The sequence below is a fragment of the Natrix helvetica genome, assembly GCF_964273705.1.
Source record: "Natrix helvetica genome assembly, chromosome: 7".
NCBI classification, from domain to species: Eukaryota; Metazoa; Chordata; class Lepidosauria; order Squamata; family Natricidae; genus Natrix; species Natrix helvetica.
In genome coordinates, this window is record NC_138558.1 from 39,472,241 (window position 1) to 39,616,419 (window position 144,179).

At 36.9% G+C, this 144,179-nt stretch overlaps 1 protein-coding gene across 5 annotated transcripts; it reads left to right on the top strand.

Moving 5' to 3' along the window:
* The first annotated feature begins 12,507 nt into the window (after positions 1-12,507).
* Positions 12,508-92,344, top strand: PRDM5 (PR/SET domain 5). 5 transcript variants are annotated; one of them, XM_081959960.1, is made up of 18 exons: positions 12,511-12,765; positions 15,511-15,594; positions 29,177-29,299; positions 33,174-33,369; positions 35,537-35,711; positions 37,680-37,772; positions 38,040-38,161; positions 43,942-44,021; positions 46,920-47,004; positions 48,340-48,497; positions 53,456-53,545; positions 57,628-57,721; positions 59,136-59,296; positions 62,707-62,800; positions 74,375-74,460; positions 79,815-79,919; positions 88,266-88,346; positions 88,889-92,344. In XM_081959960.1, the coding sequence occupies exons 1-18, from the start codon at positions 12,673-12,675 to the stop codon at positions 89,051-89,053; spliced, it is 2,085 nt and encodes a 694-aa protein (XP_081816086.1). In that variant the 5' UTR covers positions 12,511-12,672; the 3' UTR covers positions 89,054-92,344. The 5 variants fall into 5 exon arrangements, with proteins under 5 accessions (XP_081816088.1, XP_081816086.1, XP_081816089.1 ...); XM_081959962.1 differs by lacking the exon at positions 15,511-15,594 and having other exon boundaries at positions 12,508-12,765; XM_081959963.1 differs by lacking the exon at positions 53,456-53,545 and having other exon boundaries at positions 12,512-12,765.
* The last annotated feature ends 51,835 nt before the right edge of the window (positions 92,345-144,179 follow it).

A 144,179-nucleotide genomic window follows, 5' to 3' on the forward strand; every position in this document is an offset into this window, starting at 1 on the left:
ATAAATATGTATGATTATCTTTAAAGAAGTTCAAAAATTACTTTCTTCTAGCACCTTATTACTGCAATATGCTACCGTTAAGTTATAAAAAGTTCATTTCCTCTCACGACTTGTTTTAACTTTTTTTAAACTGTTCTGTAAGAAAAAGGAGGTAAGATCACCAAAAGGCTGTTCTCATATAGCCTTTTAGTCAGTACAATTTCTTCCAAGGCAAATATAAAAACGAATAGCTTACTTATTCTTGGCCTCTGTGTGAACTTTGAAGGATCTGCCTTTGTTTCCTGTTTCCCTGAGAACTGAATTTTTAGGGATAGGACTCGGAGTGCTTCCTTTGGAAGACACATAGAAGACACACCACTGCTTGAAAGCATTATGCAAAAGATTGCTTATTGAAAAAATACAGAACTTTATGGAGATAACTGCCTCACAATAAAAGTTATCAAGTTCTATCAAGAATTTCAGTTCACAGTATTTTCTTTTTTCTGAACCTTTGAATTTTCTGTACAAAAGCAAACTAGGATTTAGTAGCAACATTTTTGTAAGTAGTTATAGCTTCTTGAACAGCTTCTTGAACAATCTCAATATGTCATTTAGTGCAATTATTTCTTGGTATCCCATTACTCTTAAGAAATATTCTCATTCTTTTATCAGTTACTCCTAATTACTACACTTTCTATAAATGTTCTATACCTTTTAGAAACTAAATCCTTAATAATCCCGGCATTTGAAACAAACCAATTTTTTTTCAGATACCCAACAACATTCAATCCTGTAAAGTTTTATTTGTATTTTGTGTATGTAAATGTTCTTAACTGCTGTCAACTAGATGGTTTCAACAGCTGGCAACATTGTTTGACTTGTTGAGCTCAGAAGAGTTGGACCTGGGCTACTCAGCCAGGCTGTGGTCAAACAACTAAAAAGGCAAAAAGGAATGGACGTAACAAACAGATATTTTTTTTAAAAAAAACAAAGTTTTATTGGTTTTTTGGTATTTTGCAAAAGGAAAAGGTATGGGGAAAGTTACAAATTGTGGCAGCCGCAAACTGAGGTAGGTATACGCCCCCTCCAGACTCATGGTGTACATTTGCATAGCTTTCAAATATTACATAATAACATATAGTCAATGTGGTAAATTCAAAAATAATTTCAATCAATTTGTATCATGTGGATTTTCTTACTTATTTGTGTGATCTGAGCTTTCTTGATGTTGCCCCATCTCCCCCCGTTGGCAGTGCTCCGGCCCCTCCCGTGTCTTGTGTATCTACTGGGATGTCTTCTGGTTTTTCTAGGAGTAGTTAATTTTTTTCCATAAAGGCCTGCGCCTCTATGGGTGTGTTAATTCTGACTCTTGTCTCCTCCCAGAATATTAACATACCTTCAGGCAGCAACCAACGAAACCACACCCCCTTCTGGTATAATTTATTTGCCAATTGCGAATAATATTTTCTTTTCTCCCTCACTTTCTTGGGGATCACAAACAGATATTTTATCATACCACGCTAGCTGCCATCTTGATTTTTTTAAACTGTACCCTGAAGACATTCTGGCAGGCTTTACTTTTACTTTATTTGATGAAATAAGATATTTTTCTTATCTGTACTTCAGAAGACTGCTATTTTTCAAACATCTACAGTATTGTAATTTTTGTTTGTTACAATCTTTCCTCCTACTACTATATTACTGAGAAACAAGCAGAAACAAAATTTATAGTATTATCGCTTATGAAATATAGAAAGCAAAGAACAAATGCTTTATTTGGCATTGGTGAAGTAAAATGGTAAATCTTCATTAAAATGTGGGTAGCAGTTTCCATAAAGATATCAGCAAATGTGATATAGTGCTGTGTAAGTTGCCAAAGCAGACATTTATTTTGGAATAGATTTTGCACACCATGCCTTAAGTATTTTACTAAAGCTATAAGCCATATGTCTGCATGAACTATTTGCAATAAAGGTGAAGAAAAGAGATTCCAGAGTTAATGTTTATTCATGACATTCATCTGGATGTAACATTCATGCTAATAGGCAAAATGAAATATTAATAATTTTAGCAATCAGTTGTGTTTGATGCAACTACAGGTTTTCTTGCACCTTTCCAGGATAAAAATCCACATTCTGCACCTAGATCAAGATTTACTTAAGTATTATCAGGGATATCTTGTAATTCCATTCAATGCTATTTGTATAATTATACTGTAAATCTAGCAGTCTCCATTGTAAGGGACTACAATCAACATGTTCCTCAATGAACAGACATTCTGCCTTCCACAAAGGAGGTAACTGCTTCAGCTTGCCCAATATGGCAAGAACTCAGATTTACCAACATTGTCTACATCACTTTCTCCATGATGCTTGAAATGTGAATGGTGAGGGACTGAATTTGAAATGTCACTCCAGCAAGTATCCTCCCTCCTTCCCTCCCTCCCTTGTTGTATTTAAAATAACCAAGTGCAATATATTGGCATGCAAGACATTTATTTCCAAGATCAATACTTTAAGATGTATGCCTGGCAAGCAAAGAGGGAGTTTGGTGTAATGCTACACTAGGATCTGGAAAAACCTGACTTATCATCTTTTCTCAGGTAGAAAACTAGCTGGATAAGTTTAGGCAACCCTAGAAAGTAGATAGAAATTGTGTTAGAAATGATTTCTGAAATTATTGCAAAGAAAACCGCATGAACTATCTCCCAGAGAGTAATAGTATCTCTCTGTCTCTCTTTCTCTTCCTCCACTTGTGTATATTCTGTCTCATATTTCAGCAAAGTTTATACATTTTGGCAATAACAAGTTCATCATCTATACATACATACATACATACATACATACATACATACATACATACATACATACACACATACAATTATATCCTTCCTTCCTTCTTTCTTTCCGGTCCAAGGCGTTTGTCCCTTGGAAGTGAAAGAAATGCCACCTAAGGAAAGAATGAACATTCCACACACTGCAATTAGATAAACAACTGTTGCAAAAGGGAAGTCAAAAGTGGATTGGACACTCAAAAATCTTTAAAGAACTTTTAGGAAGAGCTTAATAATACACAAAGGATATCCCTGTTAAGCTTATATATAAATAGTCCCATGTGCTAAATAGTCCCAAAAATGGGACATTACATACTAACTGCAATAGTTCTTCATTGTATGCCTTTGTAAATTGCAATAAATATTACTTTGATTAACATTTTATCTCTCTGTGGGTCTAGGTTGGTTCTTACCCTTTCCCACTCCTCAAGAATCCTAGGCTAAGCAAGAATTTATGAATCAATATAAGAAACTGCATTTGCAAGTTTTGCTCCTTGGGTTAAGGGAATTTTCCTAAAGGATGCTGAAATACAACATAAGGAATGCATTCTGCATATCTATAAACAAAATGAAAGAATATCACAGATCTTCAAAAAAGCTTTTTTCAATTTTCTAGAGACCATCAAGAATGGTAATATCCCACATTAAAATATCTTTATTTGTTACAAAAATGGATTAACAGTTTCCATCTACCAGGTACAAATTATAATTCAATTAACAAAGGATCTTATTTGAGCCAGGTTTTTTTTTTCATCGTCTGAAAATTTCTATCTTCCTATTTACTGAGAATAAATGACACTATTCTGCTTCGAGATACAATTACTTGAACACAAGTAATTTAAGCATTGATGGGATATATTTCCAAATAAAAGGTTTGGCATACAGTATGTTATTTTAGTTAGTGTAGTATTATAGTATAATCCAGTGCTTGAATATTTTACATATCAAATGTATATTAATTTCAATCCTTAGCAATATTACCCAAGACATAATAAGGAGTTATTTTTTTTAACGCTAGGTTAAAATTGGTATCAATTTAAGGTACTAAGTTATTGTTTTGGACACTTATAATGAAATTAAATTAAAACTCTGTAAATGTAATTTAAGATGTCCATCCAAAAATAATGCAGCTTTCTGTAATTATTTGAGTCCATTATGTACAGAAACGGAGATATGTTAGAAGAATACTTTTTTGGGAACTATTTGAATTTTTTAAGGATGTGCTCCAGATTCAATCATAGAATATGAGTAAGAATAGACCTATTCTGCATGGACTGTTTTCCCTAAAGCCTTCTACTCACTAGAGAAAAATGATCCTCAGTCCTTCCTGGGATAAAATAAGTTCAGTGATAGTTCCACAAAGCATTTTGGAGAAACTTCATCACTGTTTTCTCTGTGGTGGTGCCTTACCACTAAAATGCTCTTCTTAGCTGATGACAAAACTCTCATATTTCTTTGTTTCTTTAGATTTAGACTGGAATATCAATTTGCTTACTCTGTATCAACTCTGTTCATTGAAATTTGTTCTGTGTTTTTAAAGCTTTTAACATTCACATTCTGATACTGCATTATGATTTTACCGGATTAGTGTATGTCCTAGTTTATGTTTTGTGATTCCTACATCCTGCCTTTACAGCTGACTATAAATAATGGATTGAAAATATTCTAAGAGGCTAAAATAAGTACTATACTATTTAACTCAAACTCGATGACCGTGGCCGTATTTCTAATGCTTGAGCATTTCTGACTTTTCTGCAAGGACCAAAATCTTTATGCTACTGTACTATATGCTGAATCTTCGGGAAAGTTGTTACTATAAAAAAGCCAAAAGAGAAGAAAAGACAGGCCTGAAAACCACTCTTACAGAGAATAATAAAGGGTTGGGTTTTTTTTCCCCATCCAAACATAATTTACATTTTAATGAATGGAAGGCATGCTAACTATAGCTTATGAATAAGTGGGAATGCCATTATGTTATTTTACTCCTCTCTACAATCAGACAGGAAAAAGATAGCAAGCTTTTTTAAAAATCCAGGGTTTTTTTAGATTTGTTTTCTGGTTAGCATTAATAGTTCCAGGGAGATGGTGGTTGGTGAACCAAGCAAGCTATATTAATTTTTCTGTCAGGTAAGTAAATGTGTTACATCAGAGCAAGAAAGAACATTTAATTAATCACAAAACATATATAGCTCCCTACAGGACCATTTTCTTCTTAATTTCTACTGTTATTACGGAGTAAAATGAGGATCCAGATTGTTGAGGGGAATATGCTGACATCTTAAATGGCCCAGAGAGTGTTGTAAAGCACTGTGAGGTGGTATATAAGTCTGTTGCTAAGTGCCATTGCTACTTTCATAAAAATATCCATAAATTATGTTAATCAATACATAGAGTAATATGAAAGAAACAGCTGATAGACTGCATATTTTCTTGGTAACCCAAAGATACACTTAGCCAGTTGGCAAATACTTTTTATTTTTTTCCCCCAGTAAGAAATGAACGTATATTAATGTATGTTTATTTTGCAAACTTTACTTTGTTATATCTGGTCACTACGGTAAGATTTATCCACTCAGTGGCATCTTCATATCACCTTCTTGTGATCATACGATTCTTGCATTGTTTTATACCATTTCACATATTTTCAAGCTGTATTCTGACCTAAATAATCACATACTTACCTTATTAATAATGCAACTGTATTTCTTATTGATTGATAAAGGAAATGTTTTAGACTAATGACTAAATGTGATGGAAATGTCAGTTAACAGCAAAAGGTTTTTCAAAGAGCCACTTAAATTTAACAAACAAGTTTTTTTATCAAGACAAATATAAGAACTGTGCTTTTAGTGATATTGAAGAATGAACAGTAAATATTTCTAAATAATTATAATTCTAGACAAAGAAAATGACATGATATATCTGGAATAAAGAGGAAGAGAAAAGAATAGTTTAATATGTCACATCATCTGCTTACAGTAATTGTTCAGGCATGTTGAACGTGCCTTTGATTTCTTGTAAAAAAACTTAAATTTAGAATGAGTAGTGCAACATCTGTTTCATATTTAATTGATCTGAATGCAATTTGTTCTGGATCCCTGCTTCCAACTTTCCTGAGCCCTAAGGTAACACTGGCCTCAGAAGAAAGAGAAAACACGGTGAATAGAAGGTGCAAGTTTCCCAGTGTGGTATAATGTATAAAATCTTGCAGCTTTGTGCTTCTGGGAAATCCAATGAGATTTTGAAACATTTAATTCTTATATATTCTACGTGGTTACCTTATTTGCTTTGATGCAATCTTCAACAACATGGTACCTATAGTACCAGATTGTCCACATCATTTCTATATATAGCAGGACATTTTGCCCTTATTGAATTTTTTTTTTGCAGGGTATGAAGCAATCACAAAATTTCATTTCAGTTTAACCAAATTTAGCAAGTTTAGAAAAATGTGGGATAGTCAGCATCACCAACAGATGGATTTGTAACTAGCTGATAATCCGTAATCAATGAGTCATCCTTAATGGTACTACATCTACATGGAGGTGTGTAAGCAGTGGAGTGCCAAAGGATTCTATATTAAACTCAGTACTCTTCAATATCTTCATAAACAACTTGGATGAGGGAATAGAAGGAAAACTCATTAAATTTGCAGATGACACTAACCTGGCAAGAATAGACAACACCCCAGAAGACAAGCTCAGGATTCAAAAAGATCTTGACCAACTTGACCAACGGGCCCTATCCAACAACATAAAATTTAATGTGTAGAAAAGCAACGTTTTACACTTAGGCAGGAAAGACCAAAGGTACAAGTACAGATTAGGCGAAACCTGGATCAAAAACAGTAACTGTGAGAGGGACAGAAGCGTAGAATCAAAATCATGTAACGTGATACTGCATCTGGTTTTGGTTACCACATTACAAAAAAAGTGATGAGACTTTGGGAAAAGTGCAAAGAGCTATTTAGGTGATTAAAGGTTTGGAGTCTAAAACACACGAAGAACAGTTGCAGGATTTGTGTTTGGCTCATCTAGAAAAAAGAAGGATTTGGGGTGATACGATAGCAGTATTCCAGTATTTGAGAGGTTGCTGCAAAGAGGAGGGGGGCAACTTATTTTCCAAAGCACCAGAAAGCAGGACAAGAAACAATGGGTGGAAACTAATCAAGGAGAGAAGCGACTGGGAACTAAGGAAAAACTTCCTGACAGTGAGAACAATTAATTAGTGGAACAGCTTGCTGTCAGAAGTTGTAGCGGATTGATCACTGGAGGTTTTTAAGACAAGACTGGACAGTTAGTTGTCTGAAATAGGATCTCCTGTTTGAACGGGGGATGGACTAGAAGACCTGCAATGTCTCTTCTAGCTCTATTCTGATTGATTGGTTGATACATATCTCTCAGCAAGATAAATTTAGATATTTGGAAAAAGTTTTCTATAAAACATACGTGAGATGGATCAAAAATAGCAGATTAAATGATTATGACAGATACTTGCAATAACCTTCAGTATGTATTTGTAAATGTAACGTACAAATATTTAGGTCAGCAGTCAGAAAAATAAATGGAGAGAAAACCAAATATATTCATGCTTTATCAGCATATTTTTCACTACCACCCCCTTCTCTTTTCTTTTTCTGTGTAAAGGGAAGCACAGAACAAGAACAACTTTATTTTCAGTTACATGATATTGTATTATTTTAATTAAAATCCTCAAAGGGAATAGTTATCCTGAGATATTGATGAAGCATAGATGGATGGCTATGTGGTAAGTGCAATTTCCTTCCCTCCTTCCAAAAAGAAAGTAGTATATTCCCAATTAAGATTTCATATGACTTTTGTCTAAACAGTGTTAGATACAAACAGCCTGGATTTATTCTTTCAATCTCTTTATTCTTCCCATTTCTTATATCCCACCATTGCATTATAAATCTGATTCTATGTAATTTAAGACACCGGTGCTATGAAATGGTGGAGAAGTTCATCTATAAGGAAGATGTGCCTTGGAAAAAACCTTTTCTGTCATCTTATTTTTATGAACTTTATAAAACACTATTCATGTCTTATCCCTAAACTTACCATAGTCTTCTGAGAGGTAAATATGGAAGATAAAACCTAACATACACCAGGATGAGAAAGTGCAGACATTAATCCACAGCTGGTATAGTGATTCATGGCAGGAGAAAAGTCCTAAGTGTACCAAGTTTTTCTAGTATTCTAGCTATCTCATCTCTCCATGGTGATACAAGAACTTTCAAATCTGGCTTTTAAGATAAGTTTGCAGATTTAAGCACATAAATTTGGGAGCAAACCCTATGAATTCAATACAACTTTCATTTATCTGTCTAGGAATGGGCTATGAAATAGCTTCCCAGCAAATGATAAAGTTTAAACTCCGGATCATTAAAAGAATGAATAAGAATAAATAAAAAATGAAACAAATCAAGACTTTAACAGCTGTGATCTTAGTCTGGCTGGCTGTAAAAGAGTTTAGATCTGTAGCAACAAGAAGTTAGCAATGTGTTCTAATGACAAATTCATACTAAATTAATCCTTGTCTTCTAGGTCCCAGAAGTAATGACTTGGGGATTTCCAAATGTTATTTTGCACTATTAAATTAAACTATTACAGTGACCCTGTCAATTACAGGAGACAGACCAATTGTTTTTATGTGTTCCACATTAAATAGCATTACAGCTTTTAAATGAATCACTCAGTTAGCTGAAAAATATTTCAACAAAGGAAAATTTGAAAAGCCTAGCAACAATGCACAAGTCAGATAATAGGTGCTTTCTTTTTATGTAATACTTCAGTCACCAACAAAGTGAAAGTATTTCAGCATTAATATGTCACAATTCATTTTAATATAATGGCAACAATCTTTCCCCTGTTACTTGGATTACTACTTCATATACGTGGATGGTTTATATAGTTGGTTAAATCTCAAGAAGCTTGTCTTTTGAATTATATACTCCTGTTTCTGCCTTCGACTTGAGACCTCACAAGGATCCTGGTTACTAATGACTGTAACTTAAACAGTGCTTTTCAAAATGACAATGCAAAGAATAACATAATTATACTCTTTGGCTTTCCAGAAAGGGACCAATATTAATAAAGGCATTTTTAAACACACAAATTCACTGCAGCTAGTAATTAAAATTATAAGCAGTTAAGTATACAGATTTAAATATAGAGTTTTAAATGCTGGTTGGTTTGTCAAATTCTCATTTGCTTTTTATTCTCACTTCTCTTCCCCCAGCTTTTTAACATTTTCAAATGTATGGTTTTTTTTCCCTTTCAGCATTATAATCAGATTTAAACAAATGCCTGTCTCCATGGAGGTAAAAAAAAAAGCATTTTGGCTAGCTCCAATCTGCACTCTGATAGACTGAATGTAGTCTAAATCCATCGTATCATGAATTGAATTCCCATTTAAATGGATCTGTTTAATAGAAGAGAGTTCACTTTCAGATCCTCTGGTCTTTCAAAAACACACTAATGTATAATACATAATATTAGCAAAATAATCAGAAGTGATTTAAAGCTTGGTGTTCAGAGTGGTACTAAATATAATATTATTTAAAATGAAATGTTCCAACTGGGTTCACTTTGTCTGTTACTATATAGAACGAAGCACTGAGCAAAAAGGTTTTCCAGATTATTAGAAGTTACTGAATTCTAAAATAATGTGAAAACCGAAATGCTAAAAAATATCTTAAACAATGAATAATTAGTCATGTGTGTGTAAATACACACAGACACCCAACTGTATACAATTGTATAGAACATGCATACAATTGTATAGCAATAGAACTTAGACTTACAATATATACCGCTTCACAGTGCTTTACAGCCCTCTCTAAGGAGTTTACAGAGTCAACATATTGCCCCCAACAATGGGTGCTCATTTTACCGATCACATGACCTCAGAAGGATGGAAGGATGAATCAACCTTGAGCCAGTGAGACTCGAACTGCCAAACTACAAGTTTCCTTTGTTATGGACAGATCACTGCCTGGTTAAGTGTGTTAAAATAAGGCGCCCTATTCGATACCATATTTCTCTCCCAAAGCTTGAAGGTAACGTTTCTTTTGTTTGCCTGCCAGATACAGTACATTTTCTGTAAAGATCCTGACCAAGTAGAATGGGTCTAAAATGCACCTAAGTCTTTGTGTGCAGAGTTTAAAAGTTTCACAAAAGCAGGGGATTTTTCTTTCTTTCTATGTACAACGCACTAGAGAAGTTCTCCATGATTCAAAAAAGGACACTTGTAGAATTCCAAATTCCTGGAATTCAATAGCATTTTTGGATTTAGCTTAGTGTAGGACGCTCACTGTTTCTAAATTGAAACTATGGCTGAGTTTACCCACGTGTTGTGAAATTAAGTTTTTCATTATGCCTTTTGACTGCTAGTTGGTATTCATAGATGGGCTCTTCTGCCAGTCTGTCCTACATATTAGCTGTTACTGTTATTATGTATATGTTATAGATGACTTCTGTTTTTTTCTTCTTGGGATCCTGGGTCTTTTGGGTTATTTAAGGTGTTTTGGAGAATTTGTGTGCTACAGTGGTGCCATGTAGTTGTTAATAGCCTGTTGGTTGTTTCTGAGTTGCTTTTGGTATAGTGTTATTCTTTTCATAATTTGTGTTGGTTGTGTTGTAATAGGTTGATGGTCAGCCACTTTCTGGTAAAGTTGGGTTGGGCAATGGGTTGAAAACTCAATCCTTTTCTTGAAAAAATATATGGGCAGTCTGCAGAACACTTGTACTCGTCTGAATAAAGTTCTTACACAGCTTCTCTTGTAGGAGATTGGGTAGCTGCTTTGGTAAAAGAGCACTTAGTGTGAGTTGTTTAGGACAAGGACCCAAGAAAGGTAGTGTATTGTTTTCTTCTTTCTTCGTGAAATGCATTGCTTTGAAGATTTATTCATTGTTTCATGTGTCTTCTCTAGATGCTCCTTTAGTATGACAAAGGTGTTGTCTACATATCAGATTGTACTTGTGGGAGTGCTATAGTTTTCAGATGCTATGAATCCTGAGTTCAGTGATCCAATCGGTGTTCTGATTTCCTGGTGTTTTTTGTTGTCAATCAAAATAGTGAGGCAGACCCTGGTGAATAAATTTACATTTGGGTATTTTAATTTTACTGCATTTGTCTAGGTTGGGTGTGTTACATAGTACTACTGCTATGGATTATTTTGCTAGTTCCAGATTTATGGACATAAAAGTGCTGTGACATTGACTGAGGCCATAACAGTACTGCCTTCTATTTTTAGTTTTTTGATTTTCTGGACACACTATAGTGGTGAATTGATACAATATTCAATCTCTTCTGTGAGGTATCCGAGTTTTTGGGGCAAGCCTGTGTCTATATTGCATTTTGGGATCCCTGGTAATAAGATGAAGTTTATGTTGAGGTCATATTGTTTTGTTTTAAAGCTTTTGGGAGACTGCCTTTCCAAATTGCCTTACCTCCAATATACAATTGAAAAAGTTGCAACATATACAACTGAAACACGTATTAACTAAATATTATGGCCTAGAAGCTTTAGCAGCCTGTGTGATATCTGCAATTGTTGCTTCTTTAAGAAATGCTGGGCTTGAATGGAAGCTATCTGTGCATAATTAAAAGATGAAATGAAGGTTAGCATCAAATATATATTTGATCTGTGGAAGGAAGAATAGAAATATCCAATTCTGGAAAATCATCAGGACCGGGTGTTAGAAAACATGCAATGTCTTTCCTAGCCTTTTAAAATAAAAGTCATCAGAAAATATTATTTTGGATCTATTAGACTACTAAAAGGATATTTAAAAATTGAGCTATCCTCACCTTCTTATGCTGTTAATGTAAGACCAAACTCGAGTGCTTTGGTTTTGTTATGTTATAGCTTTGTTTTCGTTTCATATGGATACATTTGTCAATATAATTTGTGGATTTAGATGTAAGGATCACAGTGGGATGCTGAATTATATTCCTAAACTATGGAAATCTTCATGTGCTATAAATGAAATGGTAGCATAGAAAGGTCTAGACTTAGTATTAGAGGTCGATTATTAAGCTAATGATTCATTTAGGCCAGGGGTGTCCAAACTTGGGAACTTTAAGACTTGTGGACTTCAACTCCCAGAATTCCCCAGCCAGCTGGCTGGGGAATTCTGGGAGTTGAAGTCCACAAGTCTTAAAGTTCCCAAGTTTGGACACCCCTGATTTAGGCATTTGTACCAAATATCTATCTGTTAATCGGATTGCTTGGAATATTTAGCATATTTAGTTCTTTTAATCACTATATTTAGGAACTTTCTATTATATAAGCCTTACTTAAAGGTTCTTTTGTAAGTCACAATTTTAGTAAATTCACTTCTGTCTCTGGGATCAAAAAAGTTGAACTAACAGCAGTGTAGGTGCGAAAGGCAATCAGTAGCCGAATTAAATCTAATCCTTTCCTTTATACTTGGGTCTTGCAATATTTAGACAGCACCGTACAGTCTGTAGTCCTTAGGTAGAAACAAAGAACCGTTCCTAACTCGCCTACTCGGTTTCTCACTAGTGATCCGAAATCCTCTACCTTGCTGCTCAGTGGAATCTTAGTGTCTCTCCCCCCCCCCCCCCCCGCTAACTTAGATCTCAACCAACTTTCGGCCAATCACAGCGGAGATTTACCCGAACTGTGGCATAAGAACGGCGCCGCCCTTACTTTCCAGGAGGCGGGGGCAGCTGGGGGGGGGGTATTCTAGCAGCAAGCGCTCCTTCAATGGTTTCCCCCTCTATCTCCTTTTGCCTTTGCCATTGCAATGCCTCTCGATTAGCCCACAGCGGGAGGAGGTTACAATCCCTTTTTCCTTTCAAGGTAGGGCAGAATGCTGGGCATGTACGTGCCGGATAGGTTCGCCCTGAAGTCATCTAAAATTCAAGACGGGATGGGGCTCTTTACGGCCCGGAGAGTGAAAAAGGTGGGTGATCTTTGTTATTGCCCCATTCAGGTGAGGGGCACGCAGAGGAGGTAAGGGGCAAGCGAAGCTGGCGGGGTGGGCGGCTGGCAACCTTTAGTTTTAAAAACTTTTTCAAGCGCCCCACTCCCGCCCAGTTAGTTCTCTGTTTAATGGGAACGCCTGCCACGTATTACAGCCTGCCTCCCTGCTTCTCTGCCTGCAGCTTTAAGTTCTTGAAGTCCCAACCCCTTCGCTTTTTTTCATTCCTCATCCCACTTCCGTCTGCTTCTCAGCAGAAGATGCTGATGTTTCGCATTCTGAAACGGAAAAGTTTCCTGCCTCCTCCTCCTCCTCCTCCTCCTCCTTCTTCTTCTTATTCTTATTCTTCTTCTAAAAAAAAAGATGGATCAAAACTAAATAAAGCCAAGGAGAATCTGCAAGATAGCAGAATATATCAGCAGAATATTTCTATAGCTTTGAATCAATTTCCAGGGAGTTTAGAGTTAGTCTGGAAGAGAAATGTTATGAAGAAATTTCAAAGATGGATTGGGACAGTTGTTCACTTTCATTGCAAAAAATGATCCTTGTTCTACATACTTGGAACCAATAGAAATTTGGAGCCAAATGATATTTTTTCATGGAAAATATTCAGAATGTTGCTTCTTGATTCCTGTTTTCCTTACTGCACTATCTTGCATTCCTTGATCAAACTAATGTTTAATTCACCATTTGCATTTCTTAAAATCAAGATTTCCATACACTTGCATATATGAAAGACAAGTAGATGCCAGTTTAAGAGAAAACTACTGTTACTGCATCTGCAATTCCTTTTGTTTGTAAAAACATTTGCATTAGATTAACATTAGTTTAATTAGATTAGGTTAATCTAATTGTACAGTGACAGTTTATTGGGAATAATGCAAGAGTCTATATACTGGTGGTACCAGTACCTATACTGGTCCTTCTGGCAGTCCAGAAATATTGATACTTTCGTTTATAGAATTCCTAGTTGGCATAGCTTTCAGGTGGGAATTTCGGAAATTACCTGTGCATATTTGGGGCTTTGAAGCTGTGGAAGACTGTCATATGCCAAAGCCAGAGTCAGTTGGGGGCAGTCCATCATGGTTCAATATGAGTCTTGGCTATTCACTTAATCATTATAATCATGCAGTAATTGTTAAAAAGTCATTGCCAACCGAGATGGACAATGTTGGCATTACTAAGGCAGAGAGGCCTTAGTAATTCTGCTTCTCTAGGCTTCTGCTACACTTCAGATGTGCCATTTAGCCTGATTGGGAAAAGAAAACTTTAACAAGTCCATCAAACCTGAAACACAGCATCAGATACTATGCAGCGTATCTCTTAATATGATTTCAAATGGAAGTTTTGTGGAGAATGATTTCATTTGCTATGGATATTTATAGGATGGGTTATTCCCTCTTTCTTGGCATTGTGTTTCTGAAATCATTTATTGTTATGGTTTCTTGCACCCTCAGAAAGATGGCATTTTTGTCTGCCTATCAAGTCCTACCCAAGGGCCTGGGATAGATGTGGATGTTTGACGTTGTTATAGATATTGTCACATGATGTAAGCTGATCCAATGCTTTCATTGCAGTTGACTGATGGTGAATTTGTCATTGTAGATGGTGTTGAAGTGGTGCTTCAGTTGTTTTGGGATTGTACTCAAGGCACCTATTGCTACTTGTACTATCGTGGCTTTCTTTTTATCATAATCATTCTGTTTCTATTTGTAGGTCTTTGTATTTGGTTATCTTCTCCAGTTCGTTCTCTTCTATCCTGCTGTTTCCAAGCCCTGCCATGACCACTATCCAGATTTTTTAAATCTTTCTTATCAATAGTTTTAAGTTTAGGGTATTGGGTGGCAGGTGCTTATCAGTTTGCATTTTAAAATTGCAGAGCACTTTAGCTTCTTCATTTTTTGTTACTTTCCCTATTTTATTGTCCCACCAATTCTTGCTTGCAGGCAAATAATTTTCTTGTAGACTTCCAGTGCACCATTGCCACTACTTACCAATGTTACCGTTGTTTGTAATCAGTCTGTGCAATGTTTCTTCAGCTGGTTTGTTGCACAGTCAACTAGATTTATTTATTCATTTACCATATGGCAAATACTGTATATGAACATTTAATGGTTCAAATGTTAATGTCAAGTCCATCCAGCCATTCAAGGACAGGTTGGTCTATGTTGAAAAAAATCAGACATTGGGCCGGTGTAAGCTCTTGATGTCTACTTTTTTTCAACATGCAACATAGTCAACTAGATGTTTAGACTTAATCCAGAATTTCTGTCCAATACCTAACAAGTCCTTCCCAAGGTCTTGGCATTGTTGGATTTTTTTAAATCCAGTCTTTATTACAAGTAACTCAAGTGGTAGACATTCATAATGCTCCTTCCTCCTTCTATGTTTGCCTCTATAACAACCCTGCAATGTGAGTTGGGCTGAGAGAGAGTGACTGGCCCAAAGTCACCTAGCCAGCTTTCATACCCAAGGTGTGAATAGATCTCCCAATTTTCTGGTTTCTAGCCTAGTACCTTAATCATTATATTAAACTGACTTTATTAATTATATGAATTATGAACCAGGCTACTTTCATAGCTTATAATTGAGCTGCAGAGTCTTCTCAGACATACAAGTATTTTTGCTCTTTTTGCTTAAATTGTAAATTTTAACATACAGTTTGATTTCAGCAATTAATAGTAGTTTTTCATAAACAAAAGATGCCAATTTTGTTACTGTTGCTAGGGTGAAAAGTTTGGACCATTTGCAGGAGAAAAGCGAATGCCACAGGAACTGGATGAAAATACAGACTGCAGGCTAATGTGGGAGGTAAAAATTCCAGCACTTTGTCTAAGAAATTTTCTAAAACATTATTTATAAAAGACTAGAGCAACAATTGTTTGGGGGCAATTAGGAGGTACGGAATTTCTGATGCTTCATTTCCCCCCCTAATATAGTGTTGATAGCGTACATTTTGTCAACACCAGTAAAGGCAGATGAATATGCAATATGCATAAACTTGATTTATTTTAATGTAATGTATAGTTTAACAAACCATGTTTGTGCTATAATTAAACCATAGCATGAGTGATTTATCCATGTAATGTTTATGGTACTAAAACATTTTATGATGTAGAAGATGAAAACTTAAGAGTTGTGGCAGATGTTTAGTTCTCAAATGTCTATGCTGAAAAGGTAGCTAAGCAACTATAAAGATACTGGTTGTGTTCACCAAGACTAACTACTTGTAAATACAATACAATTTATGTGTTTATCTGTTTAGTATTCATTCATTCATAGAAAGAGATGAACTTTCATAAAAAAAATATAGAACCATGATAATTAAGCATAAGGAGGTGCTTGTGTAAGTAGTTGTTTTAAGATTAAGGCTGTGATTTGCTAAAGTGCTTCAGAAATTCTCAGAAAGTTATAGCATATAAATTATAAATTCCATCCACATGTCCCAGTGTTGATCTTAGTGTTAAAGCATCATCAATACTTTTCAACATAATTTTACCTGAAAAAAATGAAAAGAAATAAAATTAAATTTCATTTCAATGTATAATTGACATATCTTCCCAATTTCCTACATAAATGTAATCACCAGTTCCATAAAGGATGAAGGCAATCACTGGAAAGAAGAAATGCCATAGCTTTGTATTCTTGAACTAGTAGAAATAGATTCGTAGAAAACTTAGTCCTGTTGAGGACAAAGAAAGGACAACAAACCTGTAGAAAATTTTCATTAGTTGTAAAGAAGAGATAAGATTATGAAAAGATAGACAATTTACCAAACAACCTTGAAATATATATGAATCAATATATTATGAATCAGTATGAACATTTCGTGAATGTTGAAAACAGGTTACCAAAATTTATAATAGCTATGTAGCTGATGTAGTAACAATTTCTTTGTCATTGGCTATAATTTATTCATTAAAAACAATTGAAAAGATTTATGTATTGTCCAGCGGGTCAATGGCACAGCAGTTAAAGCTGCTGGATTCAAAATGTTAAGCTCCCGATACTTACCCTAGCTTCTGCCCCCCTAGCAGATAAATAGTTACCACTTTAGTGGGAAGGGAGCAGTGTTCTGTGCCCCTTGGCATGTAATCATGCTGGCTACATGTCTTTGGACAATGCTGGTTCCCTCAGCTAAGAAACAGAAATGAGAACCACCTCCTAGAGTCGGACAAGGAAAACCTTTACCTTTATATTCTGTCCATCCATATAATTAATGAAATGGGGCTGTCGTAATTCTGAAATTCTAAATTATTTGTTTTAATTTGCATAGATTGCTTTAGAGGATACCAGAAGTTCATCTTGAAAACTTCACCTCTTATTTTTGAACAACTTGAAATACCCCAGTATTTTATTAGTAACATCTCAAAAGCTGGAAAAGGATAATGGAGTCTTTCAGTACTCAGAGGATGGTGTGTTCCAGCATCATTAGATTCTTGTTGTAACATGTTCTTGAAATAGACAAAATCAAACACATAAGCTGATAGGAATTGTGTTAATTAATCATTTTGATTATTTACTCTCATAAGTATATTGCTTCTCATATTTCACTGGTCTTTGTTAATTAAATACTTTTATTTTGCTAAAAACCATGGTTGAACTTGGTTATTGACTGATAAGGATGTGTAGTGCATTTATTGAACAAGCCATAACCTCGGGTTTTATGACTTTTGGCACAATATTTTAACTTTTCTTTTCCCTGACTTAGCTTTTGGATCATGCAGAGATTTTGGATTGCTGCATGCCAGCTTTGATGGTTTTATGAATGCTTGAACCTAAGCAGCTTATGTTTAAATGTGATGATCTGAATAGAAGAGTCGTAAGATATACGGTCATGTTGTGAGCTCCAAGTTTATTGCTAGGAGTATGTAAAATAGAAAGCAGCTGTCCAGTTTATTTAGATCAGGGCTGTCAAACTCCCAGCTACGGGCCAGATGTGTTATGCACTGGCCACGCCCATGCCCGGTTTAACTAAGGGGAGTCCCAATATGTCACGTGATGCCACTGTGATGACGTAAATTTGACATCCCTGATATAGATAGTCTCTCCAGAAAGTATGAAGACAACTTCTGTTTGCCAAGTTGGCATTTGTTTCTACAATATTTATTATTAATTTAGCCACATTGAAAACATGTTTCCATATTTGATTAGATATGTGCAAATAGAGGAATAAAAGTATAGGTAAGCATTTAGATAAGCAAACTTAAACTTATTTTTTTCAAAATTGATTTGAATAGTATATCTGATATTAGGAAAATGTTGATCTATAAATAGCACAGATGCTCTAAAGACTGATCATCACACTAGTTCTGTCATTGTGCAATGAAGAAATAATATTATCATTATATAGATGTAACAGTTTTTAATATTTTACCATATTTTTTATTTATTTTATTTTCTTCAAATTTCTAGACCGCCCCCTCTCCCGAAAAGGACTCGGGGCGGTGTACAGTCCACACAGCAAACAACAAGTATCAAATACAAATATAAATACAGATATAAATACACATAAGGAGGAGGTTAAAAATTTAAAAAGAACTGTACGGAAGAATATAAATATGGTTCTAAAAACCCTAAAATCAGTTAAATTTAAAAACGTACCCTATAAATAACCAGGTAAGAATATGTTTCCAGGAGGTAACAGTTGTCACAATTATAATTATGCCAGGCCAGCTAATCGAAACAATATTCACTTGAAAAGAAATATTACTTCCTTATGACCAGTATGGGCAACTTATTTATTTATGAAATTTAAGAAATTTATATTGTTGCCCATCTCACTCATGGTGAGCGCCTTACAAAGTAAGATTCCAAATACAAAATTCACTATGTTCCTACTTCCTTGGTGACAACATTCAGACAAACCACTTGATGGGTTCCGTATCAGGCTGGGATCTGCTGGTGAAACCATATTTTCAGTCCTTGCCTTCTTCCATTTTTTAGATATGAAGCTGTTGAAAATGAATGACTGTCAAAAAGGCACAAATAAATTAAAGCAAGAAGCTGAAGCAGGAAAATCTGCTACATTGCTTCACGAGGGGACAAGTTTAAGAATATTGGACCTGTTTTCTCTTAATACCATCTAGATCAGGGGTGTCCAAACTTGGAAACTTTAAGACTTGTGGACTTCAACTCCCAGAATTCCCCAGCCGAATTCTGGGAGTTGAAGTCCACAAGTCTTAAAGTTCCCAAGTTTGGACACCCCTGATCTAGATGTAAAAGATGCTTCCCTGCCAGGGAGATTTCCCATCAGAACATTACCATTTTTTCTTTTTATCCCACCTTTATTATTTTTACCAATAACTGAAGACAGTGAACACATCCAATACACTTTCCTTTTCCTATTTTCCTCACAATAACCAGTCTATGAGGTGAATTGCGTTAAGAGAGAGTGACTGGTTCAAAGTAACCCAGCTAAGGTGGGATTTAAACTCAGGCTCTCCTCCTTTATGGCCTGGTGCCTTAACCAGTAAACCAAACTGGCTTATTACATCATGATGATTTGCCAATATTTGCCATATTTTTTAAAGTTGCTACTTGATTGTAACTACTAAAGGTTTGATTTATGTCAGCAAGATCCATTTGGAATTAGACTGTCAATTAACTATTATTACCATGTTTAATACATTTTCTGAAAACCAGCTTTAATATAAGAACACTTCGTCACTCTCTGATGCATGAATTGGGCCTTAATAACACTCAGGGAATGAGTTGTCCATGGTATTTTCCACATAACTGTGAGCTTCATATTTTTTAAAAGCTGACCCTTTTGTGAAAGTATTGTGAGGTGTTCACATTTGCATGGCCTTTTATATTTGTAAAATAACTAAATAAATATAGACAAAGTACAATTCTTTTTCAAGTGCCAGCCTAACAATTATTGCCTCTTTTAGAACGGTTATGTATATTTGATAAAGGAGAAATTGAAGATATCTCACATGTTTTGTGGTCAGCATATATTCTCCCCTTACTAGAGAGAGTACCAAGAAGGGCAGACAATTTTTAGGTAGGCTTTCTCCTCTAGGACTTGAACCAGTCTACCATGCATGCAGTGGCAAAATTCGGTGTTGCTCCAATGTCCACACAAAAAAAAAAAAAGATTATAGAATTATAGCTGTCATATTTAGAGATATCTCTAACAATTTCTTGATCATTATATTTACTCATATACTTATCGGCTTTTCACCCACGTAAACCAGGGAGTGACCCAAACAGTTTGAGAGCATGTATTTTCTTAACAGGGATGTTATTATCCACTTTTAATGTCAGTACTTCTTTTAATATATTGTAAAAAGTAATGTCTATTGCTGGTCTGTGACCCTGATAAAGATATATTCTATTCTTCTATTTCAGTGGTTCTCAACCTTTCTAATGCCGCGACCCTTTAATACAGTTCCTCATGTTGTGGTGACCCCCAACCATAAAATTATTTTCGTTGCTACTATGTAACACCGGGAGCCAGAAAACCTAGATAGGTGTGGCCAACTCAACATCACTCCCACTCAGTCACATGACATCCCCCCCCAGACATGCCTACCAAGGTTTCATGGCTCAGTGTTTTCTATGAGAATAGGGTCTCTCTCTCTTCTCTCCCCCTCCCTCTCATTTCTGTTTTTCTCTATTTTTCTTCCCCCTTTCTCTTCTTCCTTCCTTTCTTTCTTTCCTTCCCTTTCCCTCTTTCTTTTTCTTTCTTTCTCATGGAATACGATAGCAAATCCAAAATAAAGTTATTAATCATAGGAAATTGCTTTTCTGTAATCTTTTCATAGTGAACTCTAAGTTGATAGAAGCTGGCAAGATTGTACTAATAGCAATAGGATATATATTTTGATTTCTTTTGAGTTTGACAATATAATACGTTATCCAAAATTATAAATAATCTTATTTTCAGATGCATTTTTTTTTGCCATCTCTGTTATTTTCTTTAAAAAAAACAGACTTGCTTCCAATTTGTGCCTTCTGGCAAACTGCAGTTTTCTTGGCAGGAGATCTAGCTTGCCATTGCTTTCGTCATAGAGAAAATTTCTTTCTTTCTTTCTTTCTTTCTTTCTTTCTTTCTTTCTTTCTTTCTTTCTTTCTTTCTTTCCCCCTGATTTGTTTCCCTCTCTTTTCTCTCTCTCATTCTCTCCCTTCAGTTCTTTTTCATTTCTTTCTTCCTCTCCCCCTTCTCCCTCTAATTTGTTTCCCTCTATTTTCCCTCCCTCCCATTCTCTCCTTCCAGCTCTCTTTCATCTCTCTCTCTCTCTTTCTCCCCTTTTCTCTTTCATCTCTTTTTTGTGCATGCAAGCAAAATACCCTCCTGGGCCAGGATCACGGCAGAGGGAACAGTGACTCCTTCCACTGCTGCCACTGAGAAGTGAGTAACTGGCTGCGCTGCGCAGGAGACTCCTCAGCGCCAGACTCAGGTTGGTCCCCTTCATGTTGACTCAGGAAAGAGCCAGAACAGCTGTCTCTGGATGCAGAGAGGGAAGAGTTCCAGAGCCCTGTGCAAGGAGATTCCTGTGCAGTGCAGGAGAACTGGAGCTCTTCCCTCTCTATACCCAACCAGCTGCTGCTGCTGCTCCCCATTCTCCTCCTTCCTGAGCCAACACGAAGTGGACCGCGGCTCACGCTGACCTGAGTCTGGCGCTGAGGAGTCTCCTGAGCTGCATACCCAGTTACTCATCGCATTGCGCAGTGGCGACAATGGGAGGAGAGTCGTTGTCCCCTCTGCCTTGATCCTGGCCCAGGAGGGTATTTTGCTTGTGCATGCACGTGGAAGAAATAAGCGTGAGAAAAGGGCTGGACCTCTTCCCAACACTGAGTTGCCTGCAAAGAATGTGGAATCGCAAAAGCAGGCAAGAGGCTCGTGCCTTCTCGGGGCGGAGAGCAAATTGTGCGATTGGGTCAGCAGGGAGCCATAGGAGAGGGGCCAAAGCCTATTAACATTAATAGGGAACCTCAGTGTACCCGCATCCCGCATTCCTTTATTTTTTTTATTTTCCCCGCCTTGTTTTACGCCTCAGAAATGGTACCTCTTGGCTTCCGTAGCTCTGCCCATCAACCTCCATCACTCAGAGCGAACTGCTTTCCCAGCATCCTCTATGCTGCACGTTTTCCCCCTCCTCGCCTCCATTCCAGCGCCTACTTCCCCCCCCCACCTCTCCTGCCGTGCGGGGAACCCGAGCCGCTCCTTCCCTTTGGCCCGGCTTCTTACCAGCCTCTCCGCGGGAGGCTCTTCGGCGACCCCTGTGAAAAAGTTGTTCGACCCCAAAAGGGGTTGCGACCCACAGGTTGAGAACCGCTGTTCTATTCTTGCCTCTTTTAAAAAATAGAGTTGCATTTGGCTTTTCTTTTCTTGTTACTTTTCCTGTGACATTATGGTTATAATCTCTGAAAAGCCATGGAAAATGTTCTTGTAATATCAGTAAAGGTATTCATTCACAGCATAGTAATGGATATTTCTTCAAGTCTGTGGATTAGTTCCCTGGCAATAGATTTTACTTTAATAGCTATCTTTAATATTTTTATGTTTGTTATTTCCCATCAAGAACTTTTATATGTGGATTGTGTCTGTGGTTAAAACAAAAATCTTTCTCAAATTCAACATCCTAAATTTTCAGATTCTTTTAAAAATGTTGGTATTCAAATACATGAATTCTTGTACTCATATTGTTTTGTAATAGACATATTTAATCATGTTTACCATTTGTGTACTTTGGTTTCTTTGCCATTTCAATTATTGTTTTTAACAGATTCATATGACCTAATTTGCATTTTTTGATTAAATGCCAGGCGGACTCAAAGCATCTAGTAATAGCAGAGGTATAGCAGTGAGATTCATCCCATGGAAAGAAACATTAATTTGGGAGTTTGACCATACAAATGGAAACTGTTTACTGGAAAATTTCTTTTGAAATATTTATTTGACATCAATATGTAACCTTTAAGACAAGTTTTTTTTAAAATTCTAGCAGAAGATTCAGGTTAGCTTCCTTTTACTTTATACAACTAGGACAGACTTTTTTATGCTGAATTTAAACATGTCTGTTTAGGATTCTTTGCGTGACAACTAGTTTGAGGTTCAGCTTTTCTTAGATAGGTGCTATGTTCATACTCCCTACTGCCAACTATCTTTAAGTGATCCAATCTGAAGTTCTACGCTGTATAATACATAAGAATTATGTTCTTATGCAAAAAATTTACTCCCAGATAGGTTAATCCAAGATAAGACTTAGTATTTAATGTTGATTGTATGTCACAGTAAGTTAAGCTAAGTAAGTTAAGTTAATTACATCCCTTTTATAGTGTTATAGTGTTAAGTTTGGTCATGGTTCATGGAATAGTTCCTTCATAAATTTATGTAACCTGCAGTGAATTTTAGCCTTTACTAGGATGTAAGAAAAATAAAAACCTTTTAATAGTTTATTTTCACGTGCGTTTCTTATCCTTAAATCACTTCTGCCTAAAGTTTGTTGAAGTAAATACAATTTTCTATCCCATCGGTTTCAAGATCTATGCAAGACTAATGTGGAGCAGTACAAGGCTTCGTATGTTATGCTTCAAAATTAAATTACAGTCTAGTCATGGAATATTTTTCCCCTGCTTTTTATACGGTTTCTTGCAGTTTTTATATAATAACAATCTAACAAATGCTTTTCAGAATTGCAAGCAGTGTGTTTATTAAGTGCAAAGAAAGCCATCTGTTTATCCTCATTGTTGTGCTGACATTTTTCTTGACTGGCTGCAAAGTATTTGACTTCAATTCGTATCCCTGTGTCAAGTACTACAACAAAATAAATTCCACTGTGTAATATCTTTAGTCAAATTAAAATGTGATTTCATTTTACAGCCACAAGAAGGAGGAGAATTATCAAGCAAGTTACCTGAATCATGTGCAGAAACATGCTCTTAAAGATCTTCACACCTTTTCTACCACTACAATTCTCAAAACTTGATACTCAAAACTTGAGATGAGGGGGTGTTCCATTTTGAAACAACTAACTTCAAAGATACAATACAATACAATACAATACAATACAATAGTAGAGTTGGAAGGGACCTTGGAGGTCTTCTAGTCCAACCCCCTGCCTAGGCAGGAAACCCTATACCGTTTCAGACAAATAGCTATCCAACATCTTCTTAAAGACTTCCAGTGTTGGGGCATTCACAACTTCTGGAGGCAAGCTGTTCCACTGATTAATTGTTCTCACTGTCAGGAAATTTCTCCTCAGTTCTAAGTTGCTTCTCTCCTTGATTAGTTTCCACCCATTGCTTCTTGTTCTACCCTCAGGTGCTTTGGAGAATAGTTTGACTCCCTCTTCTTTGTGGCAACCTCTGAGATATTGGAATAATGCTATCATGTCTCCCCTAGTCCTTCTTTCTCTTAAGCTAAACATACCCAGTTCCTGCAACCGTTCTTCATATGTTTTAGTCTCCAGTCCCCTAATCATCTTTGTTGCTCTTCTCTGCACTCTTTCTAGAGTCTCCACATCTTTTTTACATCGTGGCGACCAGAACTGAATGCAGTATTCCAAGTGTGGCCTTACCAAGGCATTATAAAGTGGTATTAACACTTCACGTGATCTTGATTCTATCCCTCTGTTGATGCAGCCTAGAACTGTGTTGGCTTTTTTGGCAGCTGCTGCACACTGCTGGCTCATATTTAAATGGTTGTCCACTAGGACTCCAAGATCCCTTTCACAGTTACTACTACTGAGTAAGGTATCACCTATACTGTACCTGTGCATTCCGTTTTTGTTGCCTAAATGTAGAACCTTGCTCTTTTCACCATTGAATTTCATTTTATTAGATAGTGCCCAATGTTCAAGTTTGTCAAGATCCTTCTGTATCTTAAGCCTATCTTCTGGAGTGTTGGCTATTCCTGCCAGCTTGGTATCATCTGCAAATTTGATGAGTTCCCCATTTATTCCCTCATCCAAATCATTGATGAAGATGTTGAAGAGTACTGGGCCTAAAACAGAGCCTTGGGGTACTCCACTGCATACTTCCCTCCATGTAGATGCAGTTCCATTGAGAACTACACGTTGAGTGCGGTTGGTCAGCCAGTTACCAATCCATCTGGTGGTGATGCTGTCTAACCCACATTCTTCTACTTTATCTAGTAGTAGGTTATGGTCTACCTTATCAAAAGCCTTACTGAAGTCCAAGTAAACTATATCAACGGCATTCCTCTGGTCCACTAATTTTGTCACATTATCAAAGAATGCAATAAGATTAGTCTGGCATGATCTGTTTTTGACAAATCCATGTTGGCTTTTGGCTATTACTTTGTTTGCTTCTAGGTGTTCGCAAATTCGTTGCTTGATTATTTTTTCCAGAATCTTTCCTGGTATTGAGGTTAGGCTGATAGGTCTGTAGTTTCCTGGATCTAATTTTTTCCCTTTTTTGAAGATGGGAACCACATCAGCTCTTTTCCAGTCCTCTGGTAGTTCCCCGGTGTTCCAGGATCTCTGAAAGATATAATTCAGTGGTTCTGAGATCTCGTCTGCTAGTTCCTTCAGAACTCTGGGGTGTAATCCATCCGGTCCTGGTGATTTGAACTCATCTAGGGTAGACAGGTGCTCACTTACCATTTTCTTCCCTATTTCAATTTGTGTTCCTAATTTTGTGGTGCTGCTTTTGATAGGTTGGACTGTTTTATCCCTTTGTGTAAAGACAGATGCAAAACATGAGTTAAATAGTTCTGCTTTCTCCCTGTTGCTTGTCACCTTCTTGCCACTTTCTCCTAGCAATGGACCAATTGTTTCCTTAACTTTTTTCTTGTTTTTAACATGTTGGAAGAAGCTTTTTTTGTTAATTTTTACTTTTGTGGCAAGCCTTTCTTCATTGTGAGCCTTAGCTTTCCTCACTTCATCTTTACAGGCTCGGGCTATTTGCTGATATTCTGCCTTATCATGCTTATATTGTTTGATAAATGTAACTTCTTCAGAAGAATTTTGAACCTGGACATTAATATCATAGTATGCCAGCAGGCTTAAAAAATTTAACAACCTGGAGTAAAACAACCCAAATATATGAAGTTAGAAAGTGCAGCAAGTCAACCAGAAAAGCTTAAAAAAAAAGATTGTCTGGTTGCAAAGCAGAGGTTGAAGTTACATGTGGAACAAAGTAGTATCAGTCTAATTTAATACTTTGAAAGTTATTTTTGTATTATGTTCTTCTAATTTCTTATTAACTGAGTTTTCAGCACTTATTCTATTGAGATTGACTTTAATTCTATAGCAACCGCAAGATTTTTCTTTTGTTTTCATCTCTGTATAACAAACGTGTGGAAAAAGTATGCTAGTGAGAATATTATGCAAACAACAGTAATACATACTGTTATGTATAGAGGCTGCTTACATTTGAGAAATGAAAAGACAAATCTATACATAGGAAAACTTATATGTCAAAGAATAAATCAGATTGATTTGCATTTAAAAAAAATGATCGTCATGCAATTTTTATATAACAGTGATAAGATAAAATGCATATGAGTCCTAGTTTTGTGAGGTTGTAAATAAAAATGGTAATGATTTTGTATAGCTTTTGCTTCATAGTACATCTGCATAAATGGAATATTAATGAGCTAACAAGAAAACTAAGAAATCGTAAGACATCCTACTTTCTGATAAGTTCCTTATGTTTCAAGCAACCTTGCTTTATATTGGACTGTGGACATAGCATTTTCCAAAAGAAGGTTCCAATTTCATTACTTGTCTGCTTAGTATAATGTTCAATTTTGTGTACTCAAGCAGTCCCTTCAGGCTTTTAAATCTTTCATGTTGAAAACACAGCATAACCTATTCTGGTTGTGGAAATGTCAGTCTTTTTGAAATGTGATAGTTTTAATTTCATCCATATTCATATCGGAATTAACACTGACTTTGCTTGTCTGCCCAAAATCAAATATATCTAAAATAAAGTGTATGGGTCATTCCCCTCCTCCCTCCCCCAGTTTTATATTGGTCCCGTAAATTGCATTTCTATAGTTACCTCTTTAGGGAACAAATTCTTCTTTTTTAAAAAAAAGATTAGTAGGTTGTGGAGATTAATGCCTGCTAAACTTCAAGAATTGGCTGTTTGTCTTCCCCCAGCCCTAAAAAATGATCATTACAGCCTGTTTATTTTGGACATCATCATCATTCAAATCTATTGTGTTTACTATTCCACAATCCCAATCCATAATCCTAACATTGAGATCATTCTAGCCGACAGTGTTAAAGTTGAAAACAATTGAAGTGTACTAAAATTCCAAGTTGGGTAGGGCAGATGGATCTGGGATACAAAAATGTATGACCATTAGAATGGCAGGAAGGAGTTAGCCTATGATCTATAACTTTGCTGCCATTTAGAAGTCATCTGGATTTTTTGAACACTGATCTAGTTACCTAAAGCTGGAATTCAGAAAGTTAATGTATTTACTGATCACCTGAGAATTAAATATTTACCCACTGTGACAATTACTAATAATTTCCATTCCACTAGACCAGGCATGTTCAAAGTCCGGCCCGGGGGCCAATTGCGGCTCATTTTCAAATTTAGAGCGGCTCGCAGCCTCTTCTCCCCACCGATTCAGCCTATCACTAATCCCTGCCAGCCGGCATTTTTTCCTTCACTGCACATTAATGTTAATGGTTCAAAGAATGTCAGGCGGAATGGTCGACTGTTGTGGCCCAGCAGGATCTGGTTGAGCTGCTGATGGACTCGGATAGCGAGGAACCATATGAGTCTGTCCTGGACGATGTGGAGGACCTTGTGCAGGTTCAGACTCAGAGCAGGGGCCAGAAATGCTGGTTGGTCACCAGGAAGCGCCTGAGGCATGGAGCAGTGGGGAGGATCAAAGGCAGTTTATCCCTGATGCTAGATTGAGAAGGGCTGAGAAATGGAAGCAGCAACTCCGTAGGCAGACTCACAGAAGATGATTAAGCACAGGTGGTTGTGGATTGGCCCCTCCCAAGAGAGATTATAGGTGAAGCGTTGGGAGGGGACATTTGCAGGAAACAACTGTTCGAATTAGTAGTTAAGAAAATCTATCTGTGTATTCTAGCCGTGTCTGTTCATTTGGACTATCTGCGTTGCTTCATTTGGAATTATCTGGTTTGCTGCAGAGCTACTCTATTGAACGTGAGTTGTCTGGGCCTTCAGTCAAAGGATTCGTTATCTCAGTAATTAAACAGTGGCAAACAACCAAGCCTATGTTCTGGTTTATTCACAGGGGTGGGGGGGGGGTCAGAACAGTCGACCCCACACATTTTCACTTCACCAAATCTGGCCCTCCTTGCAAAAAGTTTGGACACCCCTGCACTAGATTTTTAAGGGTTTCAATTTTAAAAAATCTCATTAATAAAATAGAAGTTAAGTATTATTAAGCAAATCATGATTTAGCAAGTTATGTCTATTCAGTCAATGCTTTCCTGAATGTTCCCATCTTACACCGCTATTTCTTGAGCATTATACTGTTCACAGAATCCTTTGCACATGAGTTCATAGCATGTATTAAATCTTGCAAAGATAAAAAATACTAACATTTTCCATCCCATTTGTTCACTCCCATTTGTAAGAAAATTTGAAAATGTAGCTTTAATGGATTATATTCTCTTTTTTTCTGAATAGTTTGAATATTCATGCTAAGGAGGAATGATATATTAGAATATAAGATCATATGCAATATATTTCATTGCCATATCATTCCGGATTCCTAACTTTCCCAAGAAAAATATAAGGTAGAAAATCCAAATGAAAATGCATAAAATATCTGTATTAATATACCATGCCCTTTAATATTATTAAAGCATAAATTTTCCTCTTTAGAGGCCCTTAAAAAGAAGCTCAATTTTTTACTTTGTAATATAAAATCATAAAAGGTATATGTTTTCAAGCAGCAGCTGGAAAAATGAGGTAGCTACATGCTGTGAAGAACAATAAGATGTTGGTTTTGAAAGGCAAATGAAGGGGAATATGAGGAATTGTTAAGTGCTAATAGAAGCCCAGATGTGTTTACCTTTTCTCAACTTATATTTGACGTTGGGCAAATTGCCACTCCTGCAAATTTTGCTCATTTTCATATGAACAGAGCACCCTACTGTCATTCTCTGTAGTAAATCTATCTCTGACAGTCTCTAATCCTTACTTTGAATTTTGGACCAGACTGTTGTGTAAATTCAGCTTTGTGGTTTGTTAAACATTTTTTATGGTTTAACGTGATATTTGAACTCAATTATATTCACTTATTTAATCAATCAAATTTTCACACGATACATGAACACAACCAGAGATTTACTTTTATTGGAAAATAATAAAATGAAAGCTTGGTTTTTGTTTTTTTTCCCATCTTTGTAGTGTTAGCTTTATATCTTTCTCGGTTTTTCAAAGATTTAGCTTCGCTCACATTTTATTATCCTCTCAGGTTCGTGGAAATAAAGGTGAAGTGCTTTATGTTCTGGATGCTAGCAATCCAAGGCATTCTAACTGGTTGCGATTTGTACATGAAGCTCCATCCCAAGAACAGAAGAATCTGGCAGCTATCCAGGTAAATGTATCCAGTTCTTATTAGATTTCCAGTTCAGTCTTCCGTGTCTACTCATTATATGGTATAGTTTATGGCAGCGATGGCGAATCTTTTTTGGCTCGCGTGCCACAAGTGGGGCGAGCGCAGGGGGGTCATGTGCAGGGGTGCCGCACCCACAATGCAACACGCGCCCCCCCCAGTGTGCATGCGTGCACAACGCGCAACCCCCCCATTTTTACATGCTTTTTTCACCCTCCCCAGGCTCCAGAAGCTTTATAGGAACCTGGGGAGGGCGAAAATAGCCTCCCCCACCCCCTGGAGGCCCTCCGGAGGCTTCAGGGACCGTCTGGAGGCTTCCCTGAAGCCTTCGGAATGCTTAAAATGACCCTCCGAGCAACCCGGAAGTCACTTCCAGTTTGCTCGGAGGGTGGTTTTAAGCGTTCTGAAGGCTTCAGGGAAGCCTCCGGACGGTCCCTGAAGCCTCCGGGGGGGGGTGTCGGGGGAGGCTCTTTTCGCCCTCCCCAGGCTCCTATAAAGCCTCTGGAGCCTGGGGAAGCTGAAAAATAGCTTTTAAAAAGGTGAACTCAGCTGGCCAGCGCGCGCATGCCCGCTGGCCAGCTGACAGGGCAGCGCCTCACGTGCCCTGACAAATGGCTCCACGTGCCACTTGTGGCACGCATGCCATAGGTTCACCATCACTGGTTTATGGTATAAGATGGCGGCCATAAACTGCTGAAGTCTTAGCAAAGTGCTAGGTAACTAGCGGCAGCTATATTGATTGCTTTGGACCACAGTTCAGATCATTCCTGGTGATCTTGAATGCTGGCTGAGAATTATAGTAGTTGGAATTGAATAATATCCTTAGGGAGTTCACAGATTTTGTGACATGGAGCCCAGTACCATTGCTTGTGTTATATGTTTCTCTCCTATTAACATAGGATTCAGTTTCATACAAGCAAATTTCCTTGGTAGCAGCAAAAACAAATAAACAAACAAACCAGAAGCCATGACAGGACAATATTCTTGAGCAAGTACATGTCACAAATATTCAATATGCATGATATGCGAAACAGATTTTAATTTGTGTATCCCTTCCTTCCAAAACCAAAAGAGGTTCCTTGTATCTCTCACTGTGGTTTCCTTTTGGTGTCTTTTTGTTACTGTAAATGCTATTTTGTTATTCCAAGCAGAAAATAGAATCACTGGAACAGAGACAAAAGACATCAAAATAAACAATGTGAAAAAAATATTTTGCAAACAAGGGTCAATTATGCTGTATTAGGAGCAGAGGGGGTGTTATTCTAAACTGTTTTTGTAATGCTTAAAGTACATTTGCAAGTATGTTGTTTCACGAGCAAATTTAGATTTGAAACCATGTCATAAGCTAATGAAGATTGCTGTCCTGGCTGTACATTTACAAAATGATAATCACAAAGAGTGTCCACTTACAAAACAATAATTTATGAAACAATTCCTGCAGCTTACGTTACTTTTTTCCTAGAACTTGAGTAAATTTAAAACAATATTTTAGCTATTCTTTTCTAAGAATAACAACTTTCTTTATAATTTTAGAAATATAAACATTCCCTTTTTTAGATTGAAAAAATAGATTGGATGTTGGGGGATGATGGGCTGTGGTGTAAGTTGCCACAAAGACCACATAAGCAATTTATTTTTTCAGTTTAAAGATAATTTATTTACAGTTGATATAGGCAAAATTGTGACATGTTTTAAATTGAAATCGCTTTATAATATAAAACTCATTTAGTTGGTGACTTCTGATCATTTTTAGTGATATATGAAAATGCAGTAATTAAACATTAACCTAAATAGAAACAGATTCTGTCCTATGTCATTATAAAACAGAATTATAAAACTGTAATTTTAAGTAAACTTTGTGAATATTAAGTTTCATAATTATATTATTTATATAATAAACATATTGGAGTTCACAATTTTGTTGTCATGTTTCATCTTTGAAATATTCACGATACATGTATTGCCTCCAAGGTAGAAATGTGGTTATTTAAAATGACTGTGATTGTGCCAGTTTCAAACCATGGACATATCCATGGTTATAACAGAGTTGGAAGGTTCCTTGCAAGTCTTGTAATCCAACCCCCAGCTCAAGCAGGAAACCCTATAACATTTCAGACAAATGTTGTCCAATCTGTTCTTGAAAACCTCCGTTGTTGACACCCAAAACTTCTGGAGGCAAGTTGTTCCACTGATTAATTGTTCTAACTGTCAGGAAATTTATCCTTAGTTCTAGGTTGTCTTTCTTACTGGTTGGTTTCCATCCATTGCTTCTTTTTTTTGTCTTCAGGTACTTTGGGTAATGGGTTGACCCCATCTTCTTTGTGACAGCCTCACACTGCTGTCATGTCACCTACTATCATGTTGTTCTTTTCATTACACTAGACGTACAACTGTTTTGCCTTTGTTTTAGTCTCCAGTCCTCTAATCATTGTTGTTGCTCTTCTATGTAGTCTTTCCAGAATCTCGGCATCTGTTTTATATTGTGGTGACCAAAACTGGATACAGTATTCTAAGTGTGGTCTTACCAAGGCATTACAAATCAGTATTAACACTTCATGTGATCTTGATTCTATCCTTCAGTTAATGCAGCCTAGGATTGCATTGGCTTTTTTGGCAGCTGCAGAATGCTGGCTCATATTTAAATGGTTGTCTGCTAGGACTCCTAGATCCCACTCGCAGTTGCTGCTATTGAGCAAGTTTCCACCTATTCTATACAAGTAGATTTGGTTTCTCTATTTTGTTAGATAAGGCCCAGTGTTCCTACTGGATCTTGAGCCTTTCTTCTGGAGTGTTGAATATTCCTGTCAGCTAAGTATTGTCTGCAGATTTGATGAGTTATTCTTTTTATTCCCTCATCTAAATTATTTATGAAAATACTAAAGAGTACTAAAGAGTCGAAGATACTACCTTGGGGTACTACACTCCTCACAGTACTTCCTTCAATGTAGTATTAGTTCCATTAAGAACTACATGTTGAGGGTGGTTGGTTAACCAGTTACAAATCTATCTGGTAATGATGCTGTTTAACCCACATTTTTCTATCATATCTAGTATGGGTAGTCCTCAACTTACATCAGTTTGTTTAATAACTGTTCAAAGTTACAATGGCACTGAAAGAAATGACATGACTATTTTTCATAGTTACAACCTTTGCAACATCCCCATGATTCCGTGATCAGAATTCAGATGCTTGGCAATTGGTTCATATTTATGACCATTGCTGTGACCCATAGTCATGTGTTCCCCTTTTGTGACCTTCTAATAAGCAAAGTCAGTGGGAAAGCCAGATTCACTTAACAACTGAGTTATTAACTTAATAGCCGCAGTGATTCACTTAACAACTATGGCAAGAAAGGTCGTAAAATTAAGCAAAACTCACTTAACAAATATCTCACTTAACGACCGAAATTTTGGGCTCCATTGTGGTTGTAAGTTGAGGATTACCTGTGATCTACTGTGATTAATTTCAGTAAGTTCTAATTGTTTCTTTTTTGATATTGTAAAATTTTATTGGTTTTTTACAAATGTTTTAGGAGAAAAGGTAAGGTGTAGAAAAATTTTGACAGCTACATCATGCGGGAGGTAGAAATCCCCCCGAATCTCACAACTTTAGCAAAAAAGAAAAGAAAAAACATCAAAATTTGAATAAACATTGGCAGCTTTTTGTTTTTACATTCAATCATCAATATATTCAATAATCTTTTATATCACTTCCAAGAGTTACATTACAACAACAATTGCAAAAATGTTTCAACTCATTTTAGTTCTAATTGTTTCTTGATGACTCAAATAACTTCTTGTTTTAGAAATAGATTTAATAACAGTGAATTTCTAAAATAATTTTTTCTCCCAACAGGAAGGAGAAAACATTTTCTATCTAGCTATTGAGGATATTGAAACAGATACCGAACTCTTGATTGGTTACCTTGATAGTGATATGGAAGAAGTAGAGGAGGAAGAGGAAGAGGAAGCCATAATTAACCAGGAAGAAGAAGATAGCAACAACAACAGTAATGGCACTCATAAGGAATTGCAACAAAATAATGAAAAAGGTATGATGAATAATTTAAAAATAATTTTAACTTCTAATTTAAAACATCTCTTGATAGTGAGAAGAATGAATGGATAATGTGAATTGAATGCAAAAATGAGTGACCAGTACAAAAAATAGATGTTGAATTGGTTAGGCTACAAGCAGAATGAGTGAGATTCAAATCACAAAGCAAAAATTTCAAAGAAGAATGAATGAGTCAAAAAAAAGGGAAGAAAATTATGTTAGAATAGAGATGATATAATCTAAAAAAGAAAGAGTTGAGAAGTTTAAAGAACAAACCTTAATATATGACTTTATATATGAATATGGTGGAATCAAGAATGAAATAGAATAGAATTCTTTGTTGGCCAAGTGTGATTGGACACACAAGGAATTTGTCTTTGGTGCATATGCTCTCAGTGTACATAAAAGGAAAAAAAGAAAAAATACATTCATCAAGAAGCATAAGTTACAGTATTTAGTGATAAACATAGGTTACTAATAAGCAATTAAATTACACTAGGAAACAGAACAATATAAATCGTAAAAATACAAGAAACGTGATTATAGACATGACTAACAAGAGATAGGTAATCATAAGATACAACACTTAGCGATAGTCATAGCTTATTAATAAGCAATCAAATCATACTAGGAAACAAACAGGAAGCAGTTGGCATGACCTTAAATGGACTCCAGAGAATGGTAGAGGATAGGAGGGCCTGGAGTAACGTTATCCATGGGGTCACGATGGGTCAGACATGACCTCGCAATTAACAGCAACAGGAAACAAACAGAACGATATAAATTGTAAAACTACAAGCAACATGATTATAGTCATAAGTGGGAGGAGATAGGTAATAGGAAGGAAGAGAAGAATAATAGCAATAAAGTCTTAGTAAATAGTTTGACAGTGTGGTGGGACTTAGTTGTTTAGCAGAGTGATGGCATTCGGGGGGAAACTGTCCTTGTGTTTAGTTGTTCTGGTGTGCAGTGTCCTATAGCGTCGTTTTGAGTTGAAACAATTTATGTACAGGATGTGAGGGATCTGTAGATATTTTCTCATCCCTCTTTTTGACTTGTGCAGTACACAGGTCCTCAGTGGAAGGCAGGTTGGTAGCAATTGTTTTTTTCTGCAGTTCTAATTATCTGCTTAAGTCTGTGTCTGTCTGGTTGGTAGCAGAGCCAAACCAGACAATTATAGAGGTGCAGATGACAGACTCAATAATTCCTCTGTAGAACTGAATCAGCAGCTCTCTGGGCAGTTTGAGCTTTCTGAGTTGATGCAGAAAGAACATTCTTTGTTGTGCTTTTTTGATGATGTTTTTGATGTTAGGTGTCCATTTTAAGTCTTGAGATATGATAGAACCTAGAAATTTGAAGGACTCTACTGTAGATACTGTGTTGTCTAGTATTGTAAGAGGTGGTCGTATAGGATGGTTTCTCCTAAAATCTACCACCATTTCTATAGTTTTAGTGTGTTTTTAATTCAAGATAGTTCCATTTGCACCACAAGGCTAGTTGTTCAACGTCCCGTCTGTATGCAGATTTGTCGTCTCGAATAAGACCAATCACTGTTGTATCATCTGCAAACTTGAGTACTTTAACAGAGGGATCTTTGGAGATGCAGTCATTGGTTTATAGAGAGAAGAGAAGTGGAGAGAGCACACAGCCTGGGGGGCTCCTGTGCAAATTGTACAGGTATCTGATGTGATTTTGCCTAGCTTCACTTGTGAATGATTTGTAAGGTCAGAAAGATGTAGAAAGGTATAGTGTATAGTGACTTTACTTTCGATAAATGTTTCTTCTTTATTGTTCTTTGCATAACATAGTATGATGGTATGAATGTTTATGTTTCTGTACAGAAAAGGCTATTATAAATATTATAATCCTCCATCCAAAAGTGATACTTCTAGAATCTTACGCTATTTGCATTCTCAACATTGTCATTCAGTTGTAATTCTTAATAAAACATAATAAGACATTATGAAAGATATAGGAAGCAATCATAATGACATTTAGCTTATTCTTGTTTTCACATTTGTTTGCAGTCCGGCGTATATCACTATGTTGATCTCTGCATGATAAAATTTGGGCAGCTTTCTCTTAGAACAAAACCTGTTGCAATGTTTTTTTACAAAGAACTAATTTCTTTCTGGAATTTCTGTCTTTTCTCTACCATGTAGATTGTTTTCCCTGTAAAGAGGACCATGCTTGTCCAAACTGTGAATCTAGTTTTGCAAGCCAGGAAATATTAGCTGAACACCTTCAGACATTGCATCAAAAACCCAGTGAAGAAAAAGAATTCAAATGCAGGAATTGTGGAAAGAAATTCCCAGTAAAGCAAGCTTTACAAAGGCAGTAAGTCTGTGGCATTTGAAACTATAAAGTCAATAATACCGTACAGAAGTATTTTTTTGCCAGTGAATGTTTTACGAACTACAGCAGATTTAGTTTTGAACTTTGCTAGGTGTTTCATGGACATATATAATAAACTTGTAATATGAACGGGACAAAAACTGTGTATAAACAGAACATCATGAAGACATGCTTAATCAGCATCACTTCATTCTGTTACGGCTCCTTTATCAAACTTATCTAAGCCAATGTAATATTATCCAGTATTGTGGATGCTGGGATGTTAGATGCACAGAGTCATAAACAGAGTGAACAAGATATTTTCATAAGTGTATATAAAAAACAATAAGCATTAAAAATTGATAGAGACATTTTATAAACATTCAAGTTATTTTAAAATTTGGATTTGGAAATATATTGAAAATGTTTTTTTTTTTTAAAAAAATCTTAAATGGATAATCTGAAATAAGTGTTGTACATTAATTCAAGAAAATTATGCAAGTCATACGGCAGGATACATTATTTTGGGGGGGAGGAAATATATTTTATTTGCAGTCCGAGATGTTATCTTTATAAAATACAAATTATTATATATATATGATAGGAGTTAAAGTGTTTATAGTTTTAGCATTTTGTTTTTAACAATTTTAATTGAACTACTTTCTTTTACTTGAACTACTTTTTCAAAATTATTTCCACATTGTTTTAAACGTGATCTGGTTTTTCTGTTAATTATGAAAAACCAGTTATATTTTGCATAAGTAAGCAAATAAATCGAGGCCATGCCCATTTTTGAATGTAGAAAGGTACTCCTCATGTTAGGATGGCCTTTTCATCATGGTTGTAAACTGAATCAGTCACCCCACATGCCTGACTCAATTTTGTATATATATATATAATTAATGTAAGCATTTTTTAATAAGTAAAATGCAGAATAGATACATGTTTCTTTATATATGAGCAAAATCAGTCACATCGGAAAAACAGTTGAAGACTGATATGTTTGACTTTTGAGATTTCTTAGTTTACTTTATTGTCATTGCACAATGTACAATGACATTAAATACCATCTTCAGTGTACATGATACATAGAATAACAACAACAACAACAACCTGTATCAAGCATTGCAAGGTACAGTATAGGTGGTACCTTGCCCAACAGTAGTAACTGTGAAAGGGATCTTGGAGTCCTAGTGGACAACCATATTAATATGAGCCAGGAGTGTGCAGCAGCTGCCAAAAAAGCCAGCACAGTTCTAGGCTGCATCAACAGAGGGATAGAATCAAGATCACGTGAAATGTTAATACCACTTTATAATGCCTTAGTAAGGCCACGCTTGGAATACTGCATTCAGTTTTGGTCACCACAATGTAGAAAAGATGTGGAGACTCTAGAAAGAGTGCAGAGAAGAGATGATTAGGAGACCGGAGACTAAAACATATGAAGAACAGTTGCAGGATCTGGGTATGTCTAGTTTAATAGAAAGAAGGACTAGGGGAGACATGATAGCAGTGTTCCAATATCTCAGGAGTTGCCACAAAGAAGAGGGAGTCAAACTATTCTCCAAGGCACTTGAGGGTAGAACAAGAATCAATGGGTGGAAACTAATTAAGGAGAGAAGCAACTTAGAACTGAGGAGAAACTTCCTGACATTTAGAACAATTAATCAGTGGAACAGCTTGTCTCCAGAAGTTGTGAATGCCCCAACACTGGAAGTCTTTAAGAAGATGTTAGATAGCCATTTGTCTGAAACGGTATAGGGTTTCCTGCCTAGGCAGGAGGTTGGACTAGAAGACCTCCAATGTCCTTTCCAACTCTGCTATTGTATTGTATTAGCACCAGTCAATGGTACTTGTCATGCATTTTTGAATGTTCAGTTGATTGAGTTTCATGTTTAAAGAATAAATAATAATAATAAAAATAATAATATCCTCTTTTTTCCTCTTTCCTAATTTTCTCTTTCCTAACAGTGTCCTTCAGTGCACAGAAAATGTGAATCCAGGAAATTGTTCAAGAAGTTCTCAGTGTTCTATTTGCAACATATCCTTCAGCTCAGAATTGAGGTTCCCTGTCTTAATTACTGGACTACTCTCATCTTGCTGCTGACTCCTCTTTGCATGTTTGCTTGCTTTCAGATTTCATAGTTGCCTTGTGAACACTTAATTATGTGAGAAGGAAACTACTTTTGTCCCAACATGCAGTAAGTTATGCATGAAGTGGTCTAAAAGTCTGCTGCCCAGCATGTGCATTCAAATGCCTTTCAAGATTACATTTCCAGGAGTAGATTATTTGATGCCTTATTTTTCTCTTCTTCAATCACCTGACATCAGTTTTGAACAACACAAAGAAGCATGCCGAGGAGATGCTAGGTTCGTATGCAAGGCTAACAGCTGTGGGAAGAGGTTCAAGAGTAAGGATGCCTTGAAAAAGCACAAGGAAAATGTTCACACTGGTAAATAACATATTGGAATTGTCATTACTAAGGAGAAATTTCACCAGTTTTAGAATGTATTAATACACAGTTAAGGAAAGATTGTGCTTTTTTTTTTTTTTACAAATTGTGGGAGCTACAATTGAAGGTTCAAATTCAGAGGAAGATAATTCGGAATACTAGTTTTTATAAAAAGCCATAAGAGTCTGTTGTCGTCATCATCATCTTCACTTGTGATGGTTGAGCAGTTGCTGATACTGAAGCAAAATTGCAGACTCACAAGCATTTATATCAAGGCCTGGTCATCCTTCTACATGTGGCCAAATGAACAGCATGGTCTAGACAGAAAATGAAAAATGGAGGGTGATTTCCCAGGATCAGTTTCTGGATAGGTAAATCTGGGGCAAGATTTCTGCTCAGAATAATAGGTGTGTGGTTGCTCTCACTGCCACTTAAATATGGCTCTGTTTATATTACCATATGTTGTTTTTAGACTCCCCAAAAGTATACAGCTAATTGATTCCTGAATATACAAATCAGATGATTTTAGTGTTTGTGTTCACATTTTAAAATTGATTTTAAAGAACCTGACAAAACATAAACAGTGCATTAGTCATGTGCAAGTTTCAAATGGGAATGTTTTCCCCAATTCATATGTTTCTTTTGTGACTGTAGTGTTGCAGTGCAAAAATCTATTTCTTTTCTATATGTGTTGCAACATTGCAGGCAAAGGAACAAAGCTTGCAACATGAAACTGCATTCATTAGGCTGATTAAAGTAGCAAAAACATACGGATGCGAAGATCTTCTTCTTATCCATTAGACGTGATCGGGGGATAACCTCTTGCTGAATAAATAGAAATCATAAAGGGGTGCAAGGCAACTTGGCTTCAGAGTTAGCAGGAGTTTGCCTGTAATAAGCACTTTTCTTGATACAAAACAGTCCAGAATATTTATAAATGTGTAGCAATCCTTGAACAAATATCAACAAGTGGCAATATTTCAGTTCATGAGAAAGGGGTCAGCAACAAATTGAATAGTGAAATCATCTATCCACGTTCAAGAAGATACAGAAATATTGGAGCAAGCCCAGTGAATAAACAGCTAGAAGTTTACATGGGTGAAATAGGCTCTGTGTACTTAGGAGAAGAAAAGACTCCATGATTGAAGATCTCTACAGGATGCAGAAGACAGACAAGTCATGGTAGTTTTTAGTTTTCTACTATGAAAAATTGAATTAAAAACTGCATGTGAAATGTGCTATCTGTGAAAGCAAGGATCAAGAACATGACAGAAGAATTTCCGTAATTTATCAAGTCCAATGAAAAATGACTTTTTCTGTGTATATGAAACAGTATTACCTGTTCCTATAATCAAAAGAAGAGGGCCAGAATGTAGTATTGGAAGTCAGTAATTAGCTACACAAAAGGTGTTGATATTTGGAGATATTTGGTTTCAGGTACCATAGTCTCTGTCAACAAATACAACCAAGAAAACTAGATTCTTGGAGCCTTTTTTAAGCATTTTTTTTGAAAGGTAAAACAAGTCATTTTGGGTGCAGCAATCTTGACAACTACATTTATTTATATTTTATATATTCTATTAATTTTGTTAAAATGGAGATTTCCCAATCCTCCTGTTAGGTACCTGTTGGAGTGGAGAGTTGCCTCCCATTTTCTGGATGAAAAAAATATGCAAATGTTGTCCTTGTAATATTTTTCAAACCTCTATTATTTTTTTCCAGACTCTGGAAAACTGACAAATTTGTTAGATCGGATATATCTAAATGATGGTCTACTGGTACAAAATATGTCAGTCTACTAAGTAGAACAGACCAGGGAATCAATTTCACCAGAAGGATAAACTTGCTTTTATGGAGATTGGCTGTAATACAGTCTTCAAGAAAAAAAATGATAAACTGAAGATGGCTCCACCTTTAGACAATGGCAGAATGAAGAACTGGCTACTCACAGTTCCTCTCTGGAAAAGGATAGGATAGGAGATTGACCCAAAGTGTTCCAGACAGTTGCAATTTGGAGACCACAAGACAGTCTCAGATGGGTTTAGAGCTGTGGGAGAAGAGGGAATAGCCATCTGAGTCAAACTATGGTTAGCACCTTCAAAAGGACACTGGGTTCACATACCTCTTTTTGTAATCACTTTTGCAAATTGCTTTTTAGCTGCTTTTCAATTATGAGGAGCTTTGGATCAACAAGTGTGAAAATAGTGGGTGAGCTTCCTTAGCGAAAGAAGTTAATAAGGTTTTTTTAAAAAATAAATGACAAAAGGGTAGTCAGAACTTTGATTTTATAAAGTGGCAAATCAACTAAGGATCTATATGGATTTGAAATATCATTTTGGAATTAATTGTAAAGAATCCTTCCCATGAGAAAATGCTTTTATTTTGAGTTCTTTAAAAAAACAGGATGGGACTTTGAAGGTTGTACACTAGAGGAAACTGCAAGGAACTAAAAATTACAATTAAAAGAGAAGAATACTCAAACTCTATTTAAAAATACAGAAAGTAGCAAAATGCTTTTTAACGATGGATATATTGAAGGATATTTTTGAACAGAAGATAATTTTAAGATTCTCTGCCTCCCTACAGAAGAAGAGTTGCTTGTTGTATTTTAAGAAAAGGCGATAACTTATTAATATTGTTTATATTGTGATGAAGGGGGAAGTAATTTATATATTTTTTTCTTTTTTTCTTTTTTCTATTTTTTCTGCACATTTTTTAAGTTTGTATTTTTATCACTGTCATTATTAATACATTACTATTTAAAAAAGAATCTTGCAAGTCTGAATTTGCTGTACTATCTCTTCCTTACACAGTAGTGAATTAGGGAGATATTTGAACTGCTTTCCAACGATGCATCATTGTTCTGGACCTATCTAATCTGTGACTCTGATACAGATTAGAATTTTTCTCTCTCAGAAGAGCAGAAGCAGCTAGCAGTTCTTCCCCACAATATCTTAAGTGATCTGGGCCAATCCTGTGATGTACTCCACTCATTAATAATGTCACCTCCTGTTGGTTTCAGGCTGGTAATATATAAATGTAGTAAAATAAATTCAATAAATGACATGAAAAGCTAATAGTAAAAAGCACTTCAATTTGATGGAAGTTTTCAGAGAAATAGATCTTAAAATACAAATTGCAACAATTCTAGTAAGGAGCAAAAAAATGGACTCCCACAAGAAAAGTCTTTATTTATTTAGAAAGCATAGTGGAAAAGATCTGAAAACAAAAAGGAACATATAAGCAAAATGGAAAGAAGACCATGTCAAAAAGGAGGTTTATGCTCATGTAATCTGGAACTAAAAAACTAATGTCCAGAAACTGAAAATTTAGAATTTGTTCAGGGTAGCAAAGATGAGTTGAAAAAAAGCTTCTCTGACATAAATCTGTTCCATCAGACTGACGGAAACATCGTCAAAATGAATCTAAATATTCAGGACTACTTCAATTCCTTAGGCATCAGAGTAGAAATCCACATATAAAATTGATGATTTTGGCACACCATGTTGTGATTGGGAAACACTGGACTAGTCAATCCCTTATCTCTGATGTTTGAGAAATCCTCAAGGACTAAAGGGTTTGATAAATGTCAGTTAGCTAGAAGAGAGAAAATATTTTTCCTATCCCCAAAAATGGGTAAAGGGATGATTGAACAATTTACAAACTGATCATATGATATTGATACTTAGGAATACTTAAAACATTGCAGTTCTAATAGCACTGTACTATACTAACACAATTACTATACTAATACTAATGCTATGCAATGCTATGTTATACTCTAATACTGAACTGAACTTAATCTAAACTAAACAAAACAAAAACTAAATTTGGAGTACTACACTCAAATAGTATTGATAGTTCCTTAAAATGGAGTGAGACAAGTTGGTGCCAAAGTTAAAATAGGGTATATACAACTTTAAATTGAATTAAAATTATGGCACTAAAGGTATTTGTATCCCTCTTTTTTTTTTAAAAAAAAAAAAACCATGTTTCTGCCATAGTAGTTTCATCTATTCTACTTTGGTCAGATCCTACCCCAAATTTTAAAGATTTTAAGACTGGTTCAGCAAAATTACCTGAGTTCCAAAAAAGGGTAATAAAGACAATTAGAAGATTAGAATGTATGAAAAGAGCTTAAAGAATTGGATATATTAAGCCTTGAGAAAAATTACTAATAATCCTCAATTTACAACCCAGTCACTTAAAGATCATTTGCATTTATAATGGTCATGGAACAGGTACTTTTTAAAGCACACCCTGGCTGTTGTAAATGGTCACGCTATACTCCCTCCGTGGTCATGGGACACATTGGATGCTTGGCAAATTATCTTCTTTACAACTGGTCGAAGTGTTCTGTAGTCACATGACCACAATTTGCAATGTTATTGCCAGTTTCAACCATTTTTTGTCCTGGTTTCTGGGAAAAAAAACATCCACTTGAATGACTGGAGTTCCATTTATGAACTACCGTGTTTGCTTAATAACTGCCACAAAAATATTGTTAAATCACATCCAGTTACATGGGTGCTTCAGCTAGCAACAAAAGGTCATCACAAAGAAGTTGACCTGTTGTGTTTCTTCCAGAAGGCAAGATATAGAATATGATTCTTTGTTTAATTAGTAATAGTAGTTAGTTCTCTTAAAATGCTAATTAGAGCGGAGAAGTACTTCATAACATATGTTAATATGAAGGAAGCGTCCTTCATTCTTCCATTAAAGTAGCTGCAACCTTTGAAGAGTCAAATATTTGCTTTGAAGACTTGCCTGGACTTTATGTTCATGCTTTGTGGCTCCACAGATAATACTTGTGCAGGGACCACCAGTGAACTCAAGCTTCTGTTGATGATCAGACATATGAAGGCAGCTGGGGATACCCTCTGAAGTGACCACATAAGCTTTTCAAAGGACACAGCTGCTTTAACACTTTGAGAAAAGATGTTCTGTTCATGCTAACTTGCTTGCTTTTAGCATTTTTACCATCTTTACCTGTGATGCAAGTTGCTTTATGCCACACAAATTATTTAGGTTATTAAAGAAATGGCTATATTGTAATAGTTTCAAGTTGTCCCTGTCTTTATTCAGTGAATAACCGTGTAACCGTGTTTATAATAAAGCTGAACATACTTTCTGAGTCAGATATTATCTGGAATTGGTTACAGATATTGAGGTTTCTTCTGCCAGTGCTGATTCAGATTTTATATAGTTATAATGCTGTCTTGAAAATCAGTTTGGTGTAGTTTTGGTGTAATGGTTGGGGAACCAGAAGATTGTGAGTTTTAGTTCTGAGTTAGGCACAAAGTTGTTTCAGTCCAAGGAAAGAGGAAATGGCAAACCACTTCTGAAAAACTTCCCAAGAAAACTACAGTGACTTGAATACTGAAATCCATAAGACTAAAAATCAGAGTAACTTTTGAGCTTCCAGTTAATTCTTTCTTTTATGCAAATATTTATGATATTCCTTGAAAACAGTAATTAATATATGTAATCTTATGTAGGCATCCTCTAGCCTACACGGAAATAGTTCTACACAGATACTATATTAGATTGCTTTGTTTAAGAGAAATGAAACTTTTCTTGGTCTACATTTCATAGAAATCTTTGGAGGACACCTACAGAGTCTGTCTTGTAACTTAATATGTTAGAGATGGAGTAAGAGTGTAAAATTCTTGTATCCATTAAATGACCTGTGAAAAATGGCACAGGCAGTGAAAACATTTGGCCCTGTCCTTTGTACTTCTTTATTAAAGCTGTCGGTGGTATTTTTGTTTCTCTTTTAGGAAACTCTAGGAAGAGGCTGATGTGCTCAGTATGCAGTAAGAGGTGCTCTTCAGCAGCAAATCTTCAAGAGCATCGAAAGGTCAGTTGAGTGAGGGTTGACCCCCAGTAGGTTTCAACTTTTCTAGGGTAGAGGCCAGAGAGATCAGTCCCTTGAGAGCTGCTAAAACACAAATTATCCAGGTTTTTTTTCCAGCTGACGAACACAGTAGTCTGAAACCTAAGTATTTATTTTCATTGCCATGTTAAATCAAAGTTAAAGCAAAACACTGTTTTGTATTTCTTTCCTGTCCTAGAGATAGCAATTTAGCGTTAGATATATATTACATTTTACATGTATAGTCAGAATGCTTAAAATTGTGAAAAGAGGGCAAATAAATAGGAATAATTTAATAGCCATTTAAATCAAGTAATTCTTCTTTTAACAAATGTCTCTCTTGCATTATTTGTTTTACTAAATATTATTAGCACTGTTAGTCATGCAATTTAGTGCATTTATCCTGCACTAAAATATTTATATTTAATTGTCCATGAACATTATTTGAAAGAAGAAGCCAAATTACTAGATCTTAAAGAAAAGAAGTATCTGTTTCAGCCTGTCAATGAAAGAGGAAGATAAAGCAAAAGTAAAGTTAAAGGTTTCCCTTATTCACTTGTGCCCCACTCTAGGGGGCAGTGCTTATTTCCATTTCTTAGTTGAGGGAAACAGCATTGTCTGAAGGCATTGTTGGGGTCATGTAGCCAGCATGACTAGCTGCCGAGGTACACAGAATGCTATTACCTTCCCACTGAAATGGTACCTATTTATCTACTTGCATTTTCATGCTTTCAAACTTCTAGATGAGCAGGAGCTGGGGCAGGCACCCCATCGCGCAGCATTTGGGTCTTGAACCTGGGATGTCAGCATCTTTAACTGCTAAGCCCTTATGTCCCTGATAATTAAAATTTTTTGTCTATGAGCATTGTTTGAAAGAAGAAGATAAATTATAGATCTTAAGGAAAAGAAGTATCTGTTCCACATCTGTCAATGATAGAGAGCATGCAGGATAAAATATCTGTTATTGTGGCTGACATATCATTAGATGTTATCCACACCAAACTACAGCTCTTAAGAATTGGAAGCATGTTTATTTTCAGAATGAAGTATAGCATTTAACTTTCTTCCAAATTCTGCAGTTGATGTACTCCCAATTATGTTTTGATTGATGCAGCTACAGATACATTTTGGAAGTTGCCTTATATATGGAATAAACTGGAGTTATTGCTTATGTTCACATTTTGTCTGATATTAATATAATTAATATATTAAATTAAAATTTGTCAATGCCTGAAATTCATTTTCTCATTTTAATTATGAGTTTTATGTACTATTCCTTTATGTGCTTTTTTTTTTTAAAAAAATAAAGATAAGTCATTGCAGGTTGTCATATCATACTTATGATATCATAACAGCTACAGTATGCATGCAGTTAATCTCAAGCAAATTTTCAATGTTTATTACAAGGCACTAATTTCTGAAGGTTTTTTTAAAAAATGTGTAAGATATTTTGCTTTCTGTACTTTTAAAGTGAGTGGACAAGATTTATATTCATATATAAAAATATGTTTATTTCCAGTGCAAATGGAACTTTATTGGAGACTAGTTTATCTATGTCCAGAGTGTTCTTAGGCACGAAGGTATAATCTTTTATAAAAGGCTTTGTACTTCATGAAATCTAAGCAACTTTATTTCAAGGTTTTGGCCCACGTTCCATAACAGTAAGAAGCAAAATATTTTTTTTCACAGATGTTGAAGTACAAAGCCAATTCTTTCATAAACTCCAAGTCTAGCCAAGTATTTAGAATTGTCTTTAAAGATCAGATCACAGTGCTTGGATTAGATAATCTTTTTAGAGGCTTATAGTATTAAGGAAAAACTATCAGCAAGTTTATGGACTATACATCAGAATTCACCAGGAAGGAGCCTGACTAAGAAATAACATTTTATGGTTCATTTACTTTCTTTCTTTCCCTTTAAAATATTATTTTTTATTGTTTTATTTCCAGATTAGGAAATGTTTTTTGGTTAAGTCTCACACATGTGGCTTTATCAAGCTTGTGTGTTTGCTAAGTACATATATGCGCCTCAACAGTTGGCACTGGCCTTGATTAAATCTGAGCAGGGTTACACTGGGTAGTACTTAGATGTGGTGGAGGAAAAAAATCCCAAATGGTAGCAGGGGGTTATATATACATGTGGACAGCAGGACTCAATATCACTTCTTGACTTTATACAGATAAGAAATCCCTTTGTGTTGATCAAATTAGTTGGACAGGACAAAACCAGACGTGACAAATATAAGCTTATGGCAAATTGAAAATAAGTGATCTTATTGAAAAAGCATATGGGAAGAGGCATATGATCCTCTTTTGGGTCTGATTATTTCAGTCAGCTTACTTCATTCTAGACTAATTTGCTAGACTAAAATTGGGGAAAAAATCAGGTATAGCAAAAAAGAAAAGCCACTTACTCTAGTTAAGCTTCCTCTAAAAGTAAAACCACTATTGCTACAGTACAGAATAAGTAAATTGGGTGTACATAGGAACTATAGGCCTGTCTGTTTTGCTCCTTCTAAATAATCATTTATGATACAGGATATCAGGATCGTGTTCAGCTTTGTGACAGGAGCCTGAATAGTGATTTGGTAAGATGTTCAAGCATGGCAGAGAAACTCAGAAGTTTTCATTATGTGTTAAAATGAATGCCTCTCAGATTCAACTAATTGATGAGAGAAGAAAAGATTTATCTTCTGCTAAAGCCTGCAACATTTGTACCAGTTGATCAGGTGCTCTAATTAATTTATTGTAAATTGCATTTATTTGTAGCTTACATTGAGATTTGTTTTTATAATTTTGAAAAGCAGGTTATTTATAGTATAAGTGATGAAGATAACTATATGTGCACAATGTACTAAATTAATATTAAACATTCATATTGCAGGTTCATGAAATAGTTGAATGTCAAGAATGTGACAAGAAATTTATTTCATCTAATCAGCTAAAACGCCATATGATAACTCACTCAGGTAAAGACAGACTTTCTTCCCTGTCAAATAAAACTGCTCAGATTATTTTAAATTGTTTTTATATTAGAGTTTTCAAAAATGGTGTTAAATGCCAATAAACAAATACATCATAGTGTCATTACAGCATTTCCTGGCATAACAGATTTCAAATATAACACACTACAACATATACACTACAACTTTCAGAATTCCTTTGGCCATACTATTTCATAATTAATTTAACAATTCTTGAAGGTTATCAAATACATCTCTAATGTGAAGATTGTAAAATTAGAACTATCAGATAATGAAAACATAACCTAGATAACATTTTTGGGGTACAGTTCTTTTGATATGAATGCCTTGTATTTCTAAACAGTACATGTTCACACTTCTTTTGGAAAGAGTATACTTTGAGTGGGTAGCTGCCTAAAATGATTTAGATCCAGGGACAGGTTTTAGTGGCTTTATGAATTTAAGGTTACATATATAATTCTAATGTTTTACCATCAATTGGTTGTGTATAGCCTCCTAGAAAGCAATTCTATCTCACCTATAATTTGGATGCTTTTGCCAACATGATCACTTTTCTTGAAATTTTATTAAACAACAAACCATTTAACCATTTGATTGTTACCTTACTAATATCATTGCATGCAAGTGATGCAAATACAAATCTTTAATGATAGCTATTTTTGTGGACTAACACAGGGCATAGAAAGCAAAATGCTTCTGTTGTCCTTAAATCAAACCATATTTTGCATAGGCAGTAGAAATTCAATTATGTTCTGTTTCCTTTACCCGCAATTCATTTAAAACAATTTCTAGCGTTGCAAAATAGTTTTATTGTTATCTGCTGTCCTCATCTCACAGCACGTTCCAGGTGCACCGGTTTAAACAAAGAAGCAAAATGAATTTCAGAGATTTTTAGATGTTTATTGAGCTACGGATTAGAACGGTATAGCAGCTAACAACTGAAAGCTGAAAACGTAAACATATCGACTGGATTTTAATAAAAATTCTAAATTGTCATGCCCTCTTTCTTGTTGTTAGTCTGCAACAAGCTTTGCCTCTTTGAAGTCATTCTCTTTTGATTTAAGCTAATTAACCAGAGTTTAGTTTTTGCTGTGATTGTTGCAAAGAACGTGCCAATTTCTCAAGATGCACCATGGCTTATATTTTGGGAAGCGACTTAACTGTATAACGTAAAGGGCATAAGATGTATTTCTAATTGGTTTAATCTTAATTGGGTTGACTTCATTGCAGAAATCTCTGAGGAGATGAATGTTTCTGCCTTTCATCTTCTAGCCCAATATAAACAAGAGCTTAAATGTCCCCCCCACTCATTTTCTACAGAAAAACGCCCCTACACCTGCGAGGTTTGCAATAAGTCCTTCAAACGACTTGATCAAGTGACTGCACACAAAATAATACACAATGAAGATAAACCCTATAAATGCAAGCTTTGTGGAAAGGGATTTGCCCACAGAAATGTTTACAAGAATCACAAGAAGGTAAAAACAAAAAAATACCCCAAAACACTCTGCTGTTGTTGTTTACAGCTCTGCTTAGATTTGCAGCTGTTGCTCACTGATAGATCAATATGCTTTGGCATGCTTATAAACATGAGCTTTAAATCTTGCAAAATATTAATGTTAAGTACGTTAACTTATAGAACTAGCAGGTTCCTGGTTATTGTTTGGTGTTTCTTTAATTGACCCAAGCTAGTTCAGTTGGGTTTTCTTCCTCTAGGAAATTATATTCTCTATTTTTTTTTTTAAAAAAAAAACTGTATAAAATAAAAATAAACTCTAGTAAAATTGTAGTCATTTTATATAATTATGACTACTCGGAGAAACATTACAATTTGTACTCTGTTCCAGTTAAAATAAGGAACTCTGCCCTAAAAATATAGAGTAACTTCACTTTTTAGCCTACACTGAGACCCCCAGCTGTGTGATTTAAGTGACAATCTGCCTACCCTAATTTAGATAATGCCTGTCATTACTTTTGACCCCGGGGCATAGTTTCAGTGGCATGGCTGCACCCTTGACTGCTGCTGCTTCTTCAGAATGGTAAGATTGTGGAGAAAGAGAGAGGCAGAAAGAGAAAATTGCCTGCTTAGCATTTGGGATCCTTTGCTCTTTCCCTCCCCCCCCCATATGCCACCAACAGTTTGATGAAACAGATACACCAAAACTTCGACATACTTTTCACAGTTTGGCTCATGTTATATGTCATCTGGGAATTTGGCACTGAATCCTTGCACCATCTTTTGTGTTTTCATCCATAAATCACATGAAAGTAATAATAACCAAAATAATTCTTGCATGGTGAAACAATTGTAACTGTTCTTTTTAAGACAAATAAGATACACGAGTCGGTTGAAAGACGACTAGCTTACATGCATATCACAATCTAACTTGAATATATAAAACCTTTTAAAAAAAAGAACTTAAAAGGGATTTGTTTGTAGGGAAAACAACTGAAATATACTCTAAGCAGTCATTTTTATTTTTATTTTCAAGAAATCCAACTCTTACATATTAAATGGAGGGCATGGATAAAAAAAATCAATATAAATGATTCAGAACAGAACTGAATGTAAACATTGCTGTTGAAAAGGTTTACAGATAATCTTGAGAGATTTGCAATAGTTTATGGAAATGTATTTTCAGGTTTGAATTGTCAGCTGTGATAAATCCCCTGTTGAGATTCTGATCACCTGAGACTGATGTTTGTAACATTATTATATCTAATAGACTATAGATGGACAGCTTTCCATTTATATCTCAGATATAAAGGTGAGGCAGGCGTGTAAAAAAAAAAAGCAGGAAATAAGAGAAAATCCCATGCATCTCCATTATAGATTGAATCTGCAGGCCAAAGGTGACAGGATTGATCTCCTTTGAGTTGATTCAATAATCTTGCGTTTAGCTTCTTAAACAATCACAAACTCCACATGCAATTTGGTGTTTATTGATAAAATGGAAGATCTCTGGATTGGAAAGTATAATGAAACATTAGACAATAAAGTGTTAGTGATATGATGCATATATGGGTGGCAGAATAGGCAAAGGAATGCATATATGGGTGGCAGAATAGGCAAAGGAAAAGGTTTAAGGAAACATACAAAACACATAAAGCTTAGCATTGAAATCCCACTTGAATGGGATCCCTTTTTCAGAAAGTAAGCAAGGGACTTACTTTATGTGCTATAAATTAAGGAGAGAAGTGATAGTAGAAATGTGGAAATTCCGGGACATTTTGCATATATATGATAGTCTGGGTGGATGGAGATACCAATATATAATTGTATCCATCAGGAATGGGTGCATCTAGATATCTTTAGAAGCAATATAGTAGCTCAAATAATCAGATAGGTCCATTTCTTCATTTTAGTATAAAAACCATTTCTTCATTTTAGTATAAAAAGCAGGTTCTCACCTGCTCAGATGACAGATTTGCTTTATACATCTCATGAGGACTAATGGAGTATTCAACAAGCAATAGAACATTATTTGGTATTTAAACTTTAAACTTTGTCATAGATAGTTTTTCACATTAGAACAAGATATCTAACTCAGCACAATTATAGGATTAATGGGAAAAGAAGGTTATCATAAGCAGCATGATAAATCTCTTCTTTCTTAGACAGATCAACCTATGCAACATATTTGGCAGATGACATGAAAAAATGTCCTTCTGAGATGCAAGGAATGGCTATGTCAGGCCTTGGAAGCAGTGGGTCTTGCATGATATGTAGTCAAATGAACACAATCTCAGTGAATATGTGAATTATAGGCCTGAAGCAGTGTACCCCAATACTCTAGGAAAATTCAGAAGGAGAGCCAGTTGCAGAGGTTAACTAAGGCACCCTACTTAGATATTCCAAGTAATGGAATTTACAAGCAGAGCTGAAAAAGTATTTCACCAGTGGAACCATCTATTCAACTTTCTACTTCAGGCATCACAGGTTGAAATGAATCTGGTTTAAGATTCAATTAAAGCAAGGATGGGTAGTCTTAACATTTGTTTTTCTGTTTTGTCATGAGTAAGGAAAACCGCTTTGTTGATGAAAAATGGCTAGACTGTAGCACATAGGAATGTTTAGGAGAGGGTTCCCAGTTCTTTTGAGCGGTGGAGGTATGCAATTCCTGTCCACTTCTGTCTTGTCTTGTGTTGCATTAATACTATTTTGGGGTTAACACTACATTTAGTGTGTCTCCTGCCTCATAACAATGAGAAAGAGCACCACTGATTTGTAGTAATCATGTCGCTGCACTTAGTTAATACAAAGAGAGCCACACAAACAAAAAGGAGCTTGCGCTACATGTGTTCCCGATATCTTAGATTGCCTATTCTTGTAGTGAAAACTTTGACAAGCAAACTCAGTTTATTTCCTGTGTGAAAAGTCTAGCTGTGAATTGAGGTGTATATCATGTTAGATAATAAAGAAAATACCTTGTTACTAGATAAGGCTATGGATCGTTCTCTGCTTACTTTTTCAATACCTCAGTATGATTCTATTTAAAAAAGAACTCATACATTATTTAACTCAAAATATTTAAGGTTCAACGGTAAATAAGGAACCTAGAAGCTAGTAGGGGACTGATGGAGTTATGTTCTATTTCATTTTTCAAACAAAAATTCTCTGTCTGAGGAATCAAGGTTGTTTTGGTGGTCTGAAACCCAGACCCAGTTTAGACTAAAATGATTTTATAAATACTAAATATGATTGATCCTTGTTTAACTTGAAAGACTGGTAAGTTGAGTAAACAACAATCACTTAGAATTCTGGAAAAATGTTTATTGCTTATTTATTTATTTCGTTATTTATTTATTTGCTTTGTTTTGATTTTTTTGTTTATTTATTTAAATATATATAGATGTCCAGTTCATGAAATGTGATTCTGGGTGGCATATAACAATCCAATAAAACAATAAAATAAATAAAACAATAATTGCTTAAAGCCCATATATAATTATTCTTGGTGGTGGTGCAGTGGTTAGAATGCAGTATTGCAAGCCACTTCTGCTGACTGCAGTTTGGCAGTTCAATTCTCACTGGCTCAAGGTCGACCCATCCTTCCAAGGGGGATAAAATGAGGATCCAGATTGTTGGTGGCAGTATCCTGACTCTGTAAACCACTTAGAGAGGACTGTAAGTCTAAGTGCTCTTGCTATTAAGGGCATCTAAAATTATAAAAGTAGAACAAAACCAGGAAAAGTATGGATGAAGGGATGTAAATAATAATGGACCCACCTCTGGAGTTCAACTAGCCTCTCAATCCCCAGGCTGACATAACTAGGTCTTGAAGGATGTTCAAAAGTTCAGGAGCGATGAGAGTGACCTCACCTTTGGAGGACAGATGATTCCACAACTTACAGAAAAGGCTGCTTGATTAGGGGCCACTAAATGTTGCTCTCTAGATGATGTACAGTTTGAAAGCTTCCCAAAGTAATTTTCTTGCACAGCGTATACCTAAGTTGGTCTGTTGTAATCTGTTCAAGGAATTGTGATACAGTATGTTCTGGTCTGCTACTTTGGTACAGAAATATGCAGTGAAACAAAGAAAAGGGAGCATTAGGAAAGTTTTTCAAAAGCACAGAATGTTAGTTAGAAAGACAAAGAATGGTTGTCCCACAAACTTTTGAATCTAGCCCCAACATAGATATGCAGACCCCACCATTATTACCCAGGAATTATAGCACTTGTTTTATTGATTTGAAACTTACATAATAACTCAGCTTTGCTGGGAATACTAATTATCAAGGTTGTGTGTAGCTCTTCTTTCTTCTGTGAAAGAGCTAAATGTATTTTGGCAAATACATAGAATGAGCATCTTTCTAAACATTATTCCACTTTTTTAGTGGCTTGCAATATAAAGGCTGTTAAATCTAAATTGCCCTTGGCAATTCCTTCTGTTATTTTTACAATGCTTAGGTCAGTAGCTTAGAATTAAAAAGCTAGCAACATTTGTTAAATGGTAAAGCAAAGGGAATATTAGCAACTAAGCAGAATAAATAAATACATAAATAAACAGAGTAAACTAAAGTTGTTGTTTTTTGAAAGTTGATATGCTAAATTAACAGTTTTGAATGCAAAAAAGATAGCCGAACCTATATATTCCGTTTTGAAATCTGTTTTCTTGAACTTATTTCACCAAACTACATCTTAGGTAATGTTTGTGTTGCTGTTTCAATCATTTCTTGTTATAAGAGTCAAACCAGAGATTCTTAATGAACTAAATGAATGTTCTGTACTTAGCATATTTACCATTATGATAAATAAGCATTTTTTAAAAATAATAATCCAGAAGTTGTTAAGAAGTTCCAAACTCAGGATAGCTATTCACCTAAGTAAAATCCTAAGTGTTTTATTAAATCGAGGGGGGGGGGATTTTTCACTCATGCATGTGCCAGATGTACAGCCCTAGAGACTGAACCCTTATATTTATCCACAGAACAGGTACAGCACAATCAGCAGCAGTGCAAGCTTCCCCACAGCAAAGTCTCATCCAAATGTCTCAGCCCCATTCTGGAGGATACATCAGTTGAGGTGAGAAGGTAGATCAGTCTCTTTCTACTGAGACATTATTTGGCTTTTCTTAGCAGCAACCCTATTATTTTGATGCAGACTTTGCATAAAAGCATCCTGGGCTTTTTTACAAACTGCTTCCAGAAAAAGGTCTAACATCACTGTTGACATAATGTTTGCCTATGTAATTGAGGGACAACTTGGAAACATAGCACAGTGCATCAGAAGTCACTTTCCAAGCATTAGCAGAAAATATCAGCTGAGAAAAATGGGGTGCCTGTTTTCGCTGGTCTCCTGATTCAATCCAGAAGGCTGAGAAAACTATAAATCTCACAATTCTTCTCAGAAATTATGAACCTTTCATTGCAGATGAGCTATCAGGATCAAGGTTGATTCCTGACTGGCTGTAAATTAAGAATGACATGCTTTCTTTAAAAAAAATTGAGCAGAAAACTTGTCCTGTTCCTCCCACACCTTTTTTTTCTCCCTTCTGGAGAAACATGGAACCTTTAAAAAATTAATATTTTGGTCAGAGCACTCTCCAGATAATATTAATACAATGCTCAGAATCCTTATCATACATGCTTATTATACATGCCTTATCATACATGCTTATACAACTTAAGACCCACCTGTTCCGACTAGCCGGCCTGGCTTAATTTAGAGCTTCTCCACCTCTTGGGCATTTTTAATTGTTAATTTTAATTTTTAAATTTTAACTATCATTGGGGTTTTAATTGTCTTAAAGTATTGTAATTTATTTATTTATTGTTCCACCTCCTCCATATTGTATTGTTGTGACTGTTGCTAGTGTACGTCGCCCCGAGTCCCTTGGGGGAGAGGGGGCGACTAAGAAGTCAAATTAAATAAATAAAATAATAAATAAATTATTGGGGAATAAGAGAAGAAAGAAAGAGTTTTCTGATAAGACATGAATATGGAAGTGGAGTTGTGCATATAGAATAAAAATACAGTAACAAGAAATTTGAGAAAGTATATCCATGTGTATCTTGTCTAGAGTTTTTTCAGCCTGAACAGAGAGTATTATTTGCAGTTGAGGGCAGGTGGCAAGGTCTTGTCTTCTTCTAAAACAGGGACCTCAATCTGTTTTAGATAAGGAGCACAACTGACCTTTTAATGGCACATTGATTATTGGAGGGAGGGTGTTCATTCTCAAAATGATTATGAAGGAGGATGAAGCCAGCGACAAAATATTGCCTTTTATTTGCTTATTATTGAAATTTATATAATCCAAAGATAAATAGAGTGTTTTCCTACTACACTGCCAGTCCTTTTATAATAACCAAATCAACTGCTATCTTACTGCTATTGGTGGATCTTTTTCTTTTCTGGTGCTGGTGATTTACAAAGCCTGGATTGCACACTTTTTTTTTTAATTCTCTAAAAATTCCTATTAGCCTATGAAGAATTCACGAATGTTCTTGGAAATAATATTGACACTGAAGCATAAAAAAGCAGCACTGGAATTTAAAAGTTTCAGGGTTGGATGAGGACCTGATAGATGTTCATAATATTCACTGGCACCTTCCCAACATTACACTTGGCTTTGCTTTGCTTCTTTTTGATCCTCACTCTCAGTCTCTATGAAGAAAAAACTCCTTTTATTTGGCAGCTTTTTTGTCTCTTGCTATTGTTGCAGAGCTTCCAATATCCACACATCTTCTCCCCCGTGTGTTTAAGGTTGCATCTTTTATAAGAAATTGTGTTGTGTTAGCACAGGGGGAGAAGCATCAAATAGGAGGGCAGAAAGGCAGCACAAGGGCCTGCAATTTTCTCAGTAGCCTGCTCTTCTAACCGTGAGGAATGGTCTGAGGAGGGCTTCTAGATTCACTCAAATATAAATGTTTGTTCAATGTATATTTACAGTCTGTGTTCTTGAAACTAATCTGGATAAATAGTAATTGATAATAGGAAGATATTTATTGTATAATCCATGGGCAGATAGATATGAGGGGAGAAGTTATCTGCCAGAGCTGCCTTTTAAAAGACCTTAAAAGAGCCAAGATGGCGCAAAGAGCCGAGGTGGCGCAGTGGTTAGAGTGCAGTACTGCAGGCTACTTCAGCTGACTGCTAGCTGCAGTTCAAATCTTACTGGCTCAAGATTGACTCAGCCTTTCATCCTTCTGGGGTGGGTAAAATGAGGACCCAGATTGTTGGGGGCAATAGGCTGACTCTGCAAACCGCTTAGAGAGGTCTGTAAAAGCACTATGACAGTGTGTATATAAATCTAAGTGCTATTGCTATTGCTTTCAGTGTATTCATTAAGAATTCCAATTTTGGAACACCAAAAGCAACATTAAACTTTTACTTAAGTATGAAGAGAGTAGTTATGATTCATTTTTTGATGCTGTTCAAGGGTTGTTCTTTCTGTACAAAGTTGTAATGTATTAGGAATCCTAAAGTCTACAATCAGAATTGGAGACTTGCAATCTTCTCAATACTTGTAAGAATATGACTGACTAAGATTCAAGACATGGCATTTTCAGTCTTTTATGTTACAAAAATATGTCTCTAGAGAGCTTTATTTGATTCCATCTCTCTGAAGCTTCAGCTGAGCTGGTAAGCATTATTGCATCATCAGGTTTTAAAGATTTTTTGGGGAAGGGGTATTTCCTATATAAATTAATTCACTAATAGAGACCATATTTATGCCCAGTTTCCATTTAGTCAACGTGTCTTGAGATCTCTTAGTTGAAGAATCCAGTAGAAAAATGGTAGATAAAAATCCTTTCATAAAGAGAATTTCTTTGTCTTACGATTCCATAAATTTAAGGAGGAGGAGTTGTGGTAGTGCAGTGGTTAGAATACACTATTTCAACTCAGCCCATATCCGGGAATTCAATCCTGATCGGCTCCAGGTTGTCTCAGCCTTCCAACATTCTAAGGTTGATTGTTGGGGGCAATATGCTGAAGTTGTAATCTGCCCAGAGAGTGCTAAAAGGCATTATGGAGCAGTATATAAATCTAAGTGCTATTGCTATTGTCTACTGATATTTTATGTAATTAAGATTTAGCAGCTTGATATTATTAAACTTTTTAAAAACAATTGGACCGAACCAGCGGAACTTATTTTTCCTCATTTTAGTTAGACATAAATAGGGTATGTCCGTAGATACGTCTGTAAGAAAGAGTCAAATAGGGAAAGGCTTTTGCCCCAAAGTCTTGTACTGTATTTAGCTTGGGAACTTCAGATAATAATTTAAAGATAATGGAAAGCTATTTTGAGAACGCAAAGGCAGACTTTAAAGGTGCAAGCTGAGGTCATAGATAGGACCTTCAAAAATATGTTCTTTTCTCACTTCTATTTAATAGCATCTCACTGTTTTTTCTTCCTATTTGTTTATTTATATTTTCATCTTTAACATTGCTTTTCAATATAAGTAAATTTAGTATATACTAAAGGCGCAGAGCCTTGTGATAACATGATTCCCTTAACTTTTAAATCCTTTAATGTTAAAGTATTCTGTTAATACATTGAATGTTTAAAAAAAATAAGAAAAAGAGTATTTTGTGACATACACATTTATCACACATGGGAATCCATTCCTCCAAACATTCCAATTTTAGTGCCAAATAACATTTAATTTGTGAGATAAGAAATTCATCCTAAATTATTCAACATTTTAGAAGGCAGGTTAAACTAGTAACTAAAAACTAGTAAAGGATTGTTTTATATGAATACCTATAATATTTAAACCTTTGAGATTTGGCATCTTATGAAACACCAAACAAAACCTATGGTGAAGTTAAGGTGACCAGACGTCCCGCTTTTGGCGGGACAGTCCCGATTTTTAACAATTTGTCCCGCGGCGTTTTTAAAAAGTCCCGATTTTTTGAAAGAATGCGCCAAAAGCGGGACATCTGGTCACCTTAGGTGAAGTTTATGGCCTTTTAATGCATTTCAATGTATAATTTACTTATATTTATTTATTGCATTTATCTACTCAAATCATTAATTTTTCATTTTTTAAGCATGCGGAATCAAACTTTCTGTTTTTGTTTGATAAAATAAAACGCTATCTATTTGGACTGCAGTCAGCAAACATAGCCATAGTTACATACAATATGGTTTTTATCTACAGACACATTCTGAAGAAAGACCATTTCAGTGTGAGGAATGCAAAGCTCTATTCCGAACGCCATTTTCTCTACAAAGACATCTTCTGATTCATAATAGTGAGTAGAAATATAGATGATAAAGAGGTTCAAAGTCTCAGTACTTGCGAAAATAATGCATTAACTTTCTGATCTAACAAAACAGCATTATTATATTAGAATTTTATATAAAATGTATACTGACTTTATATACACACATCCACACAGAATTGCACCTATGGACGTGCTAAATAAAATAGAAATAGTAAAATTCAATTAATATGAAATCTGCATTTAGTCTGTAATTTAAGGATTCATTGCATCTATTTGGTTAAGTAGAAAAATGGTCTTTAATAGAGAAGATAATGTAGACAATAGATATAATTATTTTCAAGACGCTTTGAAACAAATATAATACTCAAAGTTTTTAATATTTAATGTTCTGATTGTTTTATATTGCTTTTTAAATTATGCTATAAGCTTCCCAGTCAGTCAACAGTGAGATGGGTGTCATATATTTAATTAAACAAATAAAATAAGGTGAGTTTCAGAAATTATTAATAATTTTTTTAGTGATCAAAATTATCTAGCCTGAATAGTATGCTCTTTGGATTGCTATTTAACCTAGAAAGATGAAGTTTGTTCCTTTATAATTTCTCTCAATAAACATGTGGGTAGATTGTTGACTTGAAAATAAGATGTCCAGGTAACAAATACCTGTTTTGACCAATTATGTAGAACTGTTCAAGAAATGAATTGTGGTTTTTCTTTACTATAAATTATTGGCAGTTGCTCACATAGGTTTGTAAACAACTGGGATTCATATAATGAATGATGATGCGCACACACACATACTAGAAATTTTGTTGCAAAGAAAATGTTTATGATGAAAATGCTGCAAAATTGGGTAAAATATTTTATCATCACATTCAGTTTTGATTTTATATATAAAGTATATAATTAAATATTGGCAAATATTTAATTATATTTCTCTGCTATAAAATGCATTACATGCAGTAAGGTTCTATTGATAGTTACTTGGTAATTGCTTCTCTAGTTCCAAGATATTATACAGATAATCTTTAATTTACAACTGTAACTGAGCCTGGAATTACAGTCACTGCAAATGCATAAGCTTAAATTCAAAAATCAGCTTGTAGCAATTAGAAATATTCCCTCAACAACACAAGGCACTCACATTGGTTTGTAGAGCAAGAAGCCTGCAGTGATAATTTTTAGCAGTATTGTAGCTGCCACGGAAGACAAGAAACCATGTTGCGTGACAATCACCAGGACTTCTGTCTCTTAGGTGTACCATTACTCTGTAGCCTAGTGAGATTGGGGGAGGGGAATCTTTCAGTAAATACATTCAGACTGCTATTTAACCAAGAAATAAGAGTTTGGCTTCTTTCAGCTAAAGAATGGAGTGAAAATAATTTATTGATTTATTTATAATATTCAATAGATAATATTAGCATATTTTTCTTTCTCTTAGGTGAAAGAACATTTAAATGTGATCACTGTGATGCTACATTCAAACGGAAGGATACTTTGAATGTTCACATACAAGTTGTTCATGATGGCCATAAGAAATATAAATGTGATCTGTGTGACAAAGCCTTCGTAACACCATCTGTTTTAAAGAGCCATAAAAAAGTAAGCATAATGAAAAAATAACTTCCTAAAAGTAATAAAAAAACATGACAACGGGTTTATTGCACAAAGTTTATTTTAATAATTCACATCAGAGGTAGGGTGCTCCCGGTTCAGCCTGGATCATCCAAACCGGTAGTAGTGGCGGCGGAAGGCTCTGCCCACCCGCCTGGATGCTTCTGTGCATGCGCAGAAGCGTTCTGCGCGCATGGGAGTGTGCCTGAACCGGTAGTAAAAAAATTGACCTCTGATTCACATTTAATGTACAAGTGTACATTAATGTACAAAGAAGACAATGCTTTCACTTTTTCTTTCAGTAATTATAAATAAAAAGAATTAGGAAGAACTATAAAGAGTATATTCATTCAAATGAATAAAATGGTTTACAACATTTCTATAACATACACTTCACTTTGACCGGCTACTAATTAAAGGTGGTAGAAATTGAAAATTGTTAATTGTTGTTAATTGATGTTCTCTTTCCCATGAACTACAGCTTCATCCCTAAAAGGTTTTGCATAAAATTGGAAATATTTTCCAGAAGCTCCTGTATGTTGGCCACACACCAACTTCTTTTTTTCTAATGATTTTTCCCCCCGCAAAAAGTTAAAATACAAAACTCTGAAAAAGAAAAAAAATTAAAGGTAAATATACGTGTCCTAGGATAATGTTGTAGGATCTGGGTTGGTCATCGGGACCAGAGATTTTGTCTGCCTAGAGGCTTTCAGACTCAATCTGGAGCCCATCTTCAGGGAGCTTCTCTTTAGAAGAATGTGTGCTTTGCACTATTCTTTGTGTGGTTTTTATAGTGCCTGTTGTATGTCGCTTTTTAGATGTTGATTGGGGTGTGTTGATGGCTGGCTTTTAAGTTGTTGATTGTCATTTTCTGGTGCTGCTCAGCCCTCACCTTTTAAGTGCTTGATGGGCTGGTGGTAACTGTTGACTCCCATGCTTCAATCATTTCCATGGTTGTTTTTGTGCCAGTTTATCCAACAAACTTAGTAGCTGCAAAATTGAATGTGAGTCCTTGTTCATTTCAGGGTGAGTTCGGGTCTCCTCGCCTGATTGCTTGTTTGTGTTCTTGCAATCTGGTGTTTAGCTTCCTCCCGGTCTATCCTACATAGTCATAGGGACAATTAATGAAGGGGATTCGGTAAATTACATTGGAAGTATCTCCAAACTCCAAGCAATCTTTACAATGCATAATTTGTCCTTGTATGCCCGCTTGCAGTTCCACATGCAATAGGCACTATGAATACCATGCACGAACAGCACACACTCTGCTAGAGAGAAGTTCCCTGAAGATGGGCTCCAGCACGAATCTAAAAGCTCGGAAGAGAAAACCTCTGGTCCCAGTGACCGACCCAAATTGGATCCTGCAAGAAAAAAATCATAGAAACAAACAAACTAGAAGCAAAACAAAACAAAACTTTTAAAAGTGCATAAAAAAGACACAAACACATAACATATATTATCCTCCCTAGATGAGTACTGATAAATATATTACAAAATATTACTTTCTCATCCCATGCAAAACAGGCCTGACAAAATTTCAAACTTCTAATTCTGTTTACAAATTTTTAACCTGTCATCTGTCTACTATATTAATGGCAAAATAGTTAACATATAGAACTACAAACAAACAAAAAGGCAAGAGTAGAGAATCAAAGCCCTCTGTTAACAAACTATCATTATGGTCAACTTGTAGAAAGTTATCTATCCCAAATCATCCCAATTGTTCATTCTGATTCATCCTGGATCAAATATCCACAAGTGTTGCTTAATACCATGTGTTATCAATTATTGTCTGATTAAATATAATAGATCCATTCTCCAAAGTTGATGTGTCTTACCCAAAAGATCCACTTAAGTTGTTTTTGAGTTGAGGATGATAAATCCATTCCCCAATCTCTTTCAATCTTCTTAGGGAAAACCAATTCATTACTTATCATTCAGTCAGTTTTCTGTGGTTGTAAAGGAATGCAAGGCTGAACTTCAGGAAGGTATCGTAATCTTCTCAGTCAATTCTAAGTCTGTAACAGCAACATCTCTTTTTGTCTCCTTGAATCTATCACTTTCAAATCAAATTCCTTTACTGAATCTGATTTAACGCCAGTTACTTGAATTTGGACCTTTTTGCAACCTTTATTATTTGCTCAAACATCTTGGTTTGCATATTACCAAATGGTCACACACCAACTCCTTTTGCTGATCATGTGAATTGGCATATTTCCCATTTAATAGGGTCCAGTCATGTGGAAATAATCTATGTATATGTGTGTCAGCATAAGGGATGTGGTAGTGGCTAAGACGCTGAGTTTATCAATCAGAAAGGTCGGCAGTTCAGCAGTTCGAATCTCTAGTGTGGTGTAACGGAGTGAGCTCCCGTTACTTGATCCAGCTTCTGCCAATTTAGCAGTTCAAAAGCATGTAAAAATGCAAGTAGAAAAATAGCAACCACCTTTGGTGGGAGGGTAACAGCGTTCCGTGCACATTTGGCATTTAGTCATGCTGGCCACATGACCACGGAAACGCCTTCAGACAGCGCTGGCTCTTCTTTGAAATGAAGATGAGCATCGTCCCCTAGAGTCAGGAACAACTAGCACATATGTGCGAGGGGAACCTTTACCTTTATGTGTGCCAGCATCCACTGGACGTTTGCTATGGAGTTGCAGCAGCTTCACTAGAGATCTAGCAAAAGCTTTGAATGTTGTTTTTTGTATAAAAGTTACTTAAAGCCCTTGATCAGAATGGGATTTAATACACAGTTCAGTTATAGAATGCTTCAAATGGAACTATGAATTGATCCTTCTTTATGTTTTGCTTATGCTTGGTTCTAACTTATTTTTCAAAGGTACCCCTTTTTAATTTTGTTATTATGTGTTTAAAAAGCTTATAAGAAAGAGATTATACAAACCATGTGAAAAATATTAGAACAAATATGTTTTTCAATTCAAATTGATTTAAGAACACACCCTAATAGAAGCCCTAGTGCTGCTAGTTTATAGAATCTATGGTTATCATATAGTAATAAAGAGTATTTCAGAAGGTGGAAAAAATGTCAAGGAAGTAGTTATTAAAGTAAAGGTTTATGTTTAAATGCTACAAACATTTTAACATCCCAGTAAGTATTAATTTAATTTTTATGAAACAAAATTTGCAATAAAAGACTTGTTTGATTATAGATACAGTTTATTTTTCAAGGAAAAGTCAAATTAGTTTAGGAATTTTTATATTGTTGTTGCAAGGTGAAACCTACTAATTTTTTAAAGCTTTTAACAGCAAAATTTAATAGCATACCATGTGATATAGATGAACGATTAAAATTTTTTGGAAGAATAAAATTTAAAAATGAAGAATTAATTTTGCTTCTTTTTGTAAACAAACTAAATATTTATATTTCTCCTTTATAGACTCACACAGGTGAAAAAGAGAAAATTTGTCCATATTGTGGGCAGAAGTTTGCAAGTAATGGAACTCTGAGAGTCCATATTCGAAGTCACACAGGTACAGCATGCTCAATAATTAATACCCTTCTTCTAGCGTGAACTGAGCCGATTCCTTATTTTGTATCAGACTATACTCGAGGTTTGTACTTTTGTGTTATTGATGCATGTCTTTCACATTTGTTGCTGCGGGCATTACTACCGGTTCGGTGTGCAAAAATACTGAAAGAAAAAAAGTAATTCTTTTCCACTCTGCTGAGTTTCAACTCACATGACCACTTGTTAAGATTAAAGCTGTTCATTTGTTTAATGCTTTTTTAATTCTGTCTAGATCCACATTACTGAGAAGTAAATGTGAAATATTTGTATACACTATGCTGGTACAATCTGTCATGCTTACAACACTCTATTGCAGGGGTGGCGAACAAGTTCGACAAAAAGAGCCAAAATTATAAACTGTGAGAGTCAGAGAGCTACACCACGCAGTGACCTGCCAAAACAGACAAACACTCACACAAAAGCATATAATTTTAACAATAATATATTAAACACATGTATAATATAACATGCTCAGTCAGGTGTTTTTTGTTATAAATTTTTATAAACCCATTAGAGCTGCTGTATAACTTTTAAATCCATAAATAAGTGGAATCTCTGTCCACCTAACAACCTACAAGATTACTTGATGACCACAACCAGGAACGCCACACTTGCAGTCATTAAACAAAGCAGTCAAATATCTCGCTTAATGACTGCTTTGCTCAGTGACGAGATTGTGATTGTAAATCGAGTACAACCTATACATGGGTAAAGCCTGGTCCTAATATTATCTTCCTTTAACCTAATATATGTATTATAATATATATATGAGTTTGGATTATCTTTGATATCTATTACAATTACAGGCTGTGAGAAAAACACTCGTAGAATTTTGGGAAATATACTAACCATGGAAATTCAATTAAATGTTTTCTCCTATTTAAAACTCTGCTGCTCCTGAACCCAGAGCTTCAATATGCAACCATTATTATTAATTTGAGCAATCATTAGAACCTCACCGGAATCCTGCAGCAACTGTGCTAGACTTTGAAGCATTATTTTTTGGGCGCAGCAGAGGGCGCTGTTGAGCTAAACCCGGAAGTACGGTCGATGCGACGACGCTTGCCTGCCCTCCACCAGCTCTGAGCTGGTGGAGCGGAGGCAAGCGTCGTCGCGTCGACCGTACTTCCGGGTTTAGCGCGCGATCCGAGCCACAGTATATACTAAATAATGGTAAGAGGCAAAGAGCCTCATTTATTTTGGCCGCGAGCCGCATGCGGCTCGCGAGCCGCGTGTTCGCCACCCCTGCTCTATTGCACTAGTAGTAGCCTTTATTTTGCTACTATCCATTTCAAATAGATAATTCACTATGTTAACATAGCAATAGCATTTTAACCATTGTGTCACCACGGCTCATTGTAAGTAAACTAATCTTCTACTTCAAGTAAAAGCAATTCTTCTCCAATAGTCAAAAACTGCCTTACTGCTTCAAACTTTGTCAGCATTCCTTCCCCCTTTGAAGTTTCATAAACTCAAAGAATGATAGAATCATATATTTGGGAGGAGCCATTGAATTCAATCTCTTGCTTAGAGCAAGACTCAAAATTGAAGCATCCCAGATGATTGGTTAGCATCTCCTGCAATATCTTCACTAGAAAGAACCTGAGTAATGGCTTCTATTGTCTAAACACCTGAAAATATTAGCTACATTATCAACTATAATAATGCTTCAATAGAGAGAACATGCCCAAAAGATGTTATTGAAGAAATGACAGATGAAATAGTTGGAGAGTAGAACAAAAGCTAGAGATGGTATCAAAAGTGGATTTACAATTAACAGGCCAAAAGAATGAATTAGAAAAGGATGTTTCATTGGATATACAAAAGAATATATTCACTCATTCACTCATTCATTCATTCAGTTTGGTGGTGGTTAAGGTGCTGGTTTAGAAACCAGAAGATTGTGAGTTTTAGTCCTGGTTTAGGCATGAAATAAGGCTGTGTGACCGGGGGCAGTCACTCTTTTAGCCCAACCCACCTCACAGGAATGTAGGAGGGGGAAGTATTATGTATATTTGCTGCCTTGAATTACTTATAAAGATGGAATGATCTAATCTAATAATTGGAGTGGTGTGGTGGCCTAAAGGTGAAGCTCTTGCCTCACAATCAGGAGGCTGTGAGTTTGATCCTCGGTAGAAGCAGATATTTCTGTCTCTGGGTACACTGAGAATATATCTGGTGATCAAAATCTGCATTGGCAACAGGAAGGGCATCTAGCCATTAAAACTCTGCTATTTCCATTCAGTTGCCCAGATTCCATTCAACAAGGGATTATGGAGTTGTTAAAAGAAGATGATGATCTAATCCAGTGATGGCGAACCTATGGCATGCGTGCCACAGGTGGCATGCAGAGCCATTTGTCAGGGCACGCGAGGCGCTGCCCTGTCAGCTGGCCAGTGCACATGCGCGCGCTGGCCAGCTGAATTCACCGTTTTAAAAGCCATTTTTTCACCCTCCCCAAGCTCCAGAGGCTTTATAGGAGCCTGGGGAGGGCGAAATGAGCCTCCCCCACGCCCTCGGAAGCCCTCCGGAGGCTTCAGGGACCGTCCGGAGGCTTCAGGGACCGTCCGGAGGCTTCCCTGAAGCCTTTGGAACGCTTAAAATGACCCTCCGAGCAAACCAGAAGTGACTTACGGTTTGCTCGGAGGGTCGTTTTGAGAGCTCTGAATGCGTCAAGGAAGCCTCCGGATGGTCCCTGAAGCCTTCGGAACACTTAAAACGACTCTCCGAGCAAACTGGAAGTCACTTCCGGTTTGCTCGGAGGGTCATTTTAAGCATTCCGAAGGCTTCAGGGAAGTCTCCGGACGGTCTCTGAAGCCTCCGGGGGGGGGGGGCTTTTCGCTCTCTACAGGCTCCTATAAAGCCTCTGGAGCCTGGGGAGGGTGAAAAAGAATGTAAAAATAGGGGTGTCGCGCCTGTTGAACACGCCATGAACACTGGGGGTGTCGCGCATTGCATTATGGGTGTGGCACGCCCGCACACGCCCCCCAGCGCTCCCCCCACTTGTGGCACGCGAGCCAAAAAAGGTTCACCATCGCTGATCTAATCTAATAATTATACATAAAAACAGTTACATTGTCAGAAAGCTAATGAGCTTCAACAAATAAAACTAAAATAAGTAAAAGTTAATCTTTCATTTAATCTGAACTAAACTTTGTCAATTGTGATACGTTCTACATAAAGCTAATCTATGTTAATATTATAAAATTGTAAAAATCAGTAGATATTAAAATGTTGAATTACTGAGTTCAGTTAATCACAGTACAATTTTATATACTATAAATTGGATCTTTCTGATCTTATTACTTTAGTAAAAATCCAAAGGTAATATTACTTCAATTTTTTTGAGGAATGTACGTCGTCTATAAAAATGCTGTCGTTGTAACAAACCAGAGCACTTTATGACTTCTGCATTCCTAACCTATTCAGGTTATTTATCATTGTCTAATTTATCACTCCATGACAGTTAAATCTTCAAAAGTGTCTGTAAAGTTTCAGGAAACTGTCAGCTTCCTGTTAGTTTGCAACTAGTGATGGGAGAGATTCATACTGTCAAAAAAAAAATCTTGCTTTATTACCAGTGTCTTCTTTAGATCAATGAATAACAACACCTAATAGGTTGATGATTGGGAGCAACTGTAAAAAGAACTTGCACTTCATATGGATCAAATATTCCAATGCTTTATGTGTGCAACTGATTTCTTTCTTTCAAATATACATAGAAATATGATTTTGTTAATACTTTTGAGTAACCATACACTGTTTTAGATTATATCCCAAATACAACTTTGGCTGTTAATCTAAACAGGTAGTATGAAAATAAATATTTGATTTTTAAATAAATATGCATTTGATTGGGGTCCCAAGTGTATTCCTAGCCCCATCAAGTTTCGTTGCTCTTTATTTCTTTAAAGTCTTTCTCAACAAGCGGTATGATTTATACCATAGTAACTAGTGAGTCTCTCACTTGACCATGTTTGCCTTACAGTTGATCTTAGTATATCGTTTATTGCTGTACTCCCAGGTTTCAATGTTACACCCCCAAGCTTGATGCCTCTTTTTAATGCATCTAAACACCAATTACTCTGCAAATTCTTGAGCTCTAATACCTGCACTTTCTAAACCTGCGTTCTAAGCCAAAAAAATCATTTAAGACTCATTCGTTAGCTGGAATTGTATATATTATTTATATTGGGCATGTAAATATTGTATTAATTGAATATTATTATATTTTCAACTGATCATTTTATAATCACAAATTCCTTACTTGAATGTTATTCCACTGATCTATTTTATAATAGCAAATCTTATGTCTCATTTTTTTTGTATTCCACATCACTTGTACTCTTGCTATTTCTAGGATAAACAATGTAAGAAATTATTAGATAGCTGGGCTCAGCAATAGTATAATTAAAATGCACACAACATAGAGTACAGTAGTAGGTTGTAATCATTTGTTTACATTACAATGTTATGCTTTTTAAAAACTTAACTATGAAAATAGCTAAGTTTGACAAATCCTCAATCTTCTAAATTGAAGAGGATATTGTTCATTTCTTATTTTTCTTCTCTCTCTTTTTCTTAAAAAAAATATACCATATGTTATTTAGCAAATTTCTTCATGATTGTCACAGAAGCTCCATTAGTTTAATTGACTTTTCTAATCTCTTTGAATGTATCTTCATAGTTTACAATGCTATTTGCTTTTCCTTTAATCATGCTGCCTGTTGTGATTGCCAGTCACTGTTGTCATCGATCACACTATCTCTGCTTAGAAAAAAAACTCTTACAACTTCTTTTGTGAACTGCTGCATTGGTCATCTGGCAGGAAGCATTGAATGTGCAATCCAGATGGCTTCTTGTCAGTCTCACCTCTCATGACCTCATGCCCAATAAAATTATCTTGATTTTGCAAATAAGGTGAATTTTGCAAACTTCAGTTGGAATTGTTGACTTTTTGTAGTGCTAGAGTACCAAAGATTTTCTTTTTGCCTTAATCTGATTTAGGACATTTGAGGATTTTTATTATACAGCTCTTTACTTTTAGCAATAATATTGATTGGACATGATGAAATGAAGCAATATCAGAACAGTCTCCTATAGAAAATATTTTTAACTGTCTCTATTATTTAATTATATATCAAAATTATAACATGGATCATCTCAGAGAAAATGAAACAATCAAACATATTTTAATTTTAAAAGATTATAAGGCTTGCAAAGCACTTTGGTCCATCTTGGTGTTAATAATGGAAATGAGCTTAAGTTATTATCCAAAATGTTGACTTGGAAAGATAATCTATTGAAATAAATGTCTACATACTTTTCTGTTTTTCAAAGAGTGGACAAATATTCAAATCCACAATCTGGTTGTAAAGCCATAATCTAAGATGCTGAAATGTTTAATAGCTGAGAATTAACTTTAAAAGTTGTTAAAACTAAAATAAACCTAAATAAAATTTTTAGTATTGGTTCTGTGAGTGTGGTTGGTGAGTGTGGCGTGACTTGGTAGGCGTGGCAGAGGAAGGATACTGTAAAATCTCCATTCCATCCCCACTCCAGGGAAAGGTTACTGCAAAATCCCCATTTCCTCCCAATCAGCTGTGACTCAGGAGGCAGAGAATAGATGGGGCAGGGCCAGTCAGAAGTGGTATTTACCGGTTCTCCAAACTACTCAAAATTTCCGCTACCTGTTCTCCAGAACTGGTCAGAATCTGCTGAATACCACCTCTGATCTGGGCCTTATTTTCTGGCCCCTGTAAACATAGCGCATAAATACTACAACATGTATATCATATTTTATGCATATGTGTCGTCCTCCCCTTTTTGATACCTTCCCCACCAAATGTTCCCTTTTTGTATTTCATACTTCTTTTAAAAATAACAAAGTTGACTAAAAATAAACATAATTATGACTCAAGAAATATATAAATACACACAAACATATATACACCCACCATATGATTAATTAATTATTTAACTCTAGAATATAATTTCTGAATTGTCCAAATCTTACAATTGTGGAAAATATACAAGAATATCAGATAGCAATCTTGAAATTCAAACTATGCATCAATTAAGATTAAGGTTTTTTGCTCAGACAAATGAACTTAAATTTAATTAAAACCACCTACTTTGATAGTTGAAGCTTTCTGTTTTACAATCTAAAGCAAGTTTTTAGATTTATTATAATTAGCTACCAGCACTGTCTCTTAACTGTACAACTATATTGCTGTAGGTACAAACTTCCCTTCTGTGAGTAAAATAAAATCAGTGGGATGGGACTTTCTTGCTTTTCTTCAAGGCAGCCTATGGAAATTTGCTTCTGGGAAATGTAAAAGCTATTTCCAATTGTATAAGATTGATTCAGAGAGACAAAAGTAGAGTTTGTGGTGGTATAAAGTGTCTTTCCTTTAATAAACAGAAAAATAGCTTGCGATCCAGTCTATATTCTTTAATAGCTAAAAACAGATTAAGTCAGTTGTTTAAAACAAGGTTCTTATCTATCAACAAAGAATAAAAGAATGGGGAAGGTCTCAGAATTAGGCTGTCAGCACTCCATTGTTTCCAAACCTTTCTAAACACTTTTCTTGAAGTGCAAAAACCAAACAACATAAAAATGTCAACTGGATTAATTAAATGTTTGAGTCCAAATAGCTCCTGCAGTGTCCAAAGGATGACAGCATGGTTTAGTGACATTGGGGGTCATGAGAGATAGTGTCACGTTTCAAACAGATGTGGAATTAATAAATCAGAGCATTTGGAACAACTTGCAGACCTTGTTAAAATGCTTGCCTAAACCTTTACATTTAGAGCTAATGGGCTAAGTCAGTGGGAGGAAAGAAAGAAACAATTCATTTGGCAAGCATATTGCTATTGCTCTCCCTCCACCATCGTGTTTGTCTTTTCAAGTGGCCTTATTCCCAAAGTATTAAAATGTTTCTGAGAAGCTCCATTTGGCAATTGTTTCATGTTTACAGCATATTTATGTCTAGGTCTGTAATAAGTAACTGATGTAACACATATACCGTATGTAAATTACCCTGTTTCCACGAAAATAAGACCTCCCCGAAAATATTGCAACATAGCAGCAGCCATGAGGTGACCATGCTTGCCGCACCTTAAAAATAATAAGACCTCCCAAAAAATAAGTCCAAGCGCTTATTTCAAAATAAAATAAGACCCTGTCTTATTTTCGGGGAAACACAGTATATAGTAAAATAATTTTAATGTCATCTTCTTCAGAAAAATGTTTGACACAAAACCTGAACATTTGAGTTTTAAGAACTCCTAGAGAAGGAAAGTAGTAAAGAAAATGAATATGCAAAAAAAAAATATTTAAAACAAAACATGCCAGCTTGAATCCTTGTCACTTTTTGGTATTTTAGTCTATAGATAATAAAGCCCAAGATGATAGGTCAAAGTCTATTGACAGAGAAGGAGGAGGAAAAGGAGAAGTAGGAATGGACACATAAGTGGGAAATTTGATAAATGGTTGAAACGTTTGTCGAATGTTCCAGAAGAATACCACTGCAGAAGATTTAACAAGACCCCCCTATTTTTTTCCCAAGTGAGAGACAGAACAGGCCCCTCTAGAACTTTGAATGTGAAGAAACGAAGGAAAGCATGCTCACATAGCAATGTCAGTAACTCTGTAAAGCAGCTGTATCTTTTTTCAGAATTGTGCTGGAACTTTCTGTTGCAGCAGACTTCTGGACAGAGGACCCCTTGGTGAGGTAGTGGTGAGATACGACCGGTATGTCCCGGTACGGGCGCACCGGTGCCTGCTGGGAGCACCAGATACTGTTCCGGTATGGTGTTCCAGAGGGCCCACCCGCCCACCCGCGCTCCTTACCTTTATTTGAGCTGTTCGGGGCTTCTGTGCACGGGCACACATCGTATGGTGCCTGTGTGATGCTCCACTGAGCAGTTGGAGCGTCGTGGGCGGTAAGTATGCATGCACTCATGTGGTGGACGCCCGGCCCCATTGTACCATACCAGTTGCACCGGCATCCAGAACCCACCACTGGGTGAGGGGTACCAATAGATAGTATATACTCCAAAATAACTCAATCAAGACTAAAGTGCTAAATAGAACCAAATGAAACTGGTAATTTAATTCATTTAATTAAATTAAATGACAATAGAAGGGACAATAGAAAATCTTCTTTTTGCTAACCTAGGCTCTTAACTGTATCAGCTAATTTTATTTTATATTGCTTTGTCTTATTCTATGCGTGGCCATATTATTCTTGATTTGATTGTACTTCTGTCAAGCCATCTTGAAGAAAAACAAAGCAAAACGTCCAAATAGAAAGAACGGGATTAGGGTAGAGTTCTTCAGCTTGCCTCCAGAAGTTGTGAATGCCCCAACACTGGAAGTCTTTAAGAAGATGTTGGATAGCCATCTGTCTGAAACGGTATAGGGTTTCCTGCCTAGGCAGGGGGTTGGACTAGAAGACCTCCAAGGTCCCTTCCAACTCTACTATTGTATTGTATTGTATTATTCTTTTTTGTCTTCTTCTTTTACAAAATAGCAATAGCACTGGCAATAGCACTTAAGCTTATATACTACTTCATAGTACTTTATAGCCGTCTCTGAACGATTTACAAAGTCAGCATATTGCCCCCAACAAACTGGGTCCTCTTTGGAGGACCTTGGAAGCATTTAAGGCTGAGTCAGCCTTCAGCTGGTCAGGATAGAACTACTGGCAGTAACTCAATACTGGTTAGCATGCAGTACTGTAATACCACGACACCCCATTTTCTGTATGCCCCATCTGTCACTGCTGCGTGAATTAAATGCTTTATAACGTTAAATCAGGAGAACAACTTGTTTTTTAGTTCAAAATCTGAATGGAGTATGTGTTAGGAGTTATATACCTTCAACTCAGTAGCACCAGAAAAAAAAAAACCTAATTTTGTTCTTATTTAAAGTATTTTTTTTTATTAGCCTGGTTGTTCTCTCATTTATTTAATAATGTTTCCTGGGTAAGAACTTACAGAGGAATTCTAGAGGTCAAAGAATGTCAGGCGGAGACCTTCCTCCCCTCTATATAATGTGAATTGTGGAGAAGTCTGATAGTTCTTTTCAAAGTAACAGTCTTTTTCCAGTGTTATTTTTTTTTAATTTTTTCTTCCTTTTTATGGTAGAAACTGCAGCAAACCCAGCTTTAATGTTATTCAGTAGTAGCAGAATTCCGTTGATTTATTTTTTAAAGTTAACTGAGACACATGGATACAATTTGTTGAAGTAATTAAATTATATAGGGACACCAAGATCATTGCAATGATATTAAACAAAAGTACACAGTATGTATCTTGGCATATCTTAAATACATGTAGTTCTGAACTGGTTTGAGAGAGGAAAATAGAATGTTAGTTATCATGTTAGACTCTGGACCATGGTTGTCTAGAGTTGGCTTGTCTGAGAAGGCTTGAATGAAGAGGAATTATGTTGGGGCACATATATAATTGTTATATATAGTTAATGCATATAAATAGCAAACACCCTTTTATTAATTTGCTTGTTTATTTATATTTTTATTGTATTGTGGGACTGCATTACTAGCTGTTGAGGGTCACATTTGGTCTGTGGGCTGGACAAGAGTATACTAGAATATACTAACTTGCACCAAAAGACCTTTGCTTGTATTGACTATTTACAGATATTTACCACGTTAAAAATTCAAATTGACATATTCATTACCGCTACTGCTCCTCATGATTGTTTAATGGGTTTTAATACTATATTGTTTTTCAACCTAGGCTAGTAAATTGTTTTGATTTGGAAATCACTAAGAGATCCTTGGGAGATTCCAGGGCTCCTACTTTAAGAAACCACACTTTAAGAAACACTGACATAAACACCCTTGTGCTTGTGGCATAGTGGCTACTCAGATGTTGCTACTCACATAATATTTGAGTTGACTTAATTTGCCACTGGACAAATGGCCCAAATACCTGTTCCTATCCTTGCATCATTACGCTGTAGAACCTGAGCAGAAGTTGCGATAGATCTTCTGGCATGAAACACATCTTCACATCAGCCCAATTTAATTTATTAAGACCAATTACTTCTTGGATCACACTGTCTAGAGGTGTGTTTGCTTGTTTGTTTGTTTGCATGTATAATTCATTCATCTTTGTAGGCTGTAATTCATTCTCTCTCATCCCAATCTCTGATTTACTCATCTCATTCACCACACACAACCACAGGACTCAATTTATAATAGTTACTTTCAATTACTTAACAATTGTTCAGTTATTAAACACATAAAGAAAAAATCAAATTTATAACCTGCCTAATTATTTCTAATAAAAATAATAAAAATAAGAGTTTATAAAATGCTTTACCGGTTTACCTCCTTTGGTGAATGCGTAAGATGTAGACGGCCAGCAGCATTCTCAGAATGAAAGCAGCTGTGAAGATGTTAGGAAATAGGGTACAATTCTGGAAAAATGTCTGACTTATGGTTGAATTAATTATTATGATTTATAATATTAAGCAGAGCAATATATTTATACAGAAGTCAGTTAAAACCAGCATTATTAAAATAGTACACCCTTTGGGGAAAATGAATAGTGGGGCTAATAATTTTTTTTACTGTTTTCAAGAACATTATCATCAGATACTGGCCCTCCCATAATACTTTCATCCACCAAATAAGTAAGTTAGTTATTGTGACCTTTGTCTTATTTGTCCCATCTTTGACACAATACTGCTAGTACGAGAGGGAATATCATCTTATTCATTATTGCATGACTTTTTCATTAGTTATGTTTCTTGCATATAATATGCATTTTCATTAAGCGGATCATTAGTGCATGTTTTTAGGTTTACTTAAGATCTATGTATAGATCTATATATTTTTAATGGATGTCCATATACCATCCCAGCAAACACTGCATATCAAAAAGCAATAGCATGTGTAAAAAACCCTACAAATTGAGAACAATAAAAGACATTTAAACCAGTAAACTTGTTGCTAGAATAGGAAGTAATTATTTGTTAAGACAGAATTGTTGTCCTTTTGTTTTATTTTTCCAGGGAAGTAGCTGCATTGGTCTATTGCAGCAAACACAATTGTGGGCAACTGAACATATTTAGTGCTGCTTATGATTACATGGATAGTTTCTTCAAAGCTTGGGATTCTTCAGTCTCTGGTCTCCCGCAATGCAAAAGCTGTCCCATGAAAACCATTTCAATATGGTGCAGTTATGCAACGCAAGGTGCATATGTAAATAGTGCCAGTCAGCTGGATCTTTCCCATGCATTTGGCAGTCCACTGTTAACAAGACCTTCTTTGTGTGAACAGTGGCCCACAGAAAGATCTGTCTCTTGGAAAATGCACATGCTGTTCTACTTTGATGTTCTTTTTCTTTAGGCAACCTAAGTCCCAAGTAACAGTTTGAAAACATAACAATAACGCTGTAGCTAAGCAATTTAGGGCTTCATCGCTGCCTCTTTGGGCAATCATCTGAAAAGTCCTATGTATGCCATAAGATATTAACAGACTGATTGTACCGTTTTCAGGTGAGCGCCCTTATCAGTGTCCCTATTGTGACAAAGCTTTCAGCAAGAATGATGGATTAAAAATGCACATCCGCACCCATACAAGAGTAAGTAGGAGCATTTAATGATTTTGCCATGATCTGTCACGTTAAAAGAAAACTGGGGGAAAGAAAAAGAAAATGATGCTTCTAGGCAGATTGAGAACTGAAACATTTAAGCTGAGGATGAATTCATAAAACTGCTCCAATTGAGCGAATGTGAGATCCTTGTTTTATATAAATATGACACTGTTGAGATATCGGCATGTATTTTTTAAAAATTCAGTTTTATTATCCTGGATGTAGAATAACTATAATATTGTACTATTGTGCTTGAATTGTAAATGAAATGTACCAATTAGGTGTGTCATTTTGTTAATTAATACATATAATTTGGTGTTTCGTTTGAACAAGTGATCTATTTTCCCCAATATTTTCACTGGTTTATTGTTTCTATTTCCCAATCATTGGGAAAATGAAAGGATTTTTTTTTTTACTTTGACCAAGTAGGAACAAGCAGATAGTTTTTATGGATTTCTTGGAATAGAGACAGTCGTAATAACTGTTGAGTTTTCTAGGTTTTGAGAGCTCAATACCTATGTTTTATGCAGATGTTTCACCATGTGCCTCTACAAGGCTTCCTCAATGCAACAATTTATAAGGGCAGGTTGCATTGCGGTACTGTAGTCTGCACCACATCTGAATGTGCTGCTCGTAGTGGTAGCATTGATAGGTGATGGGAGATTTCCTGTGGAATGTCAATCAGTTGATTTGTGGGAGTCCTTTTAAAAATGAACAATTAAAAAAACCCATAGAGTTATAAATTCAATTCCTGATAGCAGGATAATTTGTTTATAAATTCTTTGAACAGTTGTCAACCTTTCAAATCTACTGTGTTTCCCCGAAACTATGACATATGCTGACAATAAGGCCATGCCATATTTTTCCTGTGGGCAAAAATATACGCACTTCCCCGATAATAAGCCCCTTGGACAACCCTCCCGTCCAACCAGGTAGAGCGCCACTCCCCAACCTAGAAATATCCCGAAGACGCCAAGCTGCAAGAGCTGGGGGGAGGGGAGCAAAGGCGCTCACATTGCTTGCTGCTTTTGGATACCGCTGGTTGGGGAGTGGCGCTATACCCAGATGGAGCAGGGGGTTGCCGGGCAGCTGCTCTCATGAGCAGCTGCCTGGCAACCTCCCTTTCCAGCCGGGCAGAGTGCCACTCACTGACCCAGTAATATCTCAAAGGCGCTAAGCCGCGTGGCGCTCTGCCCAGCTGGAAAGAGAGGTTGTGCAAGCACCTGTTCTGTCCCCAGCTCGCGTGCCTCCCAGCCTCACCATGCCCTGGCGCAGCTCTCCCTGCAGGGCCAGGGCACTGCCACCGCTACCCTGCCGCCACTGCCGCCATGCTCCAAGCATAACCGGCTTACAAACTCTGGAGATCCGCTGCCGAGTCTTCCAGCAGTGGCCGCTCTGGGACTACGCTCTATGGTGGTGGGCTGGCTGTTGGAAGACTCTGGTGGGAAATGAACAAATATAAATTTAGGAAATCAAATTCATGTCAATATGCAAACTGTAAATGAATAACAATTTGTCCTGGTATCCTACACAATCTACTATATATGTATTCAAATGTTCATACAACCATTCACAAGTGCACATACTCCCCTCTCTCATATACCATGCAATATACTTACTTTGCCATTACACACAAGATGCAGTGTTTTTTACTATGTGTAATGCCAATAATACTAGGAAATTTGATGGTGGATGGTATCTGTTAGCACCATTTGCCATGGGTTACATTTCTACATCAAATTTGAATCTTGACTGAAAATTGGGGCAGCAGCTTGAAAAGGAATTATGGCCACAACCTCCAGAAAACTTGTTTTTTCCACGTACCAAGATAAAACACAGTATGCAATTGAGCTTCTACATGATGCTATTCCAATATTGAGTCAAGAAGTAGCTCGGCACAAACTGATTTATCATATAATGGCCACTGCCAAAGTTATGTAGAGCATGAATTTTGTTTTTTAATGAACACACTGTTGCGTTTACAGTATGCTTTGCCTGCTGGACAGAAGATATCAAAATGATCAGACCACCTACCACCAGCGGACAAATGATATTAGATTAAATATGTCATCCAGAGTGCATTAGTTTAATAGCTAAATAACAATCCATGGACAAGAAAGAGAACATTTTACAATATCTTCTGACTGAAATATAGATTATGGTCACTGCTTTTAGTAATGCTGTGGGTTTAAGTCCGATATATATTTTGAGGTCTAATTTTGCAGATTAAAAATTCTGTTGGTTCTAATCTTTTTTCCCCATCTACTAAAGTAATCATTAGACTTTCCTGTCTTCCCCGCTAAAAATAAAACTCTCACCAGGATTTTTTTCTGCATCTTTCATTCCCACTAAATGTTAAAGTTCAAGGAAGGAACAATTTAGAGATATTTTGAACATTTTGGTAGCTCACTTTTTAGCTGACAATGGTGGGAAAAAACAGTCATCTCATAAATATAATATTCAGAGTCATATTTGATATAGTTTCTACTTTCCATGTGATGGTAAATAGAAATAGAATGCAGTCCTTACAGCAAATCATATATTATTAATCTAGCTAAGTATATATACTGACTGCCAGTGGTTTTTTTAGGTTTCAAAAAATAAAATTGTTTCAATCCTAATATTCTAGGGATTAAACCTGAAAATCTGCAAAGTATGTTGTAAGGAGTTTATCCCCAGACTAGCATAATGTGGTATCAGATCATAGAAGCTGTATGTTGGGCATCAGGGTAATTGTTTCAGTGCTAAGAGTACTCACGGGGAGCTTCATAACTGAAAGCTCTTAGCACCGATTGCAGATACTAACCTGTTTCAAACCAATACTACCTAAGCCGACTGGCTGTGCATAGTACCTTACCACATAACTTAATGCTTGTCTATTTCTCTGCCTTCTGCTTTCAATCCAACAGCATCAATGTTCTATGAGGATGAGCAGTCAAGATCTAGCTCAGGGAAAAAACTACAAGTGAATAAATAGGAGCAGTTAGTTATGATCCTATCATGTTCTGATTCTAGAGTGTAATTCTTCAAAGTCAGATCTGCCTATTGCTTTAACCAGCTTTCCTTCTTCCTTCAGGAACAGTTCATTTGTCATAAGCATCTCAACTATATTTTCTCCATACAGGACACTTTTGATGTGGGATACTTACATGTAAACCCATGAAGATTTAAATTTGTAATGATTCCCCGAGAAGATTATACACTATGCAAAATAAAAATTATAACTTTCTCAAAGTAAGAACAGAGGAATAAGTTTTACTTTCAGGCTTGACTTTCCCTAAACCATTCCACAGAAGAAACAAGCAGGGAAATAAAAAATAATAGTGCTATTTCTATTATTAGTTACGGGATACTGTCATGAAAATGTACATCCATAGTATAAAAAGGTTGTTATATGTTCTCTGCTATAGTAAATATGCACAAAAGATAAATATAAGCTATGGGAACAGCTTGAAAAAATACAGTTGCTGCTATTTGGATAGGCAAGATACTGAAGGAATCAAAATAAATAAAAAACTAATGTAAGGGAGGAAATGATTTAATTATTAACAGTCATTTGGAAAATTAAGGAAAAAGATTTCACAGGCATTGAAGGGCTCCTGGGCTTATAAATTACAACTTGTTTATGATATATATCTATCAAAATAGAGAAGTAATTTCCATCTTCCACAGAAAATAGTAACTACATTTATTGAATACAAAGACATAAAAATAGATTATGGATAGCTGTCCTTGTCAATATATTTATCGAATTTATACACTGCCCATCTCACCTTAGTGACCCTGGAGGTTTACAAATTTTTAAAAAATGGCAATGTAAAAAAAAATTAAAAACAGAGTTAAAAACAGTGTTAGAATAAAGTTAAAATTAGAGAGAAGAAATTTAAAGGTTGAGAAGTTAAAGAGGTGCGTGAAGTGTTCTCAAGCAATCAACCATCCTAGGATTGCATATCACTCTTAGATCCCCTTATCTTGGGACTGCCAAATGGGCAGGGGTTGGAAAGGAACACCCTTTGTTGAAGGCTTGGATGTCGAACCCGGGCTGTCATTTTTCCAGCGTCTTTCACTGCCAAGCCATCATGCCTGTATTTACAAGAGTAAGCTACTGATAATGCACTCTGCAGTCATTATTTTATTCAAGGACTTTCTCCTACAAATGTTATTTCTTTTGACCTGGTAAATCATTATTGAGAATAAACCTAACACCATCTTTGAATGACAGCACAAGAACCCCAAATTAAATATTTGTGATGATCAGCAATTACATAGCTATGATTTCCTATACAATTATTTATATGTATTCATTTTCTGATATGGAATTATTTTGGTTTATTTCCAACTTTCCACTGAACATCACATGCATATGGTAAAATGAATTTTTGGATGGCTTATAAAGAATGTGGTTTTCATAAAATACAATTGTAAAACAAATTAAGGGTGTGTTGTGAATTCCTGTTTTTCATATGCTGAGACATATACAGTACTTCTGTGAAAATTACAGGAGGCTGACATGGAATATTTTTCCAATTCATAGTCACACACAAAAGAACTCACTGACGGAAAGATTTAAAAGGCAGGAGCCACAAGTTTCCTGACTAAGAGCCCTATTTTGTTTGTTCATTAAAATAAAATAAATACTTTAAACACACAAACGTGGATAAACATTTCACAGGAAGGCTGACCAGGCAAAGGAGTTCCAATCGCAAGACTCATTGGAGATCACAGGGGGGTAATTTTCATGCTCTGTGTATGAATCGTTCTTTTTATTGTGTACTTAATGAACTTAAACCAGCATTAGACATCATGGAGTGATTTTTCTCCATGATATTTCAGTTATTATTTGCACAAGGGTATCTGCAGTCTGAAAGACTTTCCACAATTCCTTTTCCCTATGTACAAGCACTGATATTTGCCTTTTAAAATATGTATTTGAGGAAAGTATTTATGGTTCTTAGTCTTATGGCTAAGAAGATTAAAAATGGCTTTGATCAAAATGTCTCTGTAATATGTTGTAAATCAAGCTTCCTAAGATGTCATATTATTTAGTTGTTTTGTAGCAGGGGTTATGAAAAACAGACACAGATCCTTCCCCTCAAAAACACTGCTTCTAAAAGGCTGAGAAAAATAATACCTCTATATTAAAGCGGAAGGTAGCAGCCCACAATTTCCCCCACCCACTTTCAGTTCATCTTTCAAGAATTACTTTAACTAGCTTTGTTCTGACATATGTCTCTTGGAGCTGAGATATAAAGATGCATGGTCCTGTGTGAAACCCTGCTCTGTTAACAGCTTGTGTTCTTCATTGGCTCACTCCCACTCCATCTCTTGTTCCTGTGTTACAGGAAAAGCCATACCAATGCTCTGAGTGCAACAAGGCTTTCAGTCAGAAACGTGGCCTGGATGAACACATGAGGACCCACACAGGAGAGAAGCCCTTCCAATGTGATGTGGGTTAAGTGTCCTTTTGATATACTTATGTTTAATTTACAATTGAAACCCAAAGTTGGGGATCCTAAACATACTGACTTCTTAGTTTTAAAACAGGAGTCTTCAACCTTGGCAACTTTAAGCCTGGCGGACTTCAACTTCTAGAATTCTGGGAGTTGAAGTCCTCCAGGTTTAAAGATGCCAAGGTTGGAGACCCCTGTTGTAAAGCATTAGGATTTTCTTCTGCTATTTACTTCACTGCAACTGCAGCCTTTGCTATTGTTCCATAAACTGATTTTGCAGTCCTTCTTTGATCATTAAGAGGTTAATTATGTTAGCTCAAGGTTTGTTTTTGTTATGCTGTGGACAGTCTGCTACATACAGTATACTTATTTTATGGCAATCTTCCCTAAAATATTGTTTGCACCATAGTAAATGGAATGTGGATAGTTTAGTTTATTTGAAACAGATCTCACTTTGTATTGAATATAAGTTGCAGCGTAAGAGTTGGGTGAATCTGAACAGAAAATTATTATTTTTGCAATAGATATGAAATACGTATATAGTGTTTGCCCATTCTTGTGTTTGCCCATTCAGAATATTTATTGGTTCTTGTTGATCTGGCTCCCAGGTAAGTGTGCACAGGGCTGGACTTGTATAACTTATTTCAAAGAACTTGAACAGCTATATCTAACTCTACTCTTATCAGCTCTTTTATCAGAGATTTTTAAATATTTTAAAACTTGAATAGAAATTCTTTCTTTTTCAAATAAAAATTCATATTATTACCATATCTTTTGTGTGTGTGTGCGTGCGTGTGTGCGTGCGTATGTGTGTGCGTGCGCGCACGCATACTGTTTTATTATCTTGGAGCATTTTTAATGGATAATCTTTTGTAGCAAAAAATAACAGTATTCTTTGATGTTTTACAGCTGTTGTGATCGACCACTTTATTAGGATAATAGCTAGGTGATAGATAGATAGATAGATAGATAGATAGATAGATAGATAGATAGATAGATAGATAGATAGATAGATAGATAGATAGATGATAGATAGATAGATAGATAGATAGATAGATAATAGACTTAGTTCTTAATCTTAGTGTTATTTAAAAAACAAAATGAGTACAAGCCAGCCCCTCCTTAATTACAGCACCAATACAGATGTATGCATTTATAAAAATAAATCAATTTTCAACATTTTCTTGAAATGTAGATGGTTTCCTTCTACATCCTGTTCAGTTCTTACTTCCTGTGGAAACCATTTTTCCTTTCTCAAAAGCACTATTCAGAGCATGAAAGGTACATACATTTTATACCATTAATTTGGCTCATTACCTTGTCTGCCCTTTTATATTAGAATAGAGCTGAAAAACTGGGTCTCAGGTCAATCAAAATCTTGCACACAGGTTAAAGAAAGTCACTGCAAAGCACTGTAGCCCACATGCTTTTACTAACATTATTATTCATTATAAATAAAGCTCCATGCAATACTCTATCAAAGAAAATATTTTGAACCTTTATTCCCACAACATATTTAAGGGGGTCAAGAAAGGGATGGTAAGCATCTTAGAGAAACTTCAAGGAGGTATTGGGCTCAGTTGGGTACTTTGAAAATACTAGCTTTAATCTAAAGAGGCTAATCCCATAGAGAGTTAAATTAACTTCATTCAGGGAGTGGCTGACGATGGGGTTTACAAACCTTTTTCCAAATATGAGGCATCTGCAGAGTCTCCTGCTTTTATCAAAACAATGAAATAATATTATGATCTATTACTTTTACATTATATCTGCATAGGACATCACAATGCATATGTGAAGTAGTGGAATTTACACTCTCCATCTCTGGGTTCAATTTCAACATTCTCTTAAACATCCCACCCCACCCCCCAACAGATGCTTCTGGCCAAATCAGTGCAAATGGTCTATTATTAATGTAAGGGTGTCAAGCTCAAGGCCCGGGGCCTGGATCCGAACTGTGGGGTGCTTAGATATGGCCCACAGGGCCACTCTGGAAACAGCAAAGGATTGGCTGGTGGTTCCTCTGCCAGCGAAAATGGAGCTCAGGAGAACTTTGTGCAGCCCTCCCGAGCTCTGTTTTCATTGGCAGAGGGTTGCAGAGGCCGTCAAAGTCAAAAACGCTGCGGGAACCCATTTTCACTGGCAGAGCGCCACCACAGGCACCCCCGACACTAATTATGTCGAACTGGTCACGCTCACCCCAGCCACCCTGGACCCCTGAAGTCAAACCCAACCCTGATGTGGCCCTCAATGAAATATAGTTTGACACCCCCGCCTTAAGGTAATGACCAAGAATCAATATATTTCACAGTAGTTAATCTTTCAAATATAAATAATAATTCAGAGACCAACCAGTCATAATTCGTGCTTTCCAGACTTCATTCTCATTAAAGCTGATACCCAGCAAGGAAACTACAATTGAAATATTGATCAACTGCACTGATACTTTATTTAATGACAATAAAATACCAGTCCATAAAGTATAATGAGGGTAGAACAAGAAGCAATGGGTGGAAACTAATCAAGGAGAGAAGCAACTTAGAACTGAGGAGAAATTTCCTGACAGTGAGAACAATTAATCAGTGGTACAGCTTGCCTCCAGAAGTTGTGAATGCCCCAACACTGGAAGTCTTTAAGAAGATGTTGGATAGCCATCTGTCTGAAATGGTATAGGGTTTCCTGCCTAGGCATGGGGTTGGACTAGAAGACCTCCAAGGTCCCTTCCAACTCTACTATTGTATTGTATTGTATTGTATTGTATTGTATAATAGGCATTTGGTTTGCTCTTTTGGAATGAGCTGGTTTATAAACCTTCATTTTCGGATTATTTGTAAAACCTATTTTTCCCTAAGCAATTTTTGTAAAGGCTAGTGTCCATAATTACATGAATGAAGTCTGTAAACATGCCAGGGATATATATTTTGAAAAATGTTTGCATCATGTATTGGTTTTTTTAAACCTTGTTTTCTTCAGGTTGAGCAGGAAATTACTGTCAAGCTGTGTCCATGAAAAAGCCTTGTAAAAAGGCCTTTACTAGAAAGCAGAATTTTAGAAGATATTTGAACATACTGTATTTCTCATTTCCCCTCCTTTCTTTGAATAATCTAAGGATAATGTAATTCTATTATTTCGTAAATCCAATTATGGATTGGATTTAACTAGATTACTCAATGTTTTAGGCCCATGATGTGCCTGATATTTTGTGGAAGTCATAATAATAATACTGACACAAACCCAAAGTGAAGAAAACTAGTCTTTTTTTAAAAAAGGGGTTAGGCTTGTTATGCATATACAAGAGTCAGCTTACAAATAGCTTTTCAAAACTATATAATGTTATTGAGCATTTTAAAAAGAAGAGTAAAAGTTAATACAAACTAAAATAACATAGAAAGAGTAGAATAAAAATAGGAAAGGTAGAATAAAAATAGGAAAGAAAGAAATAAGATATAAAGAAGTGGCTTCTATTCTTTCTTACATCAGTAGCAATATAGGAAGATATTGGAAGTGTATGACCATTTTATTGACATTGGCAAAGGCATCATTTCATTTTGTCCAGGAAATGGCAACAGTAAGCCTCACCTGAATTTTATTAAGAAAACCACATGAATAGACAACACAAGAAGCTTGCTAATATGGTGCTCAATTATGAGTCCTTCATATTGGCTGACACTCAACATGTACTCAGGAATAGCAGAGGAATTTTTGGAATACTAATGACATTAATAGATTAAACCCTTAGGGACATCTGGTTGTTATCTTGCATGAAAATAAAATACAACGGTGCAAAGACAGAATTATAGTGGATACATGGAACATAGAAAGCGTGAGTATGGGCAAACTCAATACAATGAATGAGTAAAAGAATCGACATCTTAGTTATTCATGAGTTGAAATGTACTGAAAATGATGCAGGAAAAGGCAAAGTTAATGAGTTTTATGATGAAGTTCAAATGAAGTCTACGTGTAAAGAAGATGAGCTACTTATTTTTGGAGATTAGAATGCTGAAGTTGGAAACATTAAAAAAGAAAACATAGTTGGAGTGGGGGGTCTAGGGAAACCAAAATGAAGCAGAATAATCCCTTATTTTTTGTTAATCCAATGATTGCTTCATTTCCAAACAATCATTCATTGACCAAAACAATATATCCATTCATATACACAACCCGATAGAGTACACAGATAGCAAATTAACTAAATTTTCGGTATAATTAGTGGAAGATTTCAGTCATAACAATAAAGACATGGCCAAAGGCTATGTCAGCCCTGCAAAATAAACCAAAACAGGAAACTAGCTTCACAGAAAGATCAGAACTATATTTTACTGAGAGGCTATAGTAGTAGAATCTTGTAAGCTTATCCCTGGTTCTCCTCCCCACCTCTTATATCCCATGGAATCAGGGGAAGCCAGGCCATTTCTCATATTTTTTCCCTTTATATTTAATATATTTTCAGCATCTGTTTTTTCCCCCCCTACTGGCTTCAAGATGTCTTCTCTGAGGTTTTCTCTGACCCCTCTCTATGGTTCCGTACAGACTGGCTGTGGAACAGATCAGAAACTGTTCATGTTCAAGTTTCAAGTTAAGCTAAAGCAAAAATAGAAAGCAAACCATTTTTTTTGCAATATGATCTTGAGGATATATGCACTGTTTTCAATGAAAATATCAGGAATCACTTTCTGAGAGATGCCTGGTATTGTTGGAGTTTGGTGGGTTTTTTGCAGACATTTCATTACCAAACCAGGTAACATGATCAGTGCTAGAAGGGGGTAAGATTTGCTCTTATTTTTATATACCAGTGACTTGCCCTGTCAGTGTGAGTGGGAATGTCCTTGGTGGCTCCTTGGTGGTTTTTTTAATGGTTAGCTTGTTTGTCTTTGTTGGTAGTTTCTTGATTGAGTGGAAACTGTAGAAATTATAAAGAAGAAAAGAAAAGACAAAATGACAAAGATCCCAGGAATGAATATAACAAAGCATTTCAGAGAGCTGTTAGAGCAAGAAGCAGTATCATCAAAACTGTTGGCCTGTGATGCATTGTTTCACCCAATGTAATGTTAAAAACATGCATTGTTTCACCCAACGTAAGGTTACTTTTTAGTAGTAAAAATATTTTACGGAGTCTTTATGCTGCTTTTTTGTTTTGTTTTAACCGTGGCAAAGTTTATTTATTTGCAGGCTTTTGAAATGTTACAATCATAATATATTAAGAAGAATTTATCACTCAATAAGGAATAGGTGCCTCTGCAAAGAGTTTATTCTTTGTGTTTTGAAAAGATAAAGAATTGTTGTTAAACTGTCATCACTGAGTGATTGAAAGTCATTAAAAACTGCTTACTTGTAGCAGAATTTGCCACATAGCCCATCTGTTGAATGGCACTCTTAAAAATGATTTCCAGTAAAATAAATGAGGCATCTGTGATGTTCATGCATACATGTATATGCAAAAATGATTGTCTGTAGTATTTCTGAAGTTTGTATATTTATGTATATTGTAGGAGTTACATTTCATGATTTTAATGAAAGAAAAATTTAACAGTTTCCATTTAGGTGTTTAATCAGTATGGTTCACATGGTACATTTGACTATATTAAGAATATCAACAGTGGGAAGATAACACATTCTTAATATTTGACAGATTAATATATGTCCTTTTTCTGAATCTATACATAGCTGAAGGCAATATATATTGGTCTGTCATCTATCATTGAATTAATTTTTTAAGCATTAGATTTTTCCCATGCCATGTAGCATATCTCTATATCAAGGGATCTCCAACCTTTTTGGTTTTGAGCGGATACTTCAACCTCTTCCCATGTGATATTTGGAGTCTTTTAAGTCTTCTATGAATGCTCTTCACCATGTATTTTAACGGCATTCTTTTGGTCCTTTGGCATCTGGGGGGGTTCCATCTGATTGCCATCTTGGGGTTTCGATTGTTCTCCATGCAGAGATTATGATGTGTGAGTTGGAGTCTTCTGCATGTGGCAATGTTATGTAATCTGCAGGAGAAACTCTTGGAGAACTTACTCATTAGCAATTTGGACAAAATAGTGAACTTTAGGATTTGGTGAAGGTATCTTCATTGGAAGACATCAAGTCTCTTCCAAGTCTCACTGGTATAAATGACTGTTAGGATCAGAATAGAAGCAAGCAAATGGGAGTCTAAGTTTCAGTGATATAGATGATGAGGATAAGATTTTATTCATGGCTATCAATCTGTCCCTGTACTTCTTCAAACTTTTGGCTTTTTGGACCGGCAAGGGGGGGGGGAGAGGGGATGGTTCTGCATGTGTGGCAGGTAAGCATGCAAAAGCATTCATTTGTGTAAGCAGCGGGCATGCTCACTTGCCGCTCACACAAATGGACTTCTGGAGCACTTCTATGGCCCAGTTCCGAAAGGCTCAAGGCCTAGTAGTGGATTGTGGCCTGGGGTTGGGGACCCCCGAGCTACAGAATCAGTAAGAAAAATCCATTGAACTAAGGAATACAATAATTGCTTTTGGCTAATGAAATCACATCTGTATTTGTATTTATGTTTCAGACATAGAACAGCAAATTACATTATGCAAAATTGTAATTATGCATTGAAGAACTGCCTTAATATTCATGCATTTATTTTAATACAGGCAGTCCTTCATTTACAACCACAATTAGACCCGTAATTATGGTTGTAAGTGATTGTGGTCATTAAGCAAGGCATCCACCTGATTGCCTTGCTCAATGACCACAGTCCTGGTTCTATTTGTTTGAGTATTAAGTGATCATCTAAATCATTAAGGTGAGCATGGGGTACCTCAGAGGATGCCGGAGGTCCTGAGAAGTCTGGTGTAGGCTCAGGCGCTCACTGCAACATGTCTGAGGTATCCTTTGCATAGCTTGTTTTTCACTGGCTCCCACATTTGGGGGTCTCCTCCACAAACTATCATGCCTTTTCTACTGGCCTATTCCAAATATTGCTTTTTCAAAAGAGCACCCAGCAAATGTAACATGCAGCCTTCCAGCAGAAGCCATCTTGAGCCATTCTGGTAGTGGACACTGTTCTCACAATCTCTTAGAGGAAAGATTGTGAGAGATTGTGAGAATGATATATACCTCCACAATGGTCTAAGACAGTGTCTATGAATCATATTGGTTGATTTTCTTTTGGAAAGGTGACTTCCAAAAATTGCCTTTTTGGGGGAAAAAATCAGGTCATGCACCATGAGGCCTTTCTATACAGAAGCTGTTTCTTTCTATCCTGGAAGTGGGCACCATTTTGTATAGGGCAGGGGTGTCCAAACTTGGCAACTTTAAGACTTGTGGACTTCAACTCCCAGAATTCCCCAGGCTGGGGAATTCTGGGAGTTGAAGTCCACAAGTCTTAAAGTTGCCAAGTTTGGACACCCCTGGTATAGGGAGACTGTGCAGCACCATTGGCTGATTCTCTTTCATAACAACAATCTTTGGAAAAAGTAAGTGAAGCAAAGCAAGACAGGGCAGAGAGGAGGTTCAAGGGTGTGTATCTTAGCTGGTTTGAAGAAGGCCCAAGTCCTCTGAGGATCCATCTAGGCATGAATTACGTAACCCTAACCCTGACCCTAGAGACCCAGAGGGGCAGATTGGAGGGGCCAGTGGGGCCAGTTACAGTGTCTCTGTCGTCAGCCAAGCATTTGAATTGTGAACATGTGATTGTGGAGGCATTGCAATGACCATAAACACATGTAGGTTTTCTTTCATTCAACACCATCATATTTTGAATAGTCGCTGAATGAATAGCCATAAGTTGAGGACTACCTGTGCGCTAGAACAAGTGCCTCTCTTTTACAGCTTTGGGGGCACAATTTTCTAGAATCTATACCTTGGCATATAGTGTTATGTACAAGGTTTTTTTTATTTTTTTTAAACCAAGTTCTTAATTTTAGGTTCAGTCAATATGTTAATAGTGCTCCTACCTCACTACTTCTATATCATGTGAAAATCTTTTTAATCTCAAAAGATAGTAGGATAAAGCATGGAATTAAACTCATTAAGCCATAGAATCACCATGATTAATTGAACGAGTTATTTTCATGCTTGAAAGTTTCCCAGATCAGTTCTTGATTGTGAATGGGACTTCGTTATCCAGAATGATCACAAACTGGCACACAAGATGGATTTGTGCGAAGGTCCTTCAGCGTGGTTGCTTCCTGCTCATTTAGGCAGGTACTGAGAGTCCAAGAAGTTCCCCCAAATGCATTCCCAAAGAAGTGTTCTCCCAACCAGAACTAAAAAGTAGAAAATGCTTTATCCAGGAGCCCCATCTCCCCAAAGCCACAGGCACGTGGTCTTGCTGGGGTTAAACCACAGCTTGTTTTTTTTCTCATCCAGCCTCTGAAAACCTTCAGATGGAAAGGCAAGAACTTGATGGCCACTTCAAAATCAAGTTATGTTTATAGTCTATATTTTCAGGTCAGAAAAATGTTTCCTTCCTTATTTAGAAATGGGAACAGACATCTATCTTCAGTTCCTTCCATGAAATTCTTGGTTAACATCAATGAACATGTGAATTACTAGCTGCAAGGCTTCAGTAAAACAGGTTTCCTTTTCCAGAAATTTATAAAACCAGATTAATTTAGAATATGTTTGTAATTACAGACTCCTTGTTTTTTCTGTGTTGTGTTTCAGTGGTTATTTTTTATTTATTTTTTTGAATGGTAATTGTTCATTTTTATTGTATGTATATTTTTTTGATTGCCTTGTATAATGTAATTAATTAAATCAAATGTATTTGTAAAAGTTGCAGTTTGTATCAGTTTAGCTAGCAATCCTTAGATGATTATGGGAAATAAAACAATTTAAAATATCTCAATTTCACAAATGACATAGAAGATGATTGTTTGGTTTATTCAAGATTATTCATAATATTCGGTGCTAGGAGACCTTTATATGAGTTGTTTTGGGCAATTAATGACTTTGCTTTTCACTTTTTTTTTCCCGCCCCTGCATTTTAGGTTTGCGATTTGTCATTCAGCCTCAAGAAAATGCTGATCCGGCACAAGCTAACTCACAATCCCAATCGGCCTATGGCTGAATGCCAGCTATGCCACAAAAAGTTTACAAGAAATGACTACCTCAAAGTACACATGGAAAATGTCCATGGGGAAACTGACAGCTAATTTTGGCTTAAACGAGAAAGTGTGTAGTGTTTCCATTGGATGCTTCTAACTCCAGAGTTCAGTCAGATGAGTAAATACACAATATAGACTGTATATTTTAAAAAGTGTTTATATAGACAATTCTTTTCTTGGGTTTTCTATTCAAAGTAAAAGTGTTATATGATCAGTGAGGTGGGAATGAAAATAATTCATGTCATGGTGAATCAAAACATTATTTTTAATTGGGAAGTTTATTACTGAAATATGTTATAATCCTGTCATAATTAATATTTTTCTCTATTTCCATATAGTAAAACTTTAATTCAGTCATACTTTTTAGCATGACATGGTTTTGGAAAGAGGACAGAAAACTTGAGGTTAGGACAGATCTGGTCAAATTCATACCTGTTAGAAAATTTGTTAGCACTGCTCTATTTGCTCGCCTACTTTCCTAGAAGGGGAAGATTGTGATAAACAAAAATCAGAAACTGTATTTATAGATGCCCCATTTGAAGCACCTGCAAACCATTATCTCTTTGGCCACTTAGTATTCATACCAAAGATTAAAATTACAAGATTGATCCTGATCAACCAGATTGAGATACAGTATCTCCAGGGTTGGCTGCTGTTTTTTTGTTCATGCTTTAGTGTGTTTAAGGGAACCAGGACACAAGACACAGATTTAAGTTATTTGTACTGATTCTGGTATAAAATCACTGGAAAATCCTAAACTAGTTTTTCTCAATTTGGCACTCAAACTTGTGTGATTAAAGTAGGTAATGTTCTTGGCTATGAATGCTGGGAATTGTAGCCTAATACCTCAGAAAATTCAGATTAAGAATGATTTTTCTAAAACATTTCCTCATTAGAATTATTCCTGTTCAGAAGTTTTAAATGTCCTGGACTGATTGACTCTGTAGACATTTCAGAAGTATAAAAAACTGGAGCTGTTTTATGAAATTTGAAATTTTCAAAATTTCAAAATTTCACTTTGGGCATTCGGTGCAAATGTACTATTAGTGTGAAATTCTTTAGAGCAGACACATATATTTCAGGAAAGGGATAGATATACAGTCCTGGAAAAAGATGCAGCTGCTTTAAATAGTTGAAGACAACATTTGTGCCACCAAACACTGTGAAGCACTTTTTGGGTACTGTTGCTGAAGCATTGCGTAGCTCTGATAGAGAACATATTGTATTCTGTGCAATTGTTGAGCTGATTTCACAATGCAGGAAATTCTTAAGCTTAATAAGTTAAAATTGTGATTAGGATTTTATTCAACTAGTCAGCATGATTTTTCAAGCAACACTTGCTCTTACTTAAAATATGTTAATGAACTCAGAATTTATATCAAAATTAGAATCTATTTCAAACATTTCTCTATTATCATAGCATTCCTTGGGAGACTTACAATCTTCACTGTTTGAATGTGATTAAAATTACAGCATTGGTTGCTCCTGGAAAAGGCAAAACAGAAGCAGTCCCTAAGAATGATTTGTTGCTAAAGTGTTTAAAGGTGTTAAAATACAGCATTAGTACTAATACAATATTTGTAAATGTTAAACAAAATGAAAAGTTAATCTCAGAATAATATAGAATTATATTGCTAGGATTTTTTTTTAGTCTAAAGGAATTTGTGCAGTTTCAAATAAGGCTTTTGAAATAAATCTCTCATACCTGTAAAAAAAACCACCCTTACTATATTATGAAGACTAAAAGTGAGTTAAGAATAATTTGTTAACTTTATTACTTTTTCAGCAAGCAGCTTCTCTTAATTATTAGAGTAATTTCTTGAATTCTCATCTGTGGATAAGAATGTAGAGTTTGCATGAAAAGGTGATTCATGACTGAAAATAAAAGGTACCAACCTATATTCTCTAAAGCAGGGGTGTCAAAATCATGGCTTGCGGGCTGGATGCATCATATGCTGGCCACGCCAATGTCTGGCTTTTTTTTAGGGAGGTAGAAGTCATGATATGTTACATAGCAACACTGTGATGACGTGAGTTTGACACCCCTGCTCTAAAGAAAACCTGTTTTTGGAAAATTAAATTCTTTACGTAATACATAATATAACCCATGTGCTTTCTTCCATACATATATTTTATGTCTTAACAGCCCCCGTGTCTGGCTATAGCAAATCTTATATTTAATTCCATACCAAAAAAAAATCTGTATTAACATCCACATTTAATCTGATGCAGAATAAACATTTCCCCCCATACTTGTTCTGAAACATTTCACTCTCCCTGACTCTAAATAATTATTTCAGAATGGAACTGCTACTCCAAACTGTCTCCTGAAACATTGATATTAAATTATTTCTTAAAGGCTTACTTCAAAACCTAATCTGAAATACCCCAAAGCAGTGAAATACAGCAATTTGCCCACAAATTCTGATGCATATCTTCTAATTCCTATAAACATTTCCAGAACTAAACTCTAATGAAAACAGAACAATTCTCTATTTAATCTCCATAATAAAGTAATTATTAGATGCATTGGTTGTAGCATTAAGTCTCATTTGGCTGTTATTATTGTTGTAATTGGTAATTTGCTTTCCATAAATGGGCATTGATGTGTCATCTAGGCTCTTTAGGGAAAATATTTGATTTGGAAAATGAACTGGAATTTGGATTTTTAGAGGGAGAAAGAAAAGAAAATAGGTCTATTTTAAGATGAGTAATTCACATAGACTTGTTTATAGATATATATTTAACTTTATATAATGCATATATTCTAAATTTCTCAGAATTTTCAAGAGTTACAAGATTACCTTAATTATGAGGTGAACCCAAGACAATAAGGTGAACTGAAGTGTGTTGTATTGATGAAAAACGTGACAGACATTGTCTGTGCTGCTTTTCTTGCTTGGTTCTTTCATCTCTTCTTGTACCAATTATGTGTCCTAAAGATTTAATGTTATTAGCTGATATTTTCACTGAAGAATCTCTGTTCAGAACCTTCATACCAAAAACTGTAATTAATAAGTGTGCTTTAGATATAGATACATATGTATGAACAGTGCTAGTTCCTGAATAGAGGAGCCACTATTGTTTCCTGATTTCTGACTCCATCATAATCTGGATAAAATTATATATGGCATTATTTCAGGACAATCCCTTTCAGTCAAGGTTCTGGCTCTAGAACATATACCTTAATGCTATTATCCATAATTTCTTACTGAAGTGTTCTATTTATTCTTCTCTGTGCATGATGGAGGAGTTTATCAATGAATTGTTGTACTTATTCATCCAATTATATGGAATGACTGAGCTTTTTCTGTAAGTGAAGTACACCAATACAAAATGGACCAAATATATATTAAAGATACTCTTTATACATAGAAGTACCATTCCCTGCTTTTTCAGCCCAGCTTTGAGATCTTCAGGAATGAACATTCAACTGATAGTTGCTTTTACCAGCACACATGGGATTACTCCTTTGAAAAACTGATAGCAACTGACTTGATTGAATAATTTCATTTGAATTTAGCAGATATCACCTGTCACTGTGTCAGTAATAAGTCAATTACTTGGCTTTGTGGCTTTGAAACAAATAAAGCCAACTGGATTGTTCAATTATAAGGAACAGAAAGGAAGGAATTATGGTCTGTAACATTTTTAAAAAAAATACCCCTAAAGAAGAGTGTGAGTCCATGTTGTTTTGAGTGAGCATCAGCAAATATTTTAAAACAGCCCAATGAAAAGATACTCCCAAGAATTCTGTGGAGCAGTAGTAGACAATGAAGTCATGCTGTTTCCGAAGAATATTGTTCAGAGAATAAAAAAGAAAACATAAACCAAAACTTCATGTTTATAAGCCCCACCCACACCTTAACATTTGCTTTTCTATTCCTAACTAATTTTCTCAATCATGTTTATACTATTCAAAACATTTTAAAACTCTGGAATGAATTGTTTTTTCCCGCTATAGTTTATGGCTTTGATCCTCAATGAATTCTCAAGGGATTAAACCATTCTGAAGTCAGTGGTGAAGTGCTCATAACATTTTGAAGGCAAGCTACCCATGATTCGCAAGACACAAGAGTTTTCCACTTTTGACTCTACTGATGATATACTTGGATATCAGATGAAGTTAATGGTTTGGCTCAGTATTAAACTGCAGGAAGGACTGTGCTTGCCTCATAAAAAGACTTTCTGTGCAAAGTGCTATGGTAACCTTGTGCAGATACAAAAGCTTGTTTATATTAATATGATAGTTTCCATTTTAAAAAAATTTGCAGCCCAGAGTAACTTAATAAAATGGAGGCACTTATAAATTAAGTAAATAAATAAGATTAACAATTCTATAGCACAAGACAGATTTAGAAGTAGGAGGATAGTCTTTAAAGGTGTGTCTTGGTTCTCCAGGCTTGATTATAATTTGTAAAGAACACCAAAGAATAGGTGATGTTTTAATGCAGCTTGAAAAATGAATTTTGCCCTTTTTTTAAAAAAAAGTTGATTTTCCCATAGATTTATGATCTTGGAAATATTAAAAGCTCAATTCACAAAAGTGAAGGAATATATTTTAGGCTGAGCTGGACTAGTCATGTCTCATAACGTCCAGTTTATCACTATCTAAACTGTAAGGAACTACATATTCCACTAATCATTCTCTGTGTTTTGTAAATGATGCTGGATATTGATAATATTGTACCCAGTCAAGATTCGTCTGAGAGGCCAAGGATACTTTGGCATAAGCAACATTTCATCTATCTTGCACCAGGAACACTAAGTTAATAATACTTATATGTTTCAGAATTCACATGCAGAAAAAAGCAAAACTGGAACAAGTTAGTCAAGAGGTACTGAATGATCGGTGACATAAAATGTCACTTTCTCTGTGTCTTGTTAGTTCTGCTTGTTTGCCATTTATCTTTCAGGCAGTTAAGGTGATGCTTAACCCTTGGTTACTACTTAGGTTACAAAATAGTGAGATTGCAGCCTTTGCATGACATGCATTCTATCATCACCCTCCAGTGACAAAAGAAATTGGACAGAAAACCCAGCAATCCAAAATAACATAGCCTGGCCAGATGCTGTTTTGTCATGAGTTCTCTCTGAAGTAGATGAAAAAAATATTCTTACACTTCCTTATCTGAGTCTGACATGAGATTAATTAGTTTAGACCAAAAGTCCGGCTGAAGAAAAAGACTGCAGAATATAAAAATGCGTATGGCCCAAATTCTATTGTGCTTTGCCAAAGCTGTAAAAACTTGGATCCTGAAGTGATTTACTTCCTTATAGTTTACTCCTGGTTCTCCCACTCCCCCCAATTATTTTGCTCCTCAATGAACAGCTATATCTGTTTTGAATTTTATTACATCTGTGGTTTATGTTTTAATCCTAGTTTACTAGAGTTTCTCCACTAATTAAAGCAGCATAAAATAGATTACTAGCTAATGAATGTTTGAAGAAATGGCTAACATAAATGAACAACCAAGTAAACTACTTTAACCATATACTGTATACTTTGGTAAAGATTTATTCAAGAATTAGGTACATAATCAGAGATAATATCTTAAAACATGGGCGTCAAGGAGAAATCTAAATATGTCAGAACTGAAATCCTCCCCCATGATGGTGTGTTGAATGGATGGTAAATTGTTTTTCTGCTGCCAACAAACAGCTGATTTTGTTACCAAAACTAGTTATATGGTCCCTGTTTTTGGAAGGGTAGACTAAGAGGGGACCTAGTCTACCCTAATCTACTCTTCAACACAATGGAGAACAGGGATGCCTGCAATTCTTGGTAAGGAGTGATCTGAAGGTCTAGTCCCGTGATGGCGAACCTATGGCACGCGTGCCACAAGTGGCACGCGGAGCCATTTGTCAGGGCACGCGAGGCGCTGCCCTGTCAGCTGGCCAGAGCGCATGCGCGCGCTGGCCAGCTGAGTTCACCTTTTTAAAAGCTATTTTTCGCTTTCCCCAGGCTCCAGAGGCTTTATAGGAGCCTGGGGAGGACGAAAAGAGCCCCCCCCGGAGGCTTCAGGGACTGTCCCTGAAGTCTTCAAAAGGCTTAAAACCACCCTCTGAACAAACCGGAAGTGACATCCGGGTTGCTCGGAGGGTCGTTTTAAGCGCTCCGAAGGCTTCAGGGACTGCCCGAGGCTTCCCTGATGTCTTCGGAGCACTTAAAACGACCCTCCGAGCAACCCGGATGTCACTTCCGGTTTGTTCAGAGGGTGGTTTTAAGCGTTCCGAAGACTTCAGGGAAGCCTCTGGACAGTCCCAGAAGCCTCCGGAGGGCCTCCGGGGGGTCGGGGGAGGCTCTTTTCGCCCTCTCCAGGCTCCTATAAAGCCCCTGGAGCCTGGGGAGGGCAAAAAAAACATGTAAAAATGGGGGGGTCGCATGTTGTGCGCGCATGCGCACTGGGGGGGTCGCGCGTTGCATTATGGGTGCGGCACGCCCGCACTCGACCCCCCTGCACTCCCCCCACTTGTGGTACGCGAGCCAAAAAAGGTTCGCCATCACTGGTCTAGTCTCTTGCCACCTTTTTAGCTGCTCTTTTTTTTAAACACACTTGGACTTTTTGAAGTAATCTCTTGATGTATGGCTAGTTGGCTTCTGACCTATTTTATAATCCTTTGCTGGACTTTAATTTTTTTCCTGGTCTTTCACTATTTATTATTAAATTCTAAATTATTCTTTAGTTGTAAGAAGTTTGTGAGGATATTTACATTTACACAGGATTATACTACAAATTTTGGTCTTTCTAGCTTTTTTATAAAGAGAATTTATTAAAACTGACAATCCCATAAAATATACCATAGATTGTACATAGAAAAAGTCAAATTCTGGATAAGGTACAAACAAATATATTAAGTTAAATTTAGAATTGCATTCTATATAAGACTTACCTGTAGGTATGAAGTTATTCTGGGTATCAAAGTATACTTCTTTAACGTTTAACTGGAAATTAAATATGTATATAAAGAAGTGGAAGGCACCTATCTAAAACACTGAGAAAACCTGAAGATTAATCAGTAGTCACTGCTTAACAAAATAAACCAATTATCTTATTCAATATATAGCAATTTTTACAACATGGTATTCTTGTCTTCACAAATCCAATGAAGTAAGTAATGATAACCATAAAATAGACACCCTCTTTTCAGAAATATTCCATTCTTCCAGGTGCCATAGAAACTTGAAGTCGAGCTTCAGAGAGCCATAAACTATGAGGAAGTTGCAGACAATCTCAAGTACTTTTAAGGGATCAAGATACAGTTTACATCTTCTAATCAGGAAGGTTTCTGATTAAAGGCTTTAAACCAGTCCAGGCTGAGTAGGGAATGGAATCAAAGTTGAACTGAGTGATTCCTGAATTTGAGCCCATTCTTTTAGTGACAGGAAAAAAGTAAAACACTGGAAGATGGTAGTATTCTAGTTCAATATGTAGTTCTATTACTCATAGATCTGTCTTCTATTTATTCCCCACAAAACAGTCATACCTATAAAACTAATGCAAGATGCTAACTCTTTATAATAGGATTTTAATGGTAAAGTTCACAGATTTTAAACCATTGAGTCACAATGATAGACCTACATGATTTCAGAAATAAAGCATTTATCATTAAAGTAATATTTTATTATATAGTTTTGTCGTGAACACATCATGGTTTTTTGCTAAGATTAAAGTAACAGAGAACAAGATGGAAATTGCCTATTATTTCTCCACTTGAGTTGCTGCCAGGAGCAGAGAACAGTTCAACATATCAGAGTGAAACAAGAATAAAGGTTCAAGACAAACTACTCTGTGATGATTTGAAGTGTGTGAAAGCTAGCTAAAAGGTTAATACAATTCATACTTGAATGAGTATCTCATCTGGATTGCAGGTTAAAAAAAAGAAAAGGAACATTCACATTTTTGTTTTCCTCACAATCCCCAGTGATACCTTCAGCAATAAGATCCAGATATGTATGAAAAAGAGTCCTTTTCAATAACAACAAGGCCAAGATCTGCTGTGTTTTTTCACCCGTTTCATTGTTTTGAATTAGACATTTATTCTAGCCAGACAAGATGAGGGCAACAGTCAGGACTTCAAGGCTGTCATTCATATTGTCATCAGAATGTCACGGCTTCAAAAGCTTTCTGCTAAATAATTGAAAAAGGGTAAACACAGCCTCTTCAGCTAGGCATGCCTTCCTGAAAAATTCAGAACAGGCCCCGACAGCTCTTTACTTGCGCCAAGTGGCCTACAAGCACAGACTTTGTTTGCTGCCAAAAACTGAACATTTCTAGCTAGCTAAGTGCAACTGGCCTTGGCTACTCTTTCTCCACCCATAATCCCTCCTTCATCAATTTGAAGAGAAACAGTCACAAAAATACACATTTTCACCCTTAAAGCCAAATAAAAATTGATTGCAGATGGCTCTTAGGATTTGTGTATTCTCTTTCTGATTTTTTATAGGTAAATCCACAGCTGCTCTTGATTTTGGAACTAAATTGATAAGCACAGCTTCAGTACTATTAAAGACAGCACAATGTAAATATATACATGTGTGTGTGTGTGTGTGTGTACATATACATACACATACATACATACATACATACATACATACATACATGTTGTATTTGTGCTGATAAATAAATAAAGGGAGACTAGTATAGATCCATTTCAAGCTATTTAGTTCTCATCAGCTAGCCATACCCTTACTGGGATTCAAACCTAGGCAGGAGTCTTAGCCACTAAGCCACACTCTCCTCCTATTATCAGCTGAGCCAGGGAAATAGGTATGTATTTGTGTTACAACCCCTGGTATGCCGAAATATGGGAGGAAGCTCACTACTCCCTCTTTCTGTCCTTCGGCTCATCACAGAAAACCATCCAGGCAGAAACCCATATTTTTATTTTTAATGTTGCCTTTTTATATTTGTGTTGCATTTGTGCTGATAATAGGAGGAGAGCCTGTGGCTTAGTGGCTAAGACTCCTGCCTAATATGTAATACAGCCCAGGTTCGAATCCCAGTAAGGGTATGGCTAGCTGATGAGAGCTAAATAGCTTGAAATGGATCTATACTAGTCTCCCTTTATTTATTTATCAGCACAAATACAACACAAATATAAAAAGGCAACATTAAAAATGAAAATATAGGTTTCTGCCTGGATGGTTTTCTGTGATGAGCCGAAGGACAGAAAGAGGGAGTAGTGAGCTTCCTCCCATATTTCGGCATACCAGGGGTTGTAACACAAATACATACATACATACATACATACATATATATATATATATATATTGAGATACACACACACACACACACACACATATATATATATGTGTGTGTGTGTGTGTGTGTGTGTACACACACACACACACATATATATAATCTTTACAAACTTTATTTTTAAAAGAAAGTGCCTTTATTTGTCCAAGTTAATACCTAATACTGAACTTCCAGTAAATCCACTTGTGAAGGGAATTGTTTCATTCCATTTTGTGTCCATCAACTAAGTTTCTATATAATCTTAGGCAACTAATATTTATCTTCAAAGGTGGAAAATAAAAACATGAGTATTGATTCTCCAATTCAAAACTTTTTTGCAAAACATATGCAAACTCTTTTTGCCCTGGTTTGCTATTTTCACTGTCTTTTCTGTTATGTGCCTTGACTCATTGTTGACTCATAGTAACTGAATGGACTGTCTTCAGTTTTCTTGGTAAGATTTTCATACTTATTTGCCATTGCTTCCTTCCTAGGCCTGACAGGGAGTGACTGGCCCAAGATCATTGTGCTTAAAGCACAACTAGAATTCACAGCTTGCTGGCTTTTAGCCCAGTGCCTTAACCAGGACATCAAATCTGTTCTAATTTTATTAGAAATATATTCTTGCATTTCCCAACTATTTAGGCCAACACTGTAGGGATTTTATTGATAATATAAAAATTGGTCTGAAAATTAATTACCATTACACCTTGCAAAATATTATATTCTAATCTCTTTTTGTCTGTCAAGGTTCTCATGCTATTAAACTTTATTTTGGTACTCTTTAGACTTGTTGATGGTGCCCATCACCAAGATATGCTTTTAAAACAAAACAAAACAAAACAAAATATGTGCTTCTAGATCATTTGTCTTCTAGACAAATTCCAGTTTCTATTCTTGAACATATTACCAAATCTGAAAGACTACAAAAACTTAACAAAGGCCAATTAAAGTAAGGATGGAAGAAAGAGAAATCTGTAAATCACTATATTTCCATTGGCTTTTGTCTTCAGACCTACTGGTACATTTTGAACTTATTATAAAGTTTATTCATTCCTGACCATTATAGTCAGTTAGCCATATAGTTTAATTCATTTATATCAGTCAAAGGGTGTATGACTGCTGGAATAATAATAATAATAATAATAATAATAATAATAATAATAATAATAATAATAATAATAATAATAATAATAATAATAATAAATTTGGATTTATTAGCCGCTCCCTTTCCGAGTAGGACTCGGGGCGGCGTACAATGGAGCATAAAACATAAAAGATATAGAACAGCACAAAAACGTACATACATACACAACACACATACATACATACACGGAGGAGGAAACAAATTACATCATTAGACAGTTAAAAATCAGCTTTAAAATACCCCAATTGTAAAAACCCAATATGCAGTTAAGAATTAATATTTAAGGACAATTTAAAAAACAGTTAGGAGGAATGAGAAAATTACGATTGCGATTGAGCCAGGCCAGATAATTGAAAGAGGTGGGTCTTCAGCTGTACACGGAAGGAGCGGAGATCGGAAGTAATCCTGATGTCACGGGGGAGGTCATTCCACAGGGCTGGGCCCATCACAGAGAAGGCTCTGCTCCTGGGTGTCGCCCCCCGGCACTGTTTGGCGGACGGCACCCGGAGAAGTCCCTCTCTGTGTGAGCGAATTGGTCGTAGGGATGTGTGGGGCAGGATGCGATCCTGCATATAACTAGGCCCTGTGCCATGAAGCGCTTTAAAGATCATAATCAAAACCTTGAAACGCACTCGGTAGACCACAGGAAGCCAGTGCAGCTCGCGCAGGAGAGGTGTTACAGGGGAGAATCTAGTCCTCCCCATAATCACCCGCGCGGCCGCGTTCTGGACCAACTGTAGTCTCCGAGTGCATCTCAAGGGAAGCCCCATGTAGAGAGCATTGCAGTAATCCAGGCGAGACGTCACTAGCGCATGGGTGACTGTGCGTAGGGCATCCCGGTCCAATAAGGGGCGCAATTGGCGCATCAGGCGGACCTGATGGAACGCCCCCCTTGCCACGGCTGTTACATGGTTATCCATGGACAGCCGGGCATCCAGGAGGACGCCCAAATTGCGCACCTGTTCCATGGGGGCTAGTTGGACGCCCCCGATGGCCAGAGATGGAAGCACCTGGTTGAACCGGGAGGCCAGAAGCCACAGCCACTCCGTCTTGGAAGGGTTGAGTTTTAGTCGGTTGCCATCCATCCAGACCCGTACGGCCTCCAGACACCGGGACATCATTTCGACGGCCTCATTGGGGTGGTTCGGAGTGGAAATGTATAGCTGAGTATCATCAGCATACAGATGATATCCCACCCCAAAACCACGGATGATCTCGCCCAGCGGTTTCATATATGTGTTGAACAGGAGAGGCGAGAGCACCGATCCCTGTGGCACTCCACATGTGAGTGGCCTTCGGGTCGAACTCTGCTCCCCTGTCAACACACGTTGCGTCCGATCAGAGAGGTAGGAGCCAAACCACCGTAAAACGGTGCCCCTGACTCCCAGCCCCTCTAGCCGGTGCAACAGGATACCATGGTCGATGGTATCGAACGCCGCCGAGAGATCTAATAGGACCAGGATAGAGGAACAACCCCTATCTCTGGCCCTCCAGAGATCATCAACCAATGCGACCAAGGCCGTCTCCGTGCTGTGCCCGGGTCGGAAGCCGGACTGGCGCGGGTCTAGATAATCATTTTCCTCCAGGTGACGTGGGAACTGCTGTGCTACCACACTCTCTACAACCTTCGCTAAAAAAGGAAGGTTGGAGACTGGACGATAATTGACTAGGTCCGTTGGGTCCAGGGAAGGCTTCTTGAGCAGGGGCCTCACCACCGCCTCTTTCAAGGCGGCCGGTAGAGACCCCTCACCCAACGAGGCGTTCACCAGGCCCAGGAGCCAGTCGCGCGTAACCTCCCAGGATGCCAGTACAAGCCAGGAGGGACACGGGTCCAATAAACATGTGGTGGGTCGCAGACGTCCACGCAACCTATCCAAATCCTCGATGGCAACCGAGTCAAACTCCTCCCAAAGCGGTCCCTCAAGACTCGCAACGGGCGTCTCTACTGAACCACTGAAAGGGGTCCATCCCATCCGAATTTGAGCGACTTTGTCCTGTAGATAATTCCCAAACTCCTCTGCTCTGCCCTGTAGTGGGGCTTCCCGTGGTCTCTCAAACAAGAGGGAACGGGTCACCCGAAACAGGGCGGCAGGGCGGTTATCTGCAGACGCAATAAGAGCGGCGCAATGTTGACGTTTGGCCGCTCTTAATGCCACGAGGTACGTCTTCAAATAGGCTCGTGCCTGTGCTCGGTCAAATTCGGAACGGGAGGATCTCCAACGACTCTCTAGGCGTCTCTTGTGGCGTTTCATCACCCTTAGCTCCTCGGTAAACCAAGGTGCCAGGGTGGTTCGTCGCCGCAGGAGAGGCCGCAAAGGCGCCACCCGGTCTAGGGCCCCGGTAGTCGCACTATTCCATGCGTCTACCAGGTCCTCCACTCGGGGGCGGGTCAGGTCCACAGGAGGTGGCCCAAGTTCCGTCTGGAACCTATCCGGTTCCATCAGGCGCTTGGGGCGGAACCATCTAATACCTTCCAGTTCCGCCTCCTCGCGGCGGGGGGTAGCACCAGGGAAGTCCAGCCGGAGAAGTGAGTGATCCGACCATGACAGGGGAATAGTGTCTAGATCCCCTATTCCCAGATCACTCGTCCACTGGCCAGAGACAAAAACAAGGTCCAGGGTGTGGCCTCCCTCGTGAGTAGGGCCCTGAATTAACTGGGTCAGGTCCATGGCTGTCATGGAAGCCATGAACTCCCGAACCCCCTCAGACGCTTCTCCCATCGACGGCAGATTAAAATCCCCCATCACTAAAAGTTTGGGGGTCTCAACCGCCACCGATGAGATCAGCTCAAGGAGTTCGGGCAGGGCCGCTGAAGTATAGCGAGGAGCCAGGTATACTATCAGCAGGCCCAACTGCCTCCCTGGGCCCCATCTCACGACGAGGGACTCACACCCGGATGTCTGCGGCACGGTGAACTCTCTCGGCTCTAAGTCTTCCCGGATAATCACTGCTACCCCACCGCCCCTTCCCTGGGCCCGAGGCTGGTGAAATGCTCGATAACCTGGAGGGCACATTTCCACAAGGGGTAGACCTCCCTCGTGGCCCAACCAGGTCTCGGTTATTCCGGCGAGGTCCGGCTCCCCCTCCAAAATTAGATCGTGGATGAGGGGGGCCTTATTGACAACGGACCTCGCGTTGCATAACAGCAGTCTCAGGCCTTGGGTCTGTAGATCCTGACCACCTAGTATGCAGGGGTTGGTACAAACGACCGGGAATGACCAAAAACCCCGGTCTCCCAACTGACTACGTGCTCTTAAACTGTCCTCGCACCTGCCCCTCCCCACGACCGTTGGTATTAAGGTGCCCTTCACAGGAATGCTATCTTCCCTCTCCTCCCCCACTCCGCTCCCTCCTCTTTCGACCACACCTAGGTGCCTGGCTCTTCCATCCCTCCTAACCGGTTCCCCCCCCATCCCTACAACCCCTCCCCCCCTCATCCTTATAACCCCTTACAACTTTTAAAAAACATTTAATTAAAAAACCCCTTAACATGCGCTTCCTCCACCTCTCTGGGTTAATGAACCCGTCCTCAAGGTGGGCCCTTGAAAGGGCAGGAGGCCATAGCTGCGAGAGGGGGGAATCTCGTAGCTGTAGTAGGTCTAGCCTCGTATATAACATGATTAGACAGGGCCAAGTTCGTCAAGAGGGAGCTGTAGATGTATCAGTGGCCACAGTTCCCACTAAGGGGATGGTCTTGGCAAGAAGATAGTCCAGGCAGGGGGATAGGCTGATGAAAATAGTCCATATCCGAATGGAAATGCTGGCTGATGGAAGTATGATAAAGTAGCCAGCTGGTGGATAAGAATTGCAGCTAAGAGGTGGTTTGCAATGGATGGTAAATCATAGTAGATGGTAGGGCAGGTAGCCCGTAGTAAGTAGATGGTAAATGTGTGAGTGGGGGGGGGGTAGTAGCGAGCACAGCAAAACACCGGGTCTGACCTTCTGCGTGGGCCTCTGATGTTCCAGGCCTCCGAGTCTATGGCCTGCCCTAGGTGAAAAGAATCCTCTGTCCATTTGGCAACCCAGGTGTTGTTGTTGGGCCCGGGAGGGCTGCATCGGCCTCCCTGCGGCCTTCCTGCAGCCCTTCCCTCGATCTTTCAACTCTGATTCCTCCGGCGCCTCAGGCCTCACCCTCCTTCCTTCATCCCTTAGGCGCCTTAGGTCTCTCGGGCCTCCCTCGGGCCTTACATCCTACACACATCACCGGCCAAATTCGAGCTCAGCGATCCATAGTTGGTTCATAGTTTGGGCCGCTCGGCTCTCCTGGGTTGCCACCATCACTCTCATATCACAGGCCAAAAACCACCCAGTCGCACAATCACGCAGTCGCGCAGATCGCCCAGACCACCGCTGGGCGAGTTCAAAGAGACCATCTCTTTGAACTCAGTAGTAACTTCTACTGAGTTCAAAGAGACTTATTCCCAATGAAAATGTGGTTACAATCAGTGTGTTAGTAGGAAAAAAGAGAAAAACATGAAAGATGGATATGTCTAGCAACTGAAAAGGGAATGAGATAAAGAAAAGAACCTATATGATACAGAAATAACTTGTGGAACTGAAGTTGAGTGCTGTGAAAGTAAAAACAACAGGATATACTGAATTGGTGCATAGAGTGAAGAGACCATAAGTATGGTTAATTTTAAAAAATACATTAGGTGAGCAAAAAGAATGGAAGAACATAGTTCACAGAAATCTTTGATTTTTTTTAAAAGGGAGGCACATAAACTCTAACTCTGTTCTATTCCAAAATCATTACAGAATTAACATGTAATCAAAATGCTCCTTTGTTAAAACATTAATGAAGAATACAACTCCTTTACTCAATGCATCTCTAACCAAAATCATCAGAATTATCTGTTGAATTCTGCAATGTGTTAACTTCCATTTCTAACAAAGCTAAGCGATGTAGCCACTTAGATAGAAGCAGTTAATTTTAAGTAAAGAAGAGCAAACGCATAGCGGCTGGGTGAATGCAGAACATTTGTATATAGTCAACCGTTTTAAATTGGATGAGAATATTTTTCAGCACATTTCTCAACTACTGAATTATAGTAAAATTCAATTTACTTCAAACGACTTTGTAAAAGATCAAAATACCAGCTTTTCCCAATAGTTCTCTAGACTCATTTCACACCCTATGTCCATGGAGGTGGAAATTTATGATCCCTATGGATGACGACAGGATGGCAGACTTTCAGTACATGCACCATTAATGCCGAAAGACTTCCATAATTGCAGCATACTTCACATGTGGTGTGTTTCCGTTTGCATTTCCACTAAATCATTCCTTCAGCAACTTCTTTTTGTGTCTTCATTTTCATCACATTGAGATAATGCAAAGGATCTTGCTATTATTTGAACAGAGGTTTCTTGTGAGATATTAATATAGCCCTCTTGTCAAAATACTTGAAGTGGAACAGTTTGTTCTCTAGCACCAATAAAAACAGATGGGAGAAGACTGGGCATGATGTAAGAGGTATAGAAATGTGGATCTTATCAATTTATCATGTGAAACAGCTGACAAAGAAATGACAGTAATTGATGGTCCTCTTGAGATGCAATCTGGAAGTGTTGAATCCAGGAGAGATATATTCATTGCTGAGTTATTAGTGTAGTGTAATGTCGTGTCCTTGTTTAATTAATTCCCAACTATGCTGTGTTAAGAAATGATAGAGACAGATCTGTATCTGAATTAATTATATGTATTTGACTATTACCAGAAACAGTTGTGGTAACATGGTGCTGGATCATTGATCTAATTTAGCACAGTGCCCATCTTACCTGCTTCAGAGGATTCTTGTGGAAAAAGGATTCTGTTTCTGCCCTTTAATAAAGCATAAAAAGACCTATCAGCCTGACCTCAATACCAGGAAAGATTCTGGAAAAGATAATCAAGTAACAAATTAACGAACACCTAGAAGTAAACAAAGTAATAGCCAAAAGCCAACATGGGTTTGTCAAAAACAGATCATGCCAGACTAATCTTATTGCATTCTTTGACAAAGTGACAAAATTAGTGGACCAGAGGAATGCTGTCGATATAGTTTATTTGGACTTCAGTAAGGCATTTGATAAGGTAGACCATAACCTACTACTAGATAAAGTAGAAGAATGTGGGTTAGATAGCATCACCACAAAATGGATTCGTAATTGGCTGACCAACTGCACTCAACGTGTAGTCCTCAATGGAACTGCATCTACATGGAAGGAAGTATGCAGTCGAGTACCCCAAGGCTCTGTTTTAGGCCCAGTACTCTTCAACATCTTCATCAATTATTTGGATGAGGGAACTCATCAAATTTGCAGATGACACCAAGCTGGCAGGAATAGCCAACACTCCAGAAGACAGACTTAAGTTACAGAAGGATCTTGACAGACTTGAACATTGGGCACTATCTAATAAAATGAAATTCAATGGTGAAGAAAGTAAGGTTCTACATTTAGGCAATAAAAACAAAATGCATACGTGCAGTATATGTGGTACTTTGCTCAATAGTAGTAACTGTGAAAGGGATCTTGGAGTCCTAGTGGACAACCATTCAAATATGAGCCAGCAGTGTGCAGCAACTGCCAAAAAAGCCAACACAGTTCTAGGCTATATAAACAGAGGGATAGAATCAAGATCACGTGAAGTGTTAATACCACTTTATAATGCCTTGGTGAGGCCACACATGGAATACTGCATTCGGTTTTGGTCGCCACAATGTAGAAAAGATGTGGAGATGCTAGAAAGAGTGCAGAGAAGAGCAACAAAGATGATTAGGGGACAGGAGGCTAAAACATATGAAGAACTTGCAGGGAATGGGTATGTCTAGTTTAATGAAAAGAAGGACTAGGGGAGACATGATAGCAGTATTCCAATATCTCAGGGGTTGCCACAAAGAAACTAATCAAGGAGAGAAGCAACTTAGAACTGAGGAGAAATTTCCTGACAATTAGAACAATTAATCAGTGGAACAACTTGCCTCCAGAAGTTGTGAATTCCCCAACACTGGAAGTCTTTAAGAAGATGTTGGATAGCCATTTGTCTGGAACAGTATAGGGTTTCCTGCCTAGGCAGGGGGTTGGGCTAGAAGACCTTCAAGGTCCCTTCCAACTCTGCTATTGTATTGTATAATGACAATACAGTTCAAAAATATCTACTTAGGTTAGGGACCTCATTTCTTAGAACCTGAATATAAGGTTCAGGTTCATCGTGGCAGATACTTTTCCTACTGTCAGACAACATTTCGATATAAAAACACAAATAGGCTTGTTATAGAGATTGTTGTGAAACATTAGGGTCAATCATAATAGGTTTACTAAAAGAAGATAGGGAGAAAGAAGAAAACAGTATCAAATATGTTACGTTGTGTAACACATGTTTGTTGCATATGTGTGTGTTTATTTGTCCTGCTGAAGAATCACTGCCCAGAGCCTCTCTGCGAGGGAAATAGGTGGTTAAGAAGTGTGATTGATAGATAGATAGATAGACAGATAGACAGACAGACAGACAGACAGACAGACAGATGGATGGATGGATGGATGGATAAATAGAAGATAGAAAGAAAGAAAGAAAGAAAGAAAGAAAGATAGATGATAGATAGATAGATAGATGATAGATAGATAGATAGATAGATAGATAGATAGATAGATAGATAGATAGATAGATAGATAGATGATAGATGATATGATGATATCCATTCATTCAAGTCTGAGTCTTGGTGATTCTATGGGTCAGGTCTCTCAACCTCTTACAATCTCACCCTGCTTCTTTGTGTTTTTCTATGTTGTGGCTGATGTCAGCTTTGATGTTGTATAGCCACTGGGTGCTTCGATAATCTAGTTTCCTTTAACACTAATTCTTCAAAACCTAATTACTTTCTTCAGTGAATTACCCTCACAGGAAAGAAGGACTAGGGGTGACATGATAGTAGGGTTCTAATATCTCAGGGGCTGCCACAAAGAAGAGGGAGTCAAACTATTTTCCAAAGCACCTGAGGGCAGGACAAGAAGCAATGGGTGGAAACTAGTCAATGAGAGAAGCAACCTAGAACCAAGGAGAAATTTCCTGACAGAACAATTAATCAGTGGAACAGCTTGCCTCCAGAAGTTGTAAATGCTCCAACACTGGAAGTTTTTACCATTTGTCTGAAATGACATAGGGGTTTCCTACCTAAGCAGGGGAATGGACTAGAAGACCTCCCAGGTACCTTCCAGCTCTGTTATTTTATTCTATCCATGAAATGGCCAAAGTAACTGAGATGCAGTTTTGTGATTTTGCCTTCTAGTTACATGTCTAGTGACATGTTATACACTCTAGTACTTGCTTGTTAGTCACTTTTGTTGCTCAAAAAATTCATAGGAGCCTTTTCCTTCATCACATCTTAAAAGAGTCAATTTTCTTCCTGTCTTGCTTTTTTAAGGTCCAACCTATGGTTGTGAAAGCTGAACCTTAAAAAAGCAAGACAGGAAGAAATAGAGGAAACTAACCTACATTTGGTTGCCAGGATGATGTTCTTGCTTTTCCATATTCAGCTCATGTTCATCAGTGTTGTGTAACCTAGTGAAATCCAACATTTTATTTCTGTGCTGCATTCACTGCTTTGAGCTATTTGAAATCTTAGGAAAGTGAATTTTTCTATACATTCTATCTCTTTACTGTTAATTTCTATTTTGATGTTTCCGTTCCTTGCAGGGTCATGAGCTGGGTCTTTTTAATGTTCAGAAAGAGACCAAAATTTTCACGTTCTTCCTTGATTTTCTTGATCAGATCTTAGAGATCTTCTTTGGTTTCTGAGAGGAGAGTTATATCAGCATATAAAAGACTTTGATGTTTCTTCCACCAATCTTTACCACAATTTTTGATTCTTCAAGATCTACAGTAGTTTCCTCATGATCATTTTGGCATGCAGGTTGAATAAGAAGTGGGAGAGAATGCAGCCTTGTCACACTCCTTTCTTTATATTAAAGCATTCAGTGTCACCATATGCTGTTAGCCCAGTGATTTCTTGATTTGTGTACAGTGATTTCAACTACTTGACCAGATGTGCTAGTATACCAGGTCTTGTAAGGCTTCCTATGATCAACACTATCCATAGCTTCCTATGATCCATAGCTTCCCATGATCAACACAATCAAAGGTTTTCTTGTAATTTAAGAATTACATTTAAACATGTAAATGATCTTTTTTATATTGGCCAGATTTTTCCATCTAAATTTATTTAATATAAGAAAATAAAATATCAATAAATGTAGCAGAAGGGAAAAGCCAGAGGCTGGAGGAAATTTTTTATTTGAGGAAACCTGGTTTGTCACAATTTTTTTTAACATGAATGACTTGAAATAATTTATAGTCTCCCAGACTGATTCTACATGCACCTGATTAATGTAAAATGAATTTCAAAATTTCAGAGCTTTTTCACATGACAGTTTCAACATCTATAAAATTACCCAAAGCAACTTATGTTATTGTTTGGTAGTGATGATGAAGCTTTCAGGAACTTGATTTCATCTGTGAAGAAACCACAAGTCAAGATGTCAAAAGCTTATGAAAAAGGGTTGCGTGAGAATATAGTAATTCTATCCAGATTTACAATGAAGTACAGATTAATGTCAAGGCTTTCAGAACTGGTGTAGTAATTCATGGTATTTTTTTAAATTAATGTGGGTCTATTCAGATATGTGGAATAATTCAACAAATTGCTTAATAGAGTTCCATATTGTGGACAATTTACCTTTCTTTCCATTATTGAACAACAACAAATATACTATTTTTATTAATAGTGCATTTTAACCTATATTTGTCAATTGGCAATATGATTGAGATAGCATCACTGTTCTTTATTCTCTGCTAAGTCAGCACTATACAAGGTGAGATTAATTGAAGAATAAATCTGAATTGTTAAAAAAGTAAAACAATGGTTTAAAGAGTAGTTTAAAATTTTACCAGGAATTATATAATCATATTTCTCTTTTTTAGTCATAAAATATAAACTACCAAAGGTATTACCATTTATTCCACTAGAAGAGAGCATAGCTTTCTTTACTTTCTCATAGAACTGACAATATAAATTTGTTTAATATTGTCTGGACGATCCCAGTGCAGTTTTGAAAAATATAAATGCTAATTTATTTGGAAGTTAGCTTGGAAGACTTGATTCTTTTCTTCCTTCTACATACTAATGACTTCCTTCCTTCTGTAATGAAGAAGCCACATATTTGTAAAATTTGCACCTGTATAAATATTCTATCTCCCTGTGTCAGAACTTTTCAACAGTCAAAGCTGAATAGATTCAGAATGTGTAGGAATATTTACCGCTGTATTTGCAAGAAGGGGTATATCTACTAAGAATTCCTTTGAATTCTGGATTTGAAAGTAATATTCTGGGATTAGAAAATATAATTTAAAAGCAATTAAATTTAGGTCAGAATGATTTGATTTTAAAACTAACGTCAGTAAAAGATTCAGGCATTTGCAATGATGGATATCCTCCTCCTCCTCCTCCTCCTCCTCCTCCTTCTCCTCCTCTTCCTCCTTTCTCTTCTTCTTCTCCTTCTCTTCCTCCTCTTCTTCCTCCTTTGCAGAATGGGATGAAAAATCATCATTAATAAATATTTAAAGTGTTTTAACTTGGATGGATAGCTTCACTGGATCCATTATAATTATAATGCATTTTGAAATAGAATCCTTCCATTTCTGGGTTGCCAGAAATCTGGGAATTTGGAAAGTTGAATTCCATTCATCTCAAAGCTTCCAAGTTTGAGAAAACTGTTCTAGTGTTTTATGAGTTATAGCTGTCCACCATAACTGTTGCCTTCTAAATGTCAAAAGAGTACAAATTCTCTAAATACCCTAAATTTTGGGCCACATTGAAGAGGAATTACAGCAATAGCAGTTAGAGTTATATACCACTTCATAATGCTTTACAGCCCTCTCTAAGCAGTTTACAGTGTCTTCATTAAATTGTCCCCAACAATCTAGGTCCTCAATTTACTTGGAAGGATGGAAGGCTGAGTTAACCTTGAGCCAGTCAGAATCGAACTCTTGGCAGTTGGCAGAATTAGCTTGCAATACTGCATTCTAACCACTGTGCCACAATGGTGCTTTATTGTTTATATTAACCTTAATATTTTTTGATTATATGAACTGTAATTATATAAATAATATCAGAATGAGTATGAGTGAGTTATAATATTTATTGAATTAGAAGGAACACCTAGATTAATTTAGATGATGTAATATATTTTTAAAAGTTTTAAAGCTTTTCCCTATCATTTGATATAAAATGTATACTGGATGATCCTTTCTTTTACTGGATGACAATCAACTCAGTTTCTACTAGTTTTCTGAAAATGTCCCTTCCGAACATTTTGTAGATTAATGAGTTGGTAGGTTGTTTCTTATTTTTACAAGTTTGGATTCCAGGATAGAGGACCTGTTTAATGGGCACTAACATATATGTATATGTGGAGTAGAGATATTCACACAACTTCATAGTAAATAATTCTTATCTCACTATATTTCTATATGTTTAGGAAACTTCACTTTCCTAAATCGAACTATGTACCTGCAGTTCTTACAGATTGGTATCAAGTAAAAAAAAAGTTGCATTTTAAAATTATTTTCAGAATCAATTTCATTAAAGTCTTATGGTAAAAATTATAGTTTATTAACCTATAGGTGGTCATTTTTGTAATGTATTAGATATCAGGAGCAGAATTAATATCTGTGGATATTCAACAACTTATATATCCTCTAAAATATCATGCAGTCATAGAAAAATAAACAGTAAATCTCAAATGTTAAAACCAAATGTTTTCAGATGTTTGATCCATTTATACATATATTAAAAGAGAGTTGGGGAGAAAACCATGAAGGCATTTTTTCTTTTGTCTAGTGTATTGCATTTTTTTCTCCTTTTCAAAATCTTTCAACATTAGATTTGGAAAGGAGATGTCTCTGAAAGCTGAAAAATAAATGAAGACCACAAATATGACACCACAGAAATTGGAGTTAAGGGGCAAAAGATATTATCTCTCCTGTAGTTTTTAACTAATTCAGTGAAAACGTACACATGTATAATAATGCTTGAAATAATTCAAATAGTCCTTGAAGTAATTTTTGGTTTATACTGGTGTGGAAAGCTCTTTGAAACCATACCAGGTGGTAAGCATGTAATCTAATGTTGTATATTCATAAATCTTGTTTCAGTCCATTTTCAAACTTAGAGAGATTTGTACACATTTTAAAGCTTGGGATAACCTCCTTCTCCTCACTCTGAAAATCCCATTTCTGGATTTAATCTGAGGGAAGTGGAATGAAAGCCCTTTTCAAAGACCTGATCCATGCTCTTCCTATTTCAAGCAGTGCATGCTCATCACATATGACCTTGGTTCCTGATGATCTGGCACAAAGCCTGAGCACACTTCAATGATCCAGTGAACAGCTTGAGTCTGCCATGTGGGACACAATAAAAGAACATGCGGCATCAATTATCCTTCCCCTACTTCCAGCAAAATTGAAGCACCAATTTTATATATAAGGTCTGGATTTCCATTAACTGGAAACAGTTGGTATAAATAACATTTATGCAAACGTTATGGCCAGCCTTAGGTAATATACGTTCTTCTTTTTTGTTTAATAGTGTAATGGTTGACTTTTATAGGTTCACATTTTCTTCACCTGAAAAAAAAAAAATCTGGCAAGTGGATTATGGATAGCATAATAAAGTAAAAAAGTAGAAAAATGGATATAAATGTTGAACAAAAATGTGGCTGCTGTCTTTATTAAATTGTATAACAACCTGCTGAGCCAGAAAGATTCAGGTTCCCAAAATTTATGACATTATAGAACTTCACATAGTTGGAAGTTGATGTTTATCTCCATAACTACCACAGAAAGGAGCAATCCTGTTCTAGATTCACAGCTTTATTTTTCTCATTTGGTATGACATATGAGCCCAGATATTTTTGCACTGTTTTAGGAAACTCTTAGCATGTGACCTTATTGTATCTAGCCTCCCTCCTGACAAGTTTTTCATTACTACAGTATGAGTTTTATGAATTTCTTCCCTTGTTAATTTGAGAACATTGTAAGGTTAAAATGGAATTAATATGGAATTTCTACTGAATATATTCAGGAGTGAACTCTTGTTGATTACATGATCAGGATTTAATAAGCAAAAGAAAGTAGTGTTATTTAGATTGGTAGAATGAATTGAATAGTATTAAACCCTAACTTTAAATTATCTCTTTTAAATTAATAATCTGTATGCATGAGAAAGCTCTGGGATAATTCTTTTCGTAAGAGATTAAGAAGTGGTAGGGGTGATCAGCTTCACGATATAGTTGAGAAGCTTCACTTGCCTTCCTTCTGCTGAGAATTGTAGGCATTTCCAGACATGTTAATTTGCAAGCTTTCCACGTGAATCCAATTTTCTCCCATTTTTCATTCTTAACACATTTACGGACAACGTATACACACACCAATGGAAAGATGACAGTTTAACTATTTGCATAAGGTCTTTTGACTGATGGCACCAGGCTCTGTGTTTTGAAGCAAGGTAAGTCATAATAGCTCATATATGGAAAAAGGAAGATTGCCTATAGTTCTCTGCTCAGAACATAGATTGAAAAAAATCATCCTTTCGCTTCCATTCTCTTATTTCAAACTGTAATAGCCAAAATACATGATGAAAATAAAGATAATTGAAAGCTAAGGATACACAAGTGATAATGAATATACATATTAGAGAAAACAAATACATCATTAAGCATGATCTTACAAATGGTCATAGTTCTAAATCTCCTGATTTCTTCAACTGTCTACTGTCACTATCCCTGTTCTCCACAGCTCTAATTGGCATTTACTTATGAGTGGAGGGACACAGTGGCTAAGATGCTGAGCTTGTCGATTAGAAAAGTCGGCAGTTCGGCGGTTCGAATCCCAAGCGCCGCTGGAGTGAGCTCCTGTTACTTGTCCCAGCTTCTGCCAACCTAGCAGTTCGAAAGCAAGTAAAGATGCAAGTAGAAAAATAGGAACCACCTTTGGTGGGAAGGTAACAGCGTTCTGTACATGTTCGGCGTTTAGTCATGCCAGCCACATGACCACGGACACATCTTTGGACAGCGCTGATTCTTTGGCTTTGAAATGGAGATGAGCACCGCCCCCTGGAGTTGGGAACAATTAGCACATATGTGCAAAGGGAACCTTTACCTATAAGTAGAGACAGGATTGCCTCAGGTTGAACACCGATAGGTCCTAAGAATTATCAATTGCCTTGTAGTGAGATAGGTGGCAAACAAATTTAATAAACAAATAAACAAACTAGGGAATGGAATCTGCTATAAAGCAGGTAATAAGTTCTCAGCAAGTTGGAATAAAGACAGAGATAATTTTCTTTTTCTCATTTTTTAAAACCAGGTCTTGAGGGCCTTTCTGCTTGTCAAAAGAGATGTCTAATTTGGGGAAAAAGAAAGTTCCATTAGGTAAATGCCATGACAAGAAATACATGTCTCCCGAGACCCACCAAATGTAAGATATACATCCATGCGTGTACATACACATTTATGGCATCTCCTTAGCACAATATAAAAGCAGCTATGTTTTCAATACGTAATTAGATAATATGAAATACAATAGTTTTGGTGCAGATACACAGATATGTTTCTTATATCAGATTTGACTTTCATATGAAATAGAATTCCTATGCAAGCATTTCTTTTGATTCAGTCTCAGGTTTTTAATGTTTTGCCAAAATCTGCAGAATGTTCGTTACATTAGTTAATTACTTTATATATCAGAACAGCAAACTTAGTGGGAAAAGCCATAATGGGAATAGATTTGTCAAGAGAGAATCTGCAAGGTCATCACATTAATAAAAGGCAAGGTGAGAAACAGTCTGCTGGTTAACAGTTTATATTCTGCTTTATTGTGGAATTATTATGAGTGTCAGATAGTACAGCAGTCAATAATGCAGCAATCAATTATTTTAAAAAATGTAAAACCACAGCAAGTACTTCAATATGTACTGTATTAATGATTGGTGGATATAAATACATAGTCAAGGAATTTATTAGAAATATATAATATATAAAGAAGTAACAAAAGAAGCATGAATTTGGAAATCATTATCCCATCCTATCCTCTCCTATCTTTCCTCTCCTCTCCTATCTACCTTTCTACCTTCCTCTTCTAAATAACGTTTAGCACTGGGTAATAGATGTACCAGTAGAGACTTCAGGCCATATGCAAGTCCTGAAAAGTTTAGAGACCAGGGTCATTTTTAATATGACTAAGTATTAAATATATGATCTATCTTTTCCCTTAATTTGTTTATAAATAAAATGAAGTAGAAATTGCCTACCTACACACTACCCCTCTACCCACTCTACATTGGACTGCTATCCCCAACATACAATTATAAAATATACAGTGATCATTCTCAACCATAGTTATAAACAGCCATTCGTACGGGTTTTAAGATCCAGAAATACAGCAGTAGTTCATTAGCTAGAATATCACTAGATAGGTTACCATCGGACATGGAAGATTGCTTTTCTCCAAAATAATACATTTTAGCAAGCATAATTATGCTATTTTTACCTAGAACCAATTCTCTTTAAAGGTCATAGAATGATTGTGACATTTTTAAACTCCATAAATATATAACAATAAACCATTGTAGCTGATTGAATGTATAATGAGATTCATTGTAATGAATTATACACCAAATACACCTTATTTTTTCTGTACTGAAAGGAATTGGAATTCAATCTATAAAATATAGGCACGGTTAAAAAGTATAACTATCAGTGAAGAAAGATCCTTAGGCTAAAAATGTGACTGCTTACTTTGCTTATGCAAAGTACTCATATAAATGAGAATGTAATTATTTCTTTTATTCATTAAGCATGAAACTCGGTCAACTGCACATTTAAAGATGTGTCACAAATACCATTGACTGGTGTTGACGGTTGATACGGTTTGCTGCCAGCATCCTAGGTATCAACCAATTATCTTCTTAAAATATATGATGTTCCAAGTAACGCAGTTTTTTGCAGTTCTGCTGGTGTTATTGCAGGAAGCTGCAATTTATTGATGTGTTTTGTAAAATTGTTGGATATGGTACCAAGTGCCCCAATGACAATGGGTATCACTGTTACATGTTTCATCCATAGCCATGTAGTTTTGATGGCCAGGTCATGATATTTCATGATTTTTTTTTCAGTTCTTTTTCTTCAACTCTGGCATCTCCTGGTACAGCAATATCAATAAACTGTATGCTTTGGCCCTCAACAACCATGATATCTAGTGTGTTGTGTTCCAAATGACGATCCGTCTGTATTCAAAAGTCCCACAGGATCTTCACCGTCTCATTTTCGGTAACTTTTTCCACTTTATGTTCCCGTGGCTTTTTGGATACAGGTAGGGCATATTTTTTACATAGTGAAAATTATTACTATTATTGTTGTTGTTATTGTTATCATCATCTCTTTTATTCATTAAACATGAAACTACATCAACTGAACATTTAAAAATGCATCACAAATACCATTGACCGATATTGATGGCTGATACAGGTTGCTGCCAGTATCCTAGGCATCAACCAAGTATCTTCTTAAAATATATGATGTTCTGAGTAGCTATTATAATTTTATTATTATTATTACAATGTGTCATTATATAATATATAATAATATAATAATTATAATATATTTAGTATTATATTATAGAAACATTATTATTATATAATATATTATTATAAAATAAGTATATTATATATAATTGTGATGATGATGATGACGATGAAAGGAGCATGTGTTTGGTTCTATAGTTATTATCTATATTAAATAATGAATGTTCATTTAAATAAGTGAAGCATGGAGATTATGTATCACTAATTTAATCAACTGGCCTCCTGTCTACATTCATTGGATTCCACGGGAATCTTTAAATTTAGTTACTGAAATGGAGTTTGCTTATCTATTAGCATTTTAAAATGTAATTTGCATAAAGTATATTCTAGTTGTATTGCCAAATCTTACATGGAACATTTTACAAATGCAAATTATCCCTGACAAGGTTCATTTCCCAACTTTGGTAACAGTATTTATGACTGGTTTCACTTTCCTCAATGTTCCTATTTTTAAATCAATTACTTTATAATCTCATACACATTCAGTATCTTTTCTTTAAGTTCTTTAAGTTCCCAGTTATTTTAAGCAATAACAATGCTTGATATTTGACCAGTTTAGTATCACAATTTTCTACTCACATTACAGGTTATAATTTAATTTCCACTTTCCTATAAATTGACAGAATTTATTATTATTTTCTTTATAAAACACATATAGTTCCTTCAGATGCTGTTAAATATGTAATATATTTCCTGTAATAGTAGCACTAATTATCTTTATCAAATATATGTAGTAGTACTGATTTAATTATTTCTTTAGTTATTTTTTTCATATTTTTTTCCAAAAGTTCTGTTAACCTTTTGCATGTCCATTGAATTCAGAACACTGTTCCTTTCTGCTTACAATCCTTCCAACAGTTGCTGGATAAATATAGGATATTTTTGCAGCTCATATGGGGATTAAGCATTACTGATATAGTATTTTAAGTATATTCTTTTGTTTTTCCAAATCAGTTCCCCAAGTTTCTTTCAGGTTTATGGAAATATTTATTGTACCTTTTTCCAGTAGTAACATAAAGAACATTATGCCTGTAAGTTGAAATGTGAATTTAATATTAATTTCTCAAAATTGGTTGATGGGTAATTTGTAAATGTCATTGCATTACTAGTATATAAAATAAGTGTACTTTTAATCCAAATTTATATTCTACCTCTTCTTTATTATGCTGTAAGTTGTTTTTATTTTTTTAAAAAACTTTTTTTGTATCATCTATTGTCTTTCCACATTTTCATTTGGCCAGTTCTATATTTATCCCAAACACCAAGATGATCTATTCTGTAAAATTGTTGCACACCTCGTCCCACACTTGGACCATAACAGAGGTGGTATTCAGCAGGTTCTGACCAGTTCTGGAGAACCGGTAAGGGAAATTTTGAGTAGTTCAGAGAACCGGTAAATATCACCTATAACTGGCTCCACCCCCATCTATTCTCTGCCTCCCGAGTCCCAGCTGATTGGGAGGAAATGGGAATTTTGCAGTAGCCTTCCCCTGGAGTGGGGAGGGAATGGAGATTTTACAGTATCCTTCCCATACCACGCCCACCAGGCCACACCCACCAAGCCATGCCACACCCACCAAGCCATGTCACGCCCACCAAGCCACACTCAACAGAACTGGTAATGAAAAAAATTGAAGTCTGTTGCTCTAAGGCTACAGACTACAGGTTTTTTTCTTTTGAAACTACACATTTGTCCCTGTTTCTCCTTTGATCTCATTGTCTTCGTGCTTCAAAGCTTGGTAACTAAAAATGGTAAGAGTCAAAGGCACAAACTGTTTATCACAACTGTTCCTTGAGAGCTTTATTGGCACTGGGAGGGGAGGAAAAAAAACGGAACCTCTCTCTTGTGAAGATTAAAGCTACAGTGGCAGTAATTTATAATTTGGAACATGGAGCAATTTTCAGAATAGGAATCTTTAATTTTACAAAAAATTTGGGATGCAATTCAAAAGTTATTGGAGGTAACTTTGAGAACTGATAAGAAGATAGAGTCTATATCAGAAAAAAAAAATGAGGGAAATGAAGCTCCAAAAACTGGGGAGAAAAACGAACACAAAGAAAAGAAAACTAATGAATTGATTTCTGAAATGATAGCAATTGAAAGCAAAAAAACACAGGAGTTTGGAGGGGGGAATTCGATGGTCCGGAGCTCTACCCCAAATTTCAAGGCACAAAAGAAGAAAAAAGAAAAAATGAGAGTTTTAAAGAGAAAAATTTTATCAGAAACAGGTTTGACAATCAAAGATAAATTAATTAAAGCAGCGAAAGGGCGCTGAGATTACCTGAGAGATCCAACAGACAACAAGGTGTGGAGAGATGTCCATAAAAACTTTACCAAGGAAATAAACAGAAAATTAATTCCACAAATGGCAAAAGAAATAAGATTACGTGCCTTCTGGAAGGACACAGGTTGATATATGAAAATTGATAATAAAAAATAATATTAGCTAAGTTTGATGATTAGCAAGTAGGAATTTAGTAATTTTTAGACTGCTTGCTTAAATAAATAGTTGATAATGGTAACAAGGTATATTTGTATGTTGGCTGGAGGTGAGGAAACTGGATATAAGTAATAAATGATTTCGTTAACAAATATTAATGATAATAATAATGAAATGATAAGAGATATAGTTAACGACATATATATGTACTGGTTTAATATAAGGAATTTGGATATAAATTGCAAATAATGATTTGGGAAAAAAGGTTTAGAAATTTAATCAATTAATTCTTACTTTGAATATGTTATAAAGGTGTAATGCTATTGGATATATGAAAGTAGTTAACAAAAAAATTAATTGTTTATAATTAGTAAGTAGTAATTTAGTAACTTATAGATTGTTATGTTAAATAAATAATCGATAAGGGCAATAAGGTATACATATCTTGGTTTGATGAGAAGAAAATAGATATAACAGTAAAGGATTTTTTTTTGTTAACCAATAGTAATTCTAACAATTAACAATGGAATGATAAGGATAAGGGATACAGTTAATGACATATATACATATATGTACTACCATAACAAAAGGAACCTAGAAACAAATTGTAAACAATGATTTGGGGGGGGGGAGTTTAGAAATCTTGTCAACTAATTTTTGTTTAGAATATGTTATAAAGGTTTAAGGCTTTTGGATGACTTTGTAATAATTAATTAAATGCTATCAGGTGGTTGTGTTTTTAACTATGGATTATTCTAGGTAAAAGGACACTAAAACAATTTCAGTCAAATGAGAACTATGATATGTTGAAAGTAAGACTTATTAAGAACTTTGACATTTGATATGAATGTAAGTAATGACTATGGAACAGATACACGAAAGCTAATTGCAACCAATTGACACATTTTCTACAAGATGTAATGTAAGATGATTATTTTTTGTGTGTGTTGTTTGTTTAATAAAAATTTAAAAAACGTAAAAAAAAATATTTTCAATATTTTCCCATCTCTTCTCAATTCTTTCTGTTGTTTCTAATAATTTTTGAATTCCAAACATAATCTGTTGTAATGTTATGGTTTCTTTTTGAAGTCATGCCATCCTTCCAATTAGTAAACACTGCCACTTTAGTTTAAAAACAAATCTTCGTTTTCATTTCTTTCCAGCTACCAACAATCATCCAGAGAGCACCTGCGTAAATAGCCCATGCTCTTCTCTATAAACAAGCTGAAGCCTTTGAAGTGCAAGGTCAAAATGATCAAAGAGGAAAAAGAAAAAGCAATGTTTCCAAGTCTTAACCTCCAAGTGGCAGTGTAACTTCTTTTCCCTCTAAAATTACTACCCTCTTTATATTCCTTTTAAATCTTCTTTATGTTTCAGGCTTAGAAGAAACAAAGTTATTAAATGAAACAAAATAAAAAGAAAAAAATTCATCCCAACCAGTATTATAGAAATAAAAGAAAAGATTTAATCCATAGGTAAAAAAAGAAATAAAAGAAGAAAATCCGATACTTTCACTTTAAAAAGTAAAAAATGTTCACAAAACTTCCATCGATAGAAATAATAAAATAAAAAAAGATAACACACTGTCCAATAATGCTTAGTTTCGCCGCTTGTTTCCTTTTCTTTACCAGTTTAATTTAACTTCAAACTTTTTGGGGCAGTCTTTTATAAAAATAAGATTTCCTCACCAGATGGATATATTTTCTCTTTCCGCTTTCCTCCTGTTGTGGAGCTGTCCTGACTTCAGCAGCTTGAGGCTGTGCTTTTTGTCGCCGGCAAGAAGAGATTCTCTTGGCTCATTCAGGGACTTTGCAGTGTCCCTGAGATCAGCAAGATGTACTCTTCCCTGTCACTGTCTCTTTGGGATGGGTTAGGTCCAGATGGACCGTCCAGCAGCAAAAGTGTCAACTGTGATCTCAGAGCTCCAAGGTCGCACATCGTATCGTCGCAACATCAGCGCCTTTCCTAAAGTTTATTATGTGTCTTGATCTTTATATCTTTATGAGCTCAGCTATAATCACTGTATGGGAATGTTCAATATCTTTATCCAGTAGTTTTATATCAGTAAACAACACACATAACCACCATATAAACAGTTATATCAATGTTCTCAACATTTTCTCTAAAACTCTGACATGTCCTCTATCTCAATCTTAGAAATCTATCAAGTTCATCTTGATATTTATAATATCTTTGTAACTTATTTTTATATTAGATACAAGGTTCCTGGCTGTTTCAGCTATGACAGACATTCACTTTGCTTTTCCTTAAAAGGCAAACATTATTTATGTACTCAAACGTAATTGTTATTTGTTACCACTGTTATGGACTTCTCCCATTAGTTCTTATCTGAATTTCCTTATCAAGTTTTTTATGAAGTCAGATCTTATATATTTTTATCACAATAATTTATCTTCACTACCTCATTTTGGATATTTTCATCCATTTCTTTCACATCATTACTGGAGGAGCACTAAAGCTCACATATTTGTGGTTGAGATAGATTGTAATTCCTTTGTCTTTAAGCAAAACTTTTTGTTATGTTTAAATATTCTCTCTGATATTCAAAAACAGGAATTCAATTAAATTAGAAGACTGAACTTACAAAATAAGGTGAGTTGGAGAGTCATTGCTCAATGGAGCTAATATAACAGAAGAAATATAGGTTATGATGGGGAAAATGGGAGGAAAAATGTAAATAAATAAATGGGATATCAATATAACAGGAATAAAATAGATGCATAACTAGTTGAGATGGGAGGAGATTAATAAAATAAATAAATAAATAGATACTTCCACACAGTACTGATAGAATCTGGAGTCAATTCATAAAGGAAAATATCTAGTCACTAAAGTAATTATTACTAATAACAGGATAACATATACCATGACATTCAATTCATAACAGGCGAACAACAATGAAATCTACTAGTGCCAACACAGCTTTGTAAATTGGTTCCACATAAACAACAAAATGCATTTTAAGATCCCTCTGCTAAGTCTGCATCACACATGGTATTGTTATGCACATATATGAATATTGAAATATACACTGGCATTCATACGTTTTTGTGTGTGTATGTATTTCTGACTCCCCCTCAAATTTTTCCCCATCTGAGAAAGATTTGACATGAAAAACAGAACTAGATGAGATGTCATATCTATGAAGATTAGAAACTGGGGTACAATAGTAGCACTTCTACTCATGGTTCTGCTTGTGTTTCTACAAACATCTGATTGGCTACTCTGAGGACAGTAAGTTGAAATCCCTTGGCCTGTGCCAGATCAGCAGAACAAAAACACTTATACAAAGTGTTTGAGAGAAACGGATAGCCATGAAACATCATCCGGAGATGCTTACATACAAACAATAAAAACATTCAAAGCAATACCACAACTATAACAGGAACAACAATGACCAGACAAATCACAATCCACTATGTTCAGAATGTCTCAGAAATGACAGCAAGATTACTATGCCAACATGATCTCATAGTAGCCCACAAACCAACCTCAACTCTCAGGTAGACCCTGTCAAAACCGAAAGGGCAGACAGGAACAAACCAAAGACCAGGCATCATATACCGAATCCAGGCAGCAACTGCGAAAAGAACTAACAGAAAGAACACTATCAACCGGACTTCATTGACACTTCCTGGCTATCAAAAAATATAACCCACTATCCTTCATGTCAGTCCACGAAGATTCAGAAGGTCACAAATGTGATCTAACTAGTACCACAGTTGTAACCCAGGTGAAATTAAGGAGAGAAAGAGAATTCCTTGAAGCCTGGTTTTCCAGCAAGAAGTCAATAAATGGACACATTGACATCCAGTCTACCAATTGCTGAGAATAAAAGAACTGCATCAACCATGATCCCAAAGGTATGATTTAAAACGAAGAAACAGGCACCCCCACTACGCAGTAACAAAATTATAACCCATCAGCTCACAAGAAATCGGACCACATCTCATAACAGCCAGCCACTCAAACTATCAAACAAGTTGAAATCAGATCATGACTCAGAAACACCCAGATAACAACTCTAATCCTAATCTGCACCACACAGATGGTACTTAACTACAGCCCAGCAACAACAGCCAGCCAATCAAACAATCCGAAATCAGACCATGACTCAGAAATATCCAAACAAACAACATTCAGACTAATTTGCATCTCATAAAATGGTATTTAAAGACCTGTGTCCTGACAGACGAGCACAATTCAAAACACACTGATAATGTCTCCTCGAATGGTGATGAAATGTTTGCAACCAAATTGCCAAGCTCGTAGCTTAAACCAAGAGCTTAACTAGCAACCCAAGCTACTAATATTCAAACACATTTCAGAACTCATGGTCTCTGGCATTCTAGTATGGTACATTAACCATTAGACCAAACTTCAAACTGCTACAGTCAATATCTAGTAAGACACGTTTCAAACTGTAACATGAAAAACATTTGGAAGATTTTTTAAAATGATATTAGTATCATAAGCACCCCCTTTACCAATGAATCCATAAATGGTACCAAAAACTAGAAAGGGAATGATTGAAGGGAGAGAAAGTTGAGCCAGTCAAACCCAAAGCTTGAAATAAAAGATTTGAGAAACAAATAAAGGGACTTTGAGACCTTAATGTAAAATGTAACATCTTGCACCCACTAAAATTTCCTTATAACCACTATTTTAAAATGGTCAGATGCAGACCAGCTGCCCTGGTTGACCTTCCAGCTTCAAGAACAGTATTAACCACACAAAAGTGTCAGCAAATTTTCCCAGACACGTTTTTCACCTGTGCATGTGGAACCCATCTGTAGATACTAAACCCCATAGTGAAAAATCTCTCATTTTATGCTAGTCTCAATGTTCAAGGACAGTGATGTTAAGTCTTTTAGACATAAATCCTAAATGTCCAAAAATATCTAATAACACTTTTGCATTCCTAACTTCGGCTGAATTAACAATATAAACCATAAATGCAGTTCTTGCAGAAATGTAGGCATTTAAGAAAATGCAAGAAAGACTTTCTAATAATTTTGACATCTGGCCTCTCTCCTGTATGTTTTACATTAATACTGAAAATGCAGATTGCCAGGCTAATGCATGCAGATTGCAGAACATCTGTGTTAAATAGTTTCATGTCAATCTACACATAAAAACTGACAAAGGACCTGTCCCGAAGAGAAATTACTGATGTTAGATACCACCATGCAAGCTATGTTTTTCAGGCTATAACAATGACACACAGCAACCCATTGGCTTTATAATGATTACAATATATTATCTATTAATAGAAAACTTGTACACTTTTATATGGTGCCAGAACTTAAGTATGAAACTTCTCTCTGTCATGGCAGTACATATGTGTATGGTGTGTTCTTGCACGCTATTTAACAAGTGATTTTCATTAGCAAGCGTGTCCATGAAATGAGAGCGTAACATATCACTTTTCTACAAACAAAGAATGCTTAATTTTATGGAATAACCCAGAGTTTCTGTCTCTTTAGGAGGGTTTCTGAATCCGATTCAGCTGTTTAGTCCATTTATTAAAACAGGTCCTTACAGTTTAACATGCAGTTGACCCTAAGCGAAGTGGGTGGCAAAAAGATTTAATAAATTAAAAAATGTGATATCTTAACATCTAAATTAAAATTACATCTTACATTTTTCAGACTGAGTAGCTTATCCTTGTTCCTTAAATAATAGTTTCAAGGGATAATAGCCATACTAGTCTGCTTTCATCAAAAATAATTAAGACATAGAATAATCATGGGTATAATCATTATACCCATTCAAAAAAAATTCTCCCCCTGTCTGTGTAGGAGATATAGCAAGAACTAAATATCCTGTGTAAGACAAGTGCAGTAGATCCATTTTAGCGTGCTTGTAACAATTACACTTCCAACAATATGCTTTTATACTACTTATAGGAATCTAACTTGCATGTGGCATGGATACATGCTTTCACACTTCACAGCTTGACCTGATAGATTTATATGGCACTAGATGTTATAAGGCTACCCCAACAGTTGTAACAGAAAGTTAGAATGCTACAGCATTACTTTAAATATATGGGATTTTTGAGCTTTTCCAACATTTCCTGGGACATACCTATCAGCCCCATAGACTTCAACAAATATTGATATAGCCCCCAAAATTGTTGAAAGAAATCAGTACCAAATAATAAGAAAATTACATGTTGCATTTAGAATCAGTTGTATTTATGAAGGTTTTTGTTGGTTTCTGAAATAGGAAATTTGTATGAACAAGAACAAAGAGTTATGTGGCAGATAATGATAACAGTATTATAGAATAACAGACTTGAAAGGAACCTTGGAGGTCTTCTAGTCCAACACCCTGCTCAAGCAGGAACCCCTGTACAATTTCAGACAAATTATTGTTTAATCTCTCCTAAAAAGTCTCCAGTGGTGAAGCACCCACAACTTCTGAAGGCAAGTGGTTCCACTGGTTAATTGTTCTAACTAAGTTTCTCCTTAGTTCTAGGTTGGTTCTCTCCTTGAATAGTTATCATCCATTGCTTCTTGTTTTGCCTTCAGGTGCTTTGGAAAATAGGTTGATCCTCTCTTGTTTGTGGCAGCTCCTTTGTTATTAGAACACTGCTATCATGTCTCCCCTAGTCCTTCTTTTCATTAAACTAGATATACCCAATTCCTGCAACTGTTCTTCGTATGTTTTAGCTTTCAGTCCCCTAATCATCTTTGTTGCTCTTCTCTGCACTCTTTCTAGAGACTCAACATCTTTCTTATATCGTGATGGCAAAACCCTGATACAGTGTGTCAAGTGTGTTCTTACCAAGGCATTATAAAGTGGTATTAACACTTCACATGATCTGAATTCTATCCCTCTGTTAATGCAGCCTGGGAGTGTTTTTGCTTTTTTGGCAGCTGCAGCACACCACTGGCTCACATTTAAGTAATTGTCCATTAGGACTCCAAGATCCCTATCACAGTCACTATTATTGAGTCAGGTACCACCCATTCTATACCTGTACATTTAGTTTTTCTTGCCTAAATGTAGAACCTTACATTTTCTTGCCATTGAATTTCATTTTCTTAGATAGGGCCCAAATGTTCAAGTTTGTCGAGATCCTTCTATAACTTGAGACTATCTTCTGTAGTGTTGGCTTGATGTTGTCTGAAAACATGATGAGTTCCCCTTCTATCCCTCATCTAAATCATTAATGAAGATATCAAACAAGTACTAGGCCTAAGACAGAGCCTTGGGGTACCCTACTAGAATAACATAGTTTTAGTAAAATAAAGCATTAACATACCCAAATAGGGAAGTTTGTCAGCCACTGTTGGTTCTTGACATGGTAGACCCAACTATGGATAATGAGCCACTGGATTTCATATGCATCAGCTACGCCATGCGACAATATACTGAAAGCTCTGCTGAGTGTTTTGGAGATCCAGTTAGATCTAGTGGTATAGCTCAGGGGTGAAATCCAGCAGGTTCTGACAGTTCTGGAGAACTGGTAGCAGAAATTTTGAATAGTTTGGAGAACTGGATGGGGAAATTTTGAGTAGTTTGGAGAACCGGCAAATACCACATCTGGCTGGCCCCAGAGTAGGGTGGGAATGGAGATTTTGCAGTATCCTTCCCCTGCCATGCCCATCAAGCCATGCCCACCAAGCCACACCATACCCACCAACCTCCCCCACAGAACCAGTAGTAAAAAAAAGGAATTTTACCACTGGTAGAGCTCCTTTCTTCCACAATTAAATCATAATCAATACATTCTTTCTTATCCAAAGTGTCATACATAAATCAAGACATAAAAAGTAACCAAGCTTTCCTTTTCAGAGACCAGCCTTTTGAAAGTTGTAAAAAAATCATTTACTTCTGCTTTATGCTAGATCATGACTGCAGTTTGGATTGTATGCTAGTGACCTGAAAGACTTCTGCTCTGAAGCTTACCTTGAGTAGCCTTTAAGAGAACTGGCCTCCTGAAGCTTTTATTGACAGAAGCTGCCAAAACACCACAAGTCCATATGATTTTTATGGATCTTTTACTCACAGGAATCCACCTCTGTAACTTTTCCTTTTCTGGAAATAATTACAAAGCAATAGATCAGAGAAGGAAACATATGATACCCTTCTTCTGCACTGCTGCATGAGAACACTGGAGTAAGGATTCAGCAGTAGATCGACATACAAGACTGAAATTATATATTTATCATGTATGAGGTTATCTTTGATCAAGACATTCAGATCATTTCTGCATCAGAGGTTAAATTAGGTCAATTTTAAACACTGAAAATGCATAATTTGAAAAGAACTTCTGGCTTTTTCCAATGAAACTGGAAACGTTCGGAAATTCTAGAAACTTTTTTTTTTAATAATAGGAACCGGAAATCTGATGGGAGACAGGATTTTGCAATAAGGAATCTTCTGAGGCATTTATGAGATTGATTAAGATTAATATGGAATTTATTACCTTAACTTTATTGTGCATTTATTATTTGAAGTAAGATATTTGTCTTTCATTTAAATAAAGCAGTTTGAAGAATACTTCAAAGAATGATGGCATGCAGGCAAAATCCATTCTCCTGTTGTTATAGTACTTAAAGCTATAATCCAATTTTCCATATTGTAGAAGTTCAGTTTAACCACAGGCACTAATGTGATGTGCATTAAACAAAGGAAGGGTAAATTTTGCAAGACAGTTGGAGGCTGGAAAACCCCAAGATTTTAGAGGTGCCAGCTATTGCATCTGAGTAAGCTTCAGCTTTATGGTTGGGGAAATTATATAAAGAGATAGTATGTTTTCTCAGTGATTATTTCTAAACTGATTGCAGAACTTGCAGCTGAGCAACAGGCTTAATTATTTCCAGTGCCAAGTTGTTATATAGTTCAGCTGGTTCTCCTCCATATATTAGAGTATCTTATTTTCACACATGCTTTGTATGCATGCATGCGGATAAAAATTAGCAAGCTGGCAAGGAGCTTTCTGAAACATGCATATCCGCATAGATTTTATTTTTTAAAAATAGAACTAATTTATATGTGTGTGTGTGTGTGTGTATATGTATATATGTGTATGTATACACACACACACACACACACACACACACACACACAAACATTTCTTTTATCAAAGCAGCTGGTATGCCCAAATATGGGAGGGAGCATACTGCTTCCCTTTTGCTTTTCAGCCCCACTCCAGGAGCCTTCCAGGCAGACAAACCATTTTATGTTGCATTTTTGTTGATAAATTGGCAAAAGAAAAACACTTAATCATACCCCTGGCTCAGCTGATAAGGGAGGAGAGCTTGTGGCTTAGAGGTTAATATAACTGCCTAATATGTAAAAACAGCCCAAGTTCAAATCCCAGCAAGGGTATAGCTAGCTGATGAGAGCTCAGTAGATTGTAATAGATCTATACTAGTCTCCCTTCATTTATTTATCAGCAAAAATGCTATGTATATGAATATATATATGAAATTATGATCAGTTAAATCATATTATATTAATTCTATTTCAATTCCTTTTAAGATTCACTTTCAGGAAAACAGAATAGAGCTCTGTGTCTGTTAATGCAAGGATGATGTACGGTGAGGAAGCAAAAGCTTTTTTGAACCGGTGGTGCTCTACAAACTTTTCTCTTTAATTACTTCTGCTGTGCTTGATTGGAGTAGAATACTGGGAAACAATTCCAGAAAATTCTTCTTTTTACTTTTATACCTTTCCCTGAATTGTTGAGCAAACTCTGAAGAGACTAACTTTCTTTACCTATGGAAAAATCATAGAGTAGCTTGAGCCCTGAGTGTGACCAGTGATAAATGGAAAAAGAAATTATATAACCTCCGTGGTTCAAAAGTTTTGTATAAAACTTATTAAAGAATAAAACATTGAGAAATGGCATGCAACACAACTATTGCATCTGTATTGGCCGTGGTAACTATAGAAGAGCAGGCAGAGCTGGAGGGGGATTTAAACATCAGTTTAGAGCCTACAAGACATTCAAGTTCACTCCCTCCCCTAGAATTCCATTGATCCCTGTCTAGCACCGCTTTAGTGTTGACCTTTCGTTGACCAGATGTGCATAGGCTTGAATAAATCTTCTGTTCTGCAACTTTAGAAATGAACATAATTCTTTGCACCTAATAGTAACATATATAACTTTGCCCCTTAAGGTTTTTTTTAACTTCAATATTAAAATAGTTGCATTGACTACAGTTTGTAACTAAGGCAGGCTGATTAATCTATAAGACTTTCCCAATGTTGTAATTACCATGGGCACTCTTTGTCATGTATCAATCGATGGATACACTATTATTAGTGTAAACAAAAAAAATCCCTTGAATGGGGTTTTACCCAAGAAAGTAAACAAACATAGTTACTGTTGAAATTTATGTACATGTTGAAAATATGTTTTGATATTTTATAATTATGATCCTAAAGATATGTATTGGCATTGCAGTCATATATTACAATGCATTATTAGGTATTAAATTAAATTAAATTATTTTCTAATTTAAACAATATTTTAAAATATTGTTATGTTACAGCTTGCTGTTGTTCTTGGCTGAATATGTTTACATAAAATAAAGCATATAAATATTTCAAATAGCAAGAAAGTATTCGAATACTTGGAGAAGTATTTTTGCTTTTTATAAAATCTTTTGGTACAATCTCAAATATGTACAACTCAAAAATGTTACAAGATTCACAATTTTTATGCATACCATCCCTGCCTGGTTCATGCTTATTTTAACTTTTTATACTAGACAGTGAGGCATAGAGCATATGGGTGTTGTTGCTGGCATACATGAGCTAGAACATAAGGAATTCTAACTAAAGTTCAAACAAAACCACTAATTGGAGGTATCCCTTGGTATTTGCAAATAAGGAATTCTCAGTAAACTTCAGTCAAAACCACTAATTGGAAATATACTTTGGTATTTGCAGGCACATGTACATGTATTTGCTACTGTGTGTGAACTCAAATTGAAATGTCCAAAATGACTATGTGAATATACATTTAAACTGAACACAGAAGAAGAAACAGATTATTTAATTTTCTGGTTTCTATGGTATTGATGAATCAGTCCTATAATTTACGAGCCAGAAAGAAATCCTAAATTATACGCATCAGAAAAGGAAATGTTGAAACATTTTTTTTTACAAACTCTTCTTTTGAGAAGGCAAAATAAATGCAAATGTTGCAAGCTTTTTCCTATGAAATACAAACATGCCATTAGATCCAGAATTTATTCATTGGATATCATTCTTTTCTGTACTGATTTCATTATTGGGCAATACGTGTGCCTTTTCTATTGCTGCATTCTGTCCTGCTCTCTGAGATTAGATTGGCCCCTTAATACCTGACTGTTCAGGAGATTAAGTCAGCCTCTGTGTTATAGTGATTAATGTTGATGGTTTTGTCCACTATGTTTGCATTTTTGCTGTTTTTTGCTTTTTTATTCTGTTTTTATCCCTCATGCAATATAGATGAGTGAATAGATAAATTGAATAAATGAACATACAAACAAAAGAAACTTTTGTAGAAGTGGCACACAACTGCAGTAGGCATACTGTACAAAAATTATTGGATATCAGGGTTTTTTTTTGTATCACAATATTCATGATAGTTTTTGTCAATTCTGATTCCTTATTCCCAAAAAAGAAGTTTACTGTAATAAATATTGGTTTATGTAGATTTATAAAAACAGAGATTAAGAAAGATTGTGATTATCGGGTTTTTATTACTTCATTGGAAGTTTTACATTTTATTCCAAGGTGTAGTAAAAATTGTAAAGTTGTAGAAATTTAGATTTTGGGTCAACTTGACCAAGAATGTTCTTTTACATCAGGTAGTTTTAAAGCAAACTTTCTTCAATGTTTGTACAACAGCTTTTCTAATTCTGATTCTAGGATACTAATGAATTAGCTAAATTTTGGATTAAAATGGAAAGGAAAAATATAAGGAGTGAGACATGAATCAGTGACTGCTATGCTACAGAAAAGTGTTACATAAGCATGATCTGATACCTGAAGATATTGCCCAAATATCTATTGACCTGGAAAGGTGGGAAAAGTAGAATTTAAGAAGATTCCTACAAAATGACTTTGATATTTGTGTACTCTAGTAGACAAATATTCTGTATTTATATATCATTATTTTGATCTGAAATAAAGAGTGTAATTTTGCAGTGTGAGACTAGTGGACTAATGAAAAAGGGCACTGGAAGGTGGAGTCATGTCTGTTGTGAGATGTGACAAAAAGCAAGCTAGAAATTTAACAAAGATAAAATTGGTTTTCCTGGTTTTCCGGTTTCCAGCTGGTTTTTGCGCGCACATGCACTCCGGAGACCGGAAGACCAGGTGGCTGGTGTGCATGTGCATGCCAGAAACCAGAAGCACAGGTTCCTGGTGGTGCACAGCCATACGGGGTATCTCCTCTTCTGGTTTGCAGCGCTCCAGCATGGGTGCTCCCATTTCAGCACTCAGTGCCGAAAAGGTTCGCCAACACTGCTATATATGATGTCTTCAAAAAGCCTGGCATGTGCAAAATGCCATTCCCTTATGGACAGAACACACTGAATTTGGGCTTGGTAACACTGTCTGGGAAGACCATCCTGAAGATTAAAGATCTCAAAAGAAAAAAAAATATCCCCATTTTGGGACCTGCATCATCTCAGCAGACAGAAGGGAGTAAGAAAGATTTTATTAATGTTTCTGCAGGAGAAGAGGGGCATCTTTAAAGCTACCCTGTGTGAATACCCACACATTTCAATAAATTCTTGATTCTTTGGGGAAAAAAACCTGTGTGTCAATGAAATATTCACATAGCTACAGTATATGGCTTATCAAATGGAACCGGTGATAGACATGACTGTCACAATAATCTGAACAAGAATTCACAACGACAATGTTCACTTTGCCATATCCTTCAGTGTCATAGAATGTTCTGTACTCTTCCAGTTTATTGTTTCTTTCAAGGAAACAGATACCGTATTTTTCGCCCTATAAGACGCTCCGGAATATAAGACGCACCCAATTTTAAAGGAGAAAAATCTAGAAAAAAAAGATTCTGAACCAAATACTATAGTAAAATATTTTATATCAACTATATAAAGTTAACAGCAGTTTAAGAACAATTTAATGTCAACCATGTAACACAGGGGTGTCCAAACTTTTTTCAAAGAGGCCAGATTGGATGAAGTGAACATGCTGGAGGGCCGAACATTTTTCCGAACATTCTTTGAACAATTACAATTAAATGCAAATGAATTATTTTATGCCAAGTTAATTGCAAATGGCATACTTTTCATTTCATAACATTAAGATCAACTGACAGCTGAGTTTTCACAATGTATGCATCTTTTCCCTGAAGACTCGTGTTTAGTACATTCAGATGCTTTATTTCCTCTTTCCCTCTTACTTGTCTATCCTTCCTTCCACCCTCCCTTCCTCCTTCCCTTCCTTCCTGCCTCCCTTCCAGTTCCCTCCTTCCTCTTTCCTCCTGCCTGCCTGCCTTCTTTCCCTCCTGCTTATCTATGCTTCCTTCCTTCCTTGCACCTCCCTCCCTTCTGCCTGCCTGCCTTCTTTCCTCTTTCCCTATCCTCCTATCCTTCCTTTCTCCCTCCCTCCTTCCCTGCCTCCCTTCCAGTTCCATCCTTCCCTCCTTCCTTCTGCCTCCTTCCTGCCTGCTTGCCTTCTTTCCTCTTTCCCTCCAGCATGTCTGCTTTTCTTTCCTTCCTTCCACCTCCCTTCTGCCCTCCTGCTTTCTTTCCTCTTTCCCTCTTACTTGTCTATCCTTCCTTCCACCCTCCCTTCCTCCTTCCCTTCCTTCCTGCCTCCCTTCCAGTTCCCTCCTTCCTCTTTCCTCCTGCCTGCCTGCCTTCTTTCCCTCCTGCTTATCTATGCTTCCTTCCTTCCTTGCACCTCCCTCCCTTCTGCCTGCCTGCCTTCTTTCCTCTTTCCCTATCCTCCTATCCTTCCTTTCTCCCTCCCTCCTTCCCTGCCTCCCTTCCAGTTCCATCCTTCCCTCCTTCCTTCTGCCTCCTCCCTGCCTGCTTGCCTTCTTTCCTCTTTCCCTCCAGCGTGTCTGCTTTTCTTTCCTTCCTTCCACCTCCCTTCTGCACTCCTTCTTTCTTTCCTCTTTCCCTCTTACTTACTCCCTCCTCCCCTCCTTCCCTGCCTGAGCGGGCTTCTTGCATGGCCCCAGCCCTCCAGCCGGTGGCTCATCTGGGGTCCGAAGTGCCTGGCTGGCTCGGGTGCCCCAGAAAAGCATCGGCAGCAACAAGGGGACGGGCAGGAGCGGGCGGATGGCCCCTGCAGCCAATCCCACCCCAGCCAGAAGCAGCACTATGACAGCCACCGAGAGCGAGGGGGCGGCAACGGCAAGAACAGGCTTTCCTCCCTCCCCACCTGGGCAGGCTACTTGCACAGCTCCAGCCCGCGGCTCTGACGAGGATCCAGTCTGGAGCGCCTGGCTGGTTCAGGCACCCCAGAAGAGCAGCAGCTACAGCCACAGGGGGAAGGGCAGGAGCAACCGGGCAACCACTGCAGCTGCTCCCACGTCAGCGAGCCAGGCTCGGTGGCGTCTTTATGAGGGTAGCATGCCTCCCTGCCAGCAGCTCCTCCAGCATCCCAGCTGGAAGCAGCAGCACAACAGTCGCCGTTACCAGGGGCGAAGGGGCGGCGGTGGCGAGATCGGGCGACTGCCGCCCCTTTGTCGCTTCCCCAACAGCGGCTCGTCCTTCTTTTTAAGCAGGCAGCTATCAGAGAGAACAAGGCAGCGCGGCTTCTGCAGCAGCGAAGATCGCCTGCTTAAAGGTCGCCTGCTTTAAGATCGCCTGATTAAAAAGAAGGACGAGGCTCCGCTGGTTCGGAGCTCATCCGTGGGGGGGGATCCCCCTCGCGTTCCTCATCTTCCCGGATGGGCTAGTAAGGGGACAGAAAAGGTTGTTCTCCAGTTGGGACGGAGAGAGGGACAGACAGACAGAGATCGCCTGGTTAAAAAGGAGGAGGCTTCACTGATCTGGAGCCCATCCAGGAAGACGAGGAATGTGAGGGGGATCTTTCCCCCCGCGGATGGAGCCTCCTCCTTCCAATTGGGGGGATCCATGCAGAGGATTTCTCCCCCACCCCCCCAATTGGAAACGAGGTGGCTGTCAAACCAAGGCAGCACCCCCCGCAGAAGAAGGAACAGGAGAGGAGTTCGCGCCAGCTGCTGGCTGGCCAGAGGCCCCCCCCCTTGGCTGCTCCCTCCTGAGCCGTGCCCGTGCCCCTGCCCGGCCTGCCTGCTGAGGAGGAGGTGGGGGCACGTTGCTGAGAAGTGGGCAGGGCAGAGGTGGGCGCAGCGCTGCTGCCCTTGCCATTTTTTGCATCGGGGCATGCTGCAAGGGGGGGGAAGTGAAGACCTTTTCCAGCTGGCGCAAAGGACTTCCCAGGACTTGCTTTAGTGAGTACGGGCCCGCACCTCCACCACCACCAATCCGGAAAAGGTCTTTGCTCCCTCTCTCTTGCAGCAAGCCCCGATGCAAAAAAACGCCAAGGACTTACGAGTGAGTGATGGGGGCGGGGCTTCCGGGTTCATTGACCAACCAGCAGAAACCCACCACTGCCCAGGTGGCTACATTCGGCCTATAATACGCACCCAGATTTTCACCCTCTTTTTTGGAGTAAAAAAGTGCATCTTATAGGGCGAAAAATACGGTAAGTACAATTTCAAGCAAAGTCCGAAAGTGAGATCAGACTTTTTAAAAAAAATCTCATAAGAAACCCATTTTCAGGCACAGAAGTATCAATGTAGATACTGATGTCAGAGACTGTAAGTTTGGTTTGTAACTTACTGTGGAGAAATCCTGTTAGGTATCCAGGAGCATATAAATGATACCTAACTCAAAAGGTTGATATTTCTACTGCTGGGATTATATATTCAATGAGCTTTTAGAATAACAGTTCTAACTATAAACACAAGAGCAGAAATACTTAGGATGTTTTATGGCCCTCTTTCAATGTATGCTGTTGATTAGCTCATTTTCTTGGACATTATTGCAATGTAGTCTTTTACTGTTCTCATGGGATGTTGAAAAGAAATAATGCTGTCTTGAACTATACCAAATGTGACACATTTGGTATTTGATACCAATGTTGACATTACTGCCAAGCAAATAGTAGTGTAATACAATGCAATGGAAATGGCACTATACATAATATATTTATATAACAAGTACTTGTACGTAATTCAGCTAAATGTATTGGATTTGAGAAATTAGAAAGCTTTAGTTCAGGGGTGTCCAAACTTGGCAACTTTAAGACTTGTGGACTTCAACTCCCAGAATTCCCCAGCCAGGATGGCTGGCTGAGGAATTCTGGGAGTTGAAGTCCACAAGTCTTAAAGTTACCAAGTTTGGACACCCCTGCTTTACATTGACTCTTTTTGTTCATGTTGATGGTTTCCTGCTTTAGTTGGTTTATGTGAGCCCCCTTGTCTACAGCTATTTCACAAGGACCCCACACACGAGGGAGGCCACACACTGGACCTTGTGTTTGTCTCCGACCAGTGGACGAGTGATCTGGGAATAGGGGATTTAGCCATCACGCCCCTGTCATGGTCAGATCACTCACTTCTCCAGCTGGACTTCCCTGGCGCTACCCCCCACCGCGGGGAGGCGGAAGCAGATTGTCCTAGATAGTTCCGTCCCAGGCGTCTGATGGAACCAGACAGGTTCCAGGTGGAGCTTGGGCCACCTCCTGCAGACCCGTCCCGCTCCCGGGCAGAGGACCTGGTAGCTGCATGGAATAATGCGGCTGCCGGGGCCTTAGACCGGGTTGCGCCTTTGCGGCCTCTCCGGTGGCAACGATCGACCCGGGCTCCCTGGTTTAACGGGGAGCTAAGGGCGATGAAACGCCACAGGAGATGCCTAGAGAGCAAGTGGAGATCCTCCCGCTCCGAATCTGACCGAACACAGGTAAGAGCCTACTTAAGGACCTACCTTGTGGCATTAAGAGTGGCCAAACGTCGATATTGTGCCACCCTTATTGCGTCCGCAGAGAACCGCCCTGCCGCCCTGTTTCGGGTGACCCGCTCCCTCTTGTCACAGGGGCAGCGGGATCCCCCTTTGCAGGGCAGGGCAGAGGAATTCCGGGAATACCTGCAGGATAAAATCACTCAGATCTGGAGGGAATGGACCCCCTTCAGTGCTCCTGGGGGGGCTTCCGAGGCGAGTCTTGAGAGACCACGCTGGGAGGAGTTTGACCCTGTGGTCACCGAAGATTTAGACAGGTTGCGCGGGTGACTGCGAGCCACCACATGTTTATTGGACCCGTGTCCCTCCTGGCTTGTACTGGCATCCTGGGAGGGCTCATGAGGCTGGCTACTGGGACTGGTGAACGCTTCGTTGAGTGAGGGCCTTTTACCAGCCACCTTGAAAGAGGCGGTGGTGAGGCCCCTGCTCAAGAAGCCTTCTCTGGACCCAACGGAGCTAGCAAATTATCGTCCTGTCTCCAACCTTCCTTTTTTAGCGAAGGTTGTTGAGAGTGTGGTGGCTCAGCAGTTCCCGCTGCTGGAGGAATCTGATTATCTAGACCCGCGCCAGTCCGGCTTCTGACCCGGACACAGCACGGAGACGGCCTTGGTCGCGTTGGTGGATGATCTCTGGAGGGCAAAGGATAGGGGTTGCTCCTCTGTCCTTGTCCTATTAGACCTCTCGGCGGCTTTCGATACCATCGACCATGGTATCCTATTGCGCCGTCTGGAGGGGTTGGGGGTAGGAGGCACCGTGCTGCGGTGGTTCTGCTCCTACCTCTCTGGCCAGACGCAATGCGTGTTGGCAGGGGAGCAGAGGTCGACCCCGAGGCCCCTCACTTGTTGGGTCCTGCAGGGGTCGGTCCTCTCGCCTCTCCTGTTCAACACATATATGAAGCCACTGGGCGAGATCATGCGTGGTTTTGGGATGGGATACCATCTGTACGCTGACGACACGCAGCTGTACATTTCCACCCCAAACCACCCCAACGAGGCCGTCGAAGTGATGTCCCGGTGTCTGGAAGCCGTGCGGGTCTGGATGGGGGACAACAGGCTCAAGCTCAACCCTTCCAAGACAGAGTGGCTGTGGCTTCCGGCTTCCCGGTTCAACCAGTATATTCCATCTCTGGCCATCGGGGATGAGCAATTAGCCCCAGTGGAATGGGCGCGCAATTTGGGCATCCTCCTAGATGCCCGGCTGGCTATGGATGACCATGTGGCAGCCGTGGCGAGGGGGGCGTTCCACCAGGTTCGCCTGGTGTGCCAATTGCGACCCCTTTTGGACCGGGATGCCCTACGCACAGTCACACACGCGCTGGTGACGTCCCGCCTGGACTACTGCAATGCTCTCTACATGGGGCTCCCCTTGAGGTGCGCCCGGAGATTGCAGTTGGTCCAGAATGCAGCCGCGCTGGCAATTATGGGGAGAACGAGGTTCTCCCATATAACACCTCTCCTGCGCAAGCTGCACTGGCTTCCTGTGGCCTACCGGGTGCGCTTCAAGGTGTTAGTTACCATCTTTAAAGCGCTCCATGGCACAGGGCCTAGCTACCTGCGGGATCGCGTTCTGCCCCACACATCCCTGCGACCTATTCGCTCGCACAGGGAGGGACTTCTCTGGGTGCCGTCCTCCAGAGAGTGTCAGAGGGTGGCGCCCAGGAGTAGGGCCTTCTCTGTTATGGGCCCTACCCTTTGGAATGACCTCCCCCCAGACATTAGGACAACGACTGACCTCCGCTCCTTCCGCACGAAACTTAAGACCCACCTGTTCCGACTAGCCGGCCTGGCTTAATTTAGAGCTTCTCCACCTCTTGGGCATTTTTAATTTTAATTTTTAACTTTAACTATCATTGGGGTTTTTAATTGTTTTAAATTATTGTAATTTATTTATTTATTGTTCCACCTCCTCCATATTGTATATTGTATCGTTGTAACCGCTGCTGGTGTACATCACCCCGAGTCCCTTGAGGGAGAGGGGGCGACTAAGAAGTCAAAATAATAAATAAAATAAATAATAAATTGCTTTATATCGGGTGATTAATACTGATTGCTTCAGTTGTATAAACTGTAAGGTATGAGTATTTCAATTCATTTTTATTCAAATCTAATTATACTGATCATATGAACGTACAAATGAGATAATATGTTCTACCAAAATTCTACACAATTCTGTACATACACTCTGAAGAAATCAGTGATGCGTTTATTATTTATTAAATGTATGTGTCAACCCTCTCAACCAATAAGATGACCCTGTTAAATATCTATAAGCTGCTAAATATATGTGTCTTAATATTAGAAACATTAAGGAAAGCCAACATGTCAAACCATATTTTGTCATTTATCCGAGACATAGTCTTCCATCTCATTCCTCCAGATTCTTTAACTAAATCAAAATAAGAACTCCTACATTCAAGAATATGTTCAGTCATCATATTCCTCTGCAGATTTTATTTCTGCAATAAAACTTTTAATTTTTTCAGCTCCAGAACAATTGGGCCTCATCTCCATTCTGAGATAGTGAATGACTGTTGATCTTTTGCTGCCTTCAGCTATCCTAGTGCACTATCACTGCCTAGAGAATGTTTAATAACACAGGTCTAGTCAGAAGATGGAAAATGCAAAACAAATGTGCATGTAGAACAAAGGAGGAGGAGAAGCTTTTTACAGTACTTACACATTTCCCGCCACATGCAATGTAATTTACTTCTATACCTTTGTGCAAATTTGAGAGTGATTTTCTACAGAAGAACAACGTTTTACTAATTCATGGGAGGAAGTAAAATAATATTGTCTGTTGGGCTTAAAAATATATGGAGTTTCTTTAAAAAAAATCATCTTCCAAAACTCATTTTAAAAATGGGCCCCAAATCCTTTCCCATACCTTGAGTAATATAATCAGAAAATACAAGCTGTATTGATTGTTTTCCTTACTTATCCAAAATATAACATCCCTTTTCTCACATTAATACTCACTTTGTATGTATTTTATTGCTTTTATTGTTTTATATTTTAATGTATTACACTTAAGCAATCACAATGATCATGTATAGAGGCCTATAAAAAGATGTGACTGCTTTAAAGTGGTGTAGTACTTGTTTATCTGCATATTTTTAAACATGTCTCTGGAATAATTTGAAAGGTGAACAGAATAACTCTATATCTTTTTGGAAAAACCATTGATTGGGCAAGTTAAAAATATAATCAATAAAGGATAGGATAAGAGATGTATTAGAACATTCCTTGTGTAGTTCATGCACAACTACACTATTTCTGAAAATAGTGAAAAATTAAGTTTATGTATTTTGTTATATGAGATTTGCAAAAGCTGTGTTAGAGATATGTAAGTACTGTAAATACTCTGCTGCACAGCAATCAACTCTTGCTGGCCTCTAAAGTTAAAAGACCAGAAATCTGGAATATATGATTCACTCAGCTGGATTTTCTCTATCTGCCTTTACCGTGAGGAAACAATCATCTTCTTTTGAAACTTGTTAAGTATATGATTGTGCCATTTAGGTCATAAAAAGTCACGCAAAGCTGAAATGGTAATGATGGGAAGAAGAACTGCTTCTTGGCACCCAGCCTTGGTTTCATCAGCTAAGAAGGAAGCCGTCCATAGACCTCCGTAATACAAATAAACAGAAAATTTGGGTCTCCACTGACTAACTGGGTGGCTCTTATTGAAGAAAGTTGTGATTTTTGGCACACATTGGCAACACATGGTTACACTAGTGGAAAATACACACCAGTCCAGTTTGAGGCTCAGCTGACAGGAATACAAATTTCCAATTATATTCTTTACCAATATAAGTTCTTCCTTCTTTATGTAGTCCAAGTTCCAATTTAGTTTCAACTGAAAAAAAGTTGAGGCTTCACTGCTACTCCATAGATAAATGCAATGTTTTTCCCCTAATAATCTCATGTCAATATTATTATTATTTTATTTCTTTATAACATTTTGCATCCCTCCACCTTCCTCACAGAGGGACTATTATTGAAGCCCATCAAGTATTTTAAGAGCTGTTCAGATGATAATGCTGATAACACAGTGGAACAGATTTAAAATTGCATTTTCACTGGTTATGTAAATGTTCTTCATCTTCAGATGTGTTTATTAAGACATCATCTCTAAAAAGCTTATGTTTCCTCTATCTCACTCTTAACTTAAAGAAAAGATTTGGCATTTAAGCAGCAGCAGCAGCAGCCTGTTCTGTAATAATCTTTCATAATCTTTCACAATTGACCTTAGTAAATATTTTAATACAATAAATTATTTGATCTGTAAATTGCAAAAGAACTTATAGAATTATAGAAAGAAAAAAAGAAAGTCTATTACTTTTATCTCTCCTCCTCCACTATACAGTTCTTTAACTTGAGCAGAAAAAAGCTGAAATGAAATCTTACATGTTACTAGATTATTATATATATATTAACAAGCACCTTTAAAACATAGTATATGTGTGTGTGTGTGTGTGTTGTATTTGTGCTGATAAATAAATAAAGGGAGACTAGTATAGATCTATTTCAAGCTATTTAGCTCTCATCAGCTAGCCATACCCTTACTGGGATTTGAACCTGAGAGAGCTAAATAGCTTGAAATAGATCTATACTAGTCTCCCTTTATTTATTTATCAGCACAAATACAACACAAATATAAAAAGGCAACATTAAAAATAAAAATATGGTTTTCTGCCTGGATGGTTTTCTGTAATGAGCCGAAGGACAGAAAGGGGGAGTAGTGAGCTCCCTCCCATATTTGGGCATACCAGGGGTTGTAACACACACACACACACACACACACACACACATACATACATACATACATGAGATATATATATTGAGAGTTTATTTTGGCTTGGGGAACAAAGTTCCCTAACTGAGAAGAGTCTATCTAGAACAGGGTTGTCAAACTCGATTTCATTGAGGGCTGCATCAGGATTGTGTTTCACCTCAGGGGGCCGAGGTGGGGTTGGCCAAAGTGGGCATGGCCAGCTTGACATCATTCATGTCAGGGGAGGAGCAAGTGATGGCCTGAGCATTCTGACAGCAAAATGGGCTCCCAAGCTCCATTTTCACTGGCAGAGAGCTGCATTTGGCTGTTGCGGCTGAAAATGGAGTCTGGGAAGTCTGCACGTGGCCCTCCTAAACTCCGTTTTCACTGGCAGAGGCACTGGGGGCCAGTCTTTTGCTGTTTCCAGGGTGGCACCGTGGGCCAGATCTAAGCACCCCAAGGGCCAGATCCTGCCCCCAGGCCTTGAGTATGACACCCTTGATCTAGAATATATACATTTCCTCTTAACCATTCATAGCACAATAATGTAAACTTTAAACTGAAGGCCAGCCACTCATAATAATAAGTACAAGAAATATATTTACGTAAAATTATAATATATTCAGTTGGCAGAACAAAGATTAGCTAAACCAATTCAAAAATAACTACAGGATATCAATTATGTAAATAAAAAATTAACAAAAAGCAATTAGATGTGAAACTATTTGAAAGAATTTCTCAGTTATCCTAATAAGGAACATTTTCATTCCCTCTTTATTCTCACAAATTGCAAAGTATTTTAGACTAAAAGTTGAGTATTCTAAGGGCTTCATAACTAAGGACTTTCAAGCAGAGGATTGTTAATTCCAGGACAGAACTCTGAAACAACAGCACAGAGATTCCTAGCATTGTGGTCGTTTTCCCTCTGAGAGACCAAAGTAACATAAGAAGAATAATGCTCAAAATGAATATAGCTAAATGTGCATTCATTTAAGACTAATAAATAGCAGGAGCATATCTATTAGAATTGCTATAATGAATATCCAGTGACATTGGGAGAAAATTAGAAATTCAATAGCAAATTATTGCAAACACTGGCTTTTGTAAATATATTTTCTTTCTTTCTCCAGTCTCATTTATATACAATTTCTTTCATTTATTTATTTGATTTGCTTCCTTTCTCCTTCTGAAAAGTGATAAATTAGTAGTGTTTTCTTTTGTAAGTAAAAAGATTAATATATTTTTTACTCATAACATATTGATCCAATAGTCATGTAATTAGATACTGAACTCCTCATTTATTGTTCTGGTTACATTTTTCATTCTACTCCTTCATAATGATGAAAAATTCAATCAAATCATTTCACAGAACTGTTTAATGGAGTGACACTAATTAAATAAAGTTAAACTAAACTTTAATAACTGAGTAGTTGGAACTTTTAATGTGTTGATATTAATCATTAATTAAACTAATCATGATGATCAAAGAAGAATTGATGTCTTTGAATTGTGCTGGCGTAAATTACTATGTATACCATGGAAGCCAGAGTAACTCACAGAGAGGGGTTAAATCATATAAAACCAGACACATCTCTGGAAGCTAAAATACTACATCTTATTTACTTTGGCCATATTATGAGCCGCGGTGGCACAGTGTTTAGAGTGCAGTATTGCAGGCTACTTCTGCTGCCTGCCAGCTGCTGGCAATTTGGCAGTTTGAATCTTACCAGGCTCAAGGTTGACTCATCCTTCCAGACTTCCGAGGTGGGTAAAATGAGGATCCAAATTGTTGTGGGGGCAACATTCTGACTCTGTAAACCACTTAGTCAGTGGACAAAGAAGAAGGGTCAAGCAAAGAACAGATTTGCATCAAATCTGATGCAAAGCAAAACATCCAACATTTGAAAGAAGCTGTGCTTGACAGGGGAGCAATGGAGACCATTTGCCTAATAAAGACACCAAGAGTCGGACACAACTAAATGGTAAAAACAACAAACTAAATCACAATCTGTTAATATTTATGCTGATGGATATGAGGACAAACCTAGTTCAAAACTGGAAAGGAGGCACTTTGCCAACAATATGATATTGGGAAATGTGAAGCAATGGCAAAATTAACAATATGCATTTCAAACAGAAGTTTGATTAAAACTGAGCAAGAACAGCTCCCTTATAGATTAGGTGTCACAAAATAAAGAGGGGAAAAAGATCCTTAGAATAGATCTCAACATTTATAAACATTTTGACATAAATTGGGTCAAGGTACAATGGGAATAAATTTTTAAAATAAGTAGTTTCTATTACTGTTTTTAATTCTTTTTCTTTCAATTTCTTCTTTTTTTCTTCTAGCATTTATCTTTGACATAATGATGAATAAATATAATAATATTAATGTGTTCAGATTAGATTTCTTTTTATGTTTTTAATTTATGAAATAAATGAATTTCAAACTTCATGACAATTGTAAACATTTTATTTATTTACTTATATTTTATTTTTATTCTTTTATCTACTAAATTTCCCTTTCCTTCTTTCTTTTTGCAGTTTATTATTTTTTTAATATAATCAAAAGAAGAAGAAAAAAGAAGCCAGATACAGATATTTAACCATGTTCTTTTATATGAAATATGATAATCATTCATTAATTTTGGTGGGTCTAATCAAGAGAAGAGAAGAGAAAACTTTATTTGGCCAAGTGTGATTAGACACACAAAGAATTTATTTCCAGTGCAGAAGTTCTCAGTGTACGTGCAAAGCAACAGAGTAATAATAATCATAATAATGATAACAATAAGAGGATATAGTACAGAAGAAGAGAATGATGATGATGATAATGATGACAACAACAACAATGACAACAACAACAATAATAACATGGATAATTTGAAGCTGTTTGGTAAAACAAAAGCTGAACTGAATTCATTAATTGAAAGCACAAAAGAATTTAGCCAATACATTGGCATGCAGTTTGGAATTGATAAATGTGCAACAATGGCAATCAAAGCAGTCAAGGTCATAGAAGATGATGGAATAGAACTTGAGAATGAAGAAATGCTAAAGGCAGTAAAACCAGAAGAAGGTTACAAGTACTTGGGGATTTTAGAGGCCTCTGAATTAATGCATAATAAAGTCAAGGAATCAACTTCAGCCAAATACATTCGAAGAATTTGCAAGATATTAAAGTCCAAATTGAGTGGAGGAAACATCATAAAAGCAATAAATACCTGAGCTATACCTGTAATTTGATACTCTGCAGGAATAATTGACTGGACCTAGATGGAGACTATTGTATCATCTACATATAGATACATGTAATGCATATAAATATAGATGCATAGTATAAATCTAAATGATGTATAAATCTACTCAAAAGTAAATAATACTAGTATCAATAGTGCTATTTTCATAGACATGGCTATAATTCTTTACTCTTAAGTTATCCTGAGTTCATGATTTTTGAAATAAAAGAAATAAGTGAAGTTCCTGAACATCTGATTTGCTTCTGTTGTAATTCTGTTCAGGTGATATGTGCACATCATCACATACAAATGAAGACTTCAGAATGAGCTGGAAGTTTATGGAGTGGGATTCCAGCAATATCACTGTCTTCACATCACAATGCAACTTAAGAAAAGGACGGGTGTTCACTGCTCCTGGTATGTTCAATTACATAGCATTTATAACTGTAACTATTTTCAGTGGCATTATTTATCTATAAGTGTATTCCCGTTAAGGTAAACCGTTCCACAAAAGCTGTTAAGCATTGGTTACTTACTTTAAGAGAACAAAACACACCAACAGTACAAGAACATCAACCCAATTGACACCACAAGAAGTCATGATAACCTTGAACATTCTCTCAACACTATCGGCTTGGCACATTAAT

Bases quoted from the DNA above. Each gene is read 5' to 3' on its own strand.
- PRDM5 (XM_081959960.1), top strand. From the start codon at position 12,673: ATGCTGGGCATGTACGTGCCGGATAGGTTCGCCCTGAAGTCATCTAAA. The intron at 38,162-43,941 runs GTAAATAACATA...TTTCTCTTTTAG, and splicing joins CAAGGAAAATGTTCACACTG to GAAACTCTAGGAAGAGGCTG. The intron at 79,920-88,265 runs GTGGGTTAAGTG...TTTCTCATCCAG, and splicing joins AGAAGCCCTTCCAATGTGAT to CCTCTGAAAACCTTCAGATG.